Raw genomic sequence first — 144179 nt, 5'->3', positions numbered from 1 at the left:
GCCGTGATCATCGGCACTTCCATGGTCCGTCATGTCCGCGCTACCTCAGGTAAGGGTAAGGTGCGCACTCACTGCTTTCCTGGTGCTTGTGTTCTTGATGTCGCCGCACAGGTTCCCGAGATCCTGAACAGTGACGAGCGCGTCGGAGCCGTTGTCCTCCACGCGGGAACGAACGACATCAGGCTGCGGCAGACGGAGGTTCTGAAGAAGGACTACAGGAGCCTGATCGAGACGGTACGCAGCACAGCGCATGAGGCAACGATCATCGTGTCTGGACCGCTTCCCACGTACCGACTAGGACAAGAAAGGTTCAGTAGACTATTTGCTCTAAATGAATGGTTAATGTCATGGTGTAATGAACAGAAACTGCTCTTTGTAAATAATTGGAATCTGTTCTGGGAGCGACCTAGGCTCTACCGTGCTGATGGCCTGCACCCCAGCAGATTCGGAGCGGCTGTGCTGTCGGACAACATCTCCAAGACGTTGCACACCATCTGACTAGTAAGTCAAAGTCCAATTCACAGTCTTTGCTGTCCCAACTTAATTGATATAAGTAGTGTAGAACATTATATAGAAACTGTGTCTATTCCTCGTCTAGTGAGGCCAAACAATAAATCTAGTGTAGGATCTAGGAAAAATCTTATTGTAATTAAACCAGAAAATCTAAATATCAGTGAACAAAAACAATTTCTAAAACTAGGTCTTCTAAACATTAGATCGCTCACACCTAAGGCGGTTATTGTAAATGAAATGGTCACAGATAATAGCTTCGATGTACTTTGCCTTACTGAAACCTGGCTTAAACCAAATGAGTATTTCGGTCTAAATGAGTCTACCCCGCCAGGATACTGTTATAAGCATGAGCCCCGTCTGATCGGTCGTGGCGGCGGTGTTGCAACAATCTATAGAGATATTCTTAATGTTACTCAGAAAACAGGTCACAGGTTTAATTCGTTTGAAGTACTTGTGCTAAACGTTACGCTCTTAGATGTAAGAAAGAAATCCCTATTATCTCTAGCCTTGGCGACCGTATATAGACCTCCAGGGCCCTACACTGATTTCCTAAAAGAGTTTGCAGACTTTCTCTCAGATCTATTGGTCAATGCCGATAAAGCAATAATTGTTGGAGATTTTAACATACACGTAGATAACACAAATGATGCGTTAGGGACTGCGTTTACAGATTTATTAAACTCCTTTGGGGTCAAGCAAAACGTCAGTGGTCCCACTCATCGTCTAAAGCATACACTAGATTTAATTATATCATATGGAACCAATCTAACCGATATAGATATTATACCGCAAAGTGACGATCTCACTGATCATTGCATGGTAACGTGCATAATACGTACTGCTGAAATTTGTCATGTTGCGCCGCGTTATCGACCAAGCAGAACAATCCTTCCAATCACTATAGATAGATTCTCAAATAGCTTACCTGATCTATCTCAGCTGCTCAGTGAACCCAAACAAACAGATGAACTAGAGGAAATGACCAGCAGTTTGAGCACCATTTTCTCTAGTACATTAGATATTGTTGCACCAATTAGATTGAAAAAGGTTAGAGAGAAAACTAAAGCACCATGGTACAATAGTACTACACATGCTATCAAGAGAGAAACTCGTAACTTAGAGCGTAAATGGAAACAAACTAATTTAGAGGTCTTTAGAATCACGTGGAAAGACAGTGTGTCACGTTATAAAAAGGCTCTAAAAGCAGCCAGGGCTGAGCATCTCCGCAAACTAATAGAAAATAACAAAAATAATCCAAGGTTTTTATTTAACACCATGGCTAGACTAACAAATAAACAGACATCGCCAGAGCAAAATATTACGTTACAGTATAGTTGTAATGATTTTATGAATTACTTCAATGAGAAAATAGAAAGCATCCGAAACACAATTGTAAATGTACAATCCTCTATGGTGTCTTGTGATTCAGCCTCAATTATCGCCCCTCAAGAACAACAACACCGCTTTACAACTGTAGGACAGGAAGAGCTAAATAAACTTATCATTGCATCTAAACCAACAACATGTTTATTAGATCCAATACCCACTAAACTACTGAAAGAAGTGTTACATGTAGTGGAAGAGCCTCTTCTCAATATTATTAACTCGTCTTTATTCTTAGGTCATGTTCCAAAAATATTCAAGCTGGCAGTTATAAAACCTCTTATTAAGAAACCACAATTAGATCAAAATAACTTAGCAAATTACAGACCCATTTCAAATCTTTCATTTATGTCTAAAATACTAGAAAAAATTGTGTCCGCTCAATTGTGCTCTTTCTTGCAAGAAAATGAGATATATGAAAAATTTCAGTCAGGATTCAGACCGCATCATAGCACAGAAACTGCGCTAGTTAAAATTACAAATGATTTACTTTTAGCTTCTGACCAAGGCTGTATCTCAATACTAGTTCTACTCGATCTTAGCGCTGCGTTCGACACTATAGATCACAAAATACTCTTGGATCGACTACAAAACTACACTGGTGTTCAGGGACAGGCATTAAGCTGGTCCAGATCGTACTTATCAGACCGTTACCATTTTGTCTGTTTAAATGGGGAAAAATCGAAGATAACGTCAGTAGACTATGGAGTGCCACAAGGATCGGTGTTAGGCCCTCTGCTATTCTCAATATATATGCTGCCACTTGGTAATATTATAAGAAAACATGGAATTAATTTCCACTGCTATGCTGATGACACTCAATTATATATTTCATCACGATCAGATGAAAACACTAACCTATCTAAATTGACAGAATGTCTTAAATATATAAAATGCTGGATGACGTGTAATTTCCTGCTATTAAATCCAGATAAAACGGAGGTATTACTTATAGGTCCAAAAAACTACCCACAAAATCTCTTACAATACAACTTTAATTTAGAAGGATGTCCTGTTACCTTATCCACTACAGTAAAAGACCTGGGTGTTATACTAGACCGCAACTTGTCTTTCGAAAATCATATTTCATATGTTACAAGAACTGCCTTTTTCCACCTTAGAAACATTGCTAAATTACGTAACATGCTATCTGTTTCTGAGACAGAAAAGTTAGTTCATGCATTCATGACCTCGAGACTAGATTACTGTAATGCTTTATTAGCTGGTTGTCCTGCATCTTCAATAAACAAGCTACAGTTAGTCCAAAATGCAGCCGCTAGAGTTCTTACTAGGTCAAGAAAATATGATCATATAACACCAATTTTATCATCTCTACACTGGTTACCTATTAAGTTCCGTATCAATTACAAAGTACTACTACTGACCTATAAAACCCTAAATGGTTTAGCTCCTGTGTATTTAATGGACCTTCTATCGCCCTACAATCCATCGCGTTCTTTAAGATCACTAAATTCGAGGCTTCTGGTCATTCCTAGGATATCTAAGTCCACTAAAGGAGGGAGGGCGTTCTCACATTTAGCTCCTAAACTCTGGAATAGCCTTCCTGATACTGTTCGTTGCTCAGACTCGCTCTCCCAGTTCAAAACTAGATTAAAGACGCATCTCTTCAGCCAAGCATTCACATTATGCTTACCTTGTATACCACTGTTGAATCAGATCGAATGCATTAATATTATGAACAGAAGCTACGCTAATTATTTCCCATCTGCTTTTCTGCTGTTATCTCGGGACGCTAGTCCCGAGGTAAATAGCGTTCGTCAGCTCCAGTTTGTATCCAGCCTCTCACGGAGACTTCTGATGCCCCAACGCCTGCGATGAGACGACTCGACGCCTGTGAAGAGACGACTCGACGCCTGCGATATGTTATGCCCTAAATTAATACATGATGATTAACTAACTATATTCTTCTATGTACATTTCTGAAATGCACTTTCTGTAAAGCTGCTTTGAAACAATATGTATTGTGAAAAGCGCTATACAAATAAATTTGAATTGAATTGAATTGAATACCGAAAATCCACATGAAGTGCGCCATTTGGGACAGGGCCAGTGTCTGAATTCACTCTCTTCTTTTCATTCAAGTGGACTATATTAGAGAACTAATGTAGGGAATAGTGAATGAGGGTATAGGGTGTGATTTTGAACACAGCCACTGAGAGTCGACTTTGAGCGATGTTAATTCACAGTATATTCCTGTAGGCTACTTTCTCGAAAACGACAAATATAACCCAGAATGCATTGTTTTCTACGTTGGATTACTGTTTTAATGGAAAATGGTACGATACTGTCAGAATTTGACATTTTTTTACAGCAAGGGTTAACAGTGTATTTCACTTTACATAATGTTTTTAAGGCAATCGGTTTGCATACTTTTTAAAGTAAGACTAACTAATTAGATTTTACAGTGCATTTATAATGCAATACTTTGTGTTATATTACCTTGGCAGTAAATGACAAACAACACTAATCAACGCTCATGGAAGCGCGTTTCTGTGATGGCAAATCTTTCCCTCTTCTGACTGCTGTAATCAGTCTCTAATATCTTTTCTCTCTTTTGTAAAGTCATGGAAACACTATCACGAATTTAGGTTTTTTTTTCTATTGGAGCAAATGGAAAAAACAAAATTATATTTGCTGTCTTCTCCTATTCACCGCTATAGAAGTTTACTATGACTTTTACTTCTAAGAACCCTAGAAACATGAAAAGGGTCCATATAGCCTGCAGATCCTCACTGAGACCCAGAAACGCTGATAAACCTGCTCTCTGCTGCCCCCTACTGGGCTGGAGGAAATCTCTTTATAGTGAAGCAAATCAGAGACACAAGAATGAAATATGAAAGAAAAACAATAATGTTGTGTTTACAATGGTAATAATGTAAAAGCAACCATTTAATTTCAAGGGAACCAACTCAACTGAAAACAGTTTTACAGTCTTTCAGTATCAGAGTAATCGTGTGAATCAGGAAACTTGTCATTTACTGCGATTGGCTAGCATTTCAGAAAAATTAAAAAAAAACAGGATGTTGTTAGTTATTTATTATTGCAGTAAAAAAAAAAAACGTACACTTGTCTTCTAACAAATATATCTTAATAGATTATCTTTGTTTTGAAAATTACATAAAAAGATAAATTAAAAAAATAATTCTAAAGTTAGTTATTTTATGAAACACTGACAGCAACTATCAAACATGCTGACTAATGATCTAATGAAGCTAAAAGATATGAGTCCAAGCTATCATGAAGATGAAGGAATTCATGTTAATTTTCACAAATCCATTTTCTCACTGCTGAGCATGGGATGTCATTCCAGTTGTTCAGGACGGGTTTAGCAGGATTCAGTTCAATACAATCCTCATTTCCATTCGCGTTATTCGGCTCATTACTTTCCCAAAACCTGAATGAAATACAATCAAATTCAGTTCCTGAACAGCTCTAAAAGCATGTACTCACTCATGCTATACAAATAAATATGCTTTTAAAAACAAATGCAAAAGATACTAAGTAATTGTCTGATAGTGATTATCTGATACGTAAGGGATAATGTACATCCAGCTGGTTGTTATCTCAGAATAAACCCAGACAGGATGATGAGGATCAAAGGTCTTGCCTGAAGCGGTTTATTCTGAGATAACAACCAGTTGGATGTACATTATCCCGCTTATTACACGGCAACTTGCCACATAAGTAAATAATTAGACATATTAGGTCTTTAAACACAAAGCTTCCACGGAGAGAGCAGTTTCTGCAGACATTTAAGAGATGCGGTATACAGTCATACCACTTATTACACAGCATTTCTCCACATAAACATTTATGGAGATAAGAGATATTGATTTCAGATTAAACCGTTTTAAAATTGTACCTGTTTGTATCTCATTATCCAATAGTGTACAAAACAATAGTCACAAAATGGCAGCAGCTGCGTTTGTATGATACAAGAGCGAGTCCACGGTACTGGATGGCAATATTAAATAACTGTACACAAAACTTACCCTTGTTTCAGTGGTGAATTATCCACCCATTTCATGTTGCCCTCGTTCTCAATGTCAGACAAACCAATCCACACTCTCTCCTTGATAAATGAAGATATGAACCTCTGTGTGAATAAATCAATTAAAGAGTGAGAATCAAAATTACATTTTAGATCTTCATCTGGTATTATTTGAAGGACAGAAGACAAAGACAATTACCAGCATTAAAAATTAATATTCAAAAGCAAGAACAAATGAAATATGAAAGAGGTTTGTTATATCATTGTAGCATTTATTTTCCAAGCAGTGTTAAAACATGAGACTCTTGTGTGAGTTTTAAATTACGGTTGGTTGTTTTGTACGTATGACACAATATATTTAAGTATGTTCACTCACAACAGAATTACTGTAACTATTTGTCTCCAATCTCACCTGCTTCTCTTCAGTGTTGATAATGACCAGATCAGCTCCTCGATCTCTGCAGTAATGCCTGCTCTCAGACCAGCTCTTCAACTCACTGGATATGAAGAACCTGCCATTTCCTTTCAATAAACATAAACAATTGTATTTATTAATTTAATTTAAAGTAATTCCATTCAAAAAGTGAAACTTGGATATTATATTCATTCATTACACACAGACTGATATATTTCAAATGTTTATTTCATTTAATTGTGATGATTAAAACTGACAACTAATGAAAATCCCAAATTCAGTATCTCCGAAAATTAGAATGTTACTTAAGATCAATACAAAAAAAAGGATTTTTAGAAATGTTGGCCAACTGAAAAGTATGAACATGAAAAGTATGAGCATGTACAGCACTCAATACTTAGTTGGGGACTTGGGGCTCCTTTTGCCTGAATGCCTGCAGCAATGCGGCGTGGAGTCGATCAGTCTGTGGCACTGCTCAGGTGTTATGAGAGCCCCGGTTGCTCTGATAGTGGCCTTCAGCTCTTCTGCAATATTGACCTCAGAAAACACAGTGGAGCAACACCAGCAGATGACATGGCACCCCAAACCATCACTGACTGTGGAAACTTTACACTGGACTTCAAGCAACATGGATTCTGTGCCTCTCCTCTCTTCCTCCAGACACTGGGACCTTGATTTCCAAAGGAATATTTACTTTCATCAGAGAAGATAACTTTGGACCACTCAGCAGCAGTCCAGTCCTTTTTGTCTTTGCTTGTACACTTTTTTCTACCACATCTTTTCCTTCCCTTCACCTCTCTATTAATGTGCTTGGACACAGAGCTCTGTGAACAGCCAGCCTCTTTAGCAATGACCTTTTGTGTCTTGCCCTCCTTGTGCAAGATGTCAATGGTCATCTTTTGGACAGCTGTCAAGTCAGCAGTCTTCCCCATGATTGTGTAGCCTACAGAACTAGACTGAGGCCTTGTCCACACGGACACGGGTATTTTTATAACCGGAGTTTTTCCTACAGCATTTTAAAAAAAATCCCGTCCACACATGCTCGGTCTCCGTCTACATGAAAACGCAAAAACACGCTATCAAGCGCGGTCAAGAGCATGCCACGCCAGCAGGCGGCGATATAAACCTTAACCGTAAAGCCACGTTGGCCAATCAGAAGCGCAAATCTGATGTCAAACACAGCGGATAACGGCGCACACTCTGACGTCGCAAGGCAAAAACCCCGGTTTCACTGTCTACACGACAACACTGTAACCGGCGTTTCTGAAAATCCTCACCCTGGCAGGGGTTTTCAAAAATGTTCGGTTTCAGTGCGTTTCCGTGTGGACGAACGGCCGAACCGCGTAAAAAAAGTCACGGTTATAAAAATACCCGTGTCCGTGTGGACAGGGCCTGAGAGACCATTTAAAGGCCTTTGCAGGTGTTTTGAGCTGATTAGAGTGTGGCACCAGGTGTCTTCAATATTGAACCTTTTCACAATATTCTAATTTTCTGAGATACTAATTTTGGGGTTTTCATTAGTTGTCAGTTATAATCATCAAAATTAAAAGGAATGAACACTTGAAATATATCAGTCTGTGTGTAATGAATGAATGAATTTCACTTTTTGAATGTAATTGCTGAAATAAATCAACTTTTTGATGATATTCTAATTATATGACCAGCACCTGTAATTGTACTGACCTCGTTTAGATAACTTCCTTAGTTCAGTCTCTAACTCCAGTTTCGTCTGATTCAAAGCATCAAAACTTCCCTGTAACTGACTTTTCTCAGCAGTGAGATCATTGACTCTGGTCTCCAGCTCCTGTTTCTTCTGATTCAAAGAGTTGAAGTTGTTCTTCAGTTGGTCTTTTTCAGTCATTAGATCAGTGTAATTGTCCTGTAAGCTGTTGATAGTGTGATTGAACTCTTCAACTGTGTTCTTGTAACTCTTTAACAGGTCTCTCTCTGCTGTGATGGTGATGTACAGTGTGATGAAGACCAGCAGAAGAACACAAATGAGCCCGAGACACACTGTCATCAACAACAAACACCTGCTTCCTCCTGACAAACAGAGACAAAAGCACACACATATCAGTTAAAATGTGTGCTGTAAAATTACAGTAATCTACTTGTCATGAACAACCAGAGACAGGTCCAAGCGCAGCGTGAGTTCATTTACAGGGTAGTCAGACAGGCTATGGTCACAGACAGCAGACACAACAAGGCAATACTCAGAGTCCGATAACCAGGCGGGAAGACAGAGGCAGACGAAACGGAATCCAGGAAACAGGCGATGGGTCAGACACAGACAGGACTAGACTAGACTAGACTCGGAAAAGCTTGGTGATGTCCACAACAGTAAAAACAAGACTTAGCAATTAGTGATAGTGAGAGTGGGGTATAAATGAGTGTGGAGCTGCGTGAGAAACTCGATGCAGGTGTGAGAGTGATCAGTGGAAACAGGTGTGTGCGAAATCAGTCCCAGGGAAGGCAGTGCAGGGGTGGAGCGCCCTCTAGTGACACTCTAGGGCAATCCAGCCGAACATCGTCACACTACTGGCAGCTGTGGTTGCCAGCAATGTACTGTTAATTTACAGCTCTCCTTTTTACAGTTACCGTAAAAATACCATGGAAGGTAACTCATATAATTTGGGAAACCGATTGCTTTACACAGTTCGAGTTCAAAAAATAGTATTTATTCTGATAGTACTGTAAACTTAACTTGAGTCCACAATATCTCTTCATTTAAAACTGCAAACACCTTATGTGTAATAGTGAATTATTAAAAACATGATTTTTACTAAAGTCTTTGCAGTTCGTATAGCGAACAATAGCAGACATGTATGTGCTAATATACTAAGCAAGGAGATTGTCACTGCATCAGCAACTACACAGTTACTGTCTGTTAAATAAAGCAACAGGTAGTGTAACATCAGTGTTTCTTTTTCTTCAGTGAAATTAACTTATTTTGTTTAATAAATCTGACTGTTACATTTTACAGTATATTACTGGTTTCCTTGATTTTACGGTAATCTACTGCCAGCTGGGTTGCAAGTAAATTGCTGTTTATCTACAGTTTTATGACGTAAATTAATTTACTGTTGATTACTGTTAAAATACGCTCGACTGTTTTTTTTTTTTTTTTTTTTTTTTTACACATTTAACTATTTTAACCCCACTGCAAAATCTTCCGTTTTAAACAGAGGTGTATAGTCCAGGGGTCAGCAAGTAGAAGTCCTGCTATGTTTATTCCAGCCATGAACTGATTGACAGTTGATTTCAGCTGATTTCTGTCTCCTGACTGAAAAACTGTTAATTAGCAAATCCAGGTGATTGGAACAAAATACTGAGGAGGACTTTTACTTTCTGAACCTGGACTTTACACCTCTACATAGCAATGCCACATGCCAGCCAAGAGTAAAGAAATAAACCAGAACTGGACCTTATCTGAGCCACAAAATATGTGTATATTAAATATCATTTAGTAGTCTACTAATAGTCATTTCAGCCTTAATAATCCTGTTAACAAGCAGAATCACTGAAGGAAAGAAGAGAACAGAAAAAGAGATGAGCAGAAACACAAGAACTACAACTGACTTCAGTCACAGTCTTAGATGAAATCACCTGAAGAGAAAAGAAGACATTAAATCTGAAGATCTCAGCAGAGGAGGATTAAACAACTCCACAAACAGCATTACCAGCTTCACTTATTACTAACCAGACTGACTTTATTTCTGTCAGACGTCTATAGAAGTTATTATTGAGAATTAACAGAAGTTAAACTCTAATGTGTTTCATTTGAAGTCACCATAACAGTGATTAGTGTTACTATAATACATGTTGTCCTTTTTTTACAGCATTTTTTTTACAGTGTAGGTTTAAAATAATCCAATTCTATATTTAGATAATACACATGCCTTTTAACGTTTATTCTGTGATAATGATAGCAAAATATCTACATTAAAATATGCAAATAAGAACATATATTGAAAAGTTAAATAAAATAACTTCTTGTTAATACATACCATAAAATGCAGAAACATGAACACATTGTTCTTTGAAAAAAGATTGAATTTATAAGTTACGTTTCTCATTTCCTCAAAAGTTAACAACCCCATTTCTTCTTCAAATGAAACTTTACTTACTGCACTTTCCATCTTTCCCTTCATCCTGGCTGTGATTCTGTGTTCGAGCTCCAGTTGTGTCCTTAATATAATCATTTTCAACATTTTCATAAATGTCCTCTAAGTCCATAATTCACTCTTATGTCTGACAGCAAGTGTTCACAGATGAGCTTGAATGATAGTCATGGTTTCTTTTAAATAGTGCTAACACTAAACGGGAAGTGGCTTTATTAGTTCAGACACAGAGAAAAATACTTTCATTCCCACAACGAAACTCTCTGAAACTCTGCAGAGACTCAAACACCTTTAAACAGGCCTAACTTGACCTCTGTAATGATGGCAATAAACTGGAAGGGAATGAATAATGTTTTTAAGCTGGGGTGAGAGGATGATGTAGGAAAAACAGAGATAACTATTAAACACAAGTGGGGAGATGTATCTTATAAGAACGTTCTCCAAACATACAACTGACTTCCAGCTACAGCCTTAGATGAAATAAAAGAAGACATTAAATCTCTGAAGATCTCAGCAGAGCAGAGGTGGCTAATCCAGGGGTCAAAGAGTAAAAGTCCTGCCATATGTTTATTCCACCCATGAACTCAGTCAGCTGATTTTACTAATAAGTTCTGTCTCCTGTCTGAATTAGCAAATCCAGGTGACTGGAACAAAATGCTGAGGAGGACTTTTACTTCCTGAACCCGGACTTTACACCTCTGCATAGCAATGCCACATGTCAGCCAAGAGTAAAGAAATAAACCAGAACTGGACCTTATCTGAGCCATAAAGCTGTGTATATTAAATATAAAGTAATTTCAGACACAGCCTTAGATGAAATCAGCTGAAGAGAAAAGAAGACATTAAATCTCTGAAGATCTCAGCAGAGGAGGATTAAACAACTCCACAAACAGCATTACCAGCTTCACTTATTACTAATCAGACTGACTTTATTTCTGTCACACATCTACAGAAGTTTTATTGAGAATTAACAGAGGTTTAACTCTGTTTCATTTGAAGTCACCATAACAGTGATTAGTGTTTCCATTAGTTGTGCTCTAAACTCTTAATATATATTTTATCTTCTTTGACTCCTATGACGGTTTGTTAGTCAAACACATTTACAGCAGCAAAGAAAGCTAAAGTGAAATCAGATTAAGTGATGATGGTTACCTGGTGATGGTTATAAAACATCAGTTAATATTTCTGTATACACAAAAGTTTATATTATTTTCTCAGTCTTACAGTAAAGTACAGTATATGTGTTCACAGATGAGGTGTGGTCTTTAAGATGTGTGCCGTGTTTTTAAATAGTACCAACCCAGGAAGTGGTTTTTATTAGTTCAGACACAGATACATCTAGATTTCATTCTCACTCTAAAACTCTCTGTATGCTTATACTACTTTATGATGGAATATATATTGCATTTTCAACCTCATATAGTCAAAGCGTTGTGGAGTTTTCCCTGTGATGAAGTTAGCATCTACAACGTCCAACAAGAGGAATCTGTGATCACATAAACTGACTCAAACACACTAAAACAGGCCGAACTGGACCTGTGTGTTGATGACCATAAACTGGAAGTGAATGATGATTTACATCACTGTTGTGTTCAGGAACAGAGAGGATGATGGGAAATAGAGATTGTGGGACGAGGACTTCCTGTTATTAAACACAAGTGAGTGACAACAGGAGATTCACTTTTCCCTTTTCTCAGTAGATGTCACTGTTCTACCATTTTCACTATGATGGGATGTATAAATAAATAAATAAATACATAAAACTTTCTTAATGTTACTAAAACATATTTTACATTAACTCAAGACATCCCCCAATGAAACACACTGCAGGCCTTTTTCTAAAAAAGTTTTGAAAAGTTATTCAAAGGGACGGTGGTGGGAATCTGTAGTAAGTAAAACAACTGTCCATTGTAATTGACCAGTTACTCAGTAAGACCCAACAGAAAATTGCAAACAATATAGTAACATAATTTTAATTTTATAATGGGACTCAATCTTGGTACTGCAGGCATAAAAATTAGGATACATGTTCTTCATTTCCATCACTTGTAAGAAACTTCTCAGCCTCTCCTGAACATAGACACCTTCCGTTGCTCAAAAACAGGTGTTGTGTCGTGCATTGCAAACTGCAGTTGGAAGTTTATTTGACACAAGCACCTTATGAAAACACATGTAATGGCAACTGACCATTTTATTCAAAGAGAATAACAAAAAAAAAAAAAAAAAACAGATATACTGTCAAAATCACAATAATAGACTATAATAATAATAATAATTCATTACATTTATATAGCGCTTTTCTCGGCACTCAAAGCGCTTTACAAGGAAGGGGGGAATCTCCACCTGGATGATGTGACGCCAGAACGCCCACCACACACACACGCACACACACCAGCTTACTGGTGGAGAGTTGACAGTGATGAAGCCAACCAGTATATAGGGATTATTAGAAGGCCACGATGATGGACAGAGGCCAAGGGGCAAATTGGGCCAGGATGCCGGGGTTACACTATTTTGAAAGACATCCTGGGATTTCTAATGACCACAGAGAGTCAGGACCTCGGTTTATAACGTCTCATCCGAAGGACTATGAATGTTGTGAACAACAATTTTACATTTCCCTTCCGCTCATGATTTCTATTAATCACTACAATTAAATCTGCACAGCATCAGTTTGCATATGACGAAAGTAGATCCTAACAATGACTACATAAAATGATAAATCATTAATATAGAAAAACACATAAAATTGACTAAATAAACACAACAAATTAAACCACAAAATCTTAATTATTTTAAGACATTAGTTTTGATTACATGAACCTTCACCAAAAATGTAATAATAAAAAAAAAAAAATTAAGCTGAAAAATATGGGTCAAAGCCTTATTAAATATCATGCAGATGAAGGAATCGATGTTAAGTCTCACAAACCCATTTCCTCATTTCTGAGCATGGCAGATCATTCCAGTTCTTTAAAGGGTCTCTTGCAGGATTCAGTTCAACACAGTCCTCATTTGTGCCATGAAAGCTATTCGGCTCACCGCTGGACCAAAACCTGAATAAAAAAATGTATCAGATTCAGTTCCTGTACAGCTCTAAAATGCAAGCAGCGATGAAAAGGGCCCTCGCACCCATGCCACCAACACACGGCGGCTTTAGGAAAACAGAGCACAGTGGGCAGAATGTAAATATAGGAGGACTATGTTAAAGTCATTTGTTTTAGCCACACTTCCTGCTACCAGCAGATGATGCTATTACTATAACTACTGAATTACTGAATATGAGCATGGTCATCAGGACAGGACAGGACACATTTGAAGAGGATCATATCAAAACTGTAGGAGGAGTTTGTTAAAGTACGAAGCCTGAAAATGGCAAAAACTGCACAAAAATCAGAGGGGAAATTCAAAATGGCAGACTTGTTTAGGACTATGATCCAAGAGACTTTTTTGTAGGTATTGGGTCTGGGTCATTACATGTATGTACCGAATTTCATGCCTGTACGTGAAACCTAGAGCCGAGGCAATAAAGCGTGGTGTGGGGGGGATTAAGCCATTTTGCCCCACCCAATTCTGAAACCCACATCACACGTACATTTTTACCACTTCTGAAGCGTATGCAAAGTATCATGAGTTTTCGAGCATGTTTAGGCCCTCTAAAAAGCTATTCATTTTGGAGAAGAAAAAGAATAATAATAATAAACGGAGCAAAAACAATAGGGTCCTCTCACTATTAGTGCTCGGGCCCTAAAGATGCATTTACAAACAAATGCTCACTGAACGCAGTGATTTTCTGTGAGTGTTTTATCACTTACCCTTGATTCAGTGGTGAATTATCCACCCATTTCATGTTGCCCTCAATCTCAATATCAGACAATCCAATCCACACACTCTCCTTTACAAATGAAGATATGTGCCTCTGTGTGTAAAGAAAATCAAAAGAAGTGTTATTCCTCGTTCTCTTCTTTAACATTACATGGAATAACATAATTAGCACCAGCAGCGGCTCCTGACCATAAATGTAAGTGGGGCAGATTCTGGCTCGTATCGTAGGCTGTACGACTAACCTATGATTAACTGCTAGTAGTTTTATATTCAAATGACTGAACAAATGCTGAACACTTTTGGCAGAGGTCTAGTGTCCTTGCATGATTCAGCCTGGGGGTGGCGCTCTAATGTTGATTTGCAGGCTTTACATACACAATGCTATTTTAGTATTTATTGTCTTTGAATATTAATTTAGAATGTTACAAGTTGAGGAAAAATTCAGGAGAGGAAAACAAAGCCATGTCGATTCTCAGAACAATTTACCAGGTTACGGGGAACTGGGTGTAAAACAAACACACAATCTACAGGCTATTGATTAGTAATTTATTTATTTATTTGTTAATCTTTTTGTTAATCTTTCTGGAATGTAGATGCTTTATATATTTCGCTAATTTGATGCTGATTTATTTATATTCTAATTTAATTTGACCTGTTTCATGTTAGAAAATGTTCACTATAGTGTTGTCAAGTTCATTCTATATGATTCTATAGGGAAATGCTGATATTGTCACATTTTTAAAGTTTCAGTACCAACTTGGTACCGAAGTCTGTAATTTTGACAACATTAGTTCACAATCTATGCCAGTGCAATGCAGATTTCTGAGGGGAGTGATAGCCCGGCAAGCCCTGCCCCAGTGCCGCCCCTGTAAGAGAGTCTGCAGATCCTCTGGGTGGAGCTTGACATCCAGCTCCTCCTCTCTGGACCTAACCAGTGGAGGTATAAGGTCCAACCACACCCTAACCCTCTCCCTAAATCTAAATTAGGCTAAGCCCCTCCCCTTAGATCTACAGAGATGGAGCTGGACAAGGTCAAGCTCCACCCAAATGACACATTTGACTCTACAGTCCAAACTATTTGAACTGGCAAATTCCACTGGAATAAATATTGAGCTGCTCAAACAATTTACTCACACATTCTGGTTGCCACTGAACTCACCTGCTTCGCTTCAGTGTTGATAATGGCCAGATCACCACCATGATCCTGACAGTACTGCCTGCTCTCAGACCAGCTCTTCAACTCACTGGATGTGGGGAAAAAAACTGGACCACACAGATACACACTTTTTTAAAATGGTGTACACAAAAGACAATGAAGAAAGTACGTCTGTCATGACAACTCTGTGAGAGATTGGTATGGTAATAGAGATTGGCATGGTAATGTATATGGCAATGTTAATGTATTTGGTCTTGGCGGACTAGATTTGCTACGAGACTTGAAACTGCCAATACATTCATAGAAATTCAGCTGTGAGCATGTAAGACATGCTGCTGCTGTACATAATACACATGAAATAAGCCCTGGAACAGATCTATACAGGTGGAGCTGGGGAGGGTGGAGGGTTTCTGAAAGAGCACTGCATATTGCGAACAGTAAACAATGCTAAGTGTTAAGCCGCAAGCTCATTGGCTGCTGATGCCACAGCAACCAATGAACTGAGCTCTGTAGATAACGATGTAATTGCCAACAATTTGAGTTAAGGACTTATCAGCATGCAGTATCTAGAGTTTCATAACATAACGTTATACTTAGACAAAAAGAGATTTGTACTAACATCGTTTAGATGATTTTTTGTTTAGTTCTTCACTCAAAGACGTGACTTTGCTTTCTAGCTCCAGTTTCTTCTGATTCAAAGCATCAAAACTTCCCTGTAACTGACTTTTCTCAACACTAAGATCATTGACTCTGGTCTCTAACTCCAGTTTTGTCTGATTCAAAGAGACAACATTTCCCTGTAACTGGCCTTTTTCAGCAGTGAGATTACTGACTGTGGTTTCCAGTTCTAGTTTCTTCTGAATCACAAAGTTGAAGATGTCCTGAAGTTGGTCTTTATCAATCATTAGATCAGTGTAATTGTCCTGTAAGCTGTTGATAGTGTGATTGAACTCTTCAACTGTGTTCTTGTAACTCTTTAACAGGTCTCTCTCTGCTGTGATGGTGATGTGCTGCAGTGTGATGAAGACCAGCAGAAGAACACAAATGAGCCCGAGACACACTGTCATCAACACCAAACACCTGCTTCCTCCTGACAAACAGAGACAAACACACAGATATCAACTATTAACCATTCACATATGATTCACCCTTTAATCAACCTTTTTAAGTTTTTGTCTTTTGATAATATAGGACTTTAAGAGAGTACAGTAAGTAAGGGATAATGTACATCCAGCAGGTGGTTCTCCCAAAATAACCCCCTGATGAGGACCCCGACGCAAAGCCTGAAGGGAACCACTGGCTGGATGTACATTATCCCGCTTATTACACGGCTACTTGCCACATAAGTAAATAATTAGACACAAAATATTGATCTGAGTTGAAATATTTTATTAGGTCTTTAAACGCAAAGCTTCCGCGCAGAGAGCAGTTTCTGCAGCAAGTTCAAACTAAACGGACATTTAGGAGATAGTCATTCATACCACTTATTACACAAAATTTTGCCACATAAATAATTATGGGGATAAGATATATTGATTTCAGATTAAACTGTTTTTAAATGGTACACAGCAAAATCCCAGTGTTAAATGAACACTCCTCGGTGTACATATGTGTCCACACTACAGGGTGTTAAAAATTAACACCGAAGCAGTGTTGAAGTTCATGAGATAATTAGGTGATTAAATAAGTGATGATTGAGCATTATTGAAGATACCTGATGTTAATAAGCAGAATCATTGAATGAAAGAGAAACACAAGAACTACTGACTTTGAGCCATTACACATTATTGCACGTACTATTACCAGTTTGACTTTATTCATACATCTACTCAAGGTCTTATTTAGATTTAATAGAAGTTTAGATGGTAATGGTCTATAGAATGTTTCGTTTCAAGTCACCATTATAGTGATCGGTGTTTGCTTTAGTTGGGCTCTTGACCCTTTACTTTTTAATAAAGGTTTTTTTCTGGCTGCTTCAACTCTGTGTTTATAAAGCACATTTGTTGTAGCAAGAGAAACTATGACCTGGGCTGCATTCCCTGAAAGAATCGTAAGCCTATTTTGATCATACAGACTATTTATTGCAATTGATCTACGATCAAGTTAGGCTTAAGATGTTTATGGGAAGCACAGCCCAGGTCATGATAATTATGTGTCGATGATGAAATTACAATCCTGTAATGTCCTGATTCACTGATCTCACCCATCATTATAAATTGATTATACAAATGCTTTAATATTTTTTTAATACAGTAGCTAATTCCAGTAATGATTTAATAATCTTAAAGTAGTAGAAAAAAATCACACACAGACATCAAGAATCTACATATGAATCTCAACAATGGTGACAATCACACAAATGCTTCATGTTGCAGTGCATGATGGGAGCCACCAATCAAAACACATCCATTGCTCACATCATGCATTGCAGCATGAATAAATTATGCAGCTGAATTGTCCTGTAATATTCATTGTTTTTTTTCTTTTTGCTTTATTTTGCTATTGTTTCGTTATAACTTTAGTAGCTTGTTTTGTGATGGTCAGAGTTGATTTGTTTGTCACTAGTTTGTTTATTGTCACCATTGTTGAGATTCAAATGCTGATTCTTGATGTCTGTGGGTATAAACACAAGACCTTCTGTGCACACAGTATTTTAAAAATAGTTCATATTGCTGTTGGATCTCAAACTGTACAATCTCAGGGCTACAATCACCAATGCTAACATCAGACATAAAGCATATAGTCAAAGATTTAGACTCTGAATAACATCAGTGACTCAGGTCACTACATGAAGATAATGTCATCATCAAAAAATATTGTGAGCAGATCATGTTTTCTCTTACAGTAACAAATGTGCTTTTTAAACACAATGTCAAAACCATCAGAGAAAATCTATGCTAACATTAAAAAATGAAAAGGGTTAAGAGCCCAACTAAAGAAAACACTAATCACAATATTGGTGTCTTGAAATGAAAAATTCCATAAAACATTACCGTCTAAACTTCTGTTGAATCTCAAGAACCTTTGTAGATGTATGACAGAAATAAAGTCAAACTGGTTAATATTAAATGCAATAATGTGTGATGGCTCAAAGTCAGTTGTAGTTCTTATGTTTCTCTTTTTTCTGGTCTTGTTGTTTCTCTTTCCTTCAGTGATTCTGCTTATTAACACCACTAATGGCCAATCATCCCTTAATTAATCACTTAATTATCTAATAAACTGTAACACTGCTTCAGTGTTAATTTTAACACCCTGTAGTGTGGACACATATGTACACTGAGGAGTGTTAATTTAACATTGCTAGTTTGCTGTTTGTATCGTATATTCCAACAGTGTACAAAACAATAGTCACAAAATGGCAGCAGCTGTGTTTGTATGAAACAAGAGAGAGCGAGTCCACGATACTGGATGGCATAATTATATAACTGTACACAAAATATTGATTCGACTGAGTTTTAATATTTTATTAGCTCACCAAAAGCAAAACTTCCAAGAAGAAATAACGTTCCTAGCAAGCGTATAGCATTGCTGACTTCAGTGACCCGGATGAGCCTGGGTTATCTGTTTTCAGCAGTTGTTATCTGGGAATAATTTACCGCTGAATGGTGCTATTGACCAATCAGAATCAAGTATTTCACAGAGCCGTGTAATAAGTTATTGTTATTATCTGGAATTGGTGGTAAAATAAGCAAACAAGAACATATACTTAAAAATTAAATAGGAAATGAATGCATTTAATATAAGTACATAAACACTGACACATTTTTCCTTAAAAAGCACTGATTTAAATTTTAAGTAACAGTTTTCAGCTTCTCAAACATTATTGCTCAATTACCAACTCCATCTCTACATCAGAATAAGAATTTTACTTACTGCACATTCGAGCTTTTCCTTCATCCTGGGGTAACTGTGTTTGTGGACCAGTTGTGCCTTCAGTGTCTCTGTTTTCAGAATGTACATTATACCTGCCTGATTTCATTATTTGCTCACAAACATACACTACAGTAGCCTATGTGTTCACAGATGAGCTGTGGTCTCTACAAGGACTTTTGTTTTTTTAAAATCTCCATTTTCAGATATTAAATACACATGGGTCACAACAGAATATTTGCATAGGTATTTGCTTCCGTCCAAAATGCAGCTGAAAAGGCACAAGGGAAAATGTATGAAATTTCCCACTTTCTGCATTTATAATTTATCTTTATCAGAGGTCACCATTCAAAGATCATCATTAAACCTGTTTGTAAACGACAGGTGAAGAAAAACTTTTAGCCTAAACATCAATGAAATACAAATGAATTTAGGATCTGAAAACAACAGGGGGATATATATTAACGCACCATAATACATCATAAATTATGTGTATGAAAAAATACTAATGATTCCATAAAATAATGCATGTAAAGTCATTCTCAGCAAACAGAATTTTGTTATAAGAGCGTTCTCCAAATATTCAGTGTCGGTTCTGGGAATGTGAAAAATGTCCAGTTTTCTTGACGTTAGAGCAGAGCAGTCCTGGAGGACCACCAACACTGCATGTTTTCTTTGTCTCCCTAATCAAACACACCTGATTCAACTCATCAGCTCATTATCACATGGGTTAACTCTGGGGTCTAAGGTGTTTTTGGGGTCCTTGAGATGTTTTGACATGCCCTGACATTTGTGCTTTTTTCAGTTGCTTATAAACATATTAATGGCACAGGTGAAATTACACTCTATTTAGCACACACAGGGCTACCATAATGTGTGAGCAACATGCATGTACATGTTTGTATTTTTGAGAGAATTTTGTTTATGCATGGTTGTGATAAAACTAAAAATTAAAGTTTCTGAAATAAGGCCACAAAACACATACTAAATATGTGTCCACAAGACTTGACTAATGGATGTTGTGGCCTAGAGTTTTTGCTTCAAAATGATCTGAAAATCATCCTGCCTAATCATTCACATAAAACAATAGATTGTTATAAATTGTGAAAACATTTTTTTTGTTTGGAAAGGCAATATGCGAATGGGCGTGAACGGCCCAACCCCCTCATGTATAATTAGGGGATTCACCTGAGAAGACACAGACCTGCATAATGAGCCTTTCATTCAGGTGTGTCACACAAGAAAAAATGCAAGGACAATATATATATACATATATACTAGTGCTGTCAAACGATTAAAATATTTAATCGCGATTAATCACATTAATGTCATAGTTAACTCGCGATTAATCGCATTTAATCGCACATTTTTATCTATTCTAAATGTCTCTTGATTTCTTTTTGTCCCATTATTTTTTTCTCATTTTAATGCTCTTATCAACATGGAAAAGTGGATCGGCTTGCTTTGTGCAAATGTTTTTTATTGAAAACAATATTGGCATATACTGTTCAATTTCACACTAAAACATTATCACTTGGAGCAAATAATCTCTCACACAATATAACACTGTCCATCAATAAAAGGGTGAAATAAATACTGACGAGGTCCTGATATTGACGAGGGGGCGGAGAATTCGCATCAGCTGTGTGTGTGTGTGTGTGTGTGTGCTGGCCATCATCAAGTGGTATTCAGACTGGACGTGCTGCGATGATGATAGCTCAGTTCACAACGACAAAACACACAGATCACTTTGGTCTTGTCAATGGAACCATTTGGCAACTTTTTAAAAGTAAACTTTCCATTCAGAATCTTATTGGCATCCATTTCGGCGTCTCACGCTCGTCATCCACTCAAAACTGGACGTTTTGAACGTTCCTATAACATTCAGAAATAACGTTTTTATAACTTAATGGGAACGTTATGAAAACGTTCTTATAACCTAAAATTGTTAGCTGGGGAAGAGGAGAGATTCGCGATTGCACTGAACACGTTTTAAGTGCAGGCATATTCTCTGAGTGAGCCCAGAGAAAATTCTTACAAGAGCAGCGTGTATCTGAGAGCGCGCGACTCGAGCAGAGAGATTCGTGCTCGGCACATTATATTCCGCGCGCGAGCAGAGAGATTCGCGCTCGCGCATCCGGCTCGCAAGCCCAAACAAGTGTGTGCGGCGTGCTTGTTGTTTTGTTTCCGGTCTAGCTAGATCCGCTTGCGCTTTCAAAACGTCCTCGCGCGCCGCAAGCCATTGAAATGAATGGGTTTCATAGCGCAGCGGCCCGCATGCCGTCCTGTTGCAAAAGCATGTGAAAAAAAACTACAAAGTTTGCTAGGCCAAAAAGACCGTTAATCGCGCGATAAAAAAATGAACGCCGTTAAAATGGGTTTGCGTTAATGCTGTTAATAACGCGTTTAACTGACAGCCCTAATATATACATAAACACACACACACACACACATATATATATATATAAATAAATAAATAATCAAAATATAAATGAAAGTCAAAAGCACATTTTTAGTCATACCTGGAAACAAATCCTGTTCAAATAGGTTATATGGGCCATTCTATAGAATTGGTTCAAAGTTTCTTTTTCCATACATCTCTTATAAAGTATTATTTTTTAAAGTAGGTCAATACATTTTATCATAGATATTTCAAAGTTAAGGATTCATTATTTTGATATAGCCTAGCTTGCATTGGAACAAACACTATAACAGTTGATTAGTTTATTTTTGACAAAATATACTATATATTTAACATATGAGCAGAAACTGTCTAACAAAAGCTTATTTGATGTCTATTTTAGAGTAAAAACTTTATAATCTATCCAAAACTAGTCAACGACATGTTGTCATTACAGACACTATTCTATATCGCGCGATTATCGTGCAAATCTCAGTTGGCTATAGCAATATAGTTTGGATGTGTTCATGTAAAATTAACGTTTACTAATGTAGGAGCGAGAGTGAATGAACGCACAGATGTTGTAGTAACATTGCGCGCGCATCTGTGCCATTCATTCATTCACACACAAACACGCAATTCATATTTAAACAGTCTTTGTGCAGTTTACAGACACTATTCAATAACGCGATTAGAACAAAGCACTTAAGAATAAACTTACTTCATCAGCTGAATCCGCGCTCCTCGAAATGAAACTACCAGCACTTCTGAGGTAACTTTTTGGATGTTTTATCCAGCTGATGTGGGCGTTTTCATGGCTTGCCTCAACGTTTGCGTTTGAATAGTGCTCGCTCTCAGTGGGCGTGGTCACATTAATAAACTATAATGAGCTGAAAGGAAAAAGACTGACATCTCTCTCTTTTCATACAGATTACATAAACTGAGAATAGTTATTTTTTATATAAATTACTTCATTTAAAAGAAGAGAATTTCAGTTTCATAACGAAAAATCTTTCGTGCCTGTGTGACAACTATGTACTTAGTTACAGTTAATTTTCGGACGCGTTTCAGAATGAACTTCACTGACAGAGAGAACGCAGAACTCGCATCATGTTTTTTTATTTATTTGGCGAAAAGCAGAATACTTTGTTTTTATTGTGAGTATCCACACACAAAAAATAGACACTTAACAGGATCTAATGATGTACAACACTTATATGTAAGATCAAAATCAACAGAGTAATTTGAGTCTCTTTTGCACTGATAAGAAAAATAGTGAGCCCGTCGCGCGATAGCCGACCCCAGGGGTTAACACTCTTGAGTCTGGCGCCAAATAAACTCTCAGGAGAGTTCATTTAACACTGGATTTAACACTTTTGCTGTGAAACATTAATTTGTATGTTCTTGGAATGTTGGAAATCAACATTACTATCATGTTGAATGTTGAATTTTTAATCGAAAATTAAGTTGAAAGAACGTTTGAGAAACATTATACCTTTTACCAACACTGAATATTTGGAGAACGTTCTTATAACAAAATTCTGTTAGCTGGGTTGTTATCATGAAAATCTATTTTCTGTTATCTGAGCATGAGAGATTTTTTATGATGTCATTACAGTCCTTATTTGCATCTGCGTCATTCGGCTTAACATTTTAGAAATCAACAATACTCGTGTTATATTAATGACCAGTGTCCAGTATAGGGTTTTCCCACTGATCTACATAGCAAAATTCCCAGCAAAATATTCACTGATCTCATCATTGATCAGCAATGCATGCTGGGAGCCTTGAGTTTTATACTATGGTAGCTACCAGAATGCATTGTGGCATGAAGCATGTCACCATTGTTAAGATTCATATGCTGATTCTTGATATCTGTGTGTGTGTGTGTGTGTGTGACTAATTATAATTTCCCCTTGAATTTTTTATTATTATTAATATTTCATCTATGACACAAAAGTATTGTTGAGGAAAATAATATTTTAATAACAAATTACCATTTTTGGTCAGAGATAAGATTAGTAAATTCTTTTACATTACGATCCTGTAAACTAAATCACCTGGGGCCTATTCCATGAAGCCGGTTTAGGCTAGCCAGGTGTATTTCAGTGTAGTTTGTGCCAACCCTGTGTTTTAGCAACCATGAAAGTGGTTTGGCTTTTAGCAGTGTTCATAGCTATAGTAACTCTTGCTCCCTGGCTAACCTGGGCTGCGTCCAGCCCCGACAAAACGTTGCACAACGTTTTTTAAACAGAAACGGTGATGCGTTGAACACACTGTTCTGATGACGCAAGAGTTGCAACTATGGCAGCTGAGAAGGCCATTCTTTGTGTCTGACCTAATTCAGACTAAAACACATCTATTTGGCCTCACATACTGACTTTATTTGTAGTTCATACAGTTTTAATACCCTGTATTTTCTTTCTCATTTTTAGAAAAAGCACTTAATTACCATTGTTTACATCTATACCAAATGTCATACACTTGCAATGAAGCTAAAAATATAAACAACTACATCATTATGTTGATATCCTATATTTTTACAATAAAACTTACGACAAACATGTCTTCTAATATCCTCAGTTGTTGGGTATACCGAGCTGCGTCGAACACATTTGTAAATGACTTTCCTTGAACCCATTGTGCGAGTTCACTTTAATACCGCGTGCTTTATATACATGTTGCTGCTGATTGGACTGCAGTTCTGACACACCAACCAAACAAGAGAAAACGCATCTCAAACCCCGTTGCACGCCGTTTCCAGGAAACATGACGTTCAACCCGGAAACCGTAGCAAAACATTGCGCACCGTTTTGAACTTGAATGTGCCCCTGGTTCTACTCCAAATTAAAGGTCACTAGCAAATGATTTTTAAAGCCAAAATCGTCTGGCTTTTAGTAATGCTTATTTAGAAAAATAATGTTGTGTGATTTAGATATTATTAATGTAATTATTATACCCTTAATCAATCACACATATACAATTTTAGTTTATCAATTATTATTATTATGCAGTTTAAATGAATAAATATATAAAGGTAATATGAATACGCTTTGGAATCAATAGATAAAGTTATAGAATGACTATATGTCAGTTTAAATGTTCAATTCTCTCTATACACTGTCAGAAGTACAGTAGGAGTCCATTTCTGTCCCCCAAGGTACATATATGTACCTTTTTAAGGGTCAAAAAGGTACATATATGTCCCCAAGCATTAAAAGGTACACACATATATATATATATTGTTTCTTTTAAAGGTTAAGGTACAATATCAAAAGACAGCCTCTGCTAAGTAAATTTGTTTTGTAAAAAAAAATCGTTTTTTTTTTTTTAAAGGTTTTAAGGATACCTTAATCATTTAAGGTAGATTTTAACTTATCACTATATTTAAGTAGCTTTAAAATAAAGGAAATAAAAAGTTTGTAAGTCAATTTACTGATATTAAATCATTATAAAACAGCAAAAACTTCTGTGTTAAATTAACTCTCCTGGGAGTTTATTTGGCTCCAGACTCAAGAGTGTTAAAGTGTTAAAATATGAATGTTAAATTAACAATCAAGATTGTTAAAGTTAATGAGCTCATTAAGTGATTCACTGAGTGATGGTTGACCATTATTGAAGACACCTGATGTTAACAAGCAGAATCACTGAAGGAAAAAAAAAAAATATTACCGTTATGGTGATCAGTGTTCGCTTTAGTTGGGCTCTTGACCCTTAAATTGATAACATTATATTATTTTTCTCTGTTGTATCTGAGTTATAACTACCAGCTGAACAAAGAGAAACATTGGTCAGGTGGTATTGGTTATGCTTTGACAATCATAATTTGACCTGAATCACCGAACTCATTTCAAGTCTAATCTCTGACTTAAATGTACATAGTTGATTACAGCAACCTGTGATTCAGAATAAGATCCAGAATTTTCTAATCGTAAGGATTTCTTAAGTTTTTCTGATAAAACAAATCTTTATTTTAGGCACACACAGACATCAAGAATCAGTGTATGAATCTCAACAATGGTGACAAAAAGAATATTCAATTAGGGAAAGGAAATTAGTAACACAATCCATAATCAAACCTGCCCTTTGGGTTTTCAAAACTTTGAACTCGGTTTTGGATCTATTTGATAAAAAAAAAAAACAGGATTACCCTGATCCCATCAGAAGGGTGGATTCAGTTGTGATTTTCCGAACCAAATAAAATCAGTGAGGTTTTTTTAAGTGAATGAACCATAGACTCAAAAGGGCCTAATTTCACTGTGGCAGAAACCTGTGCACTGCTGGAGGGTGTTCGGGCCAATTTTGCCTCGATAGTAGGAGGTTTCAGCTCTGCAAAGGGTGAAGAAGAGACCAAAAAAGGAAAACACAACATTTGGGAGGACATAACCAATCAATGCCATGGGGACTGGCCAAAAGAGGACCATTAAAAAAGTTATGTTGCGATGGAAGAACCTTAGGGCCAAGGCAATGAAAGACATTGCTGAAGCCATGAACCCCCAAACAGGTACCATATAGTCCAGTCATTTTATGAAAAAAGGTTGAACAAATTGCAAAAGAAGCAAACTCAACTGATTTTTGTATCCTCAATATGCCCTGAGTAAGGGAAAAAAAAGCCCAGAAGAATCCCATTAGGGGAAAGTTTTGAAAAAGACCCAAATATAGCCTATTCATATACACCAGTTCATTATTTTTCTCACATGAATAGGGTAAATATTTTAACCTTTAGATATCATCATGAAAATTACTGAGTTGATTACTTACATCAAGACAAACAAAAAATGTATTACACGTTTTTTATTTTTTATTGTTTGTTAACATGGACAAACGGTGCATAATCTAATTATGTATGTGCTAATTTGCACAAATACCCAAACAGATCTAAACATTGGGTATAGCAAGTGAAAATGTCTTGTTGAATCTTGTTGACATATAACAGTAAAAGACTTAATGTTAAGGTCTGAATGGAACCCATTTAGGCTACCCATGAGCATTAATATATACATAGAGGCAGGAAGAAGTACTTTAGAAACCAGCCTTTATTATTATTGCAGAGATGGGGTTTGGGCATTGAGTGCATTGTGTACGTAATTCGATTTTTTGATCCAGAAACTTTTTATTTGACCTACCTGTTGTCTTCTGCATCTCCTTACCCTTGTCTACTGTTCTTCCCTCAGATGTATCCCCCAGAAACAGTCCCACAGACCCAGCCCCAAACCCCATCTCTGCAATAATAATCGGATGTCACCAGGATGGGGACAGCTATCATTTGCTTCTGAAACGGGAAACTGAAAGAGCAGAAGTACAAATTGATCTGGGTAAAGAACAAACCCAACTGCAGCAGAAAAAAAGTGCAGATGGAGATACATCTCCTAAAGGCAGAGATGGAAAGAGCTGGTATCTGCCCTGTAAATTAATTTTGACTATTGGATAGTATTGTTTTTGTTATAAACATTTTAACAAAATAAGGAATATAAAATGTTTCTGTTTAGTACAGTGTTTCTGTTTCTTAAAATTAAAACAGTGTGTGTGTGTGTGTGTAAATATATATCGATATATATCTTTATTATAGATCAGTGGGTTTTCACAAACTGCGTCCATCAATTCACTAAAGTCAAGGTATGGCAAGTTCCTACAACATCAGTCCATGTCCTTCACATTTAAATTCCTCCTGAACATATAAATCTATATACTAAGTTAAAAGTTGACTATATTACAAATCTGTGCAAGACAAATGTAATAATTCACAATCATTAGGAAACAATGGCTTTCATCTGTTTTATTTACTCCACAATTCTGTGACTGGGATAGTTGACAAAAAAAATGTAAGTGCCCTTTTTAGGTTTTCCAGATATTTCAAAAAAAAAAAAAAAAAAAAAATCTGAACAGCCTGAAATGAGTCATCAGTAATTCCAATCTCACATCCTGCTTAACCTGTTGGTTTGTAACAAATTTGCATAATGCCTACATATGGTGTTCATTGGCTGCCAGCAAACAAAGTCTACTTTGTCCCTCAAACAGTGTAGTTGTAGTTGAGACTGGAAGAGTTTGGTTCCTGTTGTCAACATGTCGAGAGGACCACTTTGATGCACTTCCAAAGGAGGAGGACTTGCGTAGGAAGTGAAACAGTAAACCCAACGCTAAAGTTACTGTTTGTGTCATTGTGTATTAAAGGGTTAGTTCACCCAAAAATTTAAATTCTGTCGTTAATTGCTCACCCTCATATGTTGTTCCAAACCCGTAATGCTTTAATGTTCGGAGCACAAATGAAGATCTTTTTGCTGAAATATGAGACCTTTTCTGTCCCTCCATTGAAAGCTATGCAACTAGCACTTTGACGCTACAAATCCTAAATTCAGTCTGTTCATCATATAAAGCAATCTTGTCTCCAGAAAATTTGGACCGAACCGCTCAATTCATATGGATTAGACTTACGATCTCTTTATGAACTTTTTGAAGCGTCAAAGTTTGTGTAGCTGTCAATGGAGGGACAGAAATCTCACAGATTTCAACAAAAATATCTTAATTTGTGTTCCGAAGATTAATAAAAGTCTAACCGGTTTGAAATGACATGATGAGCATATTAATTTTGACATTTATGATGACATACTTTTCATTTTTCTGTGAACTATCCCTTTAAGTGCTGAGGAAGATCTGTAGCTGAAATTCAGATGTGATAATGGGCGTTTCGTTTCCGACAAACTGTAAGCGGTAGACCAAACACAACAGACTGGGTCATCTAACCAACCAGAGCAGAGGAAATGTTTTTTTACGATGGATTCATGTAAAAAATTTGTAGGACGCCTGCAAAACAAAATTATGAGGAGCCTGTAAAATAGCATAATAAGGACACTTTAAAATTCAGTAATTATTTACTCACACTGTTCAACACCAAACATGTTCTTCCTACAGCTAAATAGGACAAAAACATACAAATATTGAAATAATAATTCAGACCATATTATTCAAAATAATGATTTAAACTGCTCTTTGTTTATAATCCACCTTTCTTCAGATTATAGACAGGCCTTTGTAAAGGTCCCCTGACATGGGGTTATTTTATTATTTTATAATGTTTCCTGGGTTGCCCTTATAATGTTAGTATGTTTTTTAGATCAAAAATAGTCATAATTTAGAAATAAAAGGCATTTTTCCTAGCCTGATTTTAGCCTGTGATTTGAAGGGGCGTGTCTGCTGTGGGATTCAGTGTAGCCAGCCACTGCTGTGATTGGCTGACATGCTTGCATAAGAAATGGCTACATATTACATGTGAAACTCTCTCGAATACTTTTTACTACAGCTATTATACGTTTTTACTATTACAGCTATCGAGATTAACGAATCGCGAGAAGTTTTTTTTAAGTTTTTAGATCTATTCCCATCACATAAAATGTTGCCGTGATGAGCATTGAGCAGATGACAGTGTGTTGATCGCGAGAATGAAGATCTTATCACTGTAACGCAGTTTCTGCACTCTCTCTAATGCTTTCACCAATGCAAACAAAATGATGTACATACAGTAAGAGCTTCGTTGTGCAGTGTAACGTGCGTCATTGATTTCATAACGAGTGGTCAGATAAACTTGCGCTGTGTAGAAAGATTGTTCTTTTGACCGATTTCTGTATAATTTGTTCACAGATTAAATAAGATTATTTTCATCCTACTAAAAGAAATGATGTGAAGTTGATATTTTAGTCACTGGCTTGACCGTATTGAACGATTTTGAGAGAAAGATTACCTGTCTGAACTTGAACAGTTAGGCTACACATCAGAAATTGTTGCTTGGTAGCTCGATCGATTTATTTTCAGACGTTCATCGAGGCCAGCTCTGTATTGGCCTAAATTGAGGAAACAGTCGTCTGTGAAATATTTGGACCATACAAAACTTTGGGAAGTTGTGTCGGCGCATTTCCAGAGAAAATACAATTAACCCATTGTTTCTTCAGAGGCTCAGATGAAGGAACTAAAAAATACCTTTGTGTTCATTTGTACACCCGAACACTGATCATTTGCCATGCTTCGCTCGTTTGCAAGCCATGATGTAGCTTGAGGAAAAACTCAAATCGCGCTCGCGCATTCGTACTTCCTAGCTCATTTTCTCATGGGCGAGCCAAATTCTCTGGGCGGGCAAAGCAGAGAAAGGGGAGGTAACCTTTCCTCCTTATGACGTCATAAGGAGGAGATTCAAGATCAGCGCGTCTGAGCTGCAGAGAAGAGAAAAATAGCCAAAGCTCGGTTTACACCGATTTAAATTTCTAGCCACTGGGGGACCATTTACAGGTTAGGGGAACTCATATTAATGTTAAAAAACCTCAGAAAGTGAAAATTTCATGTCAGGGGACCTTTAAGGAGGATGTTGTATTACCGTAAAGCTTCAAATAATAGTCCGGGCTTTTATTTTCCCAAATCGCCGAACTGCATCGGCTTGTATTTCAGACAGGCGTCTATATGAGACAGGCACTTTATGGCCAGCAATATTGTTATGTTTAAGGACATTATGGAATTAAGATAATGTCTGTACCATGTTATGATTGTACTGTACAATTAAATACCATCGTGCTAAGTCTGCAGTTTGAACACTTTACCTCAGAGCGTCTGTTAACTGAATGAATTGGGAATAATACCTTGAGTGATCATAGACGTGACTCTGCGCGACGCTGTGCTTCTCGTCCGGTGTGCGACCCCCTTTAGATTATCGGCAGCATAAAAAAATGAAACGATGTGACAGCCATGGGCTGAACAATACAATTTACCGGTAATATCCATTGAGCCTATGAACTTGTTGTCCGAAACACATCTACAAGAAAGAATGAAGGCTACTCTGTAAAACAACTGCAAACGTGTGATACAAAATGACTACTATCATCATCACCATCATCACCGTGATCCTCAACTTCAAGTTCATTGGCGAATTCCTCCTCCTCGTCACTCCTCCACTTCTCCCTCTCCTCCTCCTCGTCGGGCTCCTCCACTTCTCCCTCTCCTCCTCCTCGTCGCTCTCCTCCACTTCTCCCTCTCTGCTCTCCTCCACTTCTCCCTCTCCTCCTCCTCTCCGCTCTCCTCCACTTCTCCCTCTCCTCCTCCTCGTCGCTCTCCTCCACTTCTCCCTCTCCGCTCTCCTCCACTTCTCCCTCTCCGCTCTCCTCCACTTCTCCCTCTCCTCCTCCACTTCTCCCTCTCCTCCTCCTCGTCACTTTCCTCCACTTCTCCCTCTCCTCCTCCTCTCCGCTCTCCTCCACTTCTCCCTCTCCTCCTCCTCGTCACTCTCCTCCACTTCTCCCTCTCCCCTTCCTCCTCGCTCTCCTCCACTTCTCCCTCTCCGCTCTCCTCCACTTCTCCCTCTCCTCCTCCTCCTCGCTCTCCTCCACTTCTCGCTCTCCGCTCTCCTCCACTTCTCCCTCTCCCCCTCCTCGTAGCTCTCCTCCACTTCTCCCTCTCCTCCTCCTCGTCGCTCCTCCACTTCTCCCTCTCCTCCTCCTTGTCGCTCTCCTCCAATTATCCCTCTCCGCTCTCCTCCACTTCTCCCTCTCCTCCTCCTCGCTCCTCCACTTCTCCCTCTCCTCCTCGCTCTCCTCCATTTCTCCCTCTCCTCCTCCTCGCTCCTCCACTTCTCCCTCACCTCCTCCTCGTCGGTTTCCTCCACTTCTCCCCTCCTCCTCCTTGTCGCTCTCCTCCACTTCTCCCTCTCCTCCTTCTCGCTCCTCCACTTCTCCCTCTCCTCCTCCTCGTCGCTCTCCTCCACTTCTCCCCTCCTCCTCCTCGTCGCTCTCCTCCACTTCTCCCTCTCCTCGTCGCTCCTCCACATTTCCCTCTCCTCCTCATCGCCACTACTCCCTCTCCTCCTCCTCGCTCTCCTCCCCTTCTCCCTCTCCTCCTCCTCGTCGCTCCTCCACTTCTCCCTCTCCTCCTCATCAATCTCCTCGTCGCTCCCCCACTTCTATCTCTTCTCCTCCTCGTCGCTCCTCCACTTCTCCTTCTCCTCCTCCTTGTCGCTCTCCTTTACTTCACCCTCTCTTCCACCTCGTCGCTCCTCCACTTCTCCCTCTCCTCCTCGTCACTCTCCATCACTTCTCCCTCTCCTCCTCCTCGTCGCTCTCCTTCACTTCTCCCTCTCCTCCTCCTCGTCGCTCCTCCACTTCTCCCTCTCCTCCTCCTCATCACTCCTCCAATTCTCCCTCTCCTCCTCCTCGTCGCTCTCCTCCACTTCTCCCTCTCCTCTTCCTCGTCGCTCCTCTGCACTAGAACTGGCTTAAACAGACGATCTGACGGGTTTTAGAAGATTAAATACAACCCGAATCTAAAAAAAACAGACCAGGCCTCTATTTGAAACCGGCCTTTATTTATCCAAACAGGCGTCTATTTGGGACTTGGCTATTATTTGAAGTTTTACGGTATAAGAGAAACACCTGTAATTGCTAGTACAAGTAAATAGAAACAGAAAATAGTGCTAACCCTAAACAGAAAGTGATTTCATTTCACACTGGCCTTGCCCTTCGACAAGAATAAAGACTTGCAAAGACTTGTCCAACTTAAAAACTCCCTGCAGACTCATACTACTGTGTTTGTGTATTGGACGTTCACCCACATGTTATCAGCTTCAAAAGCCAACAAGCAGAGGTGGAAAGTCCAGGGGTCAGAAAGTAAAAGTCCTGTCATATTTTTATTCCACCCACAGCAACAACTCCAGCGTTAAAAGAACTCTCCTGTGAGTTTATTTGGATCCAGATTCTAGAGTGTTAAAGTTAATGAGATAATTAAGTGAATAATTTAGTGATGATTGACCATTATTGAAGACACCTGATGTTAACTAGCAGAATCACTGAAGGAGAAAATCTATATTTTAGTCACCGTTATGGTGATCAGTGTTTGCTTTAGTTGGGCAGTTGACCTTTAAATGTTTAACTTAAGATTTTGGTTGGCTGTTTTAACAGCTGGATGAGCAAAGAGAAAAGGTGATCAGATGTTGTAGATCATGTGTATACATAATCATCATTTGACCTGAATCACTGAACTCATTTAGAGCCTACTCTCTGACTTAAATGTTTAATGATCATAACAGCATCACAGTGATTCTATAACATTAGATCCAGATTTTTTCAATATAAACCAAATGATATCTTAAAAGTTGTTCTGAAAAAAAAATCTATTTTTAGGCATATACAGACATCAAGATTCAGTGTATGAATCTCAACAATGGTGACAAACAGAATGTTCAATTAGGAAAAGGAAATTACACTGTCAGAAATAGGGGTACAGTAGGAGTCCATTTCTATCCCCCAAGGTACATATATGTACCTTTTTGAGGGTCAAAAACGCGATTTGTTTGGAACTATTGAGAGCTACATGAATAACGTGACAGCCCGGCGGCGAGATCACTGTCACAACCATCTATGTTCGCAACTCTCATATTTAACGGCTCTGGTTCGCGCTTAGTAGTGATTGGTGGCTCGTTTGACCAGTTACGTTTTTATCCACTCATAAATAAAAAGGAACGACTGATTTTGAAAATGCAGTTGAGTAAAAATTCAGATATTTGACTTTGAAATGTAGTGGAGTTAAAGTAAAAGTCTCCCAAAATTCAAATACTTGAGTAAAGTACAGATACGCAAAAAAGCTACTTAAGTACAGTAACGAATTACATTTACTTCATTACTGTCCACCACTGGCGACAGAGAGTCGCGTGTTATGATGCAATCGTTAGCCTATTTTTACAAAAACGGCTTCTACGGGGCCATAACGTAAGATACAAGGTAATGGAGCCTTTTATACATTGTCGTGTTTCTTTAGAAATAAACAATGGACAAATGGAGTCTTTAAACGTCTCAGATGTAAAGTTATTTGCTGTCAAAGTGACGCAAAAATGAATGGGAGTCAATGGGATGCTAACAGCAGGTGAAGGCTTGTTAGCCAATGGCGGCCCCCGGGGAGACTTCAGTTTCCGGCTGGTGGATTACCCCCTTGGCCTGAATCTGATGTTTCTGTTCCTCTCTGATCACTTCAGTCTGATAAACCTGCTCTCTGCTGCGCCTGCTGGACTGGAGCAAATACAGCCACAGTGCTATAAACAGATACACAAGAATGAAATATGAAATAAAAACAAAAATACAGTTCACTGGTGATAATGGTTATTGACCATTTTATTCAAAGTGAAAGCAATACAACTCAAAAGCAGTTTCACACACAATCAATATCAGAATAACTGATGAATCAGAGCAATCTGGGAGACTTTAAGCTTCTATATTTTACTGTGATTTTCACCTCAACACTTCAGACCGGCAAATGAGATACATAATGTTACGTCCTAGGGACGTATTATATAAAAAGTGTTTTTGATATGTATTTTACTTTGTTAAATTGTTGTATTTGTTATGCTCTGTCAGTCTCTCCCTCACTATTATTGCCTTGCAGCTAATTAGCCACACCTGAGGCTCATAAGGAGAGTTGCAGAGCTACACTATAAGGCCCTGTCCACACGGACACGGGTATTTTTTATAACCGTGACTTTTTTTACGCGGTTCGGCCGTTCGTCCACACGGAAACGCACTGAAACCGAACATTTTTGAAAACCCCTGCCAGGGTGAGGATTTTCAGAAACGCCGGTTACAGTGTTGTCGTGTAGACAGTGAAACCGGGGGTTTTGCCTTGCGACGTCAGAGTGTGCGCCGTTATCAGCTGTGTTTGACGTCAGATTTCCGCTTCTGATTGGCCAACGTGGCTATAGGGTTAAGGGTTATATCGCCGCCTGCTGGCGTGGCATGCTCTTGACCACGCTTGATAGCGTGTTTTTGCGTTTTCATTTAGACGGAGACCGAGCATGTGTGGACGGGATTTTTTTTTAAAACGCTGTAGGAAAAACTCCGGTTATAAAAATACCCGTGTCCGTGTGGACAAGGCCTAAGAGAGCAGGGTAAACACTGTTAGAGGAGGTTCACTTCTCCCCTGCACCAGACTTGTGTAACTATTGTGAAACTGGTGTGTTGTCCCCGTGTGGTACAGTTGAGCTTGTTTTTGGTGTGATAAAGCAATCTCTCTTTTTTTTTTTTTTTCTTTATAAGTTTGTTTGGTAACTAAAAGGTATTGTATATCAACTTTTTGTTAGGTTGTTTTGGACAGCAGTAGGGAGATTGAGTCACCTTTTTCTTTTTATATATTAATCCTTGTTTTTGGTTAGTCAGAGTGGAGGGAAGCATATGTTGTTTATTTATTTTCTTTTACCTGTGTGGTCATTTAGTTTTCCTTCCAATAGTAAGCTTCCTCTTTTGTTTGTTGTTTTGGTCTGACCTTCTCCTGAAGATTGAAAGCTTCCATTTTCTTAGTTTAAATACAATAAATAATTTGACTTTTGCATCAAGTGTTGGCTCACATTTCTGGGGCAGAGGACTGAAGGGAACCCTCCACGCTTATGTTTACATTCTTTTTTATTTATTTAAGTTTGTTACCGTCTCCCAACCGTAGACTGGGAGTAGATCGTAACAATAATAACAGCCAGAAGAAGGTTATGTTGGCATAAATCTGCTTGTGATGGACACACTAGTCCCAGATTACCCAGTTCACCCTCCTGGTGTTTATTACAGTAATACTTTTTTTTTTTTTTTTGACAGTTGTCCATTTTTCTATTACGTGGATTTCCATTTATGGTTTTGTATGTTACAAAATAGCCTAGTATAGAATGAAACTGATATCATGAAAGCAGTTACTAATTACTGTAGCAGACTGTTTAAAAGACAGGAACCTTAATCAAAAATCAATAATAAGAGTGATGATTCCATAAAAATACAATTAAAAACATGAGAAGGCGGGATGAACCCTATTTCTCACAAACCCCTTTCCTCTTCTCAGAGCATGGGAGATCATTCCAGTTCTGGATGGGATTCGAAGGCATCAGTTCAACACAGTCCTCGCCTCCACCGGCATTATTTGGCTCTTCTTCATACCAAAACCTGAATAATAGTGAAAAGTGAAAATTTTTTTTAAATACGATAGAGAAGATTTCAGTTTTTTCTAAAAAAAAAAAAAAAAATCTTTAGGGTGTGGTGTTTGAGGAAGCCTCATGTTTAAAATACATCCACAGACAGTGTTTTATCACTTACCCTTGTTTCAGTGGTGAATTATCCACCCATTTCATGATCCCCTCAGTCTCAGTGTCAGACATACCAATCCACACTCTCCTTGATGAATGAAGTTATGAACCTCTGTGTGTGAATAAAAACAGGAATAAGTGATTCCTCTCATTAACTAACACTCACTCACACAATCTCACCTGCTTCTCTTCAGTGTTGATAATGACCAGATCAGCTCCTCGATCTCTGCAGTATTTCCTGCTCTCAGACCAGCTCTTCAACTCACTGGATATGAACAAACAACCAGGACCACACAGATTTCCTAACAGAAACACACTTTTTTTTAAATGGATGAAGATATAGAAAAAAATGGGGGGGGGGGGGGGGTCTACTTAAAAACATATTCATACTGACCTTGTTTAGATTTTTCCTTCTTTAGTTCCTCACTCAAAGACTCGACTCTGGTCTCTAACTTTTCTTCTGACTCAAAGAGCTGAAGTTGTTCTTCAGTTGGTCTTTTTCAGTCATTAGATCAGTGTAATTGTCCTGTAAGCTGTTGATAGTGTGATTGAACTCTTCAACTGTGTTCTTGTAACTCTTTAACAGGTCTCTCTCTGCTGTGATGGTGATGTACAGTGTGATGAAGACCAGCAGAAGAACACACATGAGCCCGAGACACACTGTCATCAACACCAAACACCTGCTTACTCCTGACAAACAGAGACAACACACACACATATCAGTTAACAACCATTCACTCCATATTATTAGAGATTATGTTTCAAATCAACCTTTTTGGTTAATTGTCTGTAGATAATAGAGTAAATAGACAAACATTGCAATATGATAAAATATCCAAGGAATACTGAAAAACAATACAAAAATTATTTCATGTTAACTTATTAAATATAAAAGCAGAAACACTGACATGTTGTTCTTAGAAATTGTATATTTGAAATGGTATGTAACAGTTCTTATTTCCTCTAACACAGCGACACCATTGACAACATCATCTGTGACATCATTTCTGGTTTAAAGTAATTTTCTGCTTACTGCGCTTTTCATCTTTTCCTTCATCCTGGCCGTTACTCTGTGTTGGAGGTCCAAATGTGTCCTCAATATCTCTGCGTTCAACATTTTGATAAATGTCCTCTGAACCCATTATTCGCTGTGTCTGACAGTACGTCTTCACAGATGAGGTGTGGTCCTCAGAATGATAAGTATGGTTTGTAAAATAGTGTTAACCCTAAACAGGAAATGATTTCACACTGGCCTCCGACAAGTATAAAGACTTGCAGTCCAACTTAAAACCTCACTGCAGACTCAAACTACTGTGTTTGTGTATTGTATATTCAACCTCATGTTCTCCGCTTCAAAAGCCAACAAGAGGAATCTGTGATCACTCAAATAAACTCAAACACACTTAAACAGGCCAAACTGGAGCTTTGTATTAATGATGCAGAAACAGCAGAAAGTGCCTGAATCTGATGTTTCTGTTCCTCTCTGATCACTTCAGTCTGATAAACCTGCTCTCTGCTGCCCCTGCTGGACTGGAGCAAATACAGCCATAGAGCAATAAACAAATGTGAAATAAAAACAAAATGCTGAGATAATGACAATTGACCATTTTATTCAAAGAGAATGTTTCAAAGACACACCAAGAAATGTAGTGATTAAAGTGTTTCCATAAAACAATAAAATAATATAAATGGGAAAATAAAATCAGTTAATCTACCCAGTCAACACGTTGATCTCACAGTGATCAGTGAACGTCAGGAATCTTCAAAAGAAAAGAGTTCTTATGATGTAAAAGTGTAACCTCACAGCGCTCTCACTGTGTGCTCAAACTATGGCCACAATATAAGCTCATCCCAGCTATTGTTATGAAATATTGTACTATGAATGTTTTGAGAGCATTATCCCAGCTAACAGAATTTTGTTATAAGAACGTTCTCCAAATATTCAGTGTTGGTTCTGGGAACGTGAAAAACGTCCAGTTTTCTTGACGTTAGAGGAACGTGTTTTAAAAGGTATAATGTTTCTCAAACATTCTTTAAACTTATTTTTCAATAAAAAATTCAACACGATAGTAATGTTGATTTCTAACATTCCAAGAATATAAAAATGTCCAGTTTCGTGAATGTTACTATACCCTTCACTAACAGTCCTGAGAGAGGCACTTCGTGGTGTCGTTGCTCACTTTCAGTTTCGGTTGGAACGACTGTTGTTCAAGTGGTGTTGATCTTCCAGCGGGAGCTTATTAAAGGCGTGGAAATGCCTTTTGGTATTCTACATTTGTAATTGATCACACAATTCTCTGAAAACAGTACAAATTACAGTTATTGTTTAGAAATAGAATTATATTATTGTCAAATTAACTTTCTTGTAAATGTTAGTGCTTGGACTTGAACACAAGTACTGTACGTCTATAAAAATAAAATAAAATAAATTGTTGGATCTGGGGTTTCTCTTTCTCTCTGATGATTACTTAATGGATTAAACTGTCTCTCTGCTGCATTCTGCTGGGCTGGAGGAAATCTCTCGCCATAATCACACATCAGGTACACCGAAGTAAATGTAAAAACGCAATATGAAATTAAAAAAAATATATCATATGGTAATATTGTTATTGACTATTTTATTATATTTACATTATATTGGCCATTTAAAGAGAAAACAATTCAACAACAAAAAATTCAAAGGCATTCAATAACAGCATAATACAATTAATTATTGCAGTCTGGGATACTTCAGACTTCTTTAGTTTTAATGGCATTTCCTTTCAATAAACACAAACACTTTGCTCATTATTTGTGTTGTAAAGTGCAAAAAAACCCAAATAAAAACATTTATACAAACCTTGTTTAGATAACTGCCTTAGTTCAGTCTCTAACTCCAGTTTCTTCCGACTCAAAGAGCTGAAGTTGTTCTTCAGTTGGTCTTTTACAGTCATTAGATCAGTGTTCTTGTCCTATAAGCTGTTGATAGTGTGATTGAACTCTTCAACTGTGTTCTTGTAACTCTTTAACAGGTCTCTCTCAGCTGTGATGGTGATGTACAGTGTGATGAAGACCAGCAGAAGAACACACATGAGCCCGAGACACACTGTCATCAACACCAAACACCTGCTTCCTCCTGACAAACAGAGACAAAACACACAGATATCATTTAACGCCATATTATTAGATAACATTTCAAATCAACCTTTGTAAGCAATTGCGTTTTTGTTAGATAAATGATTGTTTTAAAAAAAAAATGTTCTTTTATAATGACGAACATTGGGAATTCCTATTTGCTTAAATATGGAACATTTCATATAAAATCAGAAACAATTACAGTTTTTAAAAGAATGATCGAAACTTTACGAAACATTTCTCATCCGCTTAAACATTAGCGACATCGTCTCTGCGTAAAACGAAACTGCTTCTGCTTACTTTGCTTTCGATCATTTCCTTCATCCTTGCTGCGACTCTGTGTTGGAGGTCTCGATCTATTATTAATATTTCTGCATACATAAAAGGTCCCTGATTCCATTATTTTCTCAAAGTTACAGTCTAACTGTAAAGTATAGTAAAGTACAGTATGTGTTCACAGATGAGGTGTGGTCTTTAAGATGTGTGCCGTGTTTTTAAATAGTACCAACCCAGGAAGTGGTTTTTATTAGTTCAGACACAGATAAATCTAGATTTCATTCTCACTCTAAATCTCTCTGTATGCTTATACTACTGCATGATGGAATATATATTGCATATTCAACCTCCTATAGTCAAAGCGTTGTGGAGTTTTCCCTGTGATGAAGTTAGCATCTACAACGTCCAACAAGAGGAATCTGTGATCACATAAACTGACTCAAACACAATAAAACAGGCCGAACTGGACCTGTGTGTTGATGACTATAAACTGGAAGTGAATGATGATTTACATCGCTGTTGTGTTCAGGGACAGAGAGGATGATGGGAAATAGAGATTGTGAGACGAGGACTTCCTGTTATTAAACACAAGTGAGTGACAACAGGAAATTCACATTTTACTTTTCTCAGTAGATGTCACCGTTCTACCATTTTCACTATCAATTCAATTCAATTTAACTTTATTGTCAGACTCAAGGTCCATTAGAAAACCATACAACATTACAAACACCCAACACCTCCCTAAAACCCTAAAAATCCAAGATGTAGGTGTCTTTGTTTCCGCAGTAGTTTCAATTTTGATATTTTTAGGTCAAACCGTTCTTGTCTGTCAGTCATATAATGCAGGTCTATGGTCACTTCCTCAAAGAGCATGCACAGAGAAGTCCAAATTAAACATGATTTAATGACTCGTAAATGTAAGTACACATTGATGGCCTAAGACACGAAACGAGCGGTTTGTGTGAGAAAACGAACAGTATTTATATCGTTTTTACCTCTTGTAACCACAGCCACGTCCAAGTGATCTGAGGGCGCTGGCGCTTCGGTCTGCATTCAGTCATTAAATCATATTGAAACAAAGACACCTACATATTGGATGCCCTTGAGGTAAGCTAAAACATACCAAAAATTAATTTCAAAGTGAACTATCCCTTTAAGGTTTTTGATGAAAACATTCCAGGATTTTTCTCCATATAATGGACTTCAATGGGACCCAAACGGTTCAAGGTCCAACCCAGCTAACAGAATTTTGTTATAAGAACGTTCTCCAAATATTCAGTGTTGGTTCTGGGAACGTGAAAAATGTCCAGTTTGCTGAATGTTACTACACAGCAAAAACTCAAGAGTGTTAAAGTGTTAAAATTTGATTGTTAAATTAACACTGAAGAGTGTTAAAGTTAATGTGCTATTTAAGTTATTGATTGAGTGATGATTGAGCATTATTGAAGACACCTGATGATAACAAGCAGAATCACTGGCCAATCAGGATTGATCTGGAAACAGGCCAATCAGGATGCTCTCTGTCTTACATGCACACGCAAGGGCTCTTTCTCTCTCCCTCTCTGCCGTTCGCGCGCTATGTATGTTATGCGCGCAGTATGTTCCGTCTCGCATGCGCGCTCTAGATTCCGGGAGATTTTAACTAATTTGCGGGCATCAGGGATCCGCTATCAATATGCAGGATTTTTATAAGTTAATTTTTTTAGGTCAATTCAGCGCAACTTTGGACTGTCCGGTCAAAATCTGGACGTGTGGCCACCCTACTACACACACCGTCACGGTTTTATCCAACCTCTTTCCTTCATCATTATATTTGACAGGGAAGCCAAAATGCTCCCATACATGGGGATTTAAATGGCGCGGGGCGTTCAAGCTCCTCCGTTCCTACTCTCACCATGACCACGATGTGGAGATGTGTGTGGACTGAACATGCGTACAAATTTTTTTTTTCATAAATCAATCCGCGGATCACGTGTGTGCCGAACCGAAGATATTGATCCGAACGGATCACGGATCAATGATGATCCCTTGCACCACTAATAAGAAAGGTAATGACTTTGTCATCAAAGGCAGCAATGCGGCTTACATGCATGCCAAACAAGCCTCCGGATGCCAATTAGCTGTAATGGCACCCTCAGTCCTGATTCAGCCTCTCCCCACTGCAGAAAGTATTGCCCAAATGCAGTCCAGAGCAACACCACCTGAGATATATGTATGGCAGCAAAGGGGGGCGACAAGAGATGCAAACAACAAAGGGAGATCACATGAAGGCCTCATGATAGTTTCCACCCCATTGCTTAACATTCTAATTCCAGATGCGCACGGATTGGATCCCTGCGCAAAGGGGGGAGATTCTAAGGCCCCATTTACACTGCATGGTTCAAGTGACCCAAATCCGATTTTTTCCTCTCATGTGGCACAGATCGGATATGACCCATGAACGTGTAAGCAGGAAAAAACCGCATGGATTCCGATTTTCTCAGATGGGATTCAGGCCTCACTCATATGTGGTAATAAATCGGATATGAATCGGATACGTGCATTTGCGTGTGCCATGTAAGCAGACAAATGGGATATTCCCCAGTAAATGCGAGTCGTACGTCAATAAAAAAGTGACGTCAACTCAGGTGGACACCACCAACTGAGATCACATGACTTATTATAGGCGCGATGGAGGACGAAGGATGCACACAGTGGAGCAATGCGGAGGTTTCGTGTCTTTTGAGTGTTTGGGGCGAAGAGACAGTGCAGGCAGAAATGCAGGGTTGTTACAGAAATAAATCCGTGTTTGAAGACATGTCACGAGATATGGGGAGGCACGGTTGTAAGCGCTCGTGGCTACAGTGCCACCGTAAGATAAAAAGCTTAATGACTTTTAAAAATATTGTGGAAAGCAAAACACTGGATAATTTTATTCGCATCTGCATCCATTGTATTTCGTGCTGTTTTACTTCCTTTTCCGGGTCAGAACGTCTACATTTGGTAGTTTTAGCAGTGTATAGTGTAAATGCAAAAATCGGATACGGGTCACTTTTAAAAGAGGATGTAAGCGGGTCGTCAAAAAAATCGGATATAGTCAGAAAATCGGATTTGGGCATCAAGACCTGCAGTGTAAATGCAGCCTAAGGGTGCTTTCACATCTGTAGTTCGGTTCATTTGGTCCGGACCAAGGGAGAAAAAATATACTTTGTAGTATTTTTCAGGGGTTTTGGTTCCTTTTCACGCCACACTGATTGCTCTGGTCCGAATCAGTTGATGAGTTGATGAAACTAACCAAAATATAGTCACGTGACAACATCCATATTACTCGTTGGCCAGATATGTCTTGAACATATTTCCATAACTGCACTTCGATTGGTCAGAATTCACATGCGTGAAAAATCCAACAGAAGTCCTGGAAGTAAACAAAGAGGATCGAGCAAAATCCGGCTGAAATGCGGAGAATTCACTCACAATGTATGTTCAGAATCAGCACCAGCTTTATCCTTTCGCAAATCCCCTCATAAACAACAAAGTGTGGACGCAATATAAAAAAGAGATTAACTGTGCAGTGCGGACAACTTCAGTGTTTATGATGAGTGTTTTAGTGAGAGTGCAGAACGCAGTAAGTCAGTCATGGCTTAAATGGAGCGCTATCAGCTACATAAATAATCATTTTGTTTTACTACGGCAGCTGATTTAGTCCAAAAATGCGCAGTTATTTGGCAGTTGGGTCTGTTCGAGGTCAGATCACATTCTCACCACAAACAAACCGCTCCAGAGTTCGTTTGAAAGCGTACCAAGACCTCCTCGAATGCTTGTTCGGTCCGCTTTTGGTGCGCACCCGAGTGCGATTGCTGCTTTCACACCTGCCCAAACGAACCGCACCAACGGGGAAAACGAACTCTAGTGCGCTTCAACCGAACTAAATGAGGCAGGTGTGAAAGCACCCTAAGGAAGATAAAAGAGGTCCCCATACTTACAAATAAGGGTAGATGAATTTTGAAATGAATGTGAAATTTGTGCAAAGAATCATTTCAGAAAAGGAACAGCAACCCCAATAGGCTTTATTCCAATTCCAGAAGGACCTTTTAAGCATTTAGTGATGGATTTTGTAGACATGAACAAATTAGTAGGAAAAAGATACATGTTGGTTATTATAGACAGGTTACAGCCAAGAGGGATACCATATGGGTTTAATTCTAGAGATGAGGTAACATCAGGACTTGAGACAATATTTGTATGGATAACGCCAAATAAGAATATGGAGTGGATTAATTACATATATTACAATATTTAGCAGAGATTCATTAACCATACAGATCAAGCACTTGAAGCTCTAGGCCAGCTACTAAAATACACTGGTAAAATGACATGGCAAAACAGACAAGCCCTGAACTGGTTATTGGCAGAAAAAAGAGGAGTATGCGACTGATGATGACTGACGTCCGCCTCAGCCAATCACAGCAACCTGCGAGCAGAGAGAGGGAGCTAGAGACAGAGAAGATAATGAGCACAACAGCCAACACCTGCAAAGTACACTAGCGTGCACAGGACAATGAAAACAAACACAAAACGCGTGGAACGTAACACTCAGCACTTAAAGGGATAGTTCGCTAGCCTGGGAAAACCCAGACAACTTCCGGCAAATTTAGATTTGCTCTGAAAGTTAGTCTGGCAAAGAGCTCATTCAAGCCCATTTCCAATCCGTCGAAATCGAGGCACCAATCAGAAACGTTGGGGCGAGCTTTACACGATGACGACAGCGCTGGGATTTTGAAGCAGATTTTGTAGCCTACATTACAAAGATGGATGCCGCCGTCGAACATCACTCATTCCAATCAGCTATCGCGTCTGTTTTAAGCGATTTGAACGTTTCCTTTTTGTTAAAAACCGAGCAAAGAACAACACTCTTTTCTCTGCCGCTCTGCATACGTCATCTCCTTCATCGCTCTGATTGGGTTTAGGTCTATCCGCGGCGTCCGTTGGTGACGCCCCTCTGGAAATGATTTGTCTATGATTTGTCTCAGTTACAACTGAGAATGGTCTGGTTTTGACCAGGCTAATAGTTCGCAGAAAAATGAAAATTATGTCATCATTAATGTCAAAATTAATATGCTCATCATGTCATTTCATCATGTTAAGAAACTTTTCAGCCTCTCCTGAACATAGACACCTTCCGTTGCTCAAAAACAGGTGTTGTGTCGTGCATTGCAAACTGGAGTTGGAAGTTTGTTTGACACAAGGATCTTATGAAAACACATGTAATGGCAACTGACCATTTTATTCAAAGAGAATAACAAATGAAAAAAACAAAAAACAGATATACTGTCAAAATCACAATAATAGACTATAATAATAATAATAATTCATTACATTTATATAGCGCTTTTCTCTGCACTCAAAGCGCTTTACATAGAAGGGGGGAATCTCCACCTGGATGATGTGACGCCAGAACGCCCACCACACACACACGCCCACCACACACACACACACACACACACACCAGCTTACTGGTGGAGAGTAGACAGTGATGAAGCCAACCAGTATAGGGATTATTAGAAGGCCACGATGATGGACAGAGGCCAAGGGGCAAATTGGGATTTCTAATGACCACAGCAGACTGATCTCATGAAATGGCGTATGTATGACACGCCAATTCGTATTTTCATTTTTGGCGTGCTATCAACACGCATAATCGCTTTTCAGCGTGTTTATCAACGCCTTTGACTTAACGTTATATTACTGTATTATGTATATATAAATATATGACCTACCCCAACCCCGTCCCTAAACCTACCCGTCACTGGGGTTAATACCATTTATGAGTCTTCTCCTACCATCCTAGGAAAAGAAATATCGCTCCACAGATGTAGATATAGATTTTGCTTCGTTTCGCTCGGACATTTAACGGCGTACACATACACGCGGAATCACTCGGACATTTAATGGCGTAGACATACACGCAAAAGATTTCGGCGTGGACATACACGCGGATACCTCAAAATGCGTATAGATAACACGCCACTTGAATTGAAAGTGGCGTGTATGTTTACGCAAAGTCATGATGTCATGTTGACCACAGAGAGTCAGGACCTCGGTTTATAACGTCTCATCCGAAGGACTATGAATGTTGTGAACAACAATTTTACATTTTTCTTCCGCTCATGATTTCTATTAATTACTACAATTAAATCAGATCTGCACAGCATCAGTTTGCATATGATAAAAGTAGAATACAGGAACCTAACAATGACTACATAAAATGATAAATCATTAATATAGAAAACACATAAAATTGACTAAATAAACAAAACAAATTAAACCACAAAATCTTAATTATTTTAAAACATTAGTTTTGATTACATGAACCTTCACCAAAAATGTAAGAAAAAAAGAAAACAAAATTAAGCTGAAAAATATGGGTCAAAGCCTTATTAAATATCATAAAGAGGAAGGAATAGATGTCAAATCTCACAAACCCATTTCTTCGTATCTGAACATGAGAGATCATTCCAGTTCTTTAAAGGGTCTCTTGCAGGATTCAGTTCAACACAGTCCTCATTTGTGCCATGAAAGCTATTCGGCTCACCGCTGGACCAAAACCTGAATAAAAAAATGGATCAGATTCAGTTCTTGTACAGCTCTAAAATGCAAGCAGCGATGAAAAGGGCCTTTCGCACCCATGCCACCAACACACGGCGGCTTTAGGAAAACAGAGCACAGTGGGCAGAATGTAAATACAGGAGGACTATGTTAAAGTCATTTGTTTTTGCCACACTTCCTGCTACCAGCAGGTGACGCTATTACTATAACTACTGAATTACTGAATATGAGCATGGTCATCAGGACAGGACAGGACACATTTGAAGAGGATCATATCAAAACTGTAGGAGGAGTTTGTTAAAGTACGAAGCCTGAAAATGGCAAAAACTGCACAAAAATCAGAGGGGAAATTCAAAATGGCAGACTAGTTTAGGACTATCCAAGAGACTTTTTTGTAGGTATTGGGTCTGGGTCATTACATGTATGTACCGAATTTCATGCCTGTACGTGAAACCTAGAGCCGAGGCAATAAAGTGGGGGGTGGAGGGTGGGGGTTTTGGGGGATTAAGCCATTTTGCCCCACCCAATTCTGAAACCCACATCACACGTACATTTTCACCATCTGAAGCGTATGCAAAGTATCATGAGTTTTCGAGCATGTTTAGGCCCTCTAAAAAGCTATTCATTTTGGAGAAGAAAAAGAAGAAGAAGAATAAACGGAGCAAAAACAATAGGGTCCTCTCACCATCGGTGCTCGGGCCCTAAAGATGCATTTACAAACAAATGCTCACTGAACGCAGTGAATTTCTGTGAGTGTTTTATCACTTACCCTTGATTCAGTGGTGAATTATCCACCCATTTCATGTTGCCCTCAATCTCAATATCAGACAATCCAATCCACACACTCTCCTTTACAAATGAAGATATGTGCCTCTGTGTGTAAAGAAAAAAAAAGAAGTGTTATTTCTAGTTCTCTTCTTTAACATTACATGGAATAACATCATTAGCACCAGCAGCGGCTCCTGACCATAAATGTAAGTGCGGCAGATTCTGGGTCGTATCGTAGGCTGTACGACTAACCTATGATTAACTGCTAGTAGTTTTATATTCAAATGACTGAACAAATGCTGAACACTTTTGGCAGAGGTCTAGTGTCCTTGCATGATTCAGCCTGGGGGTGGCGCTCTAATGTTGATTTGCAGGCTTTACATACACAATGCTATTTTAGTATTTATTGTCTTTGAATATTAATTTAGAATGTTACAAGTTGAGGAAAAATTCAGGAGAGGAAAACAAAGCCATGTCGATTCTCAGAACAATTAACCAGGTTACGGGGAACTGGGTGTAAAACAAACACACAATCTACAGGCTATTGATTAGTCATTTATTTATTTATTTATTAATCTTTTTGTTAATCTTTCTGGAATGTAGATGCTTTATATATTTCGGTAATTTGATACTGATTTATTTATATTCTAATTTAATTTGACCTGTTTCATTGTAGAAAATGTTCACTATAGTGTTGTCAAGTTCATTCTATATGATTCTATATATAGGGAAATGCTGATATTGTCACATTTTTAAAGTTTCAGTACCAACTTGGTACCGAAGTCTGTAATTTTGACAACATTAGTTCACAATATATGCCAGTGCAATGCAGATTTCTGAGGGGAGTGATAGCCCGGCAAGCCCCGCCCCAGTTCTGCCCCGGTAAGAGAGTCTGCAGAGCCTCTGGGTGGAGCTTGACATCCAGCTCCTCCTCTCTGGACCTAACCAGTGGAGGTATAAGGTCCAACCACACCCTAACCCTCTCCCTAAATCTAAATTAGGCTAAGATCTTGCAGAGATGGAGCTGGACAAGGTCAAGCTCAAGCTCCACCCAAGTGACACATTTGGTTCTGCAGTCCAAACTATTTGAACTAGCAAATTCTGGAATAAATACTGAGCTACCAAACAGTTAGTACTATAGTAACATTCAGGAAACTGGACATTTTTTTGTTCTTGGAATGTTAGAAATCAACATTACTATCATATTGAATTTTTAATCTAAAATTAAGTTTAAAGAACGTTTGAGGAACATTATACCTTTTAAAACACGTTCCTCTAACGTCAAGAAAACTGGCCATTTTTCACGTTCCCAGAACCAACACTGAATATTTGGAGAACGTTCTTATAACAAAATTATGTTAGCTGGGTTGTTATCATGAAAATCTATTTTCTGTTATCTGAGCATGAGAGATTATTTATGATGTCATTACAGTCCTTATTTGCATCTGCGTCACCGGCTTAACATTTTAGGGATCAACAATACTCGTGTTATATTAATGGCCAGTGTCCAGTATAGGGTTTTCCCACTGATCTACACAGCAAAATCCCCAGCAAAATATTCACTGATCTCATCATATTGATCAAAAGTGATAATTTGTTAGTAAAAGTTGATTTTGACCTTTCTTGCCACATATAAGACTTTTTTTTTTAATACAATGGTTTAATAGAAAAAAACAGACATCAAGAATCAGCATATGAATCTCAACAATAGTGACATGCTTCATGCTGCAATGCATGCTGGGAACTTGAGTTTTATACTATGGTAGCTATCAGAATGCATTGCGGCATGAAGCATGTCACTATTGTTAAGATTCATATGCCGATTCTTGATATCTGTGTGTGTGTGTGTGTGACTAATAATTATTAAGGTTTTATCTATGACACAAAAGTATTGTTGGGGTAAATAATATTTTAATAACAAATAACCATTTTTGGTCAGAGATAAGATTAGTAAATTATTTTACATTATGATGCTGTAAACTAAATCACCTGGGGCCTGAAGCCGGTTTAGGCTAGCCAGGTGTATTTCAGTGTAGTTTGTGCCAACCTTAGTCTCAGCCTCAGACGTCACACCCACGGAACGTTGGCTAAACGTCTGATGCATATGGTACACTTAACTGGAAACACTTCAGGAATGTCGAAGTCATCATCTGATTGGTTGAATTTTATCGGATTTCCGGGGGGCGCGAGTGTCGCGTTTATTTTCGGTCCGCCGGGAAACAAAGCGCAGACGTGTGATTGCGGAAGAAAAACTAACGTTGTGTTTACATGAGTGACAATGAGCATTTATCAAGATCAGCTAAACGTAGGATTCTCAAAAGTATGCGAGGTTCACGGCATAGACTCTTGAAGTTTTCTTCTCCTTCTTTGATTTTCTATGCTGACTGACTTGTTGCACGCCGGTCTGTTGTTGTGGGGAGATTTCCACGCCCCGAAACGTGACGCTGAACGAAACGAACTGTAATTGGTTGTTTGACATGTCGGTCAAACGGCCTTGTGGGCGGGCCTTGGCCAAAGAAAGCTGCTATGAATTCCAGACCTTCAGCCGTCAGTCTGAAGGTCTGGCTACGCGAGACTAGTCCCAACCCTGTGTTTTAGGAACCATGAAATTGGTTTGGCTTTTAGCAGTGTTCATCGCTATAGTAACTCACGCTTCCTGGCTAACCTGGGCTGCGTTCAGCCCCGACAAAACGTTGCACAACGTTTTTTAAACAGAAACGGTGATGCGTTGAACACACTGTTCTGATGACGCAAGAGTTCCAACTATGGCAGCTGAGAAGGCCATTCTTTGTGTCTTACCTAATTCAGACTAAAACACATCTATTTAGCCTCACATACTGACTTTATTTGTAGTTCATACTGTTTTAATACCCTGTATTTTCTTTCTCATTTTTAGGAAAAGCACTTAATTACCATTGTTTACATCTATACCAAATGTCATACACTTGCAATGAAGCTAAAAATATAAACAACTACATCATTATGTTGATATCCTATATTTTTACAATGAAACTTACGACAAACATGTCTTCTAATATCCTCAGTTGTTGCGTATACCGAGCTGCATCGAACACATTTGTAAATTACTTTCCTTGAACCCATTGTGCGAGTTCACTTTAAAGCAACACCATGGAACTTTTCCTCTTCGGTCGCCCTACTGGTTGGAAACGAAATTGTCCATTACCGCTGTAGTAAATAATTTAGCCTACCGTCGCACGCACGCTCGCTGTTTATCCAGCACCGGCTTTAGAATGAACGATGTCCACAGACATGGTAGAGTATGTTACATGATTTCATGAAAGGATGATGTATTGCGACTTCAGAAACGAAGAAAAACGAAATAATGACCACTGTAGCGCTGACGTAAAGCAGTCGAATTTTGTAGTTCTTTTTGTGGTCGGATTACTACCCGAACCCCGAAGTTCTGTAGTGCCAGTAAAAGCGATACAGACCCGTCATGCTATGGCAGAAGTGCCTTTCACCCTGTTACGACTTGATGAATCACTGATAAGATTTTGGAAACATTATTTTAAGGTAAAAAATGTTACATAGTGTTGCTTTAATACCGCGTGCTTTATATACATGTTGCTGCTGATTATACTGCAGTTCTAACACACCCACCAAACAAGAGAAAACGCATCTCAAACCCCGTTGCACACCGGTGCACGCCGTTTCCAGGAAACATGACGTTCAACCCGGAAACCGTAGCAAAACGTTGCGCACCGTTTTGAACTTGAACGTGCCCCTGTTACATACAACCTTTGACATTTTTTTTTCTAAGTATTAACTTTAAACAGGAAGTGGTTACAATTCACACTGGCAATAATAAAGACTATCAGTCCAACTTAAAAACAGTTTGATACATGTCTTCTGAATCCATTATTCGATGTGTCTCACAGTACAGTACGTCTTCACAGATGAGCTGTGGTCTATAGAATGATGAGTAGGGTTTTAAAAGTAGTGTTAAACCTAAATGGGAAGTGGTTTCATTTCACACTGGCCTTCGACAAGAACAAAGACTTAACTTAAAACCTCCCTGCAGACCCATATCTGTCACACAACACAAAGGAACAGACATGTGAATCACCACCAGGTTTATTTCAGCAGAGGGTGGAAGGACAGCAGGAACCAGAAAACAGTGAGTCTATGACAACCGTTAATAACAAGACCACAATGATGTGAAGGTGATGATAGTATAGGGTTCGTTGATGAGGGAGTGGAGGTGCAGGGAATCAGTATTCGGGTGATAATCTGTAGCAGGTGTGGTGATGGCTGACTGAGTGCAGGTGGGGACCAGGAGGGGTGCTGGGAAATGTAGTGCTGACAGGTGACTGAGCTGGTGACTTTGACAATGTTACTGTTTGTGTTGTACATTCAACCACATATCATAAGCTTCAAAAGCCAACAACAGGAATCTGTGATCACTCAAATAAACACAAATTATACAGGCCAAACTGGACCTTTGTATTGATGATGCAGAAACAGCAGAAAGTGCCTGAATCTGATGTTTCTGTTCCTCTCTGATCACTTCAGTCTGATAAACCTGCTCTCTGCTGCCCCTGCTGGACTGGAGCAAATATATCCGTAGCCATATGTAAATCTATCCATTTGTATTGGCAGTTTATACTATTTTATAGCACTTACCATTCAATTCTGTATTTTTATTAGGGGCGTCACGATTTCGATTTTAAAACGAAATTGACCGAAATTAAGTCACAATCTTGAACTTCAAATAAAAAAATGGAATCGTCGATGCTGCCATGCCCCCATGTCACGCCCGTGATGGGAAGTTCGGATCGTTTTACTGACTCTCTTGTTCGATCTCGTTCATCAAAATGAACTAGGCCTAATCTTTTTTTCTAGTAATTTCATTCATTTTGAACAGGGGCTTTAAATGTTATACTTTTAACAGGCAAATTCTCCGAACACATCCACCTACGTAATCTTGATCATATTCTGAATTAAGAAATCATTATAATGCAGTCAAAAATAATTTACAGGAAACATAAATAATTACTTTACCTTCAGAAGCCTTTTGTTCATTTGCCGCGTGACAGAGGCAATGAACGGATCGTTCATGAAAACACACGTGTTGAAAGGCTGTGAGTCCTCTAACTTAGCTTAGAGCTTAGATTCTCTGCCCGAGCCCGAACTTGGCCCGACTTGGGCCGATATTTCCCGTCACTATCCTCAGGCCGGGCCCTTGATCTAGAGATTACCAGCTTTTTAGGAGCAACAGCAACCTGTGCTTAAAAAAAAAAAAAAAAAGTAAAAATCGAGAATTGAATCGAACCGTGACCTTAGAATCAAAAATGTAATCGAATCGAGGATTTGGAGAATCGTGACACCCCTAATTTTTATTAAATATTTTTCAGGAATGATTTAGTTGTTTAATTGTAAAAAATATAACTGATATATTTGACCGAGCCCTAACCCTAAACCACGTCACGTCTGATGTGTGACATAAGTGCAGTAAAAGATAATAATTGTGTCACAAACTAGTGTTTATTACTACACTAACACATTAAAATAATTTGAAAACAAATGGCAGTTTAACATCAAGGAGCACACTAAACTGTTTATGCACAGCTAAATAATAACTGGAGAACGCTGACACCGAAAGCCTGGCACAAAAGTTTAAAATGGCCGCGCCCATTCTTAGGTTAAAAATAAGTTTGAAAGATAATACAACAATGAATAATTTATTTGTGTCTGGTCTTTGCATCTGTTTGTTTGAAGTTTTAATTATGTCTCCTTTGTTGGAGCAGAATTGGTGTCACAAAAAAACTAAGATCTTAGAACAGCTGCAGCCTCCGGTATTGCAGGCATTTAATATTGCAATAAAGCAGATACACAAGAATGAAATTTGAAATAAGAACAAAAATACAATTTACTTTAGTAATAATGGTTATTGACATTTTATTGAAAGCGAAAGCAATAACACACAAAAACAGTTTCACAGACACTCAATATCACAATAATAGGGTGAATCAGAGCAATCTTGCAGGACTTTAGACATTTTACTGTGATTGTTATTCAAATTAGATGAATGATGACTGAGATCATGTTGACATAGAGGTTCTTTGGTGCAAGTCATGAACATATTAGAGGTTTGGTGACCCTAGATCACCCTAATTCACATTGTGAGAAACTGGATGTTGTGAGTTTATTATAGCAATAAGAAAATAATGACAATTTTACATTTTCCTTCTGACAAATTCATATGAACATCAGCTGGAGGAAATTCACACTAAAATCACTAAAATAATAGAAGCAAAAGCACAGCAACACTAGATAAAGCCTAGTTCTACCAAAAAGACTCTGGAGGATTTTTGTATGAAATTGATTTTATTTTATAAAATAATTTTACAGACAAAAAATTTTTAAATAAAAGTAAACCCTCAACAAGCTCCGTCTCAAAGTTCTTTGGCGTAGGTCCTGTCCTCCGTCCAGGTTCGGAAGTTAATTGGTAGGTCCTGCCTAAGATAGAGGCAGGTGCCTCTATAACGAATGGACGGGAGCCATCCTGGTGGTGGTGGGGAGGATGGAGGGGAACTTCGCTACGACACCTACAGGCAACAAAATAGGAGGGTAAGATCAGTCTTTTTATATTTGATGTCAAGCTGTGATTGGCTGCGCGAAATTATGAATTAATGACGTGTCAGTGGAGTCTTTCTGGTAGAACTTACGCTTTCAGCTCTCACAAATCCCCTTCCTCTTCTCAGAGCAGGGATGATCATTCCAGTTGTTCACAGGGTCTTTTGTAGGCATCACTTCAATACAGTCCTCATTTTCAGTATAGCTATTCGGCTCACCTTTGAACCAAAACCTGATGTTTATGGAAATAATTTTTCATTATGGTTGTTGTCATGATTGTGTTTGTGGAAGAGCTGTGTCTAATTTATAAAGATTGTGATTATCTATTTTTTTAGGTTTTTTTTTTCACCCACTCTTATTAATACAGGGAAAGGCAACAAGTGTTTGTGCTGTCTGTTTTTATTATTGTCACTTATTATTGATTGCTATCAGGATGTGAGAGTTTCAACCAGAATAACAAAAAGTGTTTATTAAAAATTGTCTACCCTACTTTTAACACTGTTTTAATTCTTTTTTTGAGTTTGTATAATCGATTAGTGAATACATTTATGTAGTTATGGAGTTACATTGATTCATCTCATCGACTTGCATGTACAACCATGTTTAACTTTTACACAAGTTGACACAGATCCCTGAGGTGTTTATAAGACAGCTGTGACATTTTTGGTCAAATAGTGTTCAGTGCTCGTCTGTGCTCAACGACAGAACAGTTTGCATGCCTTTCTCAAACTTTTGCCGTTGAGTTAGGTTACACTGTTGTCGCTTGCGAAACCAAAAGGCGGCGCCTTGTGTAGAAACGTGTAGATTAAGGGGCGGTACTATTATAATATAATATTATATAATATTAATATATTATAATAAGGCTGAGCAAAACAAAGTTACTGGTTTGTCACTTTTCCCGTTTTCTGGGTTGGTAGATGCACCGGGGACCAGATTATAGCACTTAAACACTGAAAAAGTCAGATTTTCATGATGTGTCCCCTTAAAAATATCTATCCTCCCTTTTTTCAGGGAGACTACACATCCACAGTGATTGTATGTGATTGTTTTAGCACTTACCCTTGTTTCAGTGGTGAATTATCCACCCATTTCATGATCCCCTCAGTCTCAGTGTCAGTCAAACCAATCCACACACTCTCCTTGACTAATGAAGTTATGAGTCTCTGTGTGAATAAAAACAGGAGTAAGTGTGATTCCTCTCATTAACTAACAGTCACTCACACAAACTCACCTGCTTCTCTTCAGTGTTGATAATGATCAGATCAGCTCCTCGATCTCTGCAGTATTTCCTGCTCTCAGACCAGCTCTTCAACTCACTGGATATGAAGAAAAAACCTGGACCACAGAGATTTTCATACATTAACACTTTTCAAAACTGTATACATATACAGTACAGATAAAGAGAACTAGAAAAAATAAATTACTTAGACAAAGCAGTTGTTTACAAACCTCGTTTAGACACTTCTCTCGTCAGTTCCTCTCTCAAAGACGTGACTCTGGTCTCTAACTCCAGTTTCTTCTGACTCAAAGAGCTGAAGTTGTTCTTCAGTTGGTCTTTTTCAGTCATTAGATCAGTGTTCTTGTCCTGTAAGCTGTTGATAGTGTGATTGAACTCTTCAACTGTGTTCTTGTAACTCTTTAACAGGTCTCTCTCTGCTGTGATGGTGATGTACAGTGTGATGAAGACCAGCAGAAGAACACACATGAGCCCGAGACACACTGTCATCAACACCAAACACCTGCTTCCTCCTGACAAACAGAGACAAAATACATATATATCAAATAGTCCAGTCATTTTAAGCCAAAATGGGGGTCAACCTTGAACAAATTGCAACAGAAGCAAACTCAACTGATTTTGTATCCTCAATATGTCCTGAGTAAGGGGAAAAAAGCCCCGAAGAATCCCATTAGGGGAAAGTTTAGAAAAGTTTTCTCACGTGAAAAGGGTAAAGATTTTAACCTTTAGATATCATCATGAAAATCGCTGAGTTGATTACTTACATCAAGACAAACAAAAAATGTATTACAAGTTTTTTGCAATTGTTTGTTAACATGGACAAATGGTGCATAATCTAATTACATATGTGCTAATTTGCATAATTACCCAAACAGATCTAAACATTGGGTACACTGTAATGAATTGCTGTTAAAATTACAGCAATATTTTACAGCAGCTGGCTGTTTTCTAATAATACAGCATATTGCTGTAAACTGCAATGCATTCTGGGGTCACGTGTCGGTTTGATTCAAAATACAGAATATTGCTGTAAATTTCAAATCTACAGAGGCATTGTGATCTTCAACGGTCGTGTCGTCGACTTTCGGGTAGCGGCAAGAGGAGTGATTCTTAACTCTGTGGTAAGTGACTTATTATTTCAGTTTCTTATTTTTATGTTGTGTTACTCGTAGTAGACTATGAAGGTAACGTTATATTCGCGGTTCATATTGGTAACCGAGGATCACGCATCCTCCGACCGCGGGGCGCGAGGGAGACTTGCGCGGGGCTTCAGCATCGCGGACGCAGTACACACATTCCTCGGGATCTATGGGCTCCTATGTTAAAGGTGCTCTAAGCGATGTCATGTGTTTTTTAGGCCAAAACATTTTTTGTCACATACAGCAAACATCTCCTCACTATCCGCTGGCTGCCTGTCCCCTGAACACACTGTAAAGAAACGCGATCTCTGTAGACAGCCCATGCTTCACAAACAGCACCAAAAACAAACTGCGGCGACCCGCTCCCCAAAACATAACAAACTGTTCCAGCCAATGACCGACAAGAAGGGTTTGGGGGCGGGGTTTGGGGGGTTAGTGTGCGGATGAGGAGGAGGGAGGGTCTAGCTAGCCTCCGTTTTGTTTGACAATAGTTCGAACGTCAACAAGAAGTAACGTCACCCAGGATCGCTTAGAGAACCTTTAAGAAGAATTACATGCTTTAATGACAACAGTCGGTATTCACACGAGCTTCGTGTTGATCTGCACACTTCGTCGTTATTATTTTATGATGTAAATCAAATCAAAATCAAGTCATCTGTTAAAATGGGCGCCGAAATGAAAACGCCGTTGCTAAAACCTTGCGTCAGAATCTGAATGTTGCTGTGTCACATGTTTAATATGCCGGTGTAAAAATCCCTTACATTTCATTACGAATATAGGCTAGCCTATATCCTATATATTTTAGCTATAGCCTACTCTCTGTGTGTAATTTGCTTATTGTTTTCATAATTCCTTTGTTAATTTTATTTAATAGAAAGACTTCCTGCACTCTGAATAAAATATAGTTTAAATTTAAAAAGCTGAAAAATAAAAATAAACTATTGTGCTGTTTTAGGAGACACTTTGACAAGTGGACACTGGAAGACCAAGTTGTGTGTGAGGAGAGCATTCAGCCCAGCTTCCTGTCTGGCCTTGACATACTGTTCTCTGCATATTACATAAATCAGGAGGAGGCAGCCTGCACCTTGGAGTTCATTTAAAGGTAATGATTGAATTCTGAACAACCTCAGTACATTTTACACATTTATTCAATATCAGAACTTGCCTTTAGATATATTATCTGTTGACTTAATTAGTTAAATCAGGTGTTTTAATTAGTGGACATAGGGTTAGGGTTGGGGAGGTCTTCCTGAGAGGTCCTCATGACTGAAGTTGAGAAACACTGCTCTAACAGATTTCAAAAACATGATTACAAGCATCAAAACCTAAAACCAATCCTAATTACATATTGTCTGTTTCCTGACCCATTAGGTGCTTTGTAAGAGAGGAACAAAGAAGAAAATTGCCACGACAGGGCAAATGGTACAGAAGAAACAGGTTGCAGTGAACCCACATGTTGCCACTCTTCCCTGCAAAGTGGTGTGTTATCAGTGGAATTTCTGAAATGTAAGTAGTATACACACACACAAATATCTTTTTTTCCTTTAATTGTAACCTTTTAATGTTCTTTATCTGACTCTAACTGTATCTTTCATCCCTCTGTCTGTCTCTGACTGTATCATTATGTTTTGTAATGTATTGTCCTTTTCAATATTTCTAGCCACTCTTTGCATCCTGTGATGGAACAGCATCTGGAGCTGAATTATTCTCCATTTTTGATCATAAGTTTTTTGGACTCACTTGGGGCCTTGTTGTTTGGACATGTTTGTCTGGTAATGAAGTGGTGAAAATTAATTTGTGTCTGTCTTTTTCAGAATCATTTTATTATGATCATTTTGGTCAACTTGTGGTTTTAAATGTCATTTGCGTATTTCTTCTTTGTGTGAAGGGCCATGACGGCTAATTTGTTTCAAGTAATTAAAAATGTAATTTTATGTACATTTTAAAAAAAAGTTTGTTAATAAAAATCAAATCAAAATGATACAAAATACACTGTTTTATTACTTTTTTCATGCAAATTTTAAAGTTATAAATTAAATAAATGTTGACCTGTTTTTCAAGTTTAGGATGTTGAATAATTTGTTTGTTTTGTGAAGTAATAGGGGAATTAAGTTGTGCGTTATACAACACTTAATGTATTTAAAAACAATTGTTTAAAGCTTATGCAGTTGATAAATAATTAACATTTAAAATTCAGCTGCCAGTCATTAATATTCAAAAATTAAGAAAATATATTGTATATACTGCATTTTACATACTTCCTCTAGATATAGTGAATACAAAGATTCATGTAACTTACTGTAAAAAAAATACAACAATAAAAAAAATACAGTTATTTACTGTAATCAGAGAATACAGTAAAAATATGTAAATTAAATTACAGAAACGCTACTGTAAAAAATACAGTAACTGGCTGGCAACCCTGCTGCCAGTATTTTACTGTAAAATTTACAGGAAATTTTTAACAGTGTATATAGCAGGTGAAAATGTCTTGTAGAATTTTGTTGACATATAACAGTAAACTATTTAATATTAAGGTCTGAATGGAACCCATTTAGGCTACCCATGAACATTAATGCAAGAAGTAGACCAGCCTTTATTAATTATTACGGCAGATATGGGGTTTGGGGCTGGGTCAGTGGGACTGTTTCTGGGGGATGAGTCTGAGGGAAGAACAGGAGACATGGGTAAGAAGAATGCAGAAGACAAAAGGTAGGTGAAATAAAAAGTGTCTAGATCAAAAAATCTAATTACGTACACAATGCACTCAATGCCCAAACCCCATCTCTGCAATAATAATTAATAAAGGCTGGTTTCTAAAGTACTTCTTCCTGTATTAATGTTCATGGGTAGCCTAAATGGGTTCCATTCAGACCTTAACATTAAGTATTTTACTGTTATATGTCAACAAGATAAAAAAAACAAACATTTTCACCTGCTATACCCAATGTTTAGATCTGTTTGGGTAATTATGCAAATTAGCTAATACGTAATTATATTATGCACCGTTCGTTCATGTTAACAAACAATTTAAAAAAACTTGCAATAGATTTTTTGTTTGTCTTGATGTAAGTAATCAACTCAGTGATTTTCATGATGATATCTAAAGGTTACATTTTTTACCCTTTTCACGTGAGAAAAAGAATGAATAGGCGTATGAATGGGATATATTTGGGTCTTTTTCTAAACTTTCCCCTAATGGGATTCTTCGGGGCTTTTTTTCCTATACTCAGGACATATTGAGGATACAAAATCAGTTGAGTTTGCTTCTGTTGCAATTTGTTCAACCTTTTTTCATAAAATGACTGGACTAAAAGTATACTGTCTTGTATGCATTTGCAAGGAGGCATTAATCATATCTGTTTAGTTTATTGAAGAGCTGCATGGAACAACACTGTATTCATCTTGTTTACATCAGGAACGCGTTACTCCCTTGTTTATGTAACTTTAGCATTCAGTACTCCTTGAGTCCCCCTAGTGGGCTGCAGTGTTGGGTAAGTTACTTTAAAAAAGAAATTAGTTATAGTAACTAGTTACTTATCACAAAAAGTAACTAAGTTACATCATTACAAAATTAACTACTTACCAGAGAAAGTAAATATTGCGAAGACAGGATGGTGCAGACGATGACTGTGACATAACGCCCCCCTTCAAAAAGGCGCGAACTCGCGCCGTAGAACATCAACAGGGGTGGGCGCCCTAAAGGCTGACCAGGAAGCCTCCAGGGCGGAGGAGGATGAGCAGGCGGCCATGGCGGAGCAGGATGAGCAGGCGGCCAAGGTGGAGATGCTCCTTCGTGTGACCAAGGCGGAGAGAACCCTTCGGGTGGCCATGGCGGAGACGCCCCTTCGGGTGACCAAGGGGGAGAGAACCCTTCGGGTGGCCATGGCGGAGACGCCACTTTGGGTGACCATGGTGGAGAGAACCTATCGGGTGGCCATGGTGGAGATGACACCTCTTGCGGCCATGGCGGAGAGAACCCTTCGGGCGGCCATTGCAGAGACGACCCCTCGGGCGGCCATGGCGGAGACAACCCTTCGGGTGGCCATGGCGGAGACGACCCTTTGGGCGGCCACGGCGGTGAAGATCCTTCTGGTGGCCACGGCGGAGAGGATTTTTCTGGTCGCTGTGGACTTTTGGGTGGTGCCGGCGAGGGCATATGCCCACCCTGACGTGAAGCGCAGGCTCGGCAGGGCTGACATGGAGCGCAGACTCGGCAGGGCTGGACGGGACCAGCGGTGAAGGCTCTGGGCTGGACGGGACCAGCGGTGAAGGCTCTGGGCTGGACGGGACCAGCGGTGAAGGCTCTGGGCTGGACGGGACAAGTGGTGAAGGCTCTGGGCTGGACGGGACAAGTGGTGAAGGCTATGGGCTGGACGGGACCAGTGGTGAAAAGGCTCTGGGCTGGACAGGACCAGCGGTGAAGGCTCTGGGCTGGACAGGACAAGCGGTGAAGGCTCTGGGCTGGACGGGACAAGTGGTGAAGGCTCTGGGCTGGACGGGACCAGTGGTGAAAAGGCTCTGGGCTGGACGGGACCAGCGGTGAAGGCTCTGGGCTGGACGGGACCAGCGGTGAAGGCTCTGGGCTGGACGGGACCAGCGGTGAAGGCTCTGGGCTGGACGGGACAAGTGGTGAAGGCTCTGGGCTGGACGGGACCAGTGGTGAAAAGGCTCTGGGCTGGACAAGACCAGCGGTGAAGGCTCTGTGCTGGACGGGACCAGCGGTGAAGGCTCTGCAATCTTGGTTGGTGACAAGGGCTCGGGCAAGACGTGGAGATCAAAGTCAAGACTGTCAAGAAGATCCGGCATGGCGTGGTGATCAGGCATGACGTGACAATCTCTTTGGGACTGGCTGTGTCCCGGATCGAGGCCCGACACTCTCCAGAGACCGGAGGACAGTTTCCCTCCAGTTCAGTCCCGTGATGTCGGGGAGATCAAGGGGACGGTTGAAAGTGGCCCCGATCAGGAACAAGGTCCTCAGGCTCTCGTCGCCGAGGGTGCTGTTGCTGGCAAGGCTGAAAAAACCCAGGGTAAATGAAAAAAGGTTGTGGCTCTCCTGAGCCAGGACGATTATTCTGACCCTATCGTTCAGTTTAGGGCGGTCGGTTGTTCTGTCACGGTGTGGTGTGGGTTGAAGAAGATTCAAAGTCCAAAGTCCAATACAAACGATTTACTTATAATTCACAGGTACAAACAGGCAGGCAGGATAACACACACTGAATACAACTAACAACCGACAAGGACTAAATACAGATACAAATGAATACTAATGAGGTGAGGACAGGTGACACAGATGAAGATGACGATGAACAGGTGGGTAATGAGGGAGGGAGTTCAGGTGTGGAGACACGAGGGATTCTGGGAAGTGAAGTGAAGACGAAGACGAAGACAGGATGGTGCAGACGATGACTGTGACACATACACATACACTCTATCTTTAATGTAATCTTAGAGGGCTTTCACACTGGCAGTTTAGTTCGGAACGGGGCACGGTTCGCATGAAAAATCACTAATGTGAACGCTGTCATGGGACCCTGGTGCGCATTGGGGTACCGAACCCGAGACTACCTGGAGGAGGTGGTCTGAGTTCGGTTGCTCCCGAACCGTGCCGCGGTTCGCGTGAATGTGAAAGCAACACGGACTCGGGTGCGCACTTGTTCAGGAAGTAACCTGCGCATGCGTTTTAGCTTATTGTGATGTACTCAGTTAAATAAAACACTTGTAAGGGATGATGATTTACCTTGGATACGAGCGAGAGTGAGCCTGCAGTGTATTCGTGCATTGCGCGTGGAATCAGGGCAACACATTTGGAAATCCTCTGTCTCCTCAAAAGAGTCCGTTTGCAAGCAGCAGAAGGCCACCTTATGTGACATACGCACAGTAAACCTGTAGTGTTCACTCAACTGCGCATAATAGCAGCGAATTAATAAAAAACACAATATTGACCTGCATTCTGTTTTCTATCATGCGCCGTTCACGTTTGCGATGGCGTAATATGCACGCAAACACACCATGGTTCGATAGAATCAAGTTGAGTGTGAAACCAGACCAACGCTGCGGGGGCGCCAGGAACAAACGTGCTCGGGCTGGGACCACAGCAAACGAGCCCAGTGTAAAAGCCCCTTGAGTCATACAATCAGGGTCAATCACCAGCAAACACAACAGTAGAGACAAAGCAACGGCAGGCAGCAAAGAACCACAAAGAAAATAAACAGTCCAAAGGTATACCACGGGAAGACAAAAACACAGGATTAAATGCTCAGAGATGTTCACCAGGGCAAAACAAATCTGCCCTAATGAGGTAGAGTCTGAGGCCACGTTTACACATAGCCGGGTATTTAGAGAAACGAATATTTACCCCTCCTCCGTTTTCAATAATAACATCGTGCACACACCCGCATAAATACGCCGCGAGCGCCATCATAACTATGCCAAACCTATGGGGGGCAGAGTAGGGAGAAGGATAAAGCCATGCAAAGCCAATCAGAATCCTCAGAATCGACAAGAGAGAACCTAAAACCCCATTTCTCCCAGTTGACACAAAAACACATAACCGGCGTTTTCAGAAATCTCCCCTTTGGCCGGAGTTTTTGAAATAATCGTTGTACCATGTACCATGCTCCTGGGGTCTGTTCTTTGTACGTCGCTAACTCAGTTAGCTGGATTTGATTGTTGAGGATTTGGCATGATCTTGGATTGTTTCATTCTTCGACACTCGTCCTGGACTTGTTGTCATAGTAACAGGTGCATAAGCTTAAACCTGTTCGGGAGCAGCTTATTTAATGTAAACAGGATTAGATTGCGGCTTTATAAGTGGAGGTGATACGGGAAGTCTTTCGCAGCCATGTCTTGTCCGTTTTTACGACAGGAACCTGTTGCTGAAGGTGCAAGAATAATTCGCTGAGCTTTTCGAATTAATCGAATAGACAGGATCCTTTAGCGCAGCGTGATACTCTACTTATTGAGAAATATAGTTTTTCTCGTATACATCATTCATTTGTTGGAACCACACGTTAAATGTTCGACTCGTCGGAGTGGAGCTTTTAACAACGCACAAACTGTTTGCATTGCCTTGAGATTCTTTGCGAGTGGCTCTTTCCTAATTCAGAAGAAGTGGAAGACTGAATTATACAGGCACGTCTACAAGTCGATGTATCAGAATGGTAATTCGTTTGATGTATTACTCTCTACAGCGTCGGACACATATCAGCAATTAATATGATTAATCTCAGTCTGCCTTCTAACAATCATCAGAAAACACTTTGAACAACTCAGAATGTCTGTGGATAATGGCATATAGTGCATCATAACGTCGTAATATATATTATATACACAATTCACCTGCTATATTTCTAAATGTACCTAATTTTCCAACATGACATCATGACTTTGCGTAAACAACATACACGCCACTTTCAAGTCAAGTGGCGTTATCTATACGCATTTTGAGCTATCCGCGTGTATGTCCACGCCAAAACGAACCGTCATCTTTTGCGTGTATGTCTACGCCGTTAAATGTCCGAGCGAAACGAAGCAAAATTCATATCTACATCTGTGGAGCAATATTTTTTTCCTAGGATGGTAGGGGAAGACTCATAAATGGTATTAACCCCAGTGACGGGTAGGTTTAGGGACGGGGTTGGGGTAGGTCATATATTTATATATACAGTAATATAACGTTAAGTCAACGGCGTTGATAAACACGCTGAAAAGCGATTATGCGTGTTGATAGCACGCCAAAAATGGAAATACGAATTGGCGTGTCATACATACGCCATTTCATGAGATCAGTCTGTAATTTTCATATCAACATAAAAATATATAGCGGGATAACCTGGCTTCTCTTGAGGCTCCCCTGCTTTACAGCGTAGTAATGATGTTATGCTAAAGATCGAAAGCACATTGACCTTACAAGGTCGTTTGTGACGTCAGAAACACCAGCGTTTTCAGACCGTGTTTTTGAGACTGTCTTTGGTTCACTGCAGTTTTAAAGAGAAAATACTCAGCAATGGTATTCACATATGAATTTGCACATAGTTTGTCTTAAAGCATATTAAAAACACCACATAGACATAAACAACATTAAAAGTTTGATTTTCCCCACAGGGGGACTTTAGGATTCAAATCAACCTATTTAGGTAATCAACCTTTGTCTTATAGTGCTTTCATATTCATATTCCAAGTCAAACATTGATATATGGTAAAATATCCAAAGATGAACAAAAATATTGAAAAAGTAAATATAATTAATACATTATATAAAAGCAGAAACACTGACAAAAATATTTGAAATTGTATTAGACACTTCCTCAAACATTAGTGACGCCTTTAACAACATCATCTGCGACACCATTTCTGGTTTAAAGTAATTTTCTGCTTACTGCGCTTTTCATCTTTTCCTTTATCCTGGCCGTTACTCTGTGTTGGAGGTCCAAATGTGTCCTCAATATCTCTGCGTTCAACATTTTGATAAATTTCCTCTGAATCCATTATTCGCTGTGTCTGACAGTACGTCTTCACAGATGAGGTGTGGTCCTCAGAATGATAAGTGTGGTTTTTAAAATAGTGTTAACCCTAAACAGGAAATGATTTTACACTGGCCTTCGACAAGTATAAAGACTTGCAGTCCAACTTAAAACCTCCCTGCAGACTCATACTACTGTGTTTGTGTTGTACATTCAACCTCATGACATGTTCTCCGCTTCAAAAGCCAACAAGAGGAATCTGTGATCACTCAAATAAACTCAAACACACTTAAACAGGCCAAACTGGAGCTTTGTATTGATGATGCAGAAACAGCAGAAAGTGCCTGAATCTGATGTGTCTGTTCCTCTCTGATCACTTCAGTCTGATAAACCTGCTCCCTGCTGCCCCTGCTGGACTGGAGCAAATACAGCCATAGTGCAATAAACAAATGTGAAATAAAAACAAAATGCTGAGATAATAATGTCAAATGACCATTTTATTAAAACAGAAGCAGTTCAAAAGCTGTTTCGCAGACACTCAATATCAGAATAACAGGGTGATTCACAGCAATCTGAGAGACTTTAGACTTCTGTACTTTACTGTGATTTTCACATCAACACTTCAGGCCAACAATGAGACGCATAATAACAGCTAGAAGAATGTTTATGTTAATATCTGCTTGTGAGCAAGTTATGAACACATCAGACGTAAGTGCAGAATTTCACATGAAAGCAGTTAATGATTAAATAAACTGAAAGTTTTAAAAGACAGGAATCTAAATAATGAATTATGTGATCAAAATAAGACTTATTCCACAAGATAATACATGTAAAAGCATGACAGGAATGGATGAAATCTATTTCTCACAAATACATGTTATCCTATCTGAGCAGAGGTAATCATGCCAGTTGTTCACGCTGTCTCCTTCAGGATCAAGCATGACGCAGTCCTCATCTCTGCCCCAGCTATTCGGCTCACCTTTTAACCAAAACCTGAATAAAATGTGTGTATTTTTTTTATCCATTCAGCAAACAACAAACGGACAGCTTAACAAGCTATTCATAATAAAAGATAAAAAAATATTCACAGCACCAGCAAGTGTCATGAATAGTGCAGATAGATAATTTATCAATAGAATATGTTTATGGAAATTATTTTTCATTATGGTTGATGTCATGATTGTGTTTGTGGAAAAGCTGTGTCTAATTTATAAAGATTGTGATTATCTTTTTTTTTTTTTATTAGATTAAATGCATCTGTGACGGTTATAACTAAAAAGAGAGAATGCCATTGTTATTTGAAAGGGACATATTATGCCTGTTTTTACAAGATATGAAGATGATGCTGAACTAGAAGTTTTCTAAGGACTCCCAAGCGTGCGCCAGGCTGCGGCCTTGTCTTTCCATTCACCAAAGATCCTTTGACTCCCACTGGTTCTCTCTCATCAAGACAACATCATCAAAGATCAACTGGAGCCTCAACAAATTGCATCAGGACAGTGTAATTCAAATGGGCGAGACATGCAAGTATCAAACTTAGTCTCATTATTTGATACATTAAGTATCCTTACCCCTTTTAAAGAAGGGTGTAGAACTAAACTGATGGTTTGCTCAAGGCTGTTGATCTGCTGAACTTCAAACAATGCTATATCTTCTTGTTTTCCTGTATTTTGCTTCAGCTCTCTTTCCCTTGGAAAACTGTTTATGTGTATGTTCATGTCACAACGTAAAGTTGTCTGTCTCTCAAGCTCTTACTGGAGTTCCTAATCATAGATTTACTTGCTCTTATAGTACTGTAAAGTAAGAAATAAATTTCCCATGCCCCGGAAACGTACATTTCTTAGAATTAATAAACAATTAACACTGAGTGTTCACAGGACAAACAGGTCAATTGATTGTAATATTAATTTACAACATTAAGTTAATTTTTTAACTGATCTAAATACTCATGATCAATAATAACAAATTGTTATTGATTATTAATATTTCTTAGAGCTAATTTGCTTCAAATTTTATCATCGGGTTATCAAGATGATTTCATAACCATCTACAGGAACATCACCTGAACTTAGTCTGTTTTAGCTTTTTCTTCTACTCCAAATGTGTTTGACAAACACAATGTCACAGCAGCCAAAAATGACAATAAACACATTAAGAGTTAAAGGGGATACTTCACCTCTGGGAAGATGAATGTGTATTTAATATTGATCATTTATATAGTAGAAATGTGAAATTATTTTTGAAATTGAAGCATTCTAGACTGAGAAAAGGCAGATCATTGATTTTTTACTCATGTGGCTGAAAGACAACAACTCCCAGAATGCACTTGCTTTGAATGTCAGAATGTCACCTTTTTCTTTGTATATATTAATCCTTGTTTTTGGTTAGTCAGAGTGGAGGGAAGCATATGTTGTATATTTATTTTCTTTTACCTGAGTAGGTCATTTAGTTTTCCTTCCAATAGTAAGCTTTCTCCTTTGTTTGTTGTTTTGGTCTGACCTTCTCCTGAAGATTGAAAGCTTCCATTTTCTTTGTTTAAATACAATAAATAATTTTACTTTTGCATCAAGTGTTGGCTCACATTTCTGAGGCAGAGGACTGAAGGGAACCCTCCACGCTTATGTTTACATTCTTTTTTTTAATTTAAGTTTGTTACCCTCTCCCAACCGTAGACTGGGAGTAGATCGTAACAATAATAACAGCCAGAAGAAGGTTATGTTGGCATAGATCTGCTTGTGATGGACACACTAGTCCCAGATTACCCAGTTCACCCTCCTGGTGTTTATTACAGTAAAACTTTTTTTTTTTTGTTGACAGTTGTCCATTTTTCTATTACGTGGATTTCCATTTATGGTTTTGTATGTTACAAAATAGCCTAGTATAGAATGAAACTGATATCATGAAAGCAGTTAATAATTACAGTAGCAGACTGTTTAAAAGACAGGAACCTTAATCAAAAATCAATGATAATAGTGATGATTCCATAAAAATACAAATAAAAACATGAGAAGGCGGGATGAACCCTATTTCTCACAAACCCATTTCCTCTCCTCAGAGCATGAGAGATCATTCCAGTTCTGGATGGGATTCGAAGGCATCAGTTCAACACAGTCCTCGCCTCCACCGGCATTATTTGGCTCACCTTTATTCCAAAACCTTAATAATAGTGAATAGTGCAAAACAATTTAAATACGATAGAGAAGATTTCATTTTTTTTCTAAAAAAAAAAAAAAAATCTTTAGGGTGTGGTGTTTGAGGAAGCCTCATGTTTAAAATACATCCACAGACAGTGTTTTATCACTTACCCTTGTTTCAGTGGTGAATTATCCACCCATTTCATGAACCCCTCAGTCTCAGTGTCAGACAAACCAATCCACACTCTCTCCTTGATGAATGAAGTTATGAACCTCTGTGTGTGAATATAAACAGGAATAAGTGATTCCTCTCATTAACTAACACTCACTCACACAATCTCACCTGCTTCTCTTCAGTGTTGATAATGATCAGATCAGCTCCTCGATCTCTGCAGAACTGCCTGCTCTCAGACCAGCTCTTCAACTCACTGGATATGAAGAAAAAACCTGGACCACACAGATTTCCTAACAGAAACACACTTTTTTTTAAATGGATGAAGATATAGAAAAAAATTGGGGGGGGGGGGGGGGGGGGGGGGGGTCTACTTAAAAACAGATTCATACTGACCTTGTTTAGATTTTTCCTTCTCTAGTTCTTCACTCAAAGACTCGACTCTGGTCTCTAACTCCAGTTTCGTCTGATTCAAAGAGTTAAAACTTCCCTGTAACTGACTTTTCTCAGCAGTGAGATCATTGACTCTGGTCTCTAACTCCAGTTTCTTCTGACTCAAAGAGTTGAAGTTGTTCTTCAGTTGGTCTTTTACAGTCATTAGATCAGTGTAATTGTCCTGTAAGCTGTTGATAGTGCGATTGAACTCTTCAACTGTGTTCTTGTAACTCTTTAACAGGTCTCTCTCTGCTGTGATGGTGATGTACAGTGTGATGAAGACCAGCAGAAGAACACACATGAGCCCGAGACACACTGTCATCAACACCAAACACCTGCTTCCTCCTGACAAACAGAGACAACACACATATCAGTTAACAACCATTCACTCCATATTATTAGAGATTATGTTTCAAATCAACCTTTTTGGTTAATTGTCTGTAGATAATAGAGTAAATAGACAAACATTGCAATATGATAAAATATCCAAGGAATACTGAAAAACAATACAAAAATTATTTCATGTTAACTTATTAAATATAAAAGCAGAAACACTGACATATTGTTCTTAGAAATTGTATATTTGAAATGGTATGTAACAGTTCTCATTTCCTCTAACACAGCGACACCATTGACAACATCATCTGTGACATCATTTCTGGTTTAAAGTAATTTTCTGCTTACTGCGCTTTTCATCTTTTCCTTCATCCTGGCCGTTACTCTGTGTTGGAGGTCCAAATGTGTCCTCAATAACTCTGCGTTCAACATTTTGATAAATGTCCTCTGAATCCATTATTCGCTGTGTCTGACAGTACGTCTTCACAGATGAGGTGTGGTCCTCAGAATGATAAGTATGGTTTGTAAAATAGTGTTAACCCTAAACAGGAAATGATTTCACACTGGCCTCCGACAAGTATAAAGACTTGCAGTCCAACTTAAAACCTCCCTGCAGACTCACACTACTGTGTTTGTGTATTGTACATTCAACCTCATGTTATCCGCTTCAAAAGCCAACAAGAGGAATCTGTGATCACTCAAATAAACTCAAACACACTTAAACAGGCCAAACTGGACCTTTGTGTTGATGATGCAGAAACAGCAGAAAGTGCCTGAATCTGATGTTTCTGTTCCTCTCTGATCACTTCAGTCTGATAAACCTGCTCTCTGCTGCCCCTGCTGGACTGGAGCAAATATAGCCATAGAGCAATAAACAAATGTGAAATAAAAACAAAATGCTGAGATAATGACAATTGACCATTTTATTCAAAGAGAATGTTTCAAAGACACACCAAGAAATGTAGTGATTAAAGTGTTTCCATAAAACAATAAAATAATATAAGTGGGAAAATAAAATCAGTTAATCTACCCAGTCAACACGTTGATCTCACAGTGATCAGTGAACGTCAGGAATCTTCAAAAGAAAAGAGTTCTTATGATGTAAAAGTGTAACCTCACAGCGCTCTCACTGTGTGCTCAAACTATGGCCACAATATAAGCTCATCCCAGCTACTGTTATGAAATATTGTACTATGAATGTTTTGAGAGCATTATCCCAGCTAACAGAATTTTGTTATAAGAACGTTCTCCAAATATTCAGTGTTGGTTCTGGGAACGTGAAAAACGTCCAGTTTTCTTGACGTTAGAGGAACGTGTTTTAAAAGGTATAATGTTTCTCAAACGTTCTTTAAACTTATTTTTCAATTAAAAATTCAACACGATAGTAATGTTGATTTCTAACATTCCAAGAATATAAAGATGTCCAGTTTCGTGAATGTTACTATACCCTTCACTAACAGTCCTGAGAGAGGCACTTCGTGGTGTCGTTGCTCACTTTCAGTTTCGGTTGGAACGACTGTTGTTCAAGTGGTGTTGATCTTCCAGCGGGAGCTTATTAAAGGCGTGGAAATGCCTTTTGGTATTCTACACTTGTAATTGATCACACAATTCTCTGAAAACAGTACAAATTACAGTTATTGTTTGGAAATAGAATTATATTATTGTCAAATTAACTTTCTTGTAAATGTTAGTGCTTGGACTTGAACACAAGTACTGTACGTCTATAAAAATAAAATAAAATAAATTGTTGGATCTGGGGTTTCTCCATAGACAGTATAAGAAATGGACAGAGCCATCTCATTGGAACTCAGTTGAGACAGTTGAAGCCCATTTTTAGCGATTTCTGAGCACTTCCGTTCCTGACGCGCAGACTCAAACCGACTCAAACTAAGCTTGATGACGTGAGCAACCTGTCTGACAGACGTTAATCTTCTAATAGCTGTGCGTGAAAATTGCCAACGTTAATCTTGCAGAGACGGGGAACTTGAGCAAAGAGTTCTTTATCGTGAGTGAGCAGGAGTAAGTATTCCGTTGCTTTTATGGACTCATTATCTATGGGCTTCTCCCTTGACGGGACGTCCCCCCGATCGCCTGCGAGCTTCTCCTCCTGTCTGTACGGTAATTTCTGTACAGCGCGACAGAGAGTCGAGTGGTTATGACGCAATCGTTAGCCTATTTTTACTAAAACTGTTTCTACGGGGCCATAATGTAACATAGAAGGTAATGGAGCACTTTATACATTGTCGTGTTTCTTTAGAAATAAATAATGGACAAATGGAGTCTTTAAACGCCTCAGATGTAAAGTTATTCGCTGTCAAAGTGACGCCAAAATGAATGGGAGTCAATGGAAATGCTAACGCAAGTGAAGTTCTGCTACAACATGGCGGCACCCGGCCGGCTTCAACTTCCGGTCGATGGATTACCCCCTTGGGTTTCTCTTTCTCTCTGATGATTACTTAATGGATTAAACTGTCTCTCTGCTGCATTCTGCTGGGCTGGAGGAAATCTCTCGCCATAATCACACATCAGGTACACCGAAGTAAATGTAAAAACGCAATATGAAATTAAAAAAATATATATCATATGGTAATATTGTTATTGACTATTTTATTATATTTACATTATATTGGCCATTTAAAGAGAAAACAATTCAACAACAAAAAATTCAAAGGCATTCAATAACAGCATAATACAATTAATTATTGCAGTCTGGGATACTTCAGACTTTTTTAGTTTTAATGGCATTTCCTTTCAATAAACACAAACACTTTGCTCATTATTTGTGTTGTAAAGTGCAAAAAAAAACAAATAAAAACATTTATACAAACCTTGTTTAGATAACTGCCTTAGTTCAGTCTCTAACTCCAGTTTCTTCTGACTCAAAGAGCTGAAGTTGTTCTTCAGTTGGTCTTTTTCAGTCATTAGATCAGTGTAATTGTCCTGTAAGCTGTTGATAGTGTGATTGAACTCTTCAACTGTGTTCTTGTAACTCTTTAACAGGTCTCTCTCTGCTGTGATGGTGATGTACAGTGTGATGAAGACCAGCAGAAGAACACACATGAGCCCGAGACACACTGTCATCAACACCAAACACCTGCTTCCTCCTGACACACAGAGACAAAACACACATATCAGTGAATACCCTTCCTATTATTAGAAAAAACTATTAAAATCAATCTTTTAATCTACATTTGTCTTTAGAAAATATGCTTTTACAGTATATTATTTTACAAGACAAATATTTCTTTACGGTAAAATATCTAAAGATGAGCATATCGAAAAAGTATTTGTGTATAAGTGTTAATACATTAAATATAAAAGCAGAAACACTGACATTGTTCTTAGAAAAGATATTTGAACTTGTATTAGTGACACCTTTAACAACATCATCCACGACACCATCTGTGACATCATCTCTGCTTTAAAGTAATTTTCTGCTTACTGCGCTTTTCATCTTTTCCTTCATCCTGGCCGTTATTCTGTGTTGCAGGTCCAGTTGTGTTCTTAACATCTCTGCGTTCAGGATTTTCACAAACAGTGTCTATTTCCATAGTTTGCTATTGTGTTAGACGGTATGTCTACACAGACGAGATGTGATCTTCAGAATGAGTTGTGTTTTTGAAATGCTGCAAACTCTTTTCTTGTTAAAGGCCAGTGAGAAACCACTTCTTGTTTAAAGAGCAACGTGCAGGTTGAATTTATAACTGAATTAATACTTGATATTGTCTGAAGAGGTCTTTTAAAAACACATATGTACAAATTACTAATGAAATCTCATTTGATGTAGAGATTTTGATGAAAATGTGCTAGGCTCTGGAATACGCCTTTCCCGCTAGCAACACGTCATATGACGTAGGCCGAGGCAAACAAGAGCTCGCGGTCAGCTGTAGTTGGAGCGGTAGTGAGAGACAGAGAAAGTTTTAGATCGAGTTTTAGAGATGCCATAATGGTAAATTGTTGTGTTTGTGCTGGTTGCACGAATTCCAGCCTGTCATGACATCGTGTCCATCATTTTCCTTCTAGGAAAAACAAGGCTTTTCGTTCTTGGGTGCGTTTTGTGCAGGTGAAGAGAGCAGACTTCACTGCCGCGTCTGTCACCACCGTCTATGGTCACCACACACTCGGTCGTTTGTAACGCACATTTCACTACGGAGAATTATAGACCTGGAGATTTTTTGCATCACAGACAGATGGTTTAATTAATACGGATTTGCAAACAGTGCATTTTGCTGTCTTGCTCTGCAGTGTTTCCAGTGTGAAGTATTTACACACAGCTCAATGCTGTCCTGCTTGCTGGCTGCAAACTGCGGAATGGATTTCCTGAGGGGGGTCTCTGTGTCTCATTGAGCCGCGCCTCCGTTCAGGAAATCCATTCCACAGTTTGCAGCCAGGTAGCAGACTGGCCGGCGGGAATCACTTTTGGAGTCATTTCAGCAGGATATCGGATATCTCCGCAGGTTGGATCGGGAAAATCCGTTACATGAATTACACTGGTATCTGTCCCGATACCGACACTGGATCGGATCGGCCCCATCCCTACCTGTGGGCCATAGGCATGCTCGTCAACATCGGAGAACTCGGTTTCTTCATTCACATCCATTGTAACCTGAGCTTCAACTTGACCAGACTCCCTCGCCCATCGTCACTTCCGGTTAGTGCTTTATAGACGCGGAAGTTATTTTATCACAATTTATCTCAAAATATCGTTAATGGCTAAATTATATTACTCCAGTTCAGAAAATCGAGTTGTTTTATCATCAACATACACTATGCTATATAGGGGTGTCCAACCTGCATGTTGCTCTTTAAAGACTTGCAGACCAACTTAAAAACTCCCTGCAGTTTGATACTTCTGTGTTTGTGTATTGTACATTCAACCACATTTTATCAGCTTCAAACAAAAGCTCCAACAAGAGGAATCTGTGATCACTCAAATAAACTCAAACACACTTTAACAGGCCAAACTGGAGCTTTGTATTGATGATGCAGAAACAGAAGAAAGTGTCTGAATCTGATGTTCCCTTTCAGTCGACAAGGTTTGTTAGAGTTCAATACTGTCCCCATTTCCACTTTGGTCATTTGGTTCACCTATGAGCCAAATCCTGAATATGAATGAAATTTTCAATTATTAGTATGCCCTTTTGTTACATTCCCCTAACCGTCTAGGGGTCGGGAGGGGAGTTAACAAAGAAAGAAAAAAAAGGCGAGAACACACTTCAATCCTCTGTCCCAGAGTGAAGAATATACACCACTAACCACTCGGTGAATTGCACAGTTTTGAAAACGAACCGTAAATGTTGTTTTAAGGACATGTTTTGTGCATGCCGGTAGACAGCCACTCTGAAGCGCTCAGAGGCGATTCTAAAAGAGTCAAAAAGTCGAGACACGACCCATCGTCAACATTTCAGTTCATCCAAAACAAACTAGAAAATATATTCAAAGCGCTTAATACCGGAATGATCCTTTAAGCAAGAACAGCCAGAGAAAATGTGATCAGATGATATTGGTTACATGATAATTAAAATAAATTATCATCATAGTGGTCTGATTCATTGATCATAATCAGAGTTTCTTCTTTGCTTATATAATTGTCAGATAATTATTTTACTTTATGATGGTGAATATCTTTATTTCTGGTTCCCTTTTTAACAAATTATGCGGTTTTAAGACCACAAACTCACTAAAGCAATTCACCCAACTAAAGCAAACACTGATAACCATAGTGAACACCAAACATTTTCAATAAAACATCAACATCTAAACCTCTGTTAATTCTCAATAAGAGCTTCTGTAGACGTCTGACAGAAATAAAGTGAGTCTGGTTAGTAATAAGTGAAGCTGGTAATGCTGTTTGTGGAGTTGTTTAATCCTCTGCTGAGATCTTCACAGATCTGTTAGTGTTTAATGTTGTGAGGTTTGTGGGTCACCATTGTGCTGTATTTAAAAGGGTGAAATCTATTGCAGCCATTTCTATTAACTTATTTGTTAAGTTGATGTTTTTATTTATTCAGTTAAAGGAGTCATAATGTAGTATTAACTTTGATACCCACGCTCTATTATAGTCATTTCATGCCCTTCTAAAAAAGAAAAATTGGAAAAAAATAAACACAGAGCTCGTTTGACCCTTATTTCTGAATGTATTATTGTCTCGCGAGGTTTTGGCTGTCGTGGACGGTCATTTTAATAATGCAAATGAGGGGCGCGTTGATTGGTGGCAGGAAGGAGGGGGCTTGGCACCGCAGGTAACTTCAGCATATCATTCCAAAAAGAGATCATGGCGCAAGTTGTTAATGAACCCGACCTGGCCGCGACCTACGGGATTCAACCGTATATGTTTGAGCCAGACTCTGAACCAGAGCTGGAAACGGAAGAGGAACAACAGTCAATTGAAGGACGTCTACATCAACATGTCTCTGAATGGTAAAGACCATTTTTTTGACTGAGACATACATTAACATCAGTAACGAGCTAAAACGTTTTTTTTGCTATTTTCTCCCACATAAGTTTAGCTTTAATTTAATGTAGATTACATTAACGGAGATGTAGTCTACTTTATTTTCAGCTTACAGTGGTTAGGCCTATAGAGATTAACGTTTGCTATAATGTGTTGTTTTTGCCTTTTTTGACGTTGTGGTTTTTTAGATATTTAATCATTTTCATCTGCAGACATGTAACGTTATATTTTTCTTTATGTTTATTAATTCTTGACTGTTTTTTAAATGTATCTATCCTTATCACATACATTAACCGCATTAGTAGTTAGCTGCTGTTTGTTACACAAAATATAGTAATAAAAACACAGTCTTACCGTTTCAAATTCAGGCATGTCCCTGATTGTTGGAATGGCACCTTTTTCCAAACGTAGCTTCGATGCCAACTTCGCCTGATATTGCCCCAAATTTGTAAAAGATTCTTTTGTGAAATGTTTAGCGCAGACACCTAACGTTGAGCAAGTTGAGATGGTTGTTGGAACAGCGTCATTAAAAATAAATTTCGTCCACTTGTCCCTTGTAGTTTGGTCTGTTTTGGGTAAAGAAAAAACATTAGAATGTGGATTATGACAGTCAACCACAGAGCAACTTACGTGTGCACTACGTTTCTGCATCTTTCTTGACTGAATATGATGGGGAGAGGGGCAGGGCGGGCCTCCTCTGCGGTGTCCATATATGGTATATCCGGCCCCGTCTTGACATCAAGTCAGGGGAGAAATTGAAATCTCGTATTTGAGTGCGCGTGCACGTTGGCTAGTTTAAGAACCCTGGGGTAAACAAACGCTTCACTTTTGAATATCGGCATCCCGGCCAATGTATAATCGTTAGTCAATCATAACATACATTGATTCTCATGGAAAAGTGAAAATTGCACATTATGACTCCTTTAAAGCAACACCAAGGAACTTTTCCTCAGCGGTCGCCCTACAGGTTGGAAGCGGAATTGTCCATTACCGCTGTCGTAAATAATTTAGTCTTTCGCAGCCTACGGTCGCACGCGCACGCTCGCTGTTTATCCAGCACCGGCTTTGGAATCAACAATGGCAGACATCCTAACCTGCAAGAAGTCATTTCAGGGAGGTATATCTTGGTGACTGGGGGGAGGGCCTACGCTATGTAACGTTATGTTATGCGCGCAGTATGTTCTGTCTCGCATGCGCGCTCTAGATTCCGGCAGATTTTAACTAATTTGCGGGCATCAGGGAGACGCTATAGACTTGGGAAGTCTGCAATGGCCATAGACAATTTGAGGAAGTGGTGGGGGAAGTGACGTATGCCGTAAAGCAGTCGAGTTTTGTAGTTCTTTTTGTGCTCGGGTTACTACCCGAAACCCGAAGTTACATAGTGCGAGTAAAAGCGATACAGACCGCGTCAGGCTATGGAAGACGTGTCATTCAACCTATTGTAAGTCGATGTACCATCACAAGGGTCTTGGAAATATATTATGAAGGTTGAAAAGTTACATAGTGTTGCTTTAAGTTTCAGTTTAATAAATAGAAATAAAATGCATCATTGTCTCAACACATGTAGAGTATGTTTTTATATTAGAAACTTAAGACTTTGAGTAAAACATCCTTGAGAATCTTAAGGCAAACGTTTTCTAAGTACACTCAACTACATTTTACAGTGTGAATATATTGTAAATATATTTTTCAATATATGAAGAGTGGCAATTCCTTATGTATTATTAAATATGCTGTAATATATAACGCAATATATTGTTTGATGTATTTTTCAGTATATTTATACCATATAATGTAACTCCAGTTTCTTCTTTGTGTTAAATCAGTGTATTTGTCCTGTAAGCTGCTTATTTCATTCTCATTCTAAAACTCTCTGTATACTCATACTGTATAATTGAACCTTTGACTCAAACACACTAAAACAGGCCGAACTGGACCTGTGTGTTGATGACTATAAACTGGAAGTGAATGATGATTTACATCACTGTCGTGTTCAGGAACAGAGAGGATGATGGGAAATAGAGATTGTGGGACGAGGACTTCCTGTTATTAAACACAAGTGAGTGACAACAGGAGATTCACTTTTCCCTTTTCTCAGTAGATGTCACTGTTCTACCATTTTCACTATGATGGGATGTATAAATAAATACCTAAAACTTTCTTATTGTTACTAAAACATATTTTACATTAACTCAAGAAGTCCCCCCAATGAAACACACTGCAGGCCTTTTTCTAAAAAAAGTTTTTAAAAGTTATTCAAAGGGACGGTGGTGGGAATCTGTAGTAGCTTAAAAATCAGTCCATTGTAATTGATCAGTTACTCAGTAAGACCAAACAGAAAATTGCAAACAATATAGTAACATAATTTGAATTTTACAATGGGACTCGATCTTGGTGCTGCAGGCATAAAAATGAATGTTAAATGATAAATGTTCTTCATTACCATCACTTGTAAGAAACTTCTCAGCCTCTCCTGAACATAGACGCCTTTCGTTGCTCAAAAACAGGTGTTGTGTCGTGCATTGCAAACTGCAGTTGGAAGTTTATTTGACACAAGTATCTTATGAAAACACATGTAATGGCAACTGACCATTTTATTCAAAGAGAATAACAAATGAAAAAAAAAAAGATATACTGTCAAATTCACAATAAAAGACTATGAATGTTGTTCCTTTCGCTCATGATTTTCTATTACAGAAATCTATTAATTACTACAATTAAATAAAATCTGACATGATTCCATAAAATGATAAATCGTTAATATTGAAAAACACATAAAATGTACAAAAAAACGTAACAAATTAAACCACAAAATCTTAATTATTTTAAGAAATTAGTTTTGATTACATGAACCTTCACCAAAAATGCAATAAAAAAAGAAAATAAATTAAGCTGAAAAATATGGGTCAAAGCATTATTAAATATCATGAAGATGAAGGAATCGATGTTAAAGGGATAGTTCACTTTGAAATTAATTTTTTATATGTTTTAGCTTACCTCAAGGGCATCCAAGATGTAGGTGTCTTTGTTTCCGCAGTATTATCAATTTTGTTATTTTTTAGGTCAAACCTAACACAAACCGCTCGTTTCGTGTCTTAGGCCATCAATGTGTACTTACATTTACGAGTCATTAAATCATGTTTAATTTGGACTTCTCTGTGCATGCTCTTTGAGGTGGTGACCATAGAACTGCATTATATGACTGACAGACAAGAACGGTTTGACCTAAAAATATCAAAATTGAAAATACTGTGGACACAAAGACACCTATCTTGGATGCCCTTGAGGTAAGCTAAAACATATCAAAAGATAATTTCAAAGTGAACTATCCCTTTAAGTCTCACAAACCCATTTCCTCATTTCTGAGCATGGCAGATCATTCCAGTTCTTTAAAGGGTCTCTGGCAGAATTCAGTTCAACACAGTCCTCATTTGTGCCATGAAAGCTATTCGGCTCACCGCTGGACCAAAACCTGAACAAAGTGGATCAGATTCAGTTCCTGTACAGCTCTAAAATTTAAGAACTCGGAAAGCAAATTTGAGAAGATGAATTTACAAACAAATGCACACTGAACGCAGAGTGTTTTAGCACTTACCCTTGTTTCAGTGGTGAATTATCCACCCATTTCATGATCCCCTCAGTCTCAATGTCAGTCAAACCAATCCACACTCTCTCCTTGACTAATGAAGTTATGAGTCTCTGTGTGTGAATATAAACAGGAATAAGTGTGATTCCTCTCATTCATTAACAGTCACTCACACAATCTCACCTGCTTCTCTTCAGTGTTGATAATGATCAGATCAGCTCCTCGATCTCTGCAGAACTGCCTGCTCTCAGACCAGCTCATCGACTCACTGGATATGAAGAAAAAACCTGGACCACACAGATTTTCATACATAAACACTTTTCAAAACTGTAAACATATACAGTACAGATAAAGAGAACTAGAAAAAAAGTAATTACTTAGACAAAGCAGTTGTTTACAAACCTCGTTTAGACACTTCTCTCGTCAGTTCCTCTCTCAAAGACGTGACTCTAGTCTCTAACTCCAGTTTCTTCTGACTCAAAGAGCTGAAGTTGTTCTTCAGTTGGTCTTTTTCAGTCATTAGATCAGTGTAATTGTCCTGTAAGCTGTTGATAGTGTGATTGAACTCTTCAACTGTGTTCTTGTAACTCTTTAACAGGTCTCTCTCTGCTGTGATGGTGATGTACAGTGTGATGAAGACCAGCAGAAGAACACACATGAGCCCGAGACACACTGTCATCAACACCAAACACCTGCTTCCTCCTGACACACAGAGACAAAACACACATATATCAGGTAACATCAATTCACTCCATATTGTTACCACTAAGCCTAAGCTTAAAACAGCTGAGGGTTATGCAGAGGGTTGAAGTAGGCTAGTTGACGCGCTTGACGTGGTCGTTTTTGATTCAGTAATAATGCAACAAGAGTTAAAGTTCTGTTTTCTTCTCTGTCGTGAGAGATATGATTTATTGGATTTACACAAGGTTTTCATCTTCCATACTGGAACAATATTCCATCTTCACCAACACTGTCACAGTATCAAGCATCCAACCACAGCCTCGGTGGCGGTCAAAAACTAGTTGGTCCTTTCCCCTCTGGCAACACCTGTCCCTGATTACAGCTACCCTCCTAAGTAGATGAGCCCCAATAGCTATGACATGACCCTAGTGCCACCTATTGGCCAAACCTGGACATAAACATTGAAATGGCTCTTGCACATATTATTAGAGATTATGTTTCAAATCAACCTTTTTGGTTTAATTGTCTGTAGATAATAGAGTAAATAGACTATTTACTGTATTACAGTGGCGCAGATAGGATTTTTTAACTGGGGGGGACCAAGCTGTCAGCAAATTATTTAAACTCAATTCGTTATTTTGCGTAATTTGGGCTTAGTGCTCAAGTAGTTTCTTTATGTAATTTGGGCTAATGATTTGCACTAAAAAGCCATTGGGGGATTCTTGTTTGAAATCATGGATAAACAACAATGAACAAATGTAAACAAAGGCCTGATAGTGTGAAATACAACAATGTGAAATACAACATATTCCTGAGAATTAATGGCTAAAACTACTATTTCAAAAATGTCTAAGAATAACAAAAAAATGTAAATTTAAGTGTTAATTACAATTTTTTTTGCAATTTATAGATTAGAAATATCTTTCAAATGATGTATGACATATTAAGAAATGTTTTTCATAGCCCATAATTTAAGAATCTATATCCTCCGTTGCTCTGTACAATAAAAAAAAAACATGATTTCCTGCTATAAGAGGATGTCAAAAGTTTATGTAGGCCATGAACCTTCCACCACACAAATTTACTTATAGTGGTTTACACGACAGTGAACATACCTCATCAATTTATACAGTACAATGGGTTAAATCAGCTGTGCCCATGCTTTTCTGAATGGTGATCTACCTTTTAAGTGACTGGGTCAGAATGATCTACTACTCACATTACATTACGTGTCTTTTTTAATGTATCATAATAAACACACAGTGTCATATTGGCTGCTATTTTGCTTTAATGTTTCACACTTAAATCATTATTAATTTATGATTGAGTTTAATTTCCCTACCAACACTAAAAGTACAGTAACAACAGTAACATAGTCCACAATAGAAGCTAATCAACATGCATGTGATTTCATACACAGTGGCACTTACATTACATTTCCCATACAATTCAGTGCATTTACAGTACATCAAAATCCACACATTGGAATGCAACTTTACCCATTCAGCTAGCACACACACACACACACACGCACGCACGCACACTCACACTCACTCACTCACTCACTCACACACGCACGCACGCACACTCACTCACTCACTCACTCACTCACTCACTCACTCACTCACTCACTCACTCACTCACTCACTCACACACTCACTCACTCACACACTCACTCACTCACTCACTCACTCACTCACTCACTCACACACTCACTCACTCACTCACTCACTCACTCACTCACTCACTCACTCACTCACTCACTCACTCACACACTCACTCACTCACTCACTCACTCACTCACTCACTCACTCACACACTCACTCACTCACACACTCACTCACTCACTCACTCACTCACTCACTCACACACTCACTCACTCACTCACTCACTCACTCACTCACACACTCACTCACTCACTCACTCACACACTCACTCACTCACTCACTCACTCACTCACTCACTCACTCACACACTCACTCACTCACTCACTCACTCACTCACTCACTCACTCACTCACACACTCACTCACACACTCACTCACTCACTCACTCACTCACTCACTCACACACTCACTCACTCACTCACTCACTCACTCACTCACTCACTCACTCACTCACTCACTCACTCACTCACTCACTCACATTGAAATGTAACTTTTTTGTAACACTAGGATTTTCTTTTAACATACATACATATACAGTGGCATTTGGCCTACATTACACACTATATCACACTACAATTCACTGTTCCAACATTGAAACTTTCAGACAATGAATTAACTTTATGTACAATAAGTTGCATGTAGTCATTTTCTTGCATACACATGGCATGTTCACATCAGTGGTCAGTACCTTATTCAGATGATGACTTGCATTGGATGGAGTCCACCAGGGATGCATAGTGCGGGCAATAGCTACTGATAGCCAGTCTAAGACAGGCCTCCAAATGATCGTCGGTCAGGGTGGAGCGGTATTTGGATTTGATAAATTTCATATGTGAAAAGGTCGATTCGCACAAGTAAGTAGACCCAAACATTGCAGTCAGTGATGTTGCACATTTTCTCATGTTGGGATACTTTTCTTCTGTGAGTAAACTCCAGAATTGTTCATGGGCCCTAGACTTCAAGTTAATATCCGCTTGTAGTGTCAAGATCTCATCTTCAACTTCAGCAGAACTGAGCTGAAACATTGTTGCGATTTTGGAAGCGAGGACATCGACCTCAGCATTCTCCAGAAAAGGGAAGCACATAAACGTGGCAACTGGCTCGAGTAGGGCGAAGTCTTGAAATCTCCTGTCAAAGTCTGACAGGACGGTGTCAATCTGTTCTGCATAACATGCACTGTCAATCTCTGTTAAGTCCTTCCCTTGATTATTCATCTCAGATGCAAGGTTTCTAAAGTTCCCCAGATCATGGCGTTGGATCTTTGAAGAAAGCAGTTTGTTTCCCCTTGAACGCGTTCACTGTGCTTATCATATCGATCACGATTTTGTCTTTGCCCTGTAATTCCACGTTCAGCTCATTGAGCAAGTTCGCCAGATCAGTTAAAAACGCCAAATCAAGCAGCCAACGATCATCATTAAGTTGCGTGTATTCCGCATGTGTGTTGTCATGTAGGAACTGCTTTACCTCAGGAAGGAGATTGCGGAATCGTTGCAGGAATTTCCCCCTACCCAACCACCTTACGTCCGTGTGAAGCAGTAGGTCTGAGTGGTCGCTGCCAGCCTCCTCAAGATGCAAGTGGAACAGTCGTCTTTGAAGAGCTCTAGCACGGATAGAGCAGGCTACTTTGTTTGCTACATCCATAATTTCTTTCATGTTCAACATTTTCGCACACAACGCTTGTTGGTGTATGATACAATGATAACTTAAAAAATCAGGAAACGCTTCATCCTCTCGGCATTTGGCAACAAATCCATTAGAGCGGCCGATCATGGAAGGCGCACCGTCGGTGGTGATTGACACCAGTTTGCACACTGGCATCTTATTCTTGTCGATAAAGTGTTTGAATATCTCAAAGGTGTCATCCCCTCGTGTGTGTGCGTTCATATGCAGAACTGCTAAAAGTTCCTCTTTTGCAGTCATGTCGTGGAAGACCATTCGAATAAAAATGCACAATTGGGCTTTGTCTGTGATGTCCGTAGACTCGTCCATCTGTAGCGAGAAGCACTCGCAACAGCCAATGTCCTTAGCAAGCTGCTGCACTAAGTTGTCGCCCATCATTTCGCATCGCCTGGTCACTGTATTTCTTGTCAACTGAACAGCTTTGACTGCAGACATTATTTCTGTTTTGTTCGTAAAGTCTTTAAACAAAGAATCCGCAGCCTCAATGAAGGCTTTGTTCACCATTACTCCATCCTGGAAAGACTTTTTGTGCCTAACGATCGTCCGACTCACCCGGAATGATTCCTCTGTTGCGGCCTTCGCTTTTGCTGTTGGCCGAGTGAAAAGAGACTGCTGTCCAAGAAGCTGAGACATAATTCACTGCTTGGAGGAAAGTCTGTATCAAAGGTTCGATGAACCATTCTAAAGTGTCTCTCTACATTCCCCTTCTTTGGAAGTGCAATGCTGGATCGACAGATGAGACAGACACACTTTGAGTATGACATCGTGAATAAGAAGTCATCTTCCCATTCCTGATGGAAATGGTAAGTCTTTGCTTTTTTTAATTCTTTTACTCCCTCATTCATTGTGGTATAATTTTTGTTTGTCTACAGATAATAAACGAGCAATAGCGAAATGCAACGGTAAAACGAAAGCAATGGCGCATTTCTGTAGTCGACTGTCGAGATCAGCTCTACAGAATCTTTGGTAGATATGTTTATGGTTGTTATGGTAACGTAGTGTAAAAAAACTTTCTAGCAACCAGCAGACTGGCCTGTCTACACGTCAATCAGCGGGCACATGGTGATATAATGACATGATAGATGGATTGCTTTTCTGAAAAGGCGCTTTTTTTTTTTTTTTTTTTTTTTTGTTCTGTGAGCTACTGTCATTGGCTCTGCGATCGACCAATCGATCGCGATCGACGTATTGGGCACCCATGGGTTAAATGATAAGATAAAACATTATTTCCTGACGACGATAAATTGTTTGATTTATCCAACCATTCTTTTTGTGTTCATTCATTATTTGTCTCTGTCCACTCACCTAAATGCATAGTTATGGTCTCCACATTTTGCTGTTTACTAAGTGCAAAAGCCTTATTGTCAGACTAGCTGTTCCCCTTAACAAATCTAATCTGCCACATCTGGGAAAGTCAACAGGCATAGGATACTTACATTGTTTGTTTTTTGTAAAAACGAGGTGATTGTTTTTTGTCTCTTCATTGCCTTTATGTGGCATTTATACAGTCGATTTTGTTCAGTTCAGAAAATCACCGACTCAGTTCAGTCATAGATGATGGTATATGATCACTATGGTTACCGGTCCGCTCCTACGGGCACGATTAAGGCAGCTACTAGCTCCTCATAGGACCCTGGCGACGTCACTCAGGAGGAGTCGTAGCACACACACACAGAGAGAGAGTGTAAATGTCGGTGGCATGAAGGCATCGTGTGTTTATTGACAACAGAACAGCGTGTAGTGAGAACGTGGGTACAAAGTAATGGTGACCGGTGTAGATCAGCCTGCGTCTGCCCCGACCCGATTCTGAAGCAGCGGCGGGCCGGGACACTCTACTTTGGCTAATGTACATATAGCGAAAACATTGGTTAATCCTCTGTTTTACCGATTTTTACCCCCCGTCCCCGTCCCCAGTGCCATCTGCGCCCTTGCTGTATTTAATTTAATTAGACAAACATTGCAATATGATAAAATATCCAAGGAATGCTGAAAAACTATTCAAAAATTATTTCATGTTAACTTATTAAATATAAAAGCAGAAACACTGACATGTTGTTCTTAGAAATTGTATATTTGAAATGGTATGTAACAGTTCTCATTTCCTCTAACACAGCGACACCATTGACAACATCATCTGTGACATCATTTCTGGTTTAAAGTAATTTTCTGCTTACTGCGCTTTTCATCTTTTCCTTCATCCTGGCCGTTACTCTGTGTTGGAGGTCCAAATGTGTCCTCAATATCTCTGTGTTCAACATTTTGATAAATGTCCTCTGAACCCATTATTCGCTGTGTCTGACAGTACGTCTTCACAGATGAGGTGTGATCTTTTAAATGATGAGTAGTGTATTTACAGTAGTGCTAAACCTTCACAGGAAGTGGTTTCATTTCACACTGGCCTTCAACACGAATAAAGACTTCAGTCCAACTTAAAACCTAACCTCCCTGCAGACTCACACTACTGTGTTTGTGTTGTACATTCAACCACATGTTATCCGCTTCAAAAGCCAACAAGAGGAATCTGTGAACACTCAAATAAACTCAAACACACTTAAACAGGCCAAACTGGACCTTTGTTGATGATGCAGAAACAGCAGAAAGTGCCTGAATCTGATGTTTCTGTTCCTCTCTGATCACTTCAGTCTGATAAACCTGCTCTCTGCTGCCCCTGCTGGACTGGAGCAAATATAGCCATAGAGCAATAAACAAATGTGAAATAAAAACAAAATGCTGAGATAAAATGACAATTGACCATTTTATTCAAAGAGAATGTTTCAAAGACACACCAAGAAATGTAGTGGTTAAAGTGTTTCCATAAAACAATAAAATAATATAAGTGGGAAAATAAAATCAGTTAATCTACCCAGTCAACACGTTGATCTCACAGTGATCAGTGAACGTCAGGAATCTTCAAAAGAAAAGAGTTCTTATGATGTAAAAGTGTAACCTCACAGCGCTCTCACTGTGTGCTCAAACTATGGCCACAATATAAGCTCATCCCAGCTATTGTTATGAAATATTGTACTATGAATGTTTTGAGAGCATTATCCCAGCTAACAGAATTTTGTTATAAGAACGTTCTCCAAATATTCAGTGTTGGTTCTGGGAACGTGAAAAACGTCCAGTTTTCTTGACGTTAGAGGAACGTGTTTTAAAAGGTATAATGTTTCTCAAACGTTCTTTAAACTTATTTTTCAATTAAAAATTCAACATGATAGTAATGTTGATTTCTAACATTCCAAGAATATAAAGATGTCCAGTTTCGTGAATGTTACTACACCCTTCACTAACAGTCCTGAGAGAGGCACTTCGTGGTGTCGTTGCTCACTTTCAGTTTCGGTTGGAACGACTGTTGTTCAAGTGGTGTTGATCTTCCAGCGGGAGCTTATTAAAGGCGTGGAAATGCCTTTTGGTATTCTACATTTGTAATTGATCACACAATTCTCTGAAAACAGTACAAATTACAGTTATTGTTTGGAAATAGAATTATATTATTGTCAAATTAACTTTCTTGTAAATGTTAGTGCTTGGACTTGAACACAAGTACTGTACGTCTATAAAAATAAAATAAAATAAATTGTTGGATCTGGGGTTTCTCTTTCTCTCTGATGATTACTTAATGGATTAAACTGTCTCTCTGCTGCATTCTGCTGGGCTGGAGGAAATCTCTCGTCATAATTACACATCAGGTACACCGAAGTAAATGTAAAAACGCAATATTAAATTAAAAAAATATATATCATATGGTAATATTGTTATTGACTATTTTATTATATTTACATTATATTGGCCATTTAAAGAGAAAACAATTCAACAACAAAAAATTCAAAGGCATTCAATAATAGCATAACACAATTAAAGCTGCCGTCGGCAAAAAATTTTTTATCATATTCAGTGAAATCGACACTATAATCTGACAGAACAACATAAATAAAGTGGTTTTAGAAAAAAACCTGAGCTTCTAACTCCACCTGGAGCGTGTTATTTGTTTTGCAAAAATCCACAGCTCCCGGTTCATCATGTCCAATCAGCGCAGGGGGGTGTGAGATCTGACTGTCAATCACAGATCGGGCACACGCCACCCCTCGCGCACGTTACAATCAGAGCTCTGGTTACAATCACGTGCAGTTCGCGGAAGTTCGCGCAGTAACGAAGAGTGATGGCGGAAAATCAAGTAAGCTCATTTAGAGTATAAATGACGTTAGCAATTGCAATCTATCGGTAGCCAGGACAGCATACCTCCAAATACTCCATGGCGTTGATGGATGCTGATGAGACGGGCGCGTTCTGAGTTCACTGAAAATCTGGTGCACACACACTGACGAGCATGAACTCGGTCACGGCGGTGGGAGGGTATCCGTTGATAGTGGGGGAGGGGCATGAGAGTTGTAAACATTCAAAATTTTCCTAAATCCACTCAATCTGCCAGACTTGCCGACTGGAGCTTTAATTATTGCAGTCTGGGATACTTCAGACTTCTTTAGTTTTAATGGCATTTCCTTTCAATAAACACAAACACTTTGCTCATTATTTGTGTTGTAAAGTGCAAAAAAAAAACAAATAAAAACATTTATACAAACCTTGTTTAGATAACTGCCTTAGTTCAGTCTCTAACTCCAGTTTCTTCTGACTCAAAGAGCTGAAGTTGTTCTTCAGTTGGTCTTTTTCAGTCATAGATCAGTGTAATTGTCCTGTAAGCTGTTGATAGTGTGATTGAACTCTTCAACTGTGTTCTTGTAACTCTTTAACAGGTCTCTCTCTGCTGTGATGGTGATGTACAGTGTGATGAAGACCAGCAGAAGAACACACATGAGCCCGAGACACACTGTCATCAACACCAAACACCTGCTTCCTCCTGACAAACAGAGACAACACACACACATATCAGTGAATACCCTTCCTATTATTAGAAAAAAGTATTAAAATCAATCTTTTAATCTACATTTGTCTTTAGAAAATATGCTTTTACAGTATATTATTTTACAAGACAAATATTTCTTTACGGTAAAATATCTAAAGATGAGCATATCGAAAAAGTATTTGTGTATAAGTGTTAATACATTAAATATAAAAGCAGAAACACTGACATTGTTCTTAGAAAAGATATTTGAACTTGTATTAGTGACACCTTTAACAACATCATCTACGACACCATCTGTGACATCATCTCTGCTTTAAAGTAATTTTCTGCTTACTGCGCTTTTCATCTTTTCCTTCATCCTGGCCCTTATTCTGTGTTGCAGGTCCAGTTGTGTTCTTAACATCTCTGCGTTCAGGATTTTCACAAACAGTGTCTATTTCCATAGTTTGCTATTGTGTTAGACAGTATGTCTACACAGATGAGATGTGATCTTCAGAATGAGTTGTGTTTTTGAAATGCTGCAAACTCTATTCTTGTTAAAGGCCAGTGAGAAACCACTTCTTGTTTAAAGAGCAACGTGCAGGTTGAATTTATAACTGAATTAATACTTGATATTGTCTGAAGAGGTCTTTTAAAAACACATATGTAGAAATTACTAATGAAATCTCATTTGATGTAGAGATTTTGATGAAAATGTGCTAGGCTCTGGAATACGCCTTTCCCGCTAGCAACGCGTCATATGACGTAGGCCGAGGCAAACAAGAGCTCGCGGTCAGCTGTAGTTGGAGCGGTAGTGAGAGACAGAGACAGTTTTAGATCGAGTTTTAGAGATGCCATAATGGTAAATTGTTGTGTTTGTGCTGGTTGCACGAATTCCAGCCTGTCATGACATCGTGTCCATCATTTTCCTTCTAGGAAAAACAAGGCTTTTCGTTCTTGGGTGCGTTTTGTGCAGGTGAAGAGAGCAGACTTCACTGCCGCGTCTGTCACCACCGTCTATGGTCACCACACACTCGGTCGTTTGTAACGCACATTTCACTACGGAGAATTATAGACCTGGATATTTTTTGCATCACAGACAGATGGTTTAATTAATACGGATTTGCAAACAGTGCATTTTGCTGTCTTGCTCTGCGGTGTTTCCAGTGTGAAGTATTTACACACAGCTCAATGCTGTCCTGCTTGCTGGCTGCAAACTGCGGAATGGATTTCCTGAGGGGGGTCTCTGTGTCTCATTGAGCCGCGCCTCCGTTCAGGAAATCCATTCCACAGTTTGCAGCCAGGTAGCAGACTGGCCGGCGGGAATCACTTTTGGAGTCATTTCAGCAGGATATCGGATATCTCCGCAGGTTGGATCGGGAAAATCCGTTACATGAATTACCCTGATCTGTCCCGATACCGACACTGGATCGGATCGGATCGGCCCCTTCCCTACCTGTGGGCCATAGGCATGCTCGTCAACATCGGAGAACTCGGTTTCTTCATTCACATCCATTGTAACCTGAGCTTCAACTTGACCAGACTCCCTCGCCCATCGTCACTTCCGGTTAGTGCTTTATAGACGCGGAAGTTATTTTATCACAATTTATCTCAAAATATCGTTAATGGCTAAATTATATTACTCCAGTTCAGAAAATCGAGTTGTTTTATCATCAACATACACTATGCTATATGTGTCCAACCTGCATGTTGCTCTTTAAAGACTTGCAGACCAACTTAAAAACTCCCTGCAGTTTGATACTTCTGTGTTTGTGTATTGTACATTCAACCACATTTTATCAGCTTCAAAAAAAAGCTCCAACAAGAGGAATCTGTGATCACTCAAATAAACTCAAACACACTTTAACAGGCCAAACTGGAGCTTTGTATTGATGATGCAGAAACAGAAGAAAGTGCCTGAATCTGATGTTCCCTTTCAGTCGACAAGGTTTGTTAGAGTTCAATACTGTCCCCATTTCCACTTTGGTCATTTGGTTCACCTATGAGCCAAATCCTGAATATGAATGAAATTTTCAATTATTAGTATGCCCTTTTGTTACATTCCCCTAACCGTCTAGGGGTCGGGAGGGGAGTTAACAAAGAAAAAAAAAAAAGGCGAGAACACACTTCAATCCTCTGTCCCAGAGTGAAGAAAATACACCACTAACCACTCGGTGAATTGCACAGTTTTGAAAACGAACCGTAAATGTTGTTTTAAGGACATGTTTGTGCATGCCGGTAGACAGCCACTCTGAAGCGCTCAGAGGCGATTCTAAAAGAGTCAAAAAGTCGAGACAGGACCCATCGTCAACATTTCAGTTCATCCAAAACAAACTAGAAAATATATTCAAAGCGCTTAATACCGGAATGATCCTTTAAGCAAGAACAGCCAGAGAAAATGTGATCAGATGATATTGGTTACATGATAATTAAAATAAATTATCATCATAGTGGTCTGATTCATTGATCATAATCAGAGTTTCTTCTTTGCTTATATAATTGTCAGATAATTATTTTACTTTATGATGGTGAATATCTTTATTTCTGGTTCCCTTTTTAACAAATTATGCGGTTTTAAGACCACAAACTCACTAAAGCAATTCACCCAACTATAGCAAACACTGATAACCAAATAGTGAACACCAAACATTTTCAATAAAACATCAACATCTAAACCTCTGTTAATTCTCAATAAGAGCTTCTGTAGACGTCTGACAGAAATAAAGTGAGTCTGGTTAGTAATAAGTGAAGCTGGTAATGCTGTTTGTGGAGTTGTTTAATCCTCCTCTGCTGAGATCTTCACAGATCTGTTAGTGTTTAATGTTGTGAGGTTTGTGGGTCACCATTGTGCTGTATTTAAAAGGGTGAAATCTATTGCAGCCATTTCTATTAACTTATTTGTTAAGTTGATGTTTTTATTTTATTTATTCAGTTAAAGGAGTCATAATGTAGTATTAACTTTGATACCCACGCTCTATTATAGTCATTTCATGCCCTTCTAAAAAAGAAAAATTGGAAAAAAATAAACACAGAGCTCGTTTGACCCTTATTTCTGAATTTATTATTTTCTCGCGAGATCTGATGCGAGGTTTTGGCTGTCGTGGACGGTCATTTTAATAATGCAAATGAGGGGCGCGTTGATTGGTGGCAGGAAGGAGGGGGCTTGGCACCGCAGGTAACTTCAGCATATCATTCCAAAAAGAGATCATGGCGCAAGTTGCTAATGAACCCGACCTGGCCGCGACCTACGGGATTCAACCGTATATGGCCCAGTCCCAAATGGCACACTTCATGTGCACTTTCGGTCTTGTGGACTTACAATGGCTGCCTCGTGCGCGTGTCCGTTAAGTCCGTGAGACCGCAGTGTGTCCCATTTGTCATTTTTAGATCTCAGAAGGGTGCTCGCGATCGCCCCCTCTGCGGTCAATTTGCACCCTTGATGCGCACTTTTGCCGAGCCCGCGCTGATGCGGACTCCACAGCAGACTTCTTCCCGACATTCAAAGCGGCGTTACGTCGCGAAAGTGCGGACTCAGAGGAAGACCGCGAGTGCTTAGGGTTCCATTTGGGACAGGGCCTAAGTTTGAGCCAGACTCTGAACCAGAGCTGGAAACGGAAGAGGAACAACAGTCAATTGAAGGACGTCTACATCAACATGTCTCTGAATGGTAAAGACCATTTTTTTGACTGAGACATACATTAACATCAGTAACGAGCTAAAACGTTTTTTTGCTATTTTCTCCCACATAAGTTTAGCTTTAATTTAATGTAGATTACATTAACGGAGATGTAGTCTACTTTATTTTCAGTTTACAGTGGTTATAGAGATTAACGTTTGCTATAATGTGTTGTTTTTGCCTTTTTTGACGTTGTGGTTTTTTAGATATTTAATAATTTTCATCTGCAGACATGTAACGTTATGTTTTTCTTTATGTTTATTAATTCTTGACTGTTTTTTAAATTTATCTATCCTTATCACATACATTAACCGCATTAGTAGTTAGCTGCTGTTTGTTACACAAAATATAGTAATAAAAACACAGTCTTACCGTTTCAAATTCAGGCAAGTCCCTGATTGTTGGAATGGCACCTTTTTCCAAACGTAGCTTCGATGCCAACTTCGCCTGATATTGCCCCAAATTTGTAAAAGATTCTTTTGTGAAATGTTTAGCGCAGACACCTAACGTTGAGCAAGTTGAGATGGTTGTTGGAACAGCGTCATTAAAAATAAATTTCATCCACTTGTCCCTTGTAGTTTGGTCAGTTTTGGGTAAAGAAAAAACATTAGAATGTGGATTATGACAGTCAACCACAGAGCAACTCACGTGTGCACTACGTTTCTGCATCTTTCTTGACTGAATATGATGGGGAGAGGGGCAGGGCGGGCCTCCTCTGCGGTGTCCATATATGGTATATCCGGCCCCGTCTTGACGTCAAGTCGGGGGAGAAATTGAAATCTCGTATTTGAGTGCGCGTGCACGTTGGCTAGTTTAAGAACCCTGGGGTAAACAAACACTTCACTTTTGAATATCGGCATCCCGGCCAATGTATAATCGTTAGTCAATCATAACATACATTGATTCTCATGGAAAAGTGAAAATTGCACATTATGACTCCTTTAAAGCAACACCAAGGAACGTTTCCTTAGCGGTCGCCCTACAGGTTGGAAGCGGAATTGTCCATTACTGCTGTCGTAAATAATTTAGTCTTTCGCAGCCTACGGTCGCACGCGCACGCTCGCTGTTTATCCAGCACCGGCTTTGGAATCAACAATGGCAGACATCCCAACCTGCAAGAAGTCATTTCAGGGAGGTATATCTTGGTGACTGGATTGTTGACGGGGGGGCGGGTTGACTCACGCTATGTAACGTTATGTTATGCACGCAGTATGTTCTGTCTCGCATGCGCGCTCTAGATTCCGGCAGATTTTAACTAATTTGCGGGCATCAGGGAGACGCTATAGACTTGGGAAGTCTGCAATGGCCATAGACAATTTGAGGAAGGGGTGGGGGAAGTGACGTATGCCGTAAAGCAGTCAAGTTTTGTAGTTCTTTTTGTGCACGGGTTACTACCCGAAACCCGAAGTTACATAGTGCGAGTAAAAGCGATACAGACCACGTCAGGCTATGGAAGACGTGTCATTTAACCTATTGTAAGTCGATGTACCATCACAAGGGTCTTGTAAATATATTATGAAGGCTGAAAAGTTCCATAGTGTTGCTTTAAGTTTCAGTTTAATAAATAGAAATAAAATGCATCATTGTCTCAACACATGTAGAGTATGTTTTTATATTAGAAACTTAAGACTTTGAGTAAAACATCCTTGAGAATCTTAAGGCAAACGTTTTCTAAGTACACTCAACTACATTTTACAGTGTGAATATATTGTAAATATATTTTTCAATATATGAAGAGTGGCAATTCCTTATGTATTATTAAATATGCTGTAATATATAACGCAATATATTGTTTGATGTATTTTTCAGTATATTTATACCATATAATGTAACTCCAGTTTCTTCTTTGTGTTAAATCAGTGTATTTGTCCTGTAAGCTGCTTATTTAATTCTCATTCTAAAACTCTCTGTATACTCATACTGTATAATTGAACATATATTGCATATTTAATATACTGACTCAAACACACTAAAACAGGCTGAACTGGACCTGTGTGTTGATGACTATAAACTGGAAGTGAATGATGATTTACATCACTGTCGTGTTCAGGGACAGAGAGGATGATGGGAAATAGAGATTGTGGGACGAGGACTTCCTGTTATTAAACACAAGTGAGTGACAACAGGAGATTCACTTTTCGCTTTTCTCAGTAGATGTCACTGTTCTACCATTTTCACTATGATGGGATGTATAAATAAATACCTAAAACTTTCTTATTGTTACTAAAACATATTTTACATTAACTCAAGAAGTCCCCCCAATGAAACACACTGCAGGCCTTTTTCTAAAAAAAGTTTTTAAAAGTTATTCAAAGGGACGGTGGTGGGAATCTGTAGTAGCCTAAAAATCAGTCCATTGTAATTGATCAGTTACTCAGTAAGACCAAACAGAAAATTGCAAACAATATAGTAACATAATTTGAATTTTACAATGGGACTCGATCTTGGTGCTGCAGGCATAAAAATGAATGTTAAATGATAAATGTTCTTCATTACCATCACTTGTAAGAAACTTCTCAGCCTCTCCTGAACATAGACGCCTTTCGTTGCTCAAAAACAGGTGTTGTGTCGTGCATTGCAAACTGGAGTTGGAAGTTTATTTGACACAAGTATCTTATGAAAACACATGTAATGGCAACTGACCATTTTATTCAAAGAGAATAACAAATGAAAAAAAAAAAGATATACACAGCAAAATCACCAGTGTTAAATTAACACTGCTCAGTGTTTATATGAGTCCAGACTCAGAGAGTGTTAAATGAACACTGAAGCAGTGCTAAAGTTAATGAGATAATTAAGTGATTAATTGAGTGATAATTGAGCATTATCGAAGACACCTGATGTTAACAAGCAGAATCACTGAAGGAGAAAACCGTAATTGGTATGTTACCATTCTGGAGATCAGTGTTTGCTTTAGTTGGGCTCTTGACCCTTAAGTCTTTAACTTTAGTTCTTTGTTTGGCTGCTGTACTTGAGTTATAACAGCTAGATGAACAAAGAGAAGAGGTGATTTGATGGTGTTGGTTGTGTTTTAACATTATCATTATCTCACAATCATTTGACTTGATTAGAGCCCAATTTCTGAGGTACATTTACTTTATTGATTATAGCAGCATTGTCCTTGAAAATCATAATATTTGCAACTTTTTCAATGTAATCCAAATAATTTCTTAAAACTTAATCACATACAAAACTGTTTTTTTTTTAAGCAGACATCAAGAACCAGCCTGTGACTCTCAACAATGGTGACAATTATAAAGCATTTTGCAGTGTATTCTGGATGCCACCAATCAAATCTCATTCATGGCTCCCATCATGCATTGCTGCATGAATAAATAATGAGCTTATGTTCAGAGGTCATCTGTTTGTCACCATTGTTGAGATTCATACGCTAATTCTTGATGTCTGTGTGTGCCTACCTGAAATACTTTTTAAGGTGTTTTTTTAATGATTTGATCATTTTGATTTAATTGAAAAGGCTAAAAAAATGCATACTCTACAATGACAGTGCTGCTATAATCCATAAGGTAAACTTAACTCTGAAATTATGCTCTCAATGAGTTCAGTGATTCAGGCCAACTATTGATTATGTTAAAACAACCAATACCATCATATCACCTTTTCTCTTTGTTCATCAGGCAGGTATAACTCAGGTATAGCAGCCAAACAAAGAACTAAAGTTAATGATGTAAGGGTCAAGAGCCCAACTAAAGCAAACACTGATCTCCATAATGGTAACATACCAATTACGATTTTCTCCTTCAGTGATTCTGCTTGTTAACATCAGGTCGTAGATAATGCTCAATTATCACTCAAATAATTACTTCATTATCTCATTAACTGTAGCACTGCTTCAGTGTTCATTGAACATTCACTGAGTGTGGACTCATATAAACACTGAGCAGTGTTAATTTAACACTGGTGATTTTGCTGTCACTGTCAAATTCACAATAAAAGACTATGAATGTTGTTCCTTCCGCTCATGATTTTCTATTACAGAAATCTATTAATTACTACAATTAAATAAAATCTGACATGATTCCATAAAATGATAAATCGTTAATATTGAAAAACACATAAAATGTACAAAAAAAACGTAACAAATTAAACCACAAAATCTTAATTATTTTAAGAAATTAGTTTTGATTACATGAACCTTCACCAAAAATGCAATAAAAAAAGAAAATAAATTAAGCTGAAAAATATGGGTCAAAGCATTATTAAATATCATGAAGATGAAGGAATCGATGTTAAAGGGATAGTTCACTTTGAAATTAATTTTTGATATGTTTTAGCTTACCTCAAGGGCATCCAAGATGTAGGTGTCTTTGTTTCCGCAGTATTATCAATTTTGTTATTTTTTAGGTCAAACCTAACACAAACCGCTCGTTTCGTGTTTTAGGCCATCAATGTGTACTTACATTTACGAGTCATTAAATCATGTTTAATTTGGACTTCTCTGTGCGTGCTCTTTGAGGTGGTGACCATAGACCTGCATTATATGACTGACAGACAAGAACGGTTTGACCTAAAAATATCAAAATTGAAAATACTGTGGACACAAAGACACCTATCTTGGATGCCCTTGAGGTAAGCTAAAACATACCAAAAATTAATTTCAAAGTGAACTATCCCTTTAAGTCTCACAAACCCATTTCCTCATTTCTGAGCATGGCAGATCATTCCAGTTCTTTAAAGGGTCTCTGGCAGAATTCAGTTCAACACAGTCCTCATTTGTGCCATGAAAGCTATTCGGCTCACCGCTGGACCAAAACCTGAACAAAGTGGATCAGATTCAGTTCCTGTACAGCTCTAAAATATAAGAACTCGGAAAGCAAATTTGAGAAGATGAATTTACAAACAAATGCACACTGAACGCAGAGTGTTTTATCACTTACCCTTGTTTCAGTGTTGAATTATCCACCCATTTCATGATCCCCTCAGTCTCAATGTCAGTCAAACCAATCCACACTCTCTCCTTGACTAATGAAGTTATGCGCCTCTGTGTGTGAATATAAACAGGAGTAAGTGTGATTCCTCTCATTCATTAACAGTCACTCACACAATCTCACCTGCTTCTCTTCAGTGTTGATAATGACCAGATCAGCTCCTCGATCTCTGCAGAACTGCCTGCTCTCAGACCAGCTCATCGACTCACTGGATATGAAGAAAAAACCTGGACCACACAGATTTTCATACATAAACACTTTTCAAAACTGTAAACATATACAGTAAAGATAAAGAGAACTAGAAAAAAAGTAATTACTTAGACAAAGCTGTTGTTTACAAACCTCGTTTAGACACTTCTCTCGTCAGTTCCTCTCTCAAAGACGTGACTCTGGTCTCTAACTCCAGTTTCTTCTGACTCAAAGAGCTGAAGTTGTTCTTCAGTTGGTCTTTTTCAGTCATTAGATCAGTGTAATTGTCCTGTAAGCTGTTGATAGTGTGATTGAACTCTTCAACTGTGTTCTTGTAACTCTTTAACAGGCCTCTCTCTGCTGTGATGGTGATGTACAGTGTGATGAAGACCAGCAGAAGAACACACATGAGCCCGAGACACACTGTCATCAACACCAAACACCTGCTTCCTCCTGACAAACAGAGACAACACACACATCAGTGAATACCCTTCCTATTATTAGAAAAAGTATTAAAATCAACCTTTTAATCTACATTTGTCTTCAGAAAATATGCTTTTACAGTATATTATTTTACAAGACAAATATTTCTTTACGGTAAAATATCTAAAGATGAGCATATCGAAAAAGTATTTGTGTATAAGTGTTAATACATTAAATATAAAAGCAGAAACACTGACATTGTTCTTTGAAAATATATTTGAACTTGTATTAGTGACACCTTTAACAACATCATCTACGACACCATCTGTGACATCATCTCTGCTTTAAAGTAATTTTCTGCTTACTGCGCTTTTCATCTTTTCCTTCATCCTGGCCCTTATTCTGTGTTGCAGGTCCAGTTGTGTTCTTAACATCTCTGCGTTCAGGATTTTCACAAACAGTGTCTATTTCCATAGTTTGCTATTGTGTTAGACGGTATGTCTACACAGATGAGATGTGATCTTCAGAATTAGTTGTGTTTTTGAAATGCTGCAAACTCTATTCTTGTTAAAGGCCAGTGTGATATGAAACCACTTCTTGTTTAAAGACTTGCAGACCAACTTAAAAACTCCCTGCAGTTTAATACTTCTGTGTTTGTGTATTGTACATTCAACCACATTTTATCAGCTTCAAACAAAGACCACAAACTCACTAAAGCAATTCACCCAACTAAAGAAAACACTGATAACCATATAGTGAACACCAAACATTTTCAATAAAACATTCTAACACATCTAAACCTCTGTTAATTCTCAATTAAACTTCTGTAGACGTCTGACAGAAATAAAGTCAGTCTGGTTAGTAATAAGTGAAGCTGGTAATGCTGTTTGTGGAGTTGTTTAATCCTCCTCTGCTGAGATCTTCAGATTTAATGTCTTCTTTTCTCTTCAGTTGATTTCATCTAAGGCTGTGACTGAAGTCAGTTGTAGTTCTTGTGTTTCTGCTCCTCTCTTTTTCTGTTCTCTTCTTTCCTTCAGTGATTCTGCTTGTTAACAGGATTATTAAGGCTGAAATTACTCCATATTTAATATACACAGATTGTGTGGCTCAGATAAGGTCCAGTTCTGGTTTATTTATTTACTCTTGACTGACATGTGGCATTGCTATGCAGAGGTGTAAAGTCCAGGTTCAGAAAGTAAAAGTCCTCCTCAGTATTTTATTCCAATCACCTGGATTTGATCTTTAGCAGTTTTTCAGTCAGGAGACAGAAATCAGCTGAAATCAACTGTCAATCAGTTCATGGCTGGAATAAACACATGGCAGGACTTCTACTTTTTCTCTATTTCTACTCCTACTTTATACACCTCTGGCTCTGAGCAGTGTTGATTCAACACAGGGGATTTTGCTGTGTATATATCTTTAATATAGATCAGTGAGTTTTCCCAAACTATGTCCATCAATTCACTAAAGTCAAGGTATGGCAAGTTCAGAAAACATCATAAAATCCTACAACATCAGTCCATGTCCTTCACATTTAAATTCCTCCTGAACATATGAATCTATATACTAAGTTAAAAGTTGACTATATAACAAACCTGTGCAAGACAAATGTAATAATTCACAATCATTAGGAAACAATGGCTTTCATCCGCTTGGAGTTTATTTACTCCACAACCTATTCTGTGACTGGGATAGTTCACACAAAAATTAAAGTGCCCTTTTTAGGTTTTCCAGATATTACCTTTCATGTAGTGTGTAATATAGTATGATAACTTCAGTCTGATAAATCTGCTCTCTGCTGCCCCTGCTGGACTGGAGCAAATATAGCCATAGTGCAATAAACAGACTTAGATGTTAAAACTTCATGCTGATTTGTACTCGGCTTTCGCCAAGATAAGCAACAAACACTAAGACGTAGCTTTACAGTAAACTATGCTTCATCCATTTACACTTCTTTCCATATGGTGGTGTGACTCCCCTTCTGTCCGGCGTTAACGGCTGCAGTGTACTTGGCGCGTCAGCACACGCGACGGCTGCAACTACAGGACCAGCACGACAACCGTCTGGATTGAGCCGAGTAGGGGACATCTCTATGGTCTTCAAGTGGGCACCTTCCGTCCTCAGTGTTTCGTCGACTAGCCCACGACACCTCAAGAGGGCTCGACAGTGACTCTGGCGTCCCAGAGTCACCCCCCTCCGTCCCCCACTCAACTCAGCGAAAAACAAAATGCTGAGATAATAATGTCAACTGACCATTTTATTAAAACAGAAGCAGTTCAAAAGCTGTTTCGCAGACACTCAATATCAGAATAACAGGGTGAATCAGAGCAATCTGGGTGTCTCTACACTCAAAAAAATGATATGTTGGCTTTACTTAACTTTTTTATGTAAACAGGTTCCACCGGTTCCACATAAGTATGTTTCGTTAAACAAACATAATATGTTCATGTAACTTCAACATCATGGAATTTGGTCATTTTAAGCGACCCAATTAAACTCTGAGCTAATGAGTTAATTAAGTGAATAACTGAGTGATGATTGAGCATTATTGAAGACACCTGATGTTAACAAGCAGAATCTCTGAAGGAGAAAACCGGAATGTTTAAGTCACCATTATGGAGATAAGTGTGTGTTTTAGTTGGGCTCTTGACCATTAACTTATTATCTTTACACTTTGTTTGGTTGCTGTACATGAGTAATAACAGCCGGATGAACAATAAACAAAGGTCATCTGATGGTGTTGGTTATGTTTTAACATAATCATTTTTTCACAATCATTTGACCTGAGTCACTGAACTTATATTAAACTGAATATTTTAGTTAAGTTAACCTTTCGAATAATAGCAGCATTGTCATTGTAGAGCATACTATTTTTAGACTTTTCAATGAAATTCAAATGATCAAATCAATAAATAAAAAAGAAACTTCCTAAAAATATTTTGAGTAGGCACACACAGACATCAAGAATCAGCCTGTGAATCTCAACAATGGTGACAATTATAAAGCATGTTGTAGTGCATTCTGGGTGCCACCAATCAAAACTCATTCATGGCTGCCATCATGCATTGCTGCATGAATAAATAATGAGCTTATGATCTGTTTGTCACCATTGCTGAGATTCATATGCTGATTCTTGATATCTGTGTGTGCTTACTTAGGAGATTTTTTAAGAAAATTATTTTTTATTTCTTGATTTGATCATTTGAATTTCATTCAAAAGCCTAAAAATAGTATGCTCTACAATGACAGTAAGGTAAACTTAACTCAGAAATTGGGTTCAATATAAGTTCAGTGATTGATGTCACATGATTGTGAAATAATGATTATGTTACATCACAACCAACACCATCAGATCTCCTTAGTTCATTGTTCATCTGGCTGTTATAACTCACGTACAGCAACTAAACAAAATCTAAAGTTAATAAGTTAATGGTCAAGAGCCCAACTAAAACACACACTGATCTCCATAATGGTGACTTAAACATTCCGGTTTTCTCCTTCAGAGATTCTGCTTGTTAACATCAGGTGTCTTCAATAATGCTCAATCATCACTCAGTTATTCACTTAATTAACTCTTTAGCTCAGAGTTCATTTGGGTCGCTTAAAATGACCAAATTCCATGATGTTGAAGTTACATGAACATATTATGTTTGTTTAACGAAACATAGTTATGTGGAACCGGTGGAACCTGTTTACATAAAAAAGTTAAGTAAAGCCAACATATCATTTTTTGGAGTGAGACTTCTGTACTTTACTGTGATTTTCACATCAACACTTCAGGCCAACAAAGAGACGCATAACAGCTAGAAGAATGTTTATGTTAACATCTGCTTGTGAGCAAGTTATGAACACATCAGATGTAAGTGCAGAATTTCACATGAAAGCAGTTAATGATTAAATAAACTGACAGTTTTAAAAGACAGGAATCTTAATAATGAATTATGTGATCAAAATAAGACTTATTCCACAAGATAATACATGTAAAAGCATGACAGGAATGGATGAAATCTATTTCTCACAAATACATTTGATCCTCTCTGAGCAGAGGTAATCATGCCAGTTGTTCACGCTGTCTCCTTCAGGATCAAGCATGACGCAGTCCTCATCTCTGCCCCAGCTATTCGGCTCACCTTTTAACCAAAACCTGAATAAAATGTGTCAGATTTTTAATTATTCAGAACTCCAAAAGTTCAAGCAATCTGAATCTTTTGATGGCCGTATAAAAATAAATAAAAATAAAATACAAACAAATAAACCCACAGTGGATTTATGTGAGTGTTTTAGCACTTACCCTTGTTTCAGTGGTGAATTATCCACCCATTTCATGAACCCCTCAGTGTCAATGTCAGTCAAACCAATCCACACTCTCTCCTTGACTAATGAAGTTATGAACCTCTGTGTGTGAATAAAAACAGGAGTAAGTGTGATTCCTCTCATTAACTAACAGTCACTCACACAATCTCACCTGCTTCTCTTCAGTGTTGATAATGATCAGATCAGCTCCTCGATCTCTGCAGAACTGCCTGCTCTCAGACCAGTTCTTCGACTCATTGTATATGAAGAAAAAACCTGGACCACACAGATTTTCATACATAAACACTTTTCAAAACTGTAAACATATACAGTAAAGATAAAGAGAACTAGAAAAAAGTAATTACTTAGACAAAGCTGTTGTTTACAAACCTCGTTTAGACACTTCTCTCGTCAGTTCCTCTCTCAAAGACGTGACTCTGTTCTCTAACTCCAGTTTCTTCCGACTCATAGAGTTGAAGTTGTTCTTCAGTTGGTCTTTTTCAGTCATTAGATCAGTGTAATTGTCCTGTAAGCTGTTGATAGTGTGATTGAACTCTTCAACTGTGTTCTTGTAACTCTTTAACAGGTCTCTCTCTGCTGTGATGGTGATGTACAGTGTGATGAAGACCAGCAGAAGAACACACATGAGCCCGAGACACACTGACATCAACACCAAACACCTGCTTCCTCCTGACAAACAGAGACAAAAACACACACACACACACACACACACACACACACACACACACACACACACACACACACACACACACACACACACACACACACACACACACACACACACATATCAGTTAACAACCAATTCATATTATTAGAAATATAGGCTCAAATCAAGCTTTATCTTAAGATAATACACAGGCCTTTTTAACAAAAACATTTATTCTTTGATAATGATAGCGGAATATCTACAATAAAAAACGCAAATAACAACATATGTTGAAAAGTTAAATAAAATGTTAATACATACCATAATATGCAGAAACATGAACAAATTGTTCTTTGAAAAAAGTTACGTTTCTCATTTCCTCAAAAGTTAACAACACCATTTCTTCTTCAAATGAAACTTTACTTACTGCACTTTCCATCTTTCCCTTCATCCTGGCTGTGATTCTGTGTTCGAGCTCCAGTTGTGTCCTTAATATCTTTATTTTCCACATTTTGATAAATGTCCTCTAAGTCCATAATTCACTCTTATGTCTGACAGCAAGTGTTCACAGATGAGCTTGAATGATAGTCATGGTTTCTTTTAAATAGCGCTAACACTAAACGGGAAGTGGCTATTAGTTTAGACAGAGAAAAATACTTTCATTCCCACAACGAAACTCTCTGAAACTCTGCAGAGACTCAAACACCTTTAAACAGGACTTACTTGACCTCTATAATGATGGCAATAAACTGGAAGGGAATTAATAAACGTTTTTAAGATGGGATGAGAGGATGATGGAAGGAAAAACAGAGATAACTATTAAACACAAGTGGGTGTACATAAAAGTTTTCAATGTTCAAATATCACAATATTTAGGGTTGGAACAAGTCTCACAAATCCCTTTTATCACATGTTCAATACAGTTCAATACAACGTCCACTTTGGTCATTTGGTTCACCTTTGAGCCAAAACCTGAATATATGTATGAAACTTTAAATTATTTGGACGCCCTTTTTAATTTATAACTGTCAAATTGATTTCAGTGGAATTGCGTTACAGAAATAAAAGACATAAACACATAAACATAATCCAAAACCCCGAACCAATCGTGACAATTACAGACCCACAGTTTTATTCAGAAACCAAACAATAAGAATAATTATATTTCTATTTATTAATTTGGCAGAAAGCAATTAAAAATGAGAAACATCACAAGCAATATTATGCAAGAGCCAACAGGACTAACATTATCACAACAGCATGTTTCAAGAATATGCTAAATAAGGTACAGAAGTGAAAGTGCAGAAAAGTATTGTATTTATATGTATTTGCAGTTCAAGTTAAGTTGTTGCAGAACAGGTGTGATCTTCAGAGTGATGAGTGTTTTCACACCAGTGCTAACGCTAAACAGGAAGTTGTTTCAATTCACACTGGCCTTTCCCTTCGACAAGAATACAGACTTGCAGTCCAACTTAAAATACTCCCTGCAAACTCACACTACTGTGTTTGTGTGTTGTACATTCAACCACATGTTATCCGCTTCAAAAGCCAGCAAGAGGAATCTGTGATCACTCAAATAAACTCAAGCACACTTAAACAGGCCAAACTGGACCTTTGTGTTGATGATGCAGAAACAGAAGAAAGTGTCTGAATCTGATGTTTCTGTTCCTCTCTGATTAATTCAGTCTGATAAACCTGCTCTCTGCTGCTCCCTGCTGGACTGGAGCAAATACAGCCATAGAGCAATAAACAGATACAATGAAATATAAAATAAAAACAGAAATACAGTTTATAATAATAATGGTTATTGACCATTTTATTCAAAGCAAAAGCAATACAACTCAAAAGCAGTTTCACAGACACTCAATACCAGAATAATTGGGAGAATATGGGAGACTTTAAACTTCTATATTTTACTGTGATTTTCACCTCAACACTTCAGACCGGCAAATGAGACGCATAATAACAGCTAGAAGAAGGTTATGTTGGCATAGATCTGCTTGTGATGGACAAGGTGTGCCACACTCTCAGATTACCCGGTTCACCCTGCTGATGTTTATTATAGTAATATTTTTTTTGTTGTTGTTGACAGTTTTATATTTTTCTATTACGTGAATTTCCATTTATGGTTTTGTCTGTTACAAAATAGCCTAGTATAAAATGAAACTGATATCATGAAAGCAGTTACTAATTACAGTAGCAGACTGTTTAAAAGACAGGAATCTCAATCAAAAATCAATGATAATAGTGATGGTTCCATAAAAAAATACAATTAAAAACATGAGAAGACGGGATGAACCCTATTTCTCACAAACCCCTTTCCTCTTCTCAGAGCATGGGAGATCATTCCAGTTCTGGATGGGATTCGAAGGCGTCAGTTCAACACAGTCCTCGCCTCCACCGGCATTATTTGGCTCACCTTTATTCCAAAACCTTAATAATATTGAATAGTGCAACAACAACAAAATACAATAGAGAAGATTTTAGTTTTCTCTAAAATACATAAATAAATAAATAAATCTTTAGGGTGTGGTGTTTGAGGAAGCCTCATGTTTAAAATACATCCACAGACAGTGTTTTAGCACTTACTCTTGTTTCAGTGGTAAATTATCCACCCATTTCATGATCCCCTCAGTCTCAGAGTCTGACAAACCAATCCACACTCTCTCCTTGACTAATAAAGTTATGAACCTCTGTGTGTGAATATAAACAGGAGTAAGTGTGATAAGCTAAAACGCATGCGCAGGTTACTTTACTTCCTGAACAAGTGCGCACCTGAGTCCGTGTTGCTTTCACATTCACGCGAACCGCGGCACGGGTCGGGAGCAACCGAACTCACACCACCTCCTCCAGGTAGTCTCGGGTTCGGTACCCCAGTGCGCACCCGGGTCCCATGACAGCGTTCACATTAGCAATTTTTCATGCGAACCGTGCCCCGTTCCGAACTAAACTGCCAGTGGGAAAGCACCCTTAGTATACTTTAAAGGGGCACTGTGTAATTTTTAGCGGCATCTAGTGGTGAGGTTGCGAATTGGAACCAACAGAAGTTACAGTGGCCGACAGGAAGTGATGTCGTCGTCTGAGACAGCAGAGAGTAGCCAGTTAAACAATAAGGTTTCTTTGCAAAGATAAATTAAGAAATTATGTTTACTTAATTATTCAGTAAAAAGATATGTTATTGCAAATATTATTGTTATTTGTTCATCATTGTGTTAGTGTTTTATTCGCTGACTTTAGCTAGATCTTTGCACGAAGAACAACAGTGACGAAACGCGTTTGTCCGTTTAGGGCCACTGTAGAAACATGTCGACGTACTTCAATGTAAGTGTGTGTAGATAGAAACGGCTCATTCTAAGGTAATAAAAACATAATGGTTCATTAAGTAAGGTCTTTATACACCCCTGAAAACATAGTCATGTATATTATATTGCATTTCTGTCAACAGATCCTCCTAAACACACAATGCACGTTTAATTATATGCCTGTGTAGGGACTAATTACATGCTTGATTAGTGATATTAAAGTGTACTTTATTTGTACTAAAAATGCATTACAAATTCATTACAAGTGTCTTTGAAACACACAAGCCATATACCATAAGTGTATTATATTTGAGTAAAAAGTATATGCTCAGTAATACCTTTGGCTTATTCCAAATACGACAAATTGCACATGTTGTCTTCAATTACAAATGCACATTAATAAACAAATATTACTTAGCTATACTTTGCACTATTGTATACTATAATGTATTTTGAAAGTATACTTCAATACATTGTTACAATGATCATTTTTCAGCACACAGTTAAAAATACAGCCTAACTAAAGTATATATTTAAGTAAAGTGCAAATAAATACACTTTTAAAAAATAAACAGAATTTTCACTTGAAGTATATATTTTTAAAATAAGTACAAATATTTTAAAGTGTGTTAAAAGTTGTATTGAGAAAATGGGTAGACTCATGATGACAATATACTTTTAATATATTTAAAGATGGTAAAAAAGTTGTTAGCATATTTGCAATGTACTATTTAAAAAGGGAATACACTTCAAATACAACGCAGTATATATATATTTTTAATTAGGGATTGTTTATTCTCAGCACCACCTTTGAACTATTAAGCAAAAAACTGCAACTTTGAGACAGTCTTCAAGATTCAGTATATGAATCTCAACAATGGTGACATGCTTAATGCTGCAATGCATGCTGGGATCTATAAGTTTTATTCTAGTGTAGCTCTCAACATGCATTACTTTTAACACTGTCAGCTGTAGTTGTGTTTATCTTTTCTTTAGTGATTCTGCTAGTTATTATAAAGTGTCTTTAAAAAATCCAACAATCATCAGTTAATCACTTTTTCAGTTATCTAATTACCTCTAAGGGTGATGATACACAGGGCAACTTGTTGAGCAATGTTGCCGTCAACTGGCCACCAGATGAGACACAGGGCCCACGACCGATCTAAATTATCCAGATAGAAATGTATTGCCCATTTTCAATGGGAAAGTGCCCAAGCAACATTCGCTCGGCAAGATTACTCAAAAAGTTGCCCTGTGTTTCATCACCGTAACAGTATTTTTAACACTGCTGGTGGTTATTTAAACACCCTGTGGTGAAAATTTAGTTAATGTTGTTTATATGTCTCTGGATTTTGATTTAAGACAAACAAACAATATACAAATTCATGTCAACACCATTGCTGAGTATTTTCAAACTGCAGTGAACCAAAGACAGTCTCAAAAACACAGATAGAAACCACCCCTGTTTTCCACCGTAACAAACATCACCAATCTGTCAATGTGCGGCGGGACCTTCATCCTCTGATTTTTTATGATGTTCAAAGCGTTTCTAATCCAGCGGGCACCTGGCTAACGTCAGACCCAAGTCTCATTGCGACTTGGGTCTGGGAACCACATGTTTATTTTCTCGTATTTGAGGCATGGTTTACGAATGCCCAGAGCCGTTTATTGGGTGCTACGAATGTCTATCAAATGCGCCTGTACGTAGCTCATATCCAATCGTTTCAATCATACCAGATGACGTATGTTGAGCGACAGAAATTAGACGAGGAAGCAGACAAAGGGTCAGAGATTTATGTGTACACGATGGCGTGTATCTAACGGCCGTTTCACACCGCATGCGTGAGCGGCGTGTATTTTTTTGGCGTGGATGTTAATCCATGAGTGCATTCGCACTGGGAGCAGGAGCAGCGCGTGAGCAACAGCACTGTAAAAAAAGATTAGTTGACTCAACTTAACTAAGTCAAGTCATCTTGTTGATCTGACTGAGTTAATTTGAGTCAACTTATAGTGTCAAGTTTATTACACTTCAAAACACGAATTGATGCAACATGCAGTCTGTTGACTCAACTTCCTGTATAAAGTAATGTGGACTGGAAAACATTACAAGAGAACTAAAAAAAATTTTGGTTGAACTTATTTTGGTAAATGGACTGCATTTATATAGTGTTTTAAACAGACCCATGGTCGCCAAAGCGCTTTACACATTGCCTCGCATTCACCGACCGCGGTGTCAGCCATGCAAGGCGCCATCCAGCTCATCGGGAGCAGCTGGGGTTAGGTGTCTTGCTCATGGACACCTCGACACTTGGTCAGGTGGAACCGGGGATTGAACCACCAACCTTCCGGGTTGTAGACAAACTGCAACCATGAGCAAGACACGTAACCCCGGCTGGGTCACCTTGCGCACCTATTAGGTCAAGGTGCGCATTTCAAACAACACCCGCAGTGACGTCACGTGCAGTGTTGAACTCTGAAAATCCGAGCCGACCGCCATCTTTTTTCCTCGGAACCGAGCCGTCAAAGTAAAACTGTTTTAGCTTAGCTAGTTCATCTGTTGGTAATGTAAAGTTGTCTAATGTCTCTCCATCTCAAATTATCCGTCAACATAACCTGTGATGAATATTTCATGTTTGTTCGTTTTTTTGTAAATACGTTAGCATGTAGCACTAGCTGGCTAGCGCCGCCGGAGTGTCAGTGTTAAGTTTGACTGGCCAATTCTCAATTCTCATGTAAATTCTTTGTAGATATTAGTTTGCTTAAATTTTTTAAATCTAGTAATTTCTGTAAACTCAAGTAACTTGGCAATAGAGCGGCAGTGGCTCAGTGGTTCATGTAGTTTGTCTACAAACCAGAAGGTTGGTGGTTCTACCCCCGGTTCCACCTGACCAAGTGTTGAAGTGTCCATGGTGTTGAAGTGTTGAAGTGTCCATGGTCGCCAAAGCGCTTTACACATTGCCTCGCATCCACCGCCATGGGTGGATGCGAGGCAATGTGTAAAGCGCTTTGGCGACCATGGGTCTGTTTAAAGCACTATATAAATGCAGTCCATTTACCAAAATAAGTTCAACCAACATTTTTTTTAGTTCTCTTGTAATGTTTTCCAGTCCACATTACTTTATACAGGAAGTTGAGTCAACAGACTGCATGTTGCATCAATTCGTGTTTTGAAGTGTAATAAACTTGACACTATAAGTTGACTCAAATTAACTCAGTCAAAGCAACAAGATGACTTGACTTAGTTAAGTTGAGTCAACTAATCTTTTTTTACAGTGAGTGAAGCGCGTGTTTCGGCGTCAAATCTGTTTTTGCTGCGCTGCTCACGCTCAATTAAAGTAAAGAAAGAACACTTTTGACGGACAATAATAAATATGATTTCACACAAAAAGTGCCCTAATGCACAGAATAAACATGTCTAGTGATTTTTAACAAGAACTTATAGGCAAATAAAAGAAAATGAAGACTCAAAAATATTTATAGAAGATTTAGGCTACCCGGTAAAAACTAGTTTTTAATTAAAAAAAATAAAGTAAACTAGCCAGAAAATATTTTATATAAACGTTATTTTAGTTTATGTAACACACAGACAGACATAGCACAACCCAAATCAAATGTTTTTTGATGTCGATGTTTGACCTCAATTTAATGTCTTTTCAACATCTATTGCTCTCTGGCAAGGCTACGTTCAGACTGTCAGTCCGAATCCGATTTTTGTGCATATCCGATTGAAATTCGATCAGAATTAGCTATTGTGAACAGCAAAAAAACAAACAAATGAAATGCATTTAGCTTTGAAAACATATTCAAATCACATTTCTGGATATCCGTTTCAGTCTGCTGTGATTAAATATCATGAGAGCTCATGTGAATATAATTACCTGCACAGTATGCAGAATAGTACACAGTTGGACTAACCAGCTCATAGACATAATAATCTCCTGGACAGGCTTTGACTTTAATGGGATAAGATCCGTAATAGCAGCAGTAATTCACAGCGTTACCGCAGACATCTCGAGTGACGACTCCATCTGTTACTGTTGGGTGTCCACCACGGATCCACAGTGGGGCATGAGTGCCACAGCTGTACCTCGCAACACATGTGTCTGGGATGTGAGCGCTAGTGCTGTTAATGAAGAGACGATACCAGCCGCTCCAGGAGACAGACCTGTCACACTTTCTGACTGAAGCGTGTGTATTATTGATGGATCTCCATGGATTGTCCAGCACAGTGTAGTTGTAGCAGGGGTCTGTAGAGAGATAAACTTATGAAAAGTTTCAAAGAGTCACAGTCTAACACATTATATATACTGTATTATACATATATTTATAATATCTTTAATTTATAATTAAATTCTATATTATGAAAACACCAGTACAAAGTTATAGTCTCGATATAAATATATTCACAAAATCCAATTCCCAAATGTCAATAACCGAATTGATATTCACAAAATTTTATTTCCAAATTCAAAACGTTTCTTGCCATTTTTTTTATTCTAAATGTCTTGCATTTGCAAATTGTCACATATTTGTAAATCACCCTGAATTTGTGTGTAAATATTTAAGGTTATAAGAAAAGAAGAAAAAAAGATGTCACATTTTGTGTTTTTAATCCGGCCAATCATAACAGGCCGAGCTGAACTCATGCGTCATCTGTACGGAGCGGATTAATGAGGGATGAATGAGAGATGAATGATGGATGAATGAGAGATGAATGAGAGATGAATGAGGGATGAATGAGAGATGAATGAGGGATGAATGAGAGATGAATGAGGGATGAATGAGAGATGAATGAGGGATGAATGAGAGATGAATGAGAGATGAATGAGGGATGAATGAGAGATGAATGAGAGATGAATGAGAGATGAATGAGGGATGAATGAGAGATGAATGAGGGATGAATGAGAGATGAATGAGGGATGAATGAGGGATGAATGAGAGATGAATGAGGGATGAATGAGAGATGTATGAGGGATGAATGAGAGATGAATGAGGGATGAATGAGAGATGAATGAGGGATGAATGAGGAATGAATGAGGGATGAATGAGAGATGAATGAGGGATGAATGAGGGATCAGCAAATTCCTCTGAGAGTGTTAAATTAACACTGAAAAGTGTGAATTATATCAACTCTGAGCAGAGTGTTAAATGAACACTGAAGCAGTGTTAAAGTTAATGAGATAATTAAGTGAATAATTAAGTGATGATTGAACATAATTGAAGACACCTGATGTTAACAAGCAGAATCACTGAAGGAGAAAAACTGAATTTTTAAGTCGCCGTTATGGTGATCGGTGTTTGTTTTAGTTTAAATTATTAACTTTAGAATTTGTTTGGCTGCTGTGCGTAAATTATAACAGCCAGATGAACAAATAGACAAGGCGATCTGATGGTGTTGGTGTGTTTTAACATAATCATTATATCACAATCATTTGACCTGAATCACTGAACTTATATAGAGCCCAATGTCTGAGTTAGGTTTACTTTATTAATTATAGCAGCACTGACCTTGTACAACATTACATTTTTAACTATTACAATGTAATAAAAACAATTTCTTAAAAGTTTCTCTTATACAACTTTTTTTTTTTTTTTTACAGACAGACAGACATCAAGAATCAGCCTGTGAATCTCAACAATGGTGACAATTATTAAGCATGTTGCAGTGCATTCTGGGCATTGCTGCATGAATAAATAATGAGCTTATGTTCACAAATGATCTGTTTGTCACCATTGCTAAGATTCATACGCTTATTCTTGATGTCTGTGTGTGCGCCCACATAAACCGTTTTTTTTATTTTTTATTGATTTGATCATTTGGATTTCATAAAAAAAAAGGCTAAAAATGCTGCTATAATCCATAAGGTAAATTTAACTCAGAAATTATGCTCTCAACGAGTTCAGTGATTCAGGTCAAATAATGATTATGTTAAAAAACAACCAACACCATCAGATCACCTTTTCTATTTATTCATCTGTCTGTTATAACTCATGTACAGCAGCCAAATACAATCTGAAGTTAATGATTTAAGGGTTGAGACCCCAACTAAAATAAACACTAATCACCATAATGGTGACTTAAAAATCCAGTTTTCTCTTTCAGTGAATCTGCTTGTGAACATCAGGTGTCAATAATGCTCAATCATCACTCAATTATTCAGTTAATTATCTCATTAACTTTAACACTGCTTCAGTGTTCATTTAACACTCTGCTCTGAGTTTATATAATTCACACTCTCTCAGTGTTAATTTAACATTCTCAGTGTTAATTTAACACTGAGGATTTTGCTGAGATGAATGATGGATGAATGAGGGATGAATGAGAGATGAATGAGGGATGAATGAGGGATGAATGAGAGATGAATGAGAGATGAATCGAGGGATGAACGAGAGATGAACGAGGGATGAATGGGAGATGAATGAGGGATATATATATTTTACAGTTCTTTATCATTAAAAACACAAGGACTGTTTCTGACTATGAAGTGTGTCATATTCAGAACTACACTGTAAAAAAATTTTTTTAAAAAAAAAAGTCAAATTTTACAGTAATATGCTGTTTTCCATTAAAACAGTAATATACCGTAGAAAAAATGCATTCGGGGTGATGTTTGTCGTTTTCGAGAAAGTAGCCTAATATACTGTAAATTAACAGCGCTCAAAGTCAACACTCAGAGGCTGCACTGTAAAAAAAATTCCTAATTTCACAGAAAATAACTGTGATTTTTTGACGATCATTTTCTTTCATTTTAAATTGTACACTGTAAAAAATAAAATCGTAAAAAAACGGTCAATGACTGGCAGCTACGGCTACCAAACAAAAACCGTAAAAATAAAGTAAAATATCCTAATTTAAATTGAGTGCAAAAAACTTTTCCAAACTTTGTCCTTAAATGTTTTACAGAAAAACACTGTTATTTTACAGTCATTTCCTGAATTATTATGATCAAATACCTTCACTGTGAAAAAAAGGTAAAATGACTGTCAGCAATGGCTGCCATACAAAAACCATAAAATGAATGTAAAATATCCTAATTTAAATAATAAATACTATTGCAGAAATCTTCATTAAGCTTTTTAACAGAAAAACTGTTCTTTCACATATATATATATTTACTGAATTTTTACTAAAAAACATATTCACTGTAAAAAGTAAATATCTTGCTATAAACTACACGCATGATTTACTGATTATATGTCATCAGCAACTACATAGTTACTGTCTGTTAAATAAAGCAACACACAACATTTCATCAGTGTTTCTCTGCTCATCCTGGACTGAAGCTCAGGCTCTGCTCTTCAACACAATGGTGACACACAAAACACACCATACAGAAACACTTTACATCCCAGCAGAACATTAAACACTAACAGATCTCTCAAGATCTCAGCATCTTCACTTATTACAATCCAGACTTCTTTCATACTAACATTCCTATTGAGAAATAACAGAGGTTTAGAAGTTGATATTTTATTGAAAATAATAAAGTTTGATGTCACCATGATAGAGGTCAGTGTTTGCTTTAGTTGGGCTCTTGACCCTTCATATATTAACATTAGTTTTTCTCTTAACTGTGCATGTCTTTGATGCATATTTCTTAATGTAGGAAATCGAGAGAAACTCAGATCAGATGATGATGGTCACTTAATAGTGATAATATTCATCAAGCAGTTGTCTGCTGTATTGATACCACCTGATTGGTATGACTTTTTAATGACTGAATAAGTTGTAAAATGTTAATTGTTAATTTAGAATGCCAGTATTGCTATAGAAGATCCTACAATGCTTTGATATAAGATTTTTATGTCATTATGCAAAAAATGTTTTGACAGGATCATACAGACTCACTCAGGCATCAAGAATTAGCGTATGAATCTCAACAATGGTGACAATGAAAACAAAAATTCTGACCTATTATAAAGTCACAAAAAGGCTTTGTTGATAGTCACCATTGTTGAGATTCATATGTTGATTCTTGATGTCTCCATAGTCCTAACAAAATAAGCCAACTCAAAAAAATGTATGTAGAATATATAATTTTTTTTAATTTGAGATTGCATTAATACTGATCCCACAATATTTCAACAAATCATGTGAAAAAAAGTATAACTTTGTATAACACTAAAGTCAATCTATATATAATGTATTCACAGCCAAAAGAGATTTGACTGTCATATCAATGAATCAGATCATCATATGATGATTATAAAATCATCAATAAATGACCAAGATCATCTTATATTTTCTCTTGCAATTATTGCCATAATAAATGTGCATGAAAACTAGGGCTGCACGATTTGGGCCAAAATGATAATCACGAATTTTTTTTATCAATATTGAGATCACGATTAATTATCACGATTATTTGTTGATTTTAACCAAAACAAATGTTATTGTCACATAGGCTAATTATAACTGCTTTCACATTATGCTACATTCCTGCTAATGTACAACTATGTGCATCAAAATAAAACAGGTCCTCTTATTCACCAAAATTCAGTGCATCTCTTTAAAAATAAATAAAAACAAATAAAACAATAAAGAAAATGTAGCAAAACTTCAACAGGGCACTATTTTACATTGTGTAAATATAAAATAAAAATATAAACTTGCATTGTACCTGCATAATGGATGTGAATAAAACGCACAAAATATACAATCAATAAAAAACAAATATTCCATAACAGAATGTAACCAAATGAGAACATTTCAAGGCAGAACTAAGCACTTAGCACTATGGAAGTTCGATTAATGGATGAAATTCAGAGTCATTGTTATTTGACGCTTAAGAAATGTAAAATGTTGTGGTACAGTGTCAGTGATTAGTCTTACTGCATAAATTGAATCTTATTTAATCCTCCAAAGTGTATGTGCTTGAATTATTTTTACTTATTAAACAATAGTTCAAAACAAGAGTTTGTAGTACTGATTATTGGAGTCCATTAATCGAACTTTCATGCCATATTAATATGTAGTATGTATGTACCAATTTACTAATGCTCACACTCGGTCTCTCACGCGCACCGTCACTCGGTCTCTCTCGCGCACAGACACAATCGGTCTCTCTCGCGCGCTGTCGCTCGTACGCAGACACACTCGGTATCTCTCGCGCACTTTCGAGCGCGCTCTTGGACACTCGGTCTCTCGTGCACTGTCGCTCGCGCGCAGACGGTCTCTCTCGCGCACTCGGGCTCATGGAGGCACGTGATCAGACAGTGGTTTACGGAGCGCTAGATTGGCTTTACAAAAAAAAAAAAAACCTTTGATACGGAGTGTTCTGTGAATGTAATGACGCATTTTAAATATCGCTCGGTCACGCGAATTTGATCGTGGGAAGCCAAAATCGCGATCGTGATTAAAATTCGATTAATCGTGCAGCCCTAATGAAAACACAGTTAAAGCAACCAGAGAAAAAGTAATGTTGAAACTCAAGAGTCATGAGCCCAACTAAAGCAAACACTGATCTCAATCATGGTGACATCACATTTCTATTAAAGTTTTTTACACTTTATTTAAATTAGGATATTTTACTTTAATTATATGGTTTTTGTTTGGCAGCCGTAGCTGCCACACTGTAAAAAAAAATCCTAATTTTACAGAAAATAACTGTGATTTTTTGACGATCATTTTCTTTCATTTTAAATTTTACTCAAAACACTGTAAAATTACAAATAATATCTGTAAGATAAAAATTCAGCTGTTATTTTACACTGTAAAAAAATCCTAATTTTACAGAAAATAACTGTGATTTTTTGACGATCATTTTCTTTCATTTTAAATTGTACTCAAAACACTGTAAAATTACAAATAATATCTGTAAAATAAAAATTCAGCTGTTATTTAAGGTATTGTGACATTAATGACAAATTGCAGTAATTCACATTTTTTATACAGGAAATTGATTGTATTTTTCATACAGTATTTTTTCTGTTTTCTTAAATTACATAAAAATGTATGAAAAATTACAAATAGAATCTTTAATTAAACAGTAACAAAACAGTTAAATGATAAAACGGTCAAATGACTGGCAGCCCCCAAAACTGTAACATTAAAGTAAAAAATCCTAAATTAAATAAACTGAAAAACACTGTGATAATTCAGGATATACCTGTAAAATAACAATCATATACCTTCAGTGAAAAAAAAAACGTAAAAAGAGGGTCAAATGACTGGCAGCTACGGCTGCCAAACAAAAACCATAAAATTAAAGTAAAATCTTATAATTCAAATAAAACAAAAAAACACTGTTATTTCACAGGTATTTCCTGCATTATTATGATCATATACCTTCATTTTAAAAAAATCGTAAAAAAAAGGGTCAAATGACTGGCAGCTATGGCTGCCAAACAAAAACCATATAATTAAAGTAAAATATCCTAATTTATATAAAGTGTAAAAAACTTTAACAGAAATGTGATGTCACCATGATTGAGATCAGTGTTTGCTTTAGTAGGGCTCATGACTCTTGAGTTTCAACATTACTTTTTCTCTGGCTGCCTTAACTGTGTTTTGATGCACATTTATTATGGCAATATTTGCAAGAGAAAATATAAGATGATCTTGGTCATTTTTTGATGATTTTATAGTCATCATATGATGATCTGATTCATTGATATGACAGTCAAATCTCTATTAGCTGTGAATACATTATATGTAGATAGACTTTAGTGTTATACAAAGGCAATTATTATCATACTTTTTTCACATGATTTGTTGAAATATTGTGGGATCAGTATTATTGCAATCTCAATATATATATATATTCTACATACATTTTTTGAGTTGGTTTATTTTGTTAGGAGTATAGAGACATCAAGAATCAACATATGAATCTCTACAATGGTGACAATCAACAAAGCCTTTTTGTGACTTTATAATAGGTCAGAATTTTTTTTATTGTCACCATTGTTGAGATTCATACGCTAATTATTGATGTCTGAGTGAGTCTGTATGATCCTGTCAAAACATTGTTTGCATAATGACTTCATAAAATCTTATATCACAGCATTGTACGATATTCTATAGCAATACTGCCATTCAAAATTAACATTTTACAACTTAATCAGTCATTAAAAAGTCATACCAATCAGGTGGTATCAATACAGCAGACAACTGCTTGATGAATATCATCACTATTACGTGACCAACATCTTCTGATCTGAGTTTCTCTTGATTTCCTACAAGAACAAATATGCATCAAAGACATGCACAGTTAAGAGAAAAGCTAATGTTAATAACTGAAAGGTCAAGAGCCCAACTAAAGCCAACACTGACCTCTATCATGGTGACATCAAACTTTATTATTTTCAATAAAATATCAACTTCTAAACATCTGTTATTTCTCAATAAGAATGTTAGTATGAAAGAAGGATTGTAATAAGTGAAGATGCTGAGATTTTGACAGATCTGTTAGTGTTTAATGTTCTGTTGGGATGTAAAGTGTTTCTGTATGGTGTGTTTTGTGTCTGTCACCATTGTGTTGAAGAGTAGAGCCTGTGATTCAGTCCAGGATGAGCAGAGTAACACTGACGAAATGCTGTGTGTTGCTTTATTTAACCGACAGTAACTGTGTAGTTACTGATGACGTATAATCACAGTAAATCATGCATGTAGTTTATAGCAAGATATTTCCTTTTTACAGTGAATATGTTTTTTGGTAAAAAGCAGTAAATATATATATATATATATATATATATATATATATATATATATATATATATATGTGTGTGAAATAACTGTGTTTCTGTTAAAAAGCTTAATGAAGAATTCTGCAATAGTATTTATTATTTAAATTAGGATATTTTACATTCATTTTATGTTTTTTTGTATGGCAGCCATTGCTGACAGTCATTTGACCTTTTTTTCACAGTGAAGGTGTTTGATCATAATAATTTAGGAAATAACTGTAAAATAACAGTGTTTTTTTGTAAAACATTTAAGGACAAAGTTTGGAAAAGTTTTTTGCACTCAATTTAAATTAGGATATTTTACTTTATTTTTACGGTTTTTGTTTGGCAGCCGTAGCTGCCAGTCATTGACCGTTTTTTTACGATTTTATTTTTTACAGTGTAGGTATTGTGACATTAATGACAAATTGCATTAATTCACATTTTTTATACAGGAAATTGATTGTATTTTTCATACAGTATTTTTTCTGTTTTCTTAAATTACATAAAAATGTATGTAAAATTACAAATATAATCTGTAATTAAACAGTAACAAAACAGTTAAATGATAAAACGGTCAAATGACTGGCAGCCCCCCAAAAACTGTAACATTAAAGTAAAAAATCCTAAATTAAATAAACTGAAAAACACTGTGATAATTCAGGATATACCTGTAAAATAACAATCATATACCTTCAGTGAAAAAAAAAATCGTAAAAAGAGGGTCAAATGACTGGCAGCTACGGCTGCCAAACAAAAACCATAAAATTAAAGTAAAATCTTCTAATTCAAATAAAACAAAAAAAAAAACACTGTTATTTCACAGGTATTTCCTGCATTATTATGATCATATACCTTCATTGTAAAAAAATCGTAAAAAAAGGGTCAAATGACTGGCAGCTACGGCTGCCAAACAAAAACCATATAATTAAAGTAAAATATCCTAATTTAAATAAAGTGTAAAAAACTTTAATAGAAATGTGATGTCACCATGATTGAGATCAGTGTTTGCTTTAGTAGGGCTCATGACTCTTGAGTTTCAACATTACTTTTTCTCTGGCTGCTTTAACTGTGTTTTGATGCACATTTATTATGGCAATATTTGCAAGAGAAAATATAAGATGATCTTGGTCATTTATTGATGATTTTATAGTCATCATATGATGATCTGATTCATTGATATGACAGTCAAATCTCTATTAGCTGTGAATACATTATATGTAGATAGACTTTAGTGTTATACAAAGGCAATTATTATCATACTTTTTTCAAATGATTTGTTGAAATATTGTGGGATCAGTATTATTGCAATCTCAAAAAAAAAAAAATTGTACATACATTTTTTGAGTTGGTTTATTTTGTTAGGAGTATAGAGACATCAAGAATCAACATATGAATCTCAACAATGGTGACAATCAACAAAGCCTTTTTGTGACTTTATAATAGGTCAGAATTTTTTTTCATTGTCACCATTGTTGAGATTCATATGCTAATTCTTGATGTCTGAGTGAGTCTGTATGATCCTGTCAAAACATTGCTTGCATAATGACTTCATAAAATCTTATATACCAGCATTGTAGGATGTTCTATAGCAATACTGCCATTCAAAATTAACATTTTACAACTTAATCAGTCATTAAAAAGTCATACCAATCAGGTGGTATCAATACAGCAGACAACTGCTTGATGAATATGATCACTATTAAGTGACCAACATCATCTGATCTGAGTTTCTCTCGATTTCCTACAATAACAAATATGCATCAAAGACATGCACAGTTAAGAGCAAAACTAATGATAATATCTGAAGGGTCAAGAGCCCAACTAAAGCCAACACTGACCTCTATCATGGTGACATCAAACTTTATTATTTTCAATAAAATATCAACTTCTAAGCCTCTGTTATTTCTCAATAAGAATGTTAGTATGAAAGAAGGATTGTAATAAGTGAAGATGCTGAGATCTTGAGAGATCTGTTAGTGTTTAATGTTCTGTTGGGATGTAAAGTGTTTCTGTATGGTGTGTTTTGTGTCTGTCACCATTGTGTTGAAGAGTAGAGCCTGTGCTTCAGTCCAGGATGGGCAGAGTAACACTGATGAAATGCTGTGTGTTGCTTTATTTAACCGACAGTAACTGTGTAGTTGCTGATGACGTATAATCACAGTAAATCATGCATGTAGTTTATAGCAAGATATTTACTTTTTACAGTGAATATGTTTTTTAGTAAAAATTCAGTAAATATATATATATCGATTTTTATATGTGAAATAACTGTGTTTCTGTTAAAAAGCTCAATGAATAATTCTGCAATAGTATTTATTATTTAAATTAGGATATTTTACATTCATTTTATGTTTTTTTGTATGGCAGCCATTGGTGACAGTCATTTGACTGACAGTCATTTGTCATTTGGCTGACAGTCATTTGTCATTTGACCAGAAATACCTGTGAAATAACAGTGTTTTTTTGTTTTTTTTTATTTGAATTAGAAGATTTTACTTTAATTTTATGGTTTTTGTTTGGCAGCCGTAGCTGCCAGTCATTTGACCCTTTTTTTACGATTTTTTTACAATAAAGGGATATGATCATAATAATGCAGGAAATACCTGTGAAATAACAGTGTTTTTTTTGTTTTATTTGAATTAGAAGATTTTACTTTAATTTTATGGTTTTTGTTTGGCAGCCGTAGCTGCCAGTCATTTGACCCTTTTTTTACGATTTTTTTTTCCACTCAAGGTATATGATTGTTATTTTACAGGTATATCCTGAATTATCACAGTGTTTTTCAGTTTATTTAATTTAGGATTTTTTACTTTAATGTTACAGTTTTTTGGGGGCTGCCAGTCATTTGACCGTTTTATCATTTAACTGTTTTGTTACTGTTTAATTACAGATTATATTTGTAATTTTACATACATTTTTATGTAATTTAAGAAAACAGAAAAAATACTGTATGAAAAATACAATCAATTTCCTGTATAAAAAATGTGAATTACTGCAATTTGTCATTAATGTCACAATACCTAAAATAACAGCTGAATTTTTATTTGACAGATATTATTTGTAATTTTACAGTGTTTTGAGTACAATTTAAAATGAAAGAAAATGATCGTCAAAAAATCACAGTTATTTTCTGTAAAATTAGGATTTTTTTACAGTGTACTCAAAACACTGTAAAATTACAAATAATATCTGTAAAATAAAAATGCAGCTGATATTTTAGGTATTGTGACATTAATGACAAATTCCAGTCATTCACATTTTTATTACAGAAAATTGATTGTATTTTTCATACAATATTTTTCTATTTTCTTAAATTACATAAAAATGTATGTAAAATTACAAATATAATCTGTAATTAAACGGTAACAAAACAGTTAAATGATTACATGACTAGCAGCCCAAAAAAACTGTAACATTTAAGTAAAACATCATCAATTAAATAAACTGAAAAACACTGTTATTTACAGGTATTTCCTGCATTATTATGATCAAATACTTTCATTGTAAAAAAAATCATAAAAAAATGGTCAAATGACTGGCAGCTATGGCTGCAAAACAAAAACCATAAAATTAAAGTAAAATATTCAAATTTAAATAAACTGAAAAAACACTGTTATTTCACAGGTATTTCCTTCATTATAATGATCAAATACCTTCATTGTAAAAAAATCGTAAAAAAAAAGGGTCAAATGATTGGCAGCAAAGGCTGCCAAACAAAAACCATTAAATTAAAGTAAAATATGTTAATTTAAATAAACTGCAAAAAACTTTAACAGAAATTTGATGTCACCGTGATTGAGATCAGTGTTTGCTTTAGTTGGGCTCTTGACCTTTAATTTTATACCATTAGTTTTTTTCTGGCTGATTTAACTGTGTATTTGATATACATTAGTTATAGCAATTAAAGCAGGAGAATGTATCAACTGATGTTGGTCATTTATTGGTGATGTTATAATCATCATATGGTGACCTGATTCACTGATATGACAGCGAAATACTTAAGTGTATCTGTTGAGATTACGTTATAAATAGACGTGCTTAAGTTTTAAATAAATTCTATGATTGTCATACTTTTCCCCATGAACCTTGATATGTTGAAATTAAATTATTGAGTATGACATCAATAATCAACATATGAATCTCAACAATGGTGACAATCAACAAAGCCTTTATGTGACTTTATAGTAGTTGATCACCATTGTAGTGATTCATACGCTGATTCTTGATGTATGTGTGAGTAGGGCTGCACGATTAATCGCACGATATTGTTATGCGCATCTAATCAGTAAAGCCGGTTCCTTGATTAGTAGTAAATCACCTTCACCTGCTTTCAGATGGAGCGGCATTTACTACAAAGAGCCGTAGTTCACTGACAAGCTGAGCCAAATCGCGTTAAAATCGAGGACATATCGCCAACAATATTTAATGCGATATGGCTCAGCTTGTCAGTTAACTACGGCTCTTTGTACACAGCAAAAACTCACTGTTAAAATGAACACACCTGGGAGTGTATATGAGTCCACACTCAAGAGTGTTAAAGTTAATGAGATATTTAAGTGATTAATTGAGTGATGATTGAGCATTATTGAAGACACCTAAAGCAGAATCACTGAAGGAGAAAACCGGAATTTCAGGTCACCATTATGGAGATGAGTGTTTGCTTTAGTTGGGCTCTTGACCCTTATATTATTAACTTTAGATTTTGTTCGGCTGTTGTATCCGAGTTATACCTGCCAGATGAACAAAGAAAAAATATGATCTAATGGTGTTGGTTGTATTATGACATTCATCATTTGAACTAATTATTTGTGATTTATGATGTTGGTTACAGCATAACTGAGATTCTGCATAAATATCCAGAATTTGAGATATAATATAAAGGATTTCTTAAAAGTTGTTAAAAAAAAAAACCTTTCTTTTAGGCACACACAGATATCAAGATTCAGTCAATGCATCTCAACAATGGTGACGAGCACAATATTCAATTAGGAAAAGTAAATTACATAGACAATTCAGATCATAATTTATTCATACCGCAATGCATGATGGGAGCCATTAATGAGTTGTGATTGGTGGCAACAAGGATTTTTATTGTCACCACGGTTGAGATTCACAGGCTGATTATTGATGTCTGTGTTTCTAAATTAATGCATTTGAAAGTGATTTGATCAGAACAATCTTTATTAAATTTTTTGGATTATAAGAAAAATACAATTATCATATGCTGTAGAACCACTAAACTGTTGCTTTCAAGTTAAACCAGATCATCTGAATGAGTTTCATTTTTCAGATCATAGCATGATTATGTCAAAACATAACCAACACTATCAGATCACACTTGTCTTTGTTCATTTGACTTTAATAAATCAATAACAGCAGTCAAACAAAATTTAAACTTTAAGTATAAGGATCAAGAGCCCAACTAAAGCAAACACTGATCGCCATAACGGTGGCTTACAATTTTAAATTTTCTCCTTCAGTGTTTCTGCTTGTTAACATCAGGTGTCTTCAATAATGCTCAATGATCACTAAATTAATCACTTAATTATCTCATTAACTTTAACACTCTTGAGTGTTAATTTAACACTCATATCTGCATCATATCGTCCATCTGAAAGCAGGAGCAGGTGATTTACTACTAATCAAGGAACCGGCTTTACTGATGAGATGCGCATAACAATATCGTGCGATTAATCGTGCAGCCCTATGTGTGATTCTGTATGATCCGGTCAAAACATTTTCTGTATGACTTGATCACATCTTAGTATCACCGCACTGCATGATCTTCTATAACAGTAGTGGTTTGCAAAATTAACAGCTAATATTTATCAAATTAATCAGATATTACACTCTTCAGGTAGCATCAATAAAGCATTCAACTACATGAGACTATTGTAACTAATAAGTGACCAGATCTTTTGATCTGAGTTTCTCTAGGATTCCCCAATATGTATCAATAACACACAGTTAAAGCAGCTAGAGAAATCGTCATGTTAAAACCAAAGGGTCAAGAACCCAACTAAAGCAAACACTGATTCTATTTTAAATAAACCAAAAAAACTGTTATTTCACAGGTATTTCCTGCACTATTATGATCAAATACCTTCATTGTAAAAAAATCTGAAAAAAAGGGTCAAATGATTGGTATCTACGGCTGCCAAACAAAAAACATTAAATTAAAGTAAAATATGTTAATTTAAATAAAGTGCAAAAAACTTTAACAGAAATTTGATGTCACCATGATTGAGATCAGTGTTTGCTTTAGTTGGGCTCTTGACATTTAATTTTATAACATTAGTTTTCTCTGGCTGCTTTAACTGTATATTTGATATACATTTGTTATAGCAATTAAAGCAGGAGAAAATATCAGCTGATGTTGGTCATTTATTGGTGATGTTATAGTCATCATATGCTCACCTGATTCTCTGATATGACAGTGAAATACTTGAGTGTATCTGTTGAGATTACATTATAAATAGACGTGCTTAAGTTTTAAATAAAGTCTATGATTGTCATACTTTTCCCCATGAACCCTGAAATATTGAAACAATAGTATTCCAATCTGAAATTTAAGACAAATATCTATTATAAAGAAAATGTTTGAGCTGGTTCATTATTTTAGGAGTATGACATCAATAATCAACATATGAATCTCAACAATGGTGACAATCAACAAAGCCTTTATGTGACTTTATAGTAGTTGATCACCATTGTAGTGATTCATACGCTGATTCTTGATGTATGTGTGAGTCTGTATGATCCTGTCAAAAAAAAATCTGTATTATGACTTGATAAAATCTTAGTATCACGGCACTGCATGATTTTCTATAACAGTATTGGTTTGCAAAATTAACAACTACAATTTAACTAATTAATCAGATATTACACTCTTTAGGTGGCATCAATAAAGCATTCAACTAAATGATGACTATTATCACTAATAAGTGATCAGATCTTCTGATCTGAGTTTCTCTTGGATTCCTACCTTAACAAATATGTATCAGCGATACACAGTTAAAGCAGCCAGAGAAAAAGTAATGTTAAAACCAAAGGGTCAAGAGCCCCACGAAAGCAAACACTGATCTCCATCATGGTGACATCAAACTTTATTATTTTCCATAAAAAAATAACTTCTAAACATCTGTTAATTCTCAGTAAGAATGTTAGTATGCAATAAATAAAGTCTGGATTGTAATAAATGAGGATCCAGAGATCTTGAGAGATCTGTTAGTGTTTAATATTCTGTTGGGATGTAAATTGTTTCGGTATGGTGTGTTTTGTTGGTCACCATTGTGTTGAAGAGTAGAGCCTGTGCTTCAGTCCAGGATGAGCAGAATCACACTGATGAAATGCTGCATGTTGCTTTATTTAACTGGCAATAACTGTGTAGTTGCTAATGCAGTGACGTATAGTCACAGGAAATCCTGCATCACCTACATGTTTCTTAATAAATAATCTGAAAATATGTGAAATAACTGTGTTTTTGTTAAAAAGCTTAATGAAGATTTCTACTTTTGCACTTATTTAAATTAGGCTATTTTACATTCATTTTATGTTTTTTGTGTGGCAGCCATTGCTGAAAGTCATTGACTGTTTTATATGGGATTGTTTTTACAGTTAGGGTGTTTGATCGTAATAATCCAGATAATAGCTGTAAAATAACAGTGTTTTTCTGTAAAACATTTAAGAAAAATATCTGTTAAATGTTTTTGCATTTAATTTAAATTAGGATATTTTACTTTATTTTTACGGTATTTGTTTGGCAGCCTTTGCTGCCAGTCATTTGACCCTTTTTTTACGATTTTATTTTTTACAGTGTGTGTTCAAAATCATATCCTATACCCTCATTCACTATTCCCTACATTAGTTCACTAATATATTCCACTTGACTGAGTGAATAATTCTGTTATTTTTTTAAGTTAATTGGGACCCTGGTGAACACCTGCTGTTAACAATCAGAATCACTAAAGGAGAGAGGAACAAGAAGAACAGAAAAAAAGATGAAATCAAGATAAAGGACATTAAATCTTAGCAAAAGATCTCAGCAGAAGAGGATTAAACGTCTCCACAAACAGCATTACCAGCTTCACTTATTCCTAACCAGACTGACTTTATTTCTGTCAGACGTCTACAGAAGTTCTTATTAAAAGGTGACAGAGGTTTAGATGTCATTTTATTTTCATTTGATGTTACCATGATGGTGATCAGTGATTGCTTTAAATGGGCTCTTGACCCTTGACTTTTGAACATTAGTTAATCTTCGGCTGCTGTAGCTGTGACTTAAGAAATACGTTAGCTATGGCACAAAGCTGAAGAGAACAGGATGACAGTGACTATTTGTCTCCAGTCACAATCATCATATAATGGCTTGATTTACTTACTGATCTCATTTATTGCCTGACGTTGTTAAATGGTTGATGATTTGTATTTTTGATGTTGATGTCATTGTGGTTTTATAGATTGAGATTTGTCGGGGATTTGACATCCTGAAAATATTAATGATTTTAAGAAGTTTATACTCAAAACATTTTGAACTTCTTGATCGGCTAGACCAGTGGTTCTCAACCTCTCCTGCAGGGACCCCCTGACAGGCCATGTTTTTGTTTTAACTCTGAAATGGCACACCTGATTCAAGTAATTAAAGGCTTAATGAGTAATTAGAGTAGGAATAGTTCAATTAATCAATTAGTCAACTACTCATTAAGCCTTTAATGACTTGAATCAGGTGTGCCATTTCAGGGTTAAAACAGAAACATGGCCTGTCAGGGGGTCCCTGCAGGAGAGGTTGAGAAACACTGGGCTAGACACACACAGACATCAATAATCGGCGTATGAATCTCAACAATGGTGACAATCATAAGTTGTATGCTGCAATGCATGTTGGGTACCAAAAAAAAATACATGGCTTACAGTAGGGCTGGGCGATATATCGCACGATATTGTCATGCGCATCTCGTCAGTAAAGCCGGTTCCTTGATTAGTAGTAAATCGCCTTCACCTGCTTTCAGATGGAGCGGCATTTACTACAAAGAGCCGTAGTTAACTGACAAGCTGAGCCATATCGCACTAATATCGCGGACGTATCGCCAGCGATATTTAATGTGATATGGCTCAGCTTGTCAGTTAACTACGGCTCTTTACACAGCAAAAACTCAGTGTTAAATGAACACACCTGGGAGTGTATATGAGTCCACACTCAAGAGTGTTAAAGTTAATGAGATATTTAAGTGATTAATTGAGTGATGATTGAGCATTATTGAAGACACCTGAAGCAGAATCACTGAAGGAGAAAACCGGAATTTCAGGTCACCATTATGGAGATGAGTGTTTGCTTTAGTTGGGCTCTTGACCCTTATATTCATAACTTTAGATTTTGTTTGGCTGTCGTATCTGAATTATACCTGCAAGATGAACAAAGAAAAACAAAGATCTAATGGTATTGATTATATTATGACATTCATCATTTGAGCTAAGTGTTTGTGATTTATGCTGTTGGTTACAGCATAACTGAGATTCTGCATAAATAGCCAGAATTTGTGATATAATATAAAGGATTTCTTAAATGTTGTAAAAAAAAAAAATCTTTGTTTTAGGCACACACAGATATCAAGATTCAGTCAGTACATCTCAACAATGGTGATGAGCAGAATATTCAATTAGGAAAAGTAAATTACATAGACAATTCAGATCATAATTTATTCATACCGCAACGCATGATGGGAGCCATTAATGAGTTGTGATTGGTGGCAACAAGGATTATTATTGTCACCACGGTTGAGATTCACAGGCTGATTATTGATGTCTGTGTTTCTAAATAAATGCATTTGAAAGTGAATTGATCCTAACAATTTTTATTAAATGGTTTGGATTATAACAAACATACAATTATCGTGTGCTGTAGGAATACTAAACTGTTGCTATCAAATTAAACAAGATCATCTGAATGAGTTTCATTTTTCAGATCACAGCATGATTATGTCAAAACATAACCAACACTATCAGATCACACTTGTCTTTGTTCATTTGACTGTAATAAATCAATAACAGCAGACAAACAAAATTTAAACTTAAAGTATAAGGATCAAGAGCCCAACTAAAGCAAACACTGATCGCCATAACGGTGGCTTACAATTTTAGATTTTCTCCTTCAGTGATTCTGCTTGTTATCATCAGGTGTCTTCAATAATGCTCAATCATCACTAAATTAATCACTTAATTATCTCATTAACTTTAACACTCTTGAGTGTTAATTTAACAGTCATATCTGCATCATATCTTCCATCTGAAAGCAGGTGAAGGCGATTTACTACTAATCAAGGAACCGGCTTTACTGAAGAGACGCGCATAACAATATCGTGCGATATATCGCCCAGCCCTAGCTCACAGCATGCATTGCAGCATGAATAAATTATGCAGCCGTTGTTAAATGGTTGATGATTTGTATTTTTGATTTTGATGTCATTGTGGTTTTATAGATTGAGAGTTGTCGGGGATTTGACATCCTGAAAATATTAATGATTTTAAGAAGTTTATACTCAAAACATTTTGAACTTCTTGATCGGCCAGACACACACAGACATCAATAATAGGCGTATGAATCTCAACAATGGTGACAATCATAAGTTGTATGCTGCAATGCATGTTGGGTACCAAAAAAACATCCATGACTCCCAGCATGCATTGCAGCATGAAAAAAATTATTCAGCTGAATTGTCTGGTTATTTGCTTTAATTTTTACTTTTTTGCTTTTATTTTTGCTGTTGGTTTTGTGTTGACTTTTAGTTGCATATTTTGTGATGTTCAGATTTGATGTTATCTTTTTTGTTAATTGTCACCGTTGTTGAGATTCATTGGCTGATTCTTTATGTTTGTGTGTGTCAAAGAATAGCCATAGTTCAAAAACAAAAATTGTGAATGTTGAGTTTAAAAATCCTTTATAGCTGATTACGCAGCACTGCTTGTTCTTTTGCTGTAGATTCACCGTCTAGTAAAATAGTCTACACATTATCGATAAGGAATAGACACAGGCTGAGATCGAAATATTATTTAATGACGGCATAATCATCAAAACCAGACCTAATTTTTGTTGGCTTTGTTTTTGCCACAACAAATGTGTCTTAAAAACACACAGTTAGAGCAGGCATTGAAAAGGTAATGTTAAAGTCAATGGTCAAGAGCCCAACTAAAGCAAACACTGATCTTCATAATGGTAACGTCAAATTAAACAAAACATCTAAACCTCTGTTAATTCTCAATAGGAATTTATGTAGACGTATGAAAAAATAAAGTCAGTCTGGTTAGTAATAAATGAAGCTGATAATGCTGTTTGTGGAGTTGTTTAATCCTCCTCTGCTGAGATCTTCAGATTTAATGTATTCTGTGGCTGAAGCCAGTTGTAGTTCTTGTGTTTCGCTTTTTTATCTTCTTTTTGTTTCCCTGTCCTTCAGTGATTCTGCTTGTTAACATCAGGTGTGCATCACTAATGCTCAATTATCAGTTGATTAATCACTGAATTATATCATTAACTTCAACACTGCTTCAGTATTACTCCAACACTCTGTAGTGTGGACTTTGCAGTGGGGTTGAAAGGGTTAAATGTGTCAAATAAAAACAAAACAGAGTGAAACGTATTTTAACAGTAATCAACTGTAAATTAAATTTACGGCATAAAACTGTAGAAAAACAGCAATATACTGGCAACCCAGCTGCCAGTAGATTACTGTAAAATCAAGGAAAAACAGTAAATTACTGTAAAATGTAACAGTCAGATGTATTAAACAAAATAAGTTAATTTCACTGAAATATTAGTGAAAGTTCATAGAAAAAAGTTATGTGAAGTCAATAACTGATAAGGAGAGTAAATATTAAACTCAACTGTTTTATGTGTTTTGCACAGGATGATATAGGAGAGATCTGTTAGTTTAATTAATGAGTTTTGTGAGTCACCATTGTGCTGGAGAGTAGAGCCTGTGCTTCAGTCAAAGATGAGCAGAGAAACACTGATGTTAAGCTGCCTGTAGCTTTATTTAAAAGCAGTGACTGTGTTGTTGCTGATGCAGTGACAATCTCCTTGTTAAGTACTTTAACACCTACATATGTGCTATTGTTCGTTATACGAACTGCAAAGACTTTAGTTAAAAACATGTTTTTAATTAATTCACTATTACACATTAGGTGTTTGCAGTTTTATATAAAGAGATATTAATTTTCTGTGTACTCTAATGAAGGAATTTTATGGTACTATCAGTATAAATACTAGTTTTTGAACTCGAACTGTTTAAAGCAATCAGTTTCCCAAATGATATGAGTTACCTGTCATGGTATTTTTACGGTCACGTACTGTAAAAAAGGAGAGCTGTAAATTAACGGTAAAGGGCTGTAAATTAACAGTACATTTCTGGCAACACAGCTGCCAGAAGATTAATTTTACAGGGCAATTTTTTACAGTGTTGAATGACACACACACACACACCTGAGAACAATCTACAGGTTTCATATATCTCTACCAAAACATTTCCTTGACTTTTGAGGAAAATATTCATGTTAAAATCCATGTTCAAATTTACCATAGAATATCTGTAGCCATTAGAAAACATTCAGAAAATAAGCCAATAGAGACACAGTGTTACATTACCAGGTGAGATGGTCACTGGTGTGACAGTTGTAGGGCTAGTGTTAATGCTGCCAGTGTCTGAAAGTTTGGATGAATAATGATTAATGAACAGAAACACAAATATCATGAATGTGTAGAAAGAGCTCATGTGAATATAATTACCTGCACAGTATGCTGAATCACATCTAGTTGGTCTAACCAGCTCATAGACATAATAATCGCCTGGACAGGCTTTGACTTTGATGGGAAAAGACCCGAAATAGCAGCAGTAACTCCCAGCGTAACTGCCATAGTGACCGCAGACATCTCGAGTGACGACTCCATCTGTTACTGTAGGGTGTCCACCACGGATCCACAGTGGGATATCAGTGCCACAACTGTCCTGAGCAACACACGTGTCTGGGATACGAGCGCTAGTGTTGTTAATGAAGAGACGATACCAGCCGCTCCAGGAGATAAACGCGTCACAGTTGTAGGAGGAGGAGGAGGAGTAGATGTGTGTATTATTGATGGATCTCCATGGATTGTCCAGCACAGTGTAGTTGTAGCAGGGGTCTGTAGAGAGATTAGCTGTTATGAAAATATATTAAGAAATGAAGCTTTTTTTTTTTTTTGCACAATTTAAAAAAATGCATTTATAGGATTATTTAAATATCAATGCATCTTAGACAAGAAAAAGACAAACATGTAAATTGGAAGTAAACACGTTTGATACACATACCAGTACAATCATGTACATATTTTTTAAAGACTTATTTAATTCCATTTCTAGAAATTACCATTTCAAAATGCCCTAACATTTCCAGGTTCAGCGTGAATCATGGGTCACAAACTAATATTAAAGTAACAATCTGACATTTAGTTTCCTCAGCATTTTATATGAAAATAATGATGTTTCTGAGCTTGTGAAGTGTTTTGTTCCAGTAGTGTCGTCATCAACACTGTATCAGTGGTTTGATCGTGTCTGACTCTAAACTAGCACTATTGAGAGAGACAGAGATCTGTCATTCACTCAGTGACAGTCAGTGTTTGTACTGAGAAGAGATCAGACACGAGCTGCTCAGAAAACTGTCACTAAGAGTTTCTAGTATTCGTGATCCTTTAGAAAACGAGTTAATCGTTTCACCTCTAAAGCTACAGACATGAATCCATACAGCTAAACAGCTCTGTAAAAAGTGAACGTGCAGTTGTTGCTTTAAGGAGATAATGCTGGGTGAGATCAGTGAATCAGGACACCACAGTCTTGTAATTTCATCATCAACACATAACCATCATCACCTGGGCACGGTTTCCATGAACATCTTAAGCTTAACTTGACCGTAGAACAACTGCAGTAAATGGTCTATATGATCAAATAGGCTTAGGATGCTTTCAGAAAACACAGCCCAGGTCATAGTTTCTCTTGCCACAACAAATGTGCTTTATGAACACAGTGTTGGAGCAACGAGACAACAATTAAAGTTAAACAGTAAAGGGTCAAGAGCCCAAATAAAGCAAACACTTATCACCATAATGGTGGCACGAAATGAAACATTCCATAAAACATCACCATATAAACTTCTGTAAATCTAAATAAGACTGTGTGTAGATGTATGACAGAACAAAAGTCAAACTAGTAATAATCCGTGCAATAATGTGTAATGACTCGAAGTCAGTAGTTCTCTTTCCTTCAATGATTCTGCTTATTAACATCAGGTATCTTCAATAATGCTCAATCATCACTTAATGAATCACTTAATTATCTCATTAACTTCAACACTGCTTCAGTGTTAATTTTAACAATCGGATTGACAGCTCAATCGGACTAAAAAAACTTCATGTATAAAATGTCATATAAATGAGTGTCCCGTTATTAAAAAATTATCATTTCACTGCGTCTGTGAAGTGGAGCAGGACAACGTCCCACCAGTGCTTGCTTCAGATTCTCATCCACACTCGACTGGTTTTGGGCGTGGGGTTTTACTGCGTGATAAATATAAGCAGCGGCAAAATGGTTCATGCTCATCGTCTCCAAATCATGACCAAAGACAGATAAATATTAAGTCTGCTGTTTAAAACAAGTAAAGAACCAATAGAGGAGAATAGTTATGCGCGAACAGCGGCAGTATACTTGTGCAGTGTGCGCATGTCAAAAAATCAATTCCGATTTGAATTTTTGTGACATATAAACCCGATTACTTTATTTATCGTTCATGTAAACACCGTGTTCGGATTCATTAATCGGATTGATTTCATTCCGATTGAACCATGTAAACGCAGCTACTGTGTGGACACATATGTACACTGAGGAGTGTTAATTTAACACTGGGGATTACGCTGTGTACAGAACTTGTGTAGATATCTTCCCTAGTTCAGTCTCCAGTTCCAGTTTCTTCTGACTCAAAGAGTTAAAACTTTTCTGTAACTGACTTTTCTCAGCACTGAGATCATTGACTCTGGTCTCCAGCTCCAGTTTCTTCTGACTCAAAGAGTTGAAGTTGTTCTTCAGTTGGTCTTTTTCAGTCATTAGATCAGTGTTCTTGTCCTGTAAGCTGTTGATAGTGTGATTGAACTCTTCAACTGTGTTCTTGTAACTCTGTAACAGGTCTCTCTCTGCTGTGATGCAGATGTGCTGCAGTGTGATGAAGACCAGCAGAAGAACACACATGAGCCCGAGACACACTGTCATCAACACCAAACACCTGCTTCCTCCTGACAAACAGAGACAACACACACACATATCAGTGAATACCCTTCCTATTATTCCAAAAAAGGATTAAAATCAACCTTTTAATCTACATTTGTCTGTAGAAAATATGCTTTTACAGTATATTATTTTACAAGACTTGTTTCTAAATATCTAAAGATGAGCATATTGAAAAGGTACTGTGTATAGGTGTTAATATATTCAAAATAAAAGCAGAAAACATTGACATTGTTCTTAGAAACACAATTTGAACTTGCATGTGACATTTCCTCAAACATTAGTGACACATTTAACAACACCAGCTACGCCACTTTATATTTATTAAAACCATTTATTTATTTGTATTTTTTATTTGTTTTTGCTTGACAAAATTGCCCTCAAACCAATCAATTAATCTTAACTTGTTTTTTTCTGAATAACCATAGTATGTGAATAGTACAGATTACTAGATTTTTACAATTAAAAGTTAACTTAAAAGTGTTAGTTAGAACAACTGTTGGATTTTACAGCGTTTTTTTATTTATTTAACATTTTTCAGTTACATTATTGCTCCATTACCAACTCCATCTCTACGTCAGAATAAAATTTCTACTTACTGCACATTCTAGCTTTTCCTTCATCCTGCCAGAGTCTCTCTGTTTGTGATCCAGTTGTTCCTTTAGTAACTTTGTTTACAGTATACTTGCCTGATTTCATTATTTGCTCTCACAGATTTACAATACAGTAGCCTATGTGTTCACAGATGAAGTGTGTTCAAGATTGAAAACTTAATTGTCTGAAACATATTTTTGGGTGGTGTCTCTTCAATCTGTTATTCATGGCTCCTTTCCCCAAAAAAACAAAACAGGAAAGTATTCTTTGGATATCTGTAACCAGGAAACCCCCACCCAGTGCTGTGACGTTTCTTCACAGCAAAAACCCTCAGAGCACACACTGAAAAAAATGATACTTTGGACCAACCTAAAAAATTACTGTAATTTGTTACAACTAAATTTATCAGTCTTTCTCAAGCTATATTTTTGATTTGGTTTAAACTTTAAATTTTAATTTAATAGCAATCAAAATAGTTATTCTGCTCAACAAAAAGTTAAATGACTCTGAAGCAGAGATGGGCAGTATTTCAATTACAAAATACTCAAAAGTAATTAAATACGTATTTCAAATACATGTAATTTGTATTTTCCTTAACAAAAATAAATCAAATGAAATTTGTAATTAAATAGCCTACTTTGAGGGACTGTCATTTGTATTTAAAATACTTAAAATACTTATTAGGGCTGGGCGATATATCGCATGACATTGTTATGCGCATCTCCTCAGTAAAGCCGGTTCCTTGATTAGTAGTAAATCACCTTCACCTGCTTTCAGATGGAAGATATGATGCAGATATGAGTGTTAAATTAACACTCAAGAGTGTTAAAGTTAATGAGATAATTAAGTGATTAATTTAGTGATGATGAGCATTATTGAAGACACCTGATGTTAACAAGCAGAATCACTGAAGGAGAAAATCACAAATTGTAAGCCACCGTTATGGCGATCAGTGTTTGCTTTAGTTGGACTCTTGACCCTTAAACTTTTAATTAAAATTTTGTTTGTCTGCTGTTATTGATTTATAACAGTCAAATGAACAAAGAAAAGTGTGATCTGATAGTGTTGGTTATGTTTTGACATAATCATGCTGTGATCTGAAAAAATAAACTTTTTGAGATAAATAAGTTTATGTTGAGCATAGTTTGGTTTAACTTGTTAGCAACAGCTTTGTGATTCTACAGCATATGATTATCAGTATTTTTCTTATAATCCAAAATATTGAATAAACATTGTTCTGATCAAAACACTTTCAAATGAATTTATTTAGAAACACAGACATCAATAATCAGCCTGTGAATCTCAACAATGGTGACAATAATAAAGCATGTTGCAGTGGCTGCCACCAATCACAGCTCATTAATGGTGCCCATCATGCATTGCGATATGAATAAATTATGATCTGAATTGTCTATCTAATTTACTTTTCCTAATTGAATATTCTGCTCGTCACCATTGTTGAGATGCATTGACTGAATCTTGAAGTCTGTGTGTGCCTAAAAGAAGGATTATTTTTTTAAACAATTTTAAGAAATCCTTTTTATTATAGCTAAAATTCTGGATATTTATGCAGAATCACAGTTATGCTGTAACCAACAGCATAAACCACAAACAAAAAGTTCAAATTATGATTGTCATAATTAAACCAACACCATTAGATCACTTTTTTCGTTGTTCATCTGGCAGTTATAACTCAGAAACAACAGCCAAACAAAATCTAAAGTTAATAATTTAAGGGTCAAGAGTCCAACTAAAGCAAACACTGATCGCCATAACGGTGGCTTACAATTTGTGATTTTCTCCTTCAGTGATTCTGCTTTAGGTGTCTTCAATAATGCTCAATCATCACTCAATTAATCACTTAATTATCTCATTAGCTTTAACCCTCTGTAGAGTGGGACCATATGTGCTCTGAGCAGTGCTGATTTAACACTTTTTGCTGTGTACTCAGATTTCAGCAACACACTCACATAATAAATACAAATTACATATTTTGTATTTGAAATACGTATTTAATTACTTTTGAGTATTTTGTAATTAAAATACTGCCCATCTCTGCTCTGAAGCAGTGTTAAAGTTAATGAGATAATTAAGTAATTAATTGAGTGATGATTGAGCATTATTGAAGACACCTGATGTTAACAAGCAGAATCACTGAAGGAGAAAACTTTTTTTTTTTTTACCGTTATGGTGATCAGTGTGTGTTTTAGTTGGACTCTTGACCCTTAAATCATTCACTTTTAATGTTGTTTGGCTGCTGACAGCCAGATGATTATTATTTATTTATCAAAACAACGTGTAAGATATCATTTGGTTTATTTTGAAAAATCTGGATATAATGTTATAGAATCACTGTGATGCTGTTATGATCATTATACATTTAAGTCAGAAAGTAGGCTTTAAATGAGTTCAGTGATTCAGGTCAAATGATGATTATTTCTAAACATGATCTACAACATCTGATCTGATCTGATCTCTTTGTTCATCCAGCTGTTAAAACAGCCAAACAAAATATTTAGTTAAACATTTAAAGGTCACCTGCCCAACTAAAGCAAACACTGATCACCATAACGGTGCCTAAAATATCGATTTTATCCTTCAGTGATTCTGCTAGTTAACATCTGGTGTCTTCAATAATATCTCAATCATCACTCTATTATTCACTTAATTATCTCATTAACTTTAACACTCTTGAGTCTGGATCCAAATAAACTCCCAGTAAAGTTCATTTAACACTGGAGTTTTTGCTGTGGGTGGAATAAAAATATGGCAGGACTTTTACTTTCTGACCCCTGGACTTTGTGATGTCCACGTATGTGGACAACCAGGTCTGAGGAGGCTACACCAAATCAAAAATATAGCTTGAGAAAAACTAATAAATTTAGCTGTAACAAATTACAGTAATTTTTTTTAAGTTGGTCCAAAGTATAATTGTTTTGTGTTTGTTATTTGCTTTAAGGAAAACTGAACAAAACAGGTTTAAATCAGAAACTGTGATTTTCAATTTAGGCCAATATAAAAATGCACTTTAAATGAACGACACAGTAGTTTCACTTTTTTCAGTGCATCAGATCACCTTTTCTAGTTGTTCATCTGGCTGTTATAACTCATGTACAGCAGCCAAACAACATTTAAAGTTAATGTTTTAAGGGTCAAGAGTCCAACTAAAACACACACCGATCACCATAACGATGACTTAAAAATTATGTTTTTCTCCTTCAGTGATTCTGCTTGTTAACATCAGGTGTCTTCAATAATCACTCAACTAATCACTTAATTATCTCATTAACTTTAACACTGCTTCAGAGTCATTTAACTTTTTGTTGAGCAGAATAACTATTTTGATTGCTATTAAATTAAAATTTAAAGTTTAAACCAAATCAAAAATATAGCTTGAGAAAGACTAATACATTTAGTTGTAACAAATTACAGTAATTTTTTAGGTTGGTCCAAAGTATCATTTTTTTTCAGTGTACATACTTCTAAAGGAATGACTAATTATTTGGATCCGTATTTTAAAGTGAAGATCATGGTAACTAACTAGTAATTACTCAAGTGTTACTACATACTTCTAAAGGAATTACTAATTATTTGGATCCGTTTTCTAAAGTGAAGATCATGGTAACTAACTAGTAATTACTCAAGTGTTACTACATACTTCTATGGGAATTATTATACAAAACTTCACCAAAAACCTCAAACGCTTAAAAGAATTAGTAATTCCTTTAGAAGTATGTAGTAACACTTGAGTAATTACTAGTTAGTTACCGTGATCTTCACTTTAGAATACGGATCCAAATAATTAGTCATTCCTTTAGAAGTATGTAGTAACACTTGAGTCATTACTAGTTAGTTACCATGATTCTTACAGTAGTTCTCTGGGAAGCATTAAAAAAAAGTAGTTATTGATTAGTTAATACACTGTAAAAAATTGCTGTAAAAAAACAGCCAAATTTTACAGTAACATGCTGTATTCCATTAAAACAGTAATATACCGTAGAAAAAATGCATTCGTGGTGATATTTGTCATTTTCGAGAAAGTAGCCTACAGGAATATACTGTGAATTACCAGCGCTTAAAGTCGACACTCAGAGGCTGTGTTCCCAATCACACCCTATACCCTCATTCACTATTCCCTACATTAGTTCACTAATATAGTCCAATTGACTGAGGGAATAATTCAGTAAATTTTCTCTAAGTTAATTGAGACCCTGATGAACACCTGCTGTTAACAATCAGAATCACTGAAGGAAAGAGGAACAAGAAGAACAGAAAAAAAGATGAAATCAAGATAAAAGACATTAAATCTTAGCAAAAGATCTCAGCAGAGGATTAAACAACTCCACAAACAGCATTACCAGCTTCACTTAATACTAACCAGACAGACTTTATTTCTGTCAGACTTCTACAGAAGGTCTTATTAAAAGGTGACAGAGGTTTAGACGTCATTATATTTTCATTTGATGTTACCATAATGGTGATCAGTGATTGCTGTGGTTGGGCTCTTGACCCTTGACTTTTGAACATTAGTTTTTTTTTGGCTGCTGTAACTGTGACTTTTTAAAATACATTAGCAATGGCTCAAAGCTGAAGCAAACAAGATGACAATGGCTGTTTGTTAATAGTCACAATCATCATGTAACAGCCCAATTCACTGATCTCATTTGCTGCCTAAAGTTGTTAAATGGTTGATGTTTTGTAGTTTTGATTTTGTTGCCATTGTGATTTTACAGATTGAGATCTATCGGGGATTTGACGTCCAGAAAATATTAATGATTTAAAAAAGGATATACTCAGAACATTTTGAACTTCTTGATCAGCCAGACACACAGGCATCAAGAACTGGCGTATGAATCTAAACAATGGTGACAATCATAAGTTTTATGCTGCAATGCATGTTGGGTACCAAAAAAAAAGCCATGACTCCCAGCATGCATTGCAGCATGAATAAATTATGCAGCTGAATTGTCTGGTTCTTCGCTTTAATTTTTTACTTTTTGCTTTTATTTTTGCTTTTGGTTTTGTGTTGACTTTTAGTTGCGTATTTGGGGATGTTTAAATTTAATGTTATCTTTTTTGTTGATTGTCACCATTTCTGAGATTCATTGGCTGATTCTTGATGTTAGTGTGTGTCGAAGTAAAGCCATAGTTCAAAATTTTTTATTGAATGATGAGTTTAAAAATCCTTCATAACTAGGGCTGGGCGATATATCGCACGATATTGTTATGCGCATCTCGTCAGTAAAGCCGGTTCCTTGATTAGTAGTACATCGACTTCACCTGCTTTCAGATGGAGCGGCATTTACTACAAAGAGCCGTAGTTAACTGACAAGCTGAGGCAAATCGCACTAATATCGCGGACGTATCGCCAGCGATATTTAATGCGATATGGCTCAGCTTAGGGCTGGGCGATATATCGCACGATATTGTTATGCGCATCTCGTCAGTAAAGCCGGTTCCTTGATTAGTAGTAAATCGCCTTCACCTGCTTTCAGATGGAGCGGCATTTACTACAAAGAGCCGTAGTTAACTGACAAGCTGAGCCATATCACACTAATATCGCGGACGTATCGCCAGCGATATTTAATGCGATATGGCTCAGCTTGTCAGTTAACTACGGCTCTTTACACAGCAAAAACTCCAGTGTTAAATGAACACACCTGGGAGTGTATATGAGTCCACACTCAAGAGTGTTAAAGTTAATGAGATATTTAAGTGATTAATTGAGTGATGATTGAGCATTATTGAAGACACCTAAAGCAGAATCACTAAAGGAGAAAACCGGAATTTCAGGTCACCATTATGGAGATGAGTGTTTGCTTTAGTTGGGCTCTTGACCCTTATATTCATAACTTTAGACATTGTTAGGCTGTCATATCTGAATTATACCTGCAAGATGAACGAAGAAAAACAAAGATCTAATGGTATTGATTATATTATGACAATCATCATTTGAGCTAAGTGTTTGTGATTTATGCTGTTGGTTACAGCATAACTGAGATTCTGCATAAATATCCAGAATTTGTGATATAATATAAAGGATTTCTTAAATGTTGTAAAAAAAAAAAAAATCTTTGTTTTAGGCACACACAGGTATCAAGATTCAGTCAATGCATCTCAACAATGGTGATGAGCAGAATATTCAATTAGGAAAAGTAAATTACATAGACAATTCAGATCATAATTTATTCATACCGCAATGCATGATGGGAGCCATTAATGAGTTGTGATTGGTGGCAACAAGGATTATTATTGTCACCACGGTTGAGATTCAGAGGCTGATTATTGATATCTGTGTTTCTAAAGAAATGCATTTGAAAGTGATTTCTTCAGAACAATTTTTATTAAATGGTTTGGATTGTAAGAAACATACAATTATCATATGCTGTAGGACCACTAAACTGTTGCTATCAAGTTAAACAACATCATCCGAATGAGTTTCATTTTTCAGATCACAGCATGATTATGTCAAAACATAACCAACACTATCAGATCACACTTGTCTTTGTTCATTTGACTGTAATAAATCAATAACAGCAAACAAACAAAATTTAAACTTAAAGTATATGGATCAAGAGCTCAACTAAAGCAAACACTGATCGCCATAACGGTTGCTTACAATTTTAGATTTTCTCCTTCAGTGATTCTGCTTGTTATCATCAGGTGTCTTCAATAATGCTCAATGATCACTAAATTAATCACTTAATTATCTCATTAACTTTAACACTCTTGAGTGTTAATTTAACAGTCATATCTGCATCATATCTTCCATCTGAAAGCAGGTGAAGGTGATTTACTACTAATCAAAGAACCGGCTTTACTGAAGAGACGCGCATAAAAATATCGTGCGATATATCGCCCAGCCCTAGCTCAGCTTGTCAGTTAACTACGGCTCTTTGTACACAGCAAAAACTCCAATGTTAAATGATCACACCTGTGAGTGTATGAGTCGACACTCAAGAGTATTAAAGTTAATGAGATATTTAAGTGATTAATTGAGTGATGATTGAGCATTATTGAAGACACCTAAAGCAGAATCACTGAAGGAGAAAACTGGAATTTCAGGTCACCATTATGGAGATGAGTGTTTGCTTTAGTTGGGCTCTTGACCCTTATATTCATAACTTTAGATTTTGTTCGGCTGTTGTATCCGAGCTATACCTGCAAGATGAACAAAGAAAAACAATGATCTAATGGTATTGATTATATTATGACATTTATCATTTGAGCTATTTGTTTGTGATTTATGCTGTTGGTTACAGCATAACTGAGATTCTGCATAAATATCAAGAATTTGTGATATAATATAAGGGATTTCTTAAAAGTTGTAAAAAAAAAAAAATCTTTGTTTTAGGCACACACAGATATCACGATTCAGTCAATGCATCTCAACAATGGTGATGAGCAGAATATTCAATTAGGAAAAGTAAATTACATAGACAATTCAGATCATAATTTATTCATACCGCAATGCATGATGGGAGCCATTAATGAGTTGTGATTGGTGGCAACAAGGATTATTATTGTCACCACGGTTGAGATTCAGAGGCTGATTATTGATATCTGTGTTTCTAAAGAAATGCATTTGAAAGTGATTTCTTCAGAACAATTTTTATTAAATGGTTTGGATTGTAAGAAACATACAATTATCATATGCTGTAGGACCACTAAACTGTTGCTATCAAGTTAAACAACATCATCCGAATGAGTTTCATTTTTCAGATCACAGCATGATTATGTCAAAACATAACCAACTTACAATTTTAGATTTTCTCCTTCAGTGATTCTGCTTGTTATCATCAGGTGTCTTCAATAATGCTCAATCATCACTAAATTAATCACAATTATCTCATTAACTTTAACACTCTTGAGTGTTAATTTAACACTCATAGAGTCATATCTGCATCATATCGTCCATCTGAAAGCAGGTGAAGGTGATTTACTACTAATCAAGGAACTGGCTTTACTGATTAGATGCGCATAACAATATCGTGCGATTAATCGCCCAGCCCTACTGTGTAGTTGCTGATAAAGTGACAATCTCCTTGCTAAGTACTTTAGCACAATGTATGCTAATGTTTGCTATATAAACTGCAAAGACTTTAAAAAGACTTAAAATCAAAGTTAAAATCATGTTTTTAATTAATTCACTATTACATATTAGGTGTTTGCAGTTTTATATAAAGAGATATTCATTTTCAGTGGACTCTAATGAAGGAATTTTACGGTACTATCAATATAAATACTAGTTTTTGAACTCGAACTGTTTAAAGCAATCGGTTTTCCATATGAGTCACCTGCAATGGTATTTTTACGGTAACAGACTGTAAAAAAGGAGAGCTGTAAATTAACGGTAAAGGCTGTAAATTAACAGTACATTGCTGGAAACCACAGCTGCCAGTAGATTACCGTTATTTTACAGGGCAATTTTTTACAGTGATATCAGATTCAGATGGTGAATTACTGTGTTTTTCAAGAAGACACTATTATGCAGGAGGATCTTTTGAAAGCCACAATCAGCCCAGAAACATGCTCACCTTCCGTAGTGGGACTGGTAGATGTTGTGGAAGTGACTGTCAATAAATGGCCTTTAACATTTACAAGATAGAAGAAGATGCCAAGTCAGATTTAGATGAAGTGCTGTGTTCTTATTAAGACATTATGGAGGGCTGCATTTTAATATAACAGTCCAGTCTAACATCATCCTCACCTGTAGATGTAGAACTGGTAGATGTTGTGGAAGTGTCCGGCTGTAAAGGAACTGAAACAATAACACATGAAAACACATAAGTCAGACTCAGATGCTGAATTACTGTGTTCTTCAAGAAGACACAAATTAAGGAGGAACATGTTTTGAATGTCACATTCAGCCCAGAAACATGCTCACCTTCAGTAGTGGGACTGGTAGATGTTGTGGAAGTGACTGTCAGTTAATCCTCCTCTGTTGAGATCTTCAGAGATTTAATGTCTTCTGTGACTGAAGTCAGTTGCAGTTCTTGTGTTTCGCTTTTTTATCTTCTTGTTGTTCCTCTGTCCTTCAGTGATTCTGATTGTTAACATCAGGTGTTCATCACTAATGCTCAATCATCAGTTGATTAATCACTGAATTATATAATTAACTTCAACACTGCTTCAGTGTTACTCCAACACTCTGTAGTGTGGAAACAATTTAAAACTGAAGATTTTGCAGTGGGGTTGAAAGGGTTAAATGTGTCAGATAAAAAAAAAAACAGAGTGAAGCGTATTTTAACGGTAATCAACTGTAAATTAATTTACGGCATAAAACTGTAGAAAAACAGCAACTTACTGGCAACCCAGCTGCCAGTAGATTACCGTAAAATCAAGGAAAAACGGTAATATTCTGTAAAATGTTACAGTTAGATGTATTAAACAAAAGAAGTTAATTTCACTGAAATATAAGTGAAAGTTCATAGAAAAAAAGTTATGCGAAGTCAATAACTGATAAGTAGAGTAAATATTAAACTGAAGTGTTTTATGTATTTTGCACAGGATGATACAGGAGAAATCTGTTAGTTTAATTGAGTTTTGTGGGTCACCATTGTGCTGGAGAGTAGAGCCTGTGCTTCAGTCAAAGATGAGCAGAGAAACACTGATGTTATGCTGCCTGTTGCTTTATGTAAAAGCACACAGCAAAATTCCCAGTGTTAAATTAACACTCTCGGTGTACATATAGGTCCAACTACAGGGTGTTAAAAATGAACACTGAAGCAGTGTTGAAGTTAATGAGATAATTAAGTGATTAATTAAGTGATGATTGGCCATTAGTGGTGAGACCTAATGTTAATAAGCAGAATCATTGAAGGAAAGAGAAACAACAAGAACAGAAAAAAAGAGAAACACAAGAACTTCTGACTTCGAGCCATTACACATTATTGTTTTTATTATTACCAGTTTATTTCTGTCATACATCTACATACATTCTTATTTATATTGAACAGAAGTTTAGATGGTAATGTTTTATTGAATGTTTCGTTTCATGTCACCATTATGGCGATCAGTGTTTGCTTTAGTTGGGCTCTTGACATTTTTAATATTAGTTTTTCCTCTGGCTTCTTCAACTCTGTGTTTATAAAGCACATGTGTTACTGCAAGAGAAACCACGACATGGGCTGTGTTTCCCGAAAGCATTGTAAACCTAATTTGAATGTACAGACCTTTTGTTGCAAACGTTCTACGATCAAGTTAGGCTTAAAATGTTTTTGGGAAACATCCCAGGTCATGATGGTTATGTTTAAATGATGAAATTACAATCCTGTAGTGTCCTGATTCACTCAACCAGCATTATAAATTGATTATACAAAGGTTCTATTCATATTCATTACAGTAGCTAATTCCAGCAGTGCTTTAATAATCTGAAGGTTTTAAAATCCCACACAGATATCAAGAATCTACATATGAATCTCAAAAATGGTGACAATCACACAAAAGATTCATGTTGCAGTGCATGATGGGAGCCACCAATCAAAATGCATCCATGGCTCCCATAATGCATTGCAGTATGAATAAATTATGCAGCTGAATTGTCCTGTAATTTTCATTGTTTTTCCTGTTTGTTTTTATTTTGCTATTGTTTTGTTATGACTTTAATAGCTTGTTTTGTGATGTTCAGAGTTGATCTGTGTGTCACTAGTTTGTTTATTGTCACCATTGTTGTGATTCATATGCTGATTCTTGATGTTTGTGTGTCTGAACACAAGAGCTTCAGTGCACAAAGAATTTTCTAAATTGTTCATATTGCTGTTGGATCTCAAACTGTAGAATCTCAGGGCTACAATCACCAATACTAAAACTCAACATCAATCATATAGTCAAAGATTTAGACTCTGAATGACATCAGAGAATCAGGTCACTACATGACGATAATGTCATCTTTACAACATATTGTTAACAGGTTTTCTCGTGCACTAGCAAATGTGCTTTATAAACACTATGTTGGAGCAGCCAGAGAAAACATAACAATAAAAAATGAAAAGGGTCAAGAGCCCAACTACAGCAATCACTGACCACCATAATGGTGGCTTGAAATGAAAAATTCCATAAAACATTGCCGTCTAAACTTCTGTTGAATCTCAATAACTTTTGTAGATGTATGACAGAAATAAAGTCACACTGGTAATAATAAGTGCAAGTTCTTGTGTTTCTCTTTTTTTCGTTCTTGTTGTTTCTCTTTCCTTCAATGATTCTGCTTATTAACATCGGGTGTCACCACTAATGACCAATCATCACTTAATTAATCACTTAATTATCTCATTAACTTCAACACTGCTTCAGTGTTCATTTTTAACACCCTGTAGTTGGACCTATATGTACACCGAGAGTGTTAATTTAACACTGGGAATTTTGCTGTGCAGTAACTGTGTAGTTGCTGATAAAGTGACAATCTCCTTGCTAAGTACTTTAGCACAATGTATGCTAATGTTTGCTGTATAAACTGCAAAGACTTTAAAAAGACTTAAAATGAAAGTTAAAATCATGTTTTTAATTAATTCACTATTACATATTAGGTGTTTGCAGTTTTATATAAAGAGATATTCATTTTCAGTGGACTCTAATGAAGGAATTTTACGGTACTATCAGTATAAATACTAGTTTTTGAACTCGAACTGTTTAAAGCAATCGGTTTTCCATATGAGTCACCTGCAATGGTATTTTTACGGTAACAGACTGTAAAAAAGGAGAGCTGTAAATTAACGGTAAAAGGCTGTAAATTAACAGTACATTGCTGGAAACCACAGCTGCCAGTAGATTACCGTTATTTTACAGGGCAATTTTTTACAGTGTGAACTACCACTTTCATCTGTGCGCTGTTACTTACTAATTTGTTAATCAGAATTTCTTGTTAGTTAATAGTAGTTACTAGATTGTTAATATTGTGTTACTCATTTGTTCCTGTGCAGTTATTCATTAACGAAGGAACCGTATTCTAAAGTGTTACCGATTAAACAAGTCCACAAACAGCATTACCAGCTTCACTTATTACTAACCAGACTGACTTTATTTCTGTCAGACGTCTACAGAAGTTTTTATTGAGAATTAACAGAGGTTTAACTCTGTTTCATTTGAAGTCACCATAACAGTGATTAGTGTTTCCATTAGTTGGGCTCTTATTATATATTTTTGACTGCTCTGACAGTGTGTTTGTCAAACACATTTGCAGCAGC

At 37.2% G+C, this 144179-nt stretch overlaps 4 protein-coding genes and 3 long non-coding RNA genes across 7 annotated transcripts in view; all 7 read right to left on the bottom strand.

Annotated features, from left to right (window-relative positions):
- The window catches only part of LOC130105956 (uncharacterized), a 60858-nt gene extending 50263 nt beyond the window's left edge, over positions 1–10595 (bottom strand). Inside the window, exons 1-2 of the mRNA XM_056272145.1 lie at positions 10451–10595; positions 8261–8366 (exon numbers count right to left, since the gene is read on the bottom strand). Coding sequence (XP_056128120.1) covers positions 8261–8366; positions 10451–10559 — 215 coding nt within the window. The 5' untranslated portion in view covers positions 10560–10595. The remainder of the gene's footprint in view (positions 1–8260; positions 8367–10450) is intronic.
- A 2732-nt stretch (positions 10596–13327) lies between these two features.
- On the bottom strand, positions 13328–19404 carry LOC130105955 (CD209 antigen-like protein C). Its single transcript, XM_056272143.1, has 5 exons — positions 19299–19404; positions 16045–16515; positions 15429–15532; positions 14260–14363; positions 13328–13500 (listed from the first exon to the last, which is right to left on the bottom strand). Exons 1-5 carry the CDS (start codon positions 19402–19404, stop codon positions 13362–13364), a joined length of 924 nt encoding a protein of 307 aa, XP_056128118.1. The 3' UTR covers positions 13328–13361.
- Positions 19405–35523: 16119 nt separating this feature from the next.
- LOC130105885 (uncharacterized) lies at positions 35524–36032 on the bottom strand. Its single transcript, XR_008809672.1, has 3 exons — positions 35954–36032; positions 35784–35885; positions 35524–35633 (listed from the first exon to the last, which is right to left on the bottom strand). It is a non-coding gene; the product is annotated as an uncharacterized LOC130105885 (long non-coding RNA).
- A 9577-nt stretch (positions 36033–45609) lies between these two features.
- On the bottom strand, positions 45610–101671 carry LOC130105954 (CD209 antigen-like protein C). Its single transcript, XM_056272142.1, has 5 exons — positions 101563–101671; positions 95906–96205; positions 95687–95790; positions 46518–46621; positions 45610–45748 (listed from the first exon to the last, which is right to left on the bottom strand). The coding sequence occupies exons 1-5, from the start codon at positions 101669–101671 to the stop codon at positions 45610–45612; spliced, it is 756 nt and encodes a 251-aa protein (XP_056128117.1).
- A 1696-nt stretch (positions 101672–103367) lies between these two features.
- LOC130105881 (uncharacterized) lies at positions 103368–128799 on the bottom strand. Its single transcript, XR_008809668.1, has 3 exons — positions 128742–128799; positions 103725–103828; positions 103368–103568 (listed from the first exon to the last, which is right to left on the bottom strand). It is a non-coding gene; the product is annotated as an uncharacterized LOC130105881 (long non-coding RNA).
- A 79-nt stretch (positions 128800–128878) lies between these two features.
- LOC130105953 (uncharacterized) lies at positions 128879–132109 on the bottom strand. Its single transcript, XM_056272141.1, has 4 exons — positions 132003–132109; positions 131047–131411; positions 128975–129273; positions 128879–128882 (listed from the first exon to the last, which is right to left on the bottom strand). The coding sequence occupies exons 1-4, from the start codon at positions 132100–132102 to the stop codon at positions 128879–128881; spliced, it is 768 nt and encodes a 255-aa protein (XP_056128116.1). The 5' UTR covers positions 132103–132109.
- An 8425-nt stretch (positions 132110–140534) lies between these two features.
- LOC130105890 (uncharacterized) lies at positions 140535–140936 on the bottom strand. Its single transcript, XR_008809677.1, has 3 exons — positions 140885–140936; positions 140708–140758; positions 140535–140585 (listed from the first exon to the last, which is right to left on the bottom strand). It is a non-coding gene; the product is annotated as an uncharacterized LOC130105890 (long non-coding RNA).
- Between the last annotated feature and the right edge of the window lie 3243 nt (positions 140937–144179).

The sequence above is a fragment of the Rhinichthys klamathensis genome, unplaced genomic scaffold (assembly GCF_029890125.1).
Source record: "Rhinichthys klamathensis goyatoka isolate OS25496 unplaced genomic scaffold, OSU_Roscu_1.1 h1tg000330l_1, whole genome shotgun sequence".
In the NCBI taxonomy this organism is placed as follows: domain Eukaryota; kingdom Metazoa; phylum Chordata; class Actinopteri; order Cypriniformes; family Leuciscidae; genus Rhinichthys; species Rhinichthys klamathensis.
This window is presented reverse-complemented; position numbering and strand designations above follow the sequence as displayed.

What these genes read in the sequence shown, in the direction of transcription:
- LOC130105954 (XM_056272142.1), bottom strand. Translation starts at nt 101,671, where the DNA reads ATGGACTTAGAGGACATTTATCAAAATGTGGAAAATAAAGATATTAAG. An exon ending in AGGGAAAGATGGAAAGTGCA is followed by an intron (nt 96,206 to 101,562) that starts GTAAGTAAAGTT and finishes TCTGTTTGTCAG; the next exon opens with GAGGAAGCAGGTGTTTGGTG. An exon ending in GAGAGAAGTGTCTAAACGAG is followed by an intron (nt 95,791 to 95,905) that starts GTTTGTAAACAA and finishes TGTGTGGTCCAG; the next exon opens with GTTTTTTCTTCATATCCAGT.
- LOC130105955 (XM_056272143.1), bottom strand. Translation starts at nt 19,404, where the DNA reads ATGAAATCAGGCAGGTATAATGTACATTCTGAAAACAGAGACACTGAA. An exon ending in CAAAAAATCATCTAAACGAT is followed by an intron (nt 15,533 to 16,044) that starts GTTAGTACAAAT and finishes TGTGTGGTCCAG; the next exon opens with TTTTTTTCCCCACATCCAGT. An exon ending in AATTCACCACTGAATCAAGG is followed by an intron (nt 13,501 to 14,259) that starts GTAAGTGATAAA and finishes TTTTTTATTCAG; the next exon opens with GTTTTGGTCCAGCGGTGAGC.
- LOC130105953 (XM_056272141.1), bottom strand. Translation starts at nt 132,102, where the DNA reads ATGAAATCAGGCAAGTATACTGTAAACAAAGTTACTAAAGGAACAACT. An exon ending in AGGAAAAGCTAGAATGTGCA is followed by an intron (nt 131,412 to 132,002) that starts GTAAGTAGAAAT and finishes TCTGTTTGTCAG; the next exon opens with GAGGAAGCAGGTGTTTGGTG. An exon ending in GGAAGATATCTACACAAGTT is followed by an intron (nt 129,274 to 131,046) that starts CTGTACACAGCG and finishes CTCTCTACAGAC; the next exon opens with CCCTGCTACAACTACACTGT.